This window comes from Cebidichthys violaceus, unplaced genomic scaffold (genome assembly GCF_023349555.1).
Source record: "Cebidichthys violaceus isolate CVI_PGR_0920_01 unplaced genomic scaffold, fCebVio1.0.p SCAF_4, whole genome shotgun sequence".
NCBI classification, from domain to species: domain Eukaryota; kingdom Metazoa; phylum Chordata; class Actinopteri; order Perciformes; family Stichaeidae; genus Cebidichthys; species Cebidichthys violaceus.
Genome location: NW_027176594.1, coordinates 7,607,200 through 7,751,378, shown reverse-complemented (window position 1 = coordinate 7,751,378; position 144,179 = coordinate 7,607,200). Strand labels below are relative to the sequence as shown.

At 39.0% G+C, this 144,179-nt stretch overlaps 4 protein-coding genes across 6 annotated transcripts; 1 reads left to right on the top strand and 3 right to left on the bottom strand.

Annotated features, from left to right (window-relative positions):
* Positions 1-75,708: 75,708 nt before the first annotated feature.
* suclg1 (succinate-CoA ligase GDP/ADP-forming subunit alph) lies at positions 75,709-97,577 on the bottom strand. The gene is made up of 9 exons (XM_068726880.1): positions 97,504-97,577; positions 93,102-93,202; positions 89,852-89,968; positions 89,412-89,624; positions 88,424-88,481; positions 87,769-87,852; positions 84,502-84,653; positions 80,420-80,608; positions 75,709-76,128 (listed from the first exon to the last, which is right to left on the bottom strand). Exons 1-9 carry the CDS (start codon positions 97,535-97,537, stop codon positions 76,102-76,104), a joined length of 975 nt encoding a protein of 324 aa, XP_068582981.1. The 5' UTR covers positions 97,538-97,577; the 3' UTR covers positions 75,709-76,101.
* A 3,034-nt stretch (positions 97,578-100,611) lies between these two features.
* cisd2 (CDGSH iron sulfur domain 2) lies at positions 100,612-104,774 on the top strand. Its single transcript, XM_068727064.1, has 3 exons — positions 100,612-100,866; positions 103,179-103,393; positions 103,608-104,774. Exons 1-3 carry the CDS (start codon positions 100,764-100,766, stop codon positions 103,695-103,697), a joined length of 408 nt encoding a protein of 135 aa, XP_068583165.1. The 5' UTR covers positions 100,612-100,763; the 3' UTR covers positions 103,698-104,774.
* A 528-nt stretch (positions 104,775-105,302) lies between these two features.
* On the bottom strand, positions 105,303-116,201 carry si:dkey-162b23.4 (sodium/hydrogen exchanger 9B2). 2 transcript variants are annotated; one of them, XM_068727062.1, is made up of 13 exons: positions 116,074-116,201; positions 114,584-114,864; positions 113,490-113,691; positions 112,937-113,107; positions 111,214-111,356; positions 110,853-110,980; positions 109,217-109,392; positions 108,695-108,801; positions 108,062-108,211; positions 107,711-107,819; positions 107,075-107,211; positions 106,742-106,964; positions 105,303-106,391 (listed from the first exon to the last, which is right to left on the bottom strand). In XM_068727062.1, exons 2-13 carry the CDS (start codon positions 114,728-114,730, stop codon positions 106,333-106,335), a joined length of 1,752 nt encoding a protein of 583 aa, XP_068583163.1. In that variant the 5' UTR covers positions 114,731-114,864; positions 116,074-116,201; the 3' UTR covers positions 105,303-106,332. The 2 variants fall into 2 exon arrangements, with proteins under 2 accessions (XP_068583163.1, XP_068583164.1); XM_068727063.1 differs by lacking the exon at positions 116,074-116,201 and adding an exon at positions 115,506-115,819.
* Positions 116,202-116,276: 75 nt separating this feature from the next.
* Positions 116,277-124,245, bottom strand: bdh2 (3-hydroxybutyrate dehydrogenase, type 2). 2 transcript variants are annotated; one of them, XM_068727041.1, is made up of 10 exons: positions 124,160-124,245; positions 121,987-122,079; positions 120,647-120,725; positions 119,624-119,720; positions 118,208-118,316; positions 117,802-117,862; positions 117,527-117,640; positions 117,113-117,171; positions 116,803-116,895; positions 116,277-116,655 (listed from the first exon to the last, which is right to left on the bottom strand). In XM_068727041.1, the coding sequence occupies exons 2-10, from the start codon at positions 122,056-122,058 to the stop codon at positions 116,602-116,604; spliced, it is 738 nt and encodes a 245-aa protein (XP_068583142.1). In that variant the 5' UTR covers positions 122,059-122,079; positions 124,160-124,245; the 3' UTR covers positions 116,277-116,601. The 2 variants fall into 2 exon arrangements, with proteins under 2 accessions (XP_068583142.1, XP_068583144.1); XM_068727043.1 differs by having other exon boundaries at positions 121,987-122,074; positions 124,160-124,239.
* Positions 124,246-144,179: the final 19,934 nt, after the last annotated feature.

Here is a 144,179-nt window from a genome sequence, read left to right as displayed (position 1 = left end):
CTGGATTGTATAAGGTATTTGCATCTATCTGTACTGTGTTAACAAATTTAAAGAGTAGGAATATCTCAGTAGGACTATATTTCATTTCAGGAAACAAAATCATGATGTGCAAAAACAACTGGTCTTATTTTTTCCCATTTGTAACACAGTGCAGCATTCTTTTCAGCTTTTAGTCTTTGTAGTAAACAATGTCTCTCCCAAACTATCCAAGAACAGATGACAGACATTCACAGTCCTTCAACAGCATGCTACTCTGATGGACGGGTGAACCAGTGGACAGATCTAATCTCATTAAGTTGGGACTGACAAACAACTCCTGCCAAAATGTTAGCGCCTCCTGCGGCTGAGATATAAGCTGGATATGTCACACAGGCATACAGGTTAAACTGTAGCCTGATATGGCCTCACCATCTTACACACGGCTTAGGACATTAATCTTCTTTATGACAGTCCCCAGCTCCTGCCTCGTTCACAGCGCTGGTCCAGGTTTATTGTGAGGTACATGGCAGATAGCTATGACAAAGGGAATTCTATCTCTACAGAATGTTTGCAATATATCATGTCATATTATGTTTTTTTATCATATCAGAAATTCAATTGTGACACAACACCACTTATTAAAATAAAAACAAAACAAAAAAAAGATAATATAGTGGTACCTTTTGATCGCTTTAATCAAATCTGTCATAAGTTATCTTATGATAAATGATGAACACCTAACAGTGGAAACATCAGTGATTTACAAGGTAACTTTAGTGTTGTTCCAAACAAACAAGCACAATCTCAAGTACAGGGAGTGAATCAAATAACAGGAACATCATGCAATAGCATACCTTCAATACCGAAACAGCCAACTCAGTATCCCCAAGAATTACACTCATATAGGATGATCTTTCACTGCACAATCCATGTCCAATGATGATATTCAACGCCTCCACAACAAAACACTGCCGGAAAGCTTGCTTATTAACCATACCATTATGATGCAGAAAGAAATAACTTAAATTATCATTATTTTTAATGTCATTATTACCTTTGTAGTTATTAAATTATTGCAATCATTATTATTATTATTATTGAACATAACAGGGTTGACACCTTTCTTACACAGTATCAACAAAGGCAGCCTTCACCTTCGTATCACAATGGCAGTGTTTACTGAATGGTCAGGGATTACTGGATTTAATCATAGTATGTATACATGTGTTCCTGTTATTTCGTTTACCTCCTTCACAAACAGTACAATAGTGGAGGGAATCTAAAATGGCACAGGCAGTGTGAGTACTGTTTACTGTGTACAATATAGCCCGTAGGGATATTTCACTTGGTGAGCTGCTTGGCAGGTTGTGTAACTACAGGACGGATGCCACACTCTCACACTTAAAATGTAATATGTATTTGATTATTTGCCATGCAAGTATTGCAAGACTATTTTTGAGGTTGCAACTCTGCTCTTGTTGTTGAAGTCTGGTTTGCTCATGGCAGCTGTGATACAAAAAGATTTGCTTAAAAAATTCTACTACATAAAAGGTTAAAGTAGACAAGGCTTGTCAGAGAGAGGCACTGTACTCAATAAGGTATAAAAAGGAGGGAGACTGGCAGCTGTGAGCAAGGAAAAGCAATCTAGCAGGGACCTCAGTTAAAGAAGATTTGTGATCACTCCTTGGTAAGTGTTTAGCAAAGGTGCTTGCCCATAGCTTGGAGAGATAACACTGCCAAACTCTTATTCATAGAGATGCGCAAGGAATTATATGACAGATGTATTTCACATCAGATTAGTTGGATTGGTGGAAGAGGGAGTTTAGCACACCTCTATATCAAAGCTAAAGCCCCTTTTTCCAGTGGGACATTGTTGTTGACATGTCATTGGGTAGTGAGGGAACAAAAAGCAAATAGATACTTTGCTAGTGTTTTATTTGCTAGTTTGCCTTTTTTATGGATGTATAAGAGCATAAATAAATGTACATCTAAAAAGGACCATTCTCAAAGCATTTAGGAACAGTGAAGGAGAGGCATGTCTACTCTATTGCCTTTTAAAGTCTTGGCAGAGTAAATGGCAAGAACTAAAATGCTGGAGAAGAAGAGAGAATAAAATAAAGCTTTCCTTTTTCATTTTAACAACAGTAACCATACATGATTACATTATTTTTCGGTACATTATAGCCAATGGTATAAATAAACTTGCAAAGTGGTCTAGTTGGACATATTTTACCAACAATAAAATATATAAAACAGATGTAAGAAATGTAAATCAATAATAACAACCAATATTAACCCCCAATTGTGAGGATTGTTGATTTTCTCTGATTCATGTCATTGCAAAATCATTATGTCTATGTTTTGGACTTTTGGTCAATAAAAACAATGCTATTTAAAGACCTCTCTTTGGGCACTGGGAAATTGTGATGGGCATTTTTTTTTTTTAAAAAAGTGTTTTTCACAAAACACTATTTTCTGACATTTTATAGACTTTGGCAATTAATTGATAACTGAAAGAAAAACCAACAGACTAACCAATAATGAAAATAATTGTTAGTTGCACCTCTACTTATGGCTACATAATTGATCTACAAATTAGTTTATATCACCCACACAATTACTATGGATAAATGAAGCAGCTATTCATGCAACAAGCAATAAAATAAATCTGTGATCTGAAAATCGTATGTGCATGCCTACTGATCTTTTAAACAATGCTCTCTCTCCTGAGACAACCAGAAGCTCTTTGAACACATTCCAAATATCAAGAAGTGCCCTCGGGTTAATATGGAGATGAGATCAAAGCTGACTGAGGGCCATTCACACTCAGAGGCCACTGAGACTGGCCCTCCCTCCTACCTGTCCCGAGGCTGGAGCTCAGCTGACATTTAAAAAGAAGGACCTGGATTGCTGTTTCCTCTCTCTTTTCATAGCTCTGCAGGAACTCCACTTGACAGACAACTCTAAGACTAGCTCTCACTTAGTTTCATGTCAGAACACTTTGCGTTTTTTTTGCTACCGGGTAACTTCGCGCATGGGCTTCTACAGACTTGGAGGATATCACGGTGTGCTTACTGTATGTGAAGTGAGAGAGTTACTAAAACATGTAGGCATAGAGAAAGCCTATTCACGAGTCACTCTTATACAGTGGATGTACACATGTCGGCATTAGGTCGAGCTGAATGACATTTCAGACGCAAAATAACACCCATCTGTTTCATTTGAGTCTAGAGAGGAATGTGGAAAAGGAGGAGGAGGAGGGTCAAGATGACTTCAGCATACCACCCCACCCCCCACCCCCATTCAGAGCTGAGAATCATTGCGGCGAACGGAAGAGGGAATAGGAGTGAAGAAGCGGTAGTATAGCAGTGGAGAGAAAAGGGAGCAGGAGGTGAGGAGGGTGTTGCTGGGGTTGGTGTGAGGGTGAAAATTGATTTATTGCAGCACTGATGAGAAGAGTCATGCCAGGAGACAGTGGGTGCTCTCCAAGCCCTTGCTGCGGCAACATAAAACGAAACAGGGGCCCTCCCTCCCGACATAATTGCTGCAGAGATCTTAGCAAAGGCTCGAGGTCTCTGTATAGAAATGTATGCAACCCTGACTGTTGGTACCATGCCTGCTTTTTTTTCCCAATCTCCATGTCAAGATGCCGCAAGCAAAGATATAGGACATGCTATTTGCTCGGCACTATTGACAGCTTTAACTTACAGTGTAAACATCAACCCCACCCACACAGATCAAAGGCATACTGTAAACATAAGCACACATTCATATAGGATACATATCGGTTGGTTTTACACACCACTCTTGAGCAAACAAGCTCTACATATCTAAAATAAAAAAATAAACATCTTTAATGTGGTCAACAACTTAATCAGAGAAAAAAAGAAGTTTCTGGTTGTTGTTTTTTAACTCCAGCAGTGGTGTTGTTGGTCGAACGCCTCGTGGGCATCAATCACAGCCATTTGAATTCAAATCATTCACCAAGCAATGAAGTCAAGCTACGTCAAAGTTTAACTAGCATGCCTGTTGTTGGAATAAGGCTTAAAAAACAAGTTCTGGCAGCTATTTTTCAAGTGCAGACAGATCTTTTGAAAAACAGAAGAAAAGGCATGACATGAAATTCTGACCTTTTCACTGAGCAGTTTAGCCCCCTCACTGTGTGGCATTTATTTAGGGAAAAAGAGGAAATACTTCACAATTTTAAAGATATGTTTAAGTATTCACTTGTGGCTCATTTGTATTAGGCGCAGTGTTCAACTTCACAGGGGAGGTCATGCTTGGTAAATATGCCTGCTTAACACACAAATAACACTGAATGATCCAGCAGTGCCTGGCTATTGGCTGCACATGCTTTATACCATATAAACAATCCGTAGTTTTACACTGGGCATTTTTATGGGCCCTGAAGCTTTGACAACAGAGGAAATTACTTGAGCACCCCAAAGAGCTTTGGAGCATGCTGCAGTGGTACAGGCACAAGACACAGCATGAGGGCGGGGGGATGCGGTGAGGGGAGTTAGCCAATACTGCTGACAAAGGTGGTGTTTGTCTGTGCGTAAACCTGTGTGTGTGTGTGTGTGTGTGTGTGTGTGTGTGTGTGTGTGTGTGTGTGTGTGTGTGTAAAATCTGTCTACAGATGTGGAGGTGTAACTGGAACAGACTAACACAGGCTGTGGATTCAGCGGTGTGAGAGGCTGTTTTTCTTCCCTCACACTCAAATGCCACTTTCTGTAATCATGGGTAATCTACCATCAAAATGTCTCAAACTAATCAAAGCAAACCCAGGAATAATCTTTGCTCATGCTATCCCTGCATCACCACTAATGATACCTTGAACTGCAATTACAAATGGCATACAGTGATGACAGGCAGAAAAAGAAAAACGACAGATGCAGCTGCACACAAAGTGCATCAGTACATGATGTTCTGTTCACAGTACGAGCGACAAACGATACAGAACAGCAGTGTGGCCAGCTACTTTGTTGGCAAGTCGCTGAGTGTTGCTCAAGCGCTCATTGACGTAGTTATGTTCTTAAATAGCACTGGGAACTAGCTAACAGCCTTTTGTAGATGAAACGGAACACTGTGTAACAAAAACAAATCATTGGTTGATGCCTTCCTGCGTCATTGGAGCGCAACTCAACTTCAATTTGTAGCGCGTCACGCCCTTTACACAGTGGCAAGTGTTGGGCGTCCAGTCTGTAGCTTCATGTCACCGGCTTTCATTGAAAATGACTTGTAGAATGTTGCTCTGTCGCTCGTAGTGTGAACGCAGCATTAGAGGAGGTCAGTAGCTGATCCTGTGCCAAGATGGATGGCTCATTGGGGTCATCTCCAGCACTGAAAATGAGAACTGAAATGATTGCTTTGATAAGTCATTGCAGAGAAATTCTTGTAAAGCCCCTTAAGGATAATTTGTGATATTAGGCTGTATAACTAAAAGAGACTTGGTATTCTTGACCACAGTGCGAAGGAGAATTGTTTGTATCTTGTGCAAGAGGATGAACTCAATACACACTCCTACCATGGCACCCTAATCCAGAGACAGTTGATGACTGTAATACACTAAAATCATACCAATGTGCAAATTACGGTAATGAAGAAGAAGACATATATAAATAAGTATAATAATAAAAGTAATGCAAACAATGACGGTCAAATTTTTCAAAAAACGTTTCACAAGGAACGGACATTTGTTAGCCCTCCACAGGGCACATTTAAGTACTTTCTTAACCAAAAGATATATGAAGTCAATTTCACTGTTTTTTTATATTTTCAAGATGAAACAACAAGGAGGAGATAATTGTAAGATTGCTGTCCTGCATTGCCATCTCCCTCGTCTGTGAAAATGTGCACCTAGGCATAGATTTGCATAAAAAAAACAGTGGAATAAAAATCAGATTTCAGTAAGGGTGGCTAGCATGTGCATTATGACAACTCACACGAACCCCCTGCTCTAAATAATTGGTGCTCTTTTTCCTGCTCATCAGCCAACTTCTGAAACTCAATTCCCACCATGATGAAGGAAACAAAAAAAGGAAAGGCGAAGACAGATGGAGAGAAGGTGAATTAAAAGAAAAGGAACTGAGGCTGCACAGCTTACTACTGCAGAGGAATTCAAGAGCTGCCTGTGATGGCTGAGACTCAGAGGAACAGTAAACCCAGAAGGCCTGCAGCAGCGCACAGTGATAGGAATGTAAAATGAGATGAGGAGCTACCTCAATGAGATCTTATCAAAAGCAAACACAAGCTTTCAGGAAAAGGGGGGGGGGGCTGCAAGTTTCATCAGGGCAGGTTTAACCTCCTCTTAACCTTTGTTGACGAATGCCACAAAACAGATGAGACGCATTGGAAATTGTAGTCCAACAGCAAGCCATCTAACACAATTACTGAGGTAGGCGGAAGACATTTTGGTTGTAGCAAGCAAGGCAGCATTGTCTGAAGCTCTGGCTGGTAATTAACCTCAAAGCTGAGGCGAAAAGAGGACAAAGTCCTGCCAGGCTTTAATCTGCTCGTCTGTGGCCGGTCAATAAGAAGCCCTGGGTAGACTGCTTTATTGAAACACTCTCACAGGTTGGACTGCCAGGTACCCGGCATTAATATTGGCTCCGCTGTGAAGCTGTCAGGATTTATTAGTCGGTATCACTGGTACTCCGCCAGCAGGTGTCAGCTGTGCAGGGAAGGAGAGACTGAGAGTGTGTGTGTGTGTGTGTGTGTGTGTGTGTGTGTGTGTGTGTGTGTGTGTGTGTGTGTGTGTGTATATATATATATATATATATATATATATATCAGCAACAGAAAAGAAAGTCGCTATATAACAGACAGGCAAACAGACATGGAAACATAAAACTAGCCTTTCTCTGCCCCTCTTTCATTGGTGGTTGACAACAAGTAATACTGTGTATTTGAGTGCAAAAGTGTACACACTGTATTAATAATACTTATTACATTTTAGGTCAACTCTCTTTTGTTACATTGCTCATCTTTTTGTTCAATTGCATGCTAATGTTAAGAGACAGTAATTTCTCTATTGCTGAAAGATGCTGAGAAGCTCTCTATCTAGGTTATCTGAGTGTGAGAACACCCACGTACACACATGTGTGCAAGCATAAACACACACACAACAATATTCACTCTTGGTCCAACATACGGTCTCTTCTCCTCTTTGATCTGCGTTTTGGCCTTCAAATGTTAACTTAATTGTTTACCGTTTTGCGCCTCTTTGGACTACCTTAACATCTCCATGTACTCCAGAATGGGGGCATTTTCCTCTGTTGCTAAGCAACAGGCACAACCTAACTACCCTGCCAAGGAATACACAGCTGAGCAGTTAATGAGGATACAAAAGACTCAACTTTAAATCCTGTATGACGTTGCCATAGACAAAAATCTGTGCTTGTGATTTGAGTTGGAGGATGCTAGGACCACACAACGCATACTCTGCATTCCACAGCATATAAACATCATGTGTGTCTTTTAGATTAATGTCTCCATCTAGTGACAAGTTCCTGAGGCAACGTATACACACATATATATCTAGGCGAGATAAAAGCCAGAAGCATCAGGTAACAGATGAAATAGATTCAAATTATTGATTCAGAGCTGAAACAAGTAGTTGGTTGATCAATAAGTCAATCTATTGATAGTTGATTAATCGTTGAGGTCATTTTTTTTAAGACATTTTTTTAAATAGTCTTACATGTTCTGTTTTTGTTTATTTTTTGCTTTTCTTAGCAATTTTTTTACATTTTATAGAATACAAAAATAATAAATGAATCGACAAAATAAGATTAATCGATAATGAAACAATTGTTAGTTTGAGTCTGTAATCATGTAGTATATGAAATGTTTTTAAAAAATGGCCACACTGCCTGCATGAGCAGCTTGTGTCGGCTAACTGTTCATCGGAACTGCAACACTGTCTGTGGTGTCCACACGAACAGCTGCAGCGCTGCTACTGCCAGCCCTTTCTTTTTACATTGATATTGCTTTTCATAATGGCCATCAATAATAAAATATTTCATATAATTGCATTATAAATGTCATTTATATTTAATCTAGAATAAAAAGAAAAAGGTTAAGACCCCTGCGAATATTTGTTAATAGTAATATTAATAATACACAATTAAAAGCTGATATTTTTTTTAAAATATGGAGCCATGCAAGTCAGTGCATTTCCAATGCTGTCCTGCAAATATTTCAGAATAAAAGCCTTGTGTTACTAAATGAAAGGATTCTGTCCACAGAAAAACACTGGAGAGCTTGTATTTTGAAATGGAAAGAGTTGGGTTAAAAATAAATATTTCCTATTTTCAATGCCTATAACTATATATATCTGTAGAAGATATAAGAAGAGATTCTACAGATATATATAGTCTATATATCCACACATCTCTGGCACAGACAGTAACCTTCTGTTGTGTTCATTGTTCAAAAATAGCAGAAATCACAGAAATAATTAAACTAATTGAAGCGCAATTTGCACACCATTGTTAGTAGAATTGCTACATGGAGCGTCATTCGCTGCCTCCACAATGTCCCACACAATATACAATGTTTCACCTGCAGCACTCAATCATAGCTGCCGACAGACATATAGGTATGCAATTTAGGAATATACTCAGAGATGGGCAAAAATATATCAAAATGTATTTTGATACAAAATATCCCTCAAATAAATGTATTCAAATAAAATACAAAATACTGGTGCCAGAAAATGTAACAAAATACAATACATGTATTTTGTATTTAAAATATAGGAAATACTTTTTTCTGGATTTTCTGTTTTCTCACAATTTGGTATAGCAGAGCATTCAGGTTTGGGCTATATAATGTACACAAAGCTCTGGTGAACCCCACAAAAAGGAAGAACAGTCACAGAATGTCAGTGTAACTAAGCAAAGCTATTAAAAGACAACAACTTGATTGATTATGTGTGTATATATATATATATATATATATATATATATTTGTATTAATGGGACTTAGCCCATAAACTTTGGCTTTGTATCAACAAGAAAATATTCATCACATATGAATAGCATCACACATTAGGCCTGTGTATACTATAAAACCAAAATATAGAATTAAAACCAGTTGTACACAGGTAAGAGCCTAAATAAATTACTGTACAGAGACATGTTGTCCACCTGGCCAACTGTAGAATGTATGAAATAATAAGACTAAGAATACTTTCATAATATGCCTTTTAAATAAAATAAATTGGATATTTAATGTCTTTTTTAACAAATGGACATCTACTGTCATAGCCTGGCTAACTGTGAACTATATTATCTGCCAGTAATTGATATGGCATTATGACATTCACATTGAGAAGATAAAGCATAACTTGTAATACAGTGCAAGATTAGATGGTCAGACGTCTCTTGATAAGGTTATCATGAACATACAAGCTCCCAATCTCCCTCTTCCTATAGCTAGCTACTCGACTTATAAGTTAACTTGCTAAACACTGGCTATGCACTAGCCTAGACAGCATGCTAGCGTCATTAGCATGTTAGCATCAATCGCTAGCTTGATATTATAACCATCACCATGTATATACAATAGGCTATGTAGCCAGACCCAGACATAAATTATACATCAAGCTAGTTGACATCTGTCACACTCAAATAAAATATTTACCTTGACAGACAATCCGTTGAACTTGAAGATCTGAAGGCTGAACTTGTGAACTGTTTTTTGATTCGTGGAGAACGTTTTTTGAGTATTTTAAAAACAAAATTACTCCACTCTTAAGTATTTTGTAACAAATTACGTTAGATTTTTTATCGGCCCTTTCAAATACAAATTACAAAATACTCAAAAGTATTTGAAATACGTATTTGAAATACAAGTAATAGAAATACTGCCCATCTCTGAATATACTGTATCTTTATGAGATAGATTTACCTTTGTTTACTGTGGAAGTTTAAAGATCTGCTTCCTTGCTGCTGATTTCATGGCTTTCTGGTTGTATATAGGCACACCTAAGAAAAGTTCCTTGCTGTGAATAAGATTTAATTATATTCCAGCAGCACAATTTGTTTGCAAGGGCAATTTTTCAACACATTCTCATATACATTAGTGTTAAATCACACTGCTCCGCCTTGAGCAATAAACCTAACTCTTGTCAGGAGGATAATATGAGAAGGGTCAACTCTCTGGAGTATCCAAAGTTAAATAAAGTTCTGGCTCTACGCAAGTGTTTTTTCTTGAATGAATTTAAAATGACATTACATTCCTAATGAGTACACCTGCCAAGAACGGAAAACAAAGAGGGATTAGCTCTGGGACATGCAACTATTTAAATTTCATTAGAGACCATGGGGACCTCGCTGTGCAACTCATGCTGTAACAATGCATATTGCCTCAGGAATAATGTTCTTACAATAAATAATCAATCACTTCTTTCCCTCTGAGTTTCAGGCTGATTATGCACAGACAGACCTGCCTAAAAACAAGGATGATTTCATGATAAATCAGTGTACATGGCACCAGCCTCCTCTTATTTAATTAGAAGTACAACTACTTTAGGTGGGTCATTTAAAAACCCAATAGTTTTTTTATTTAATAATGGTGTGCTTCATTTTAATGCCAGTTATAGATTAAATGATTAGTCAAAACATGTATTAGTTGATTGACAAAAAACATATTTAAATCAGTTATCAAGCACATTTTTGGGATTTAGCTTGTCAAATTTGAAGAGTTTCAGAATGTTTATATGATCGTAAAATAAATATATTTGGGTTTTACAGTGTTGTTTGAACAAAATAAACATTTTGAGATCATCATCTGGCGCCCGGGCCACATTACCTGCATGAACAGCGTGCGTGCATCGCGGGACATCCTGCTTTTCATTTCAAAGTCCATGTTGAACATACGGACACAGATATAGCTGTAGTTCGCTGAAGTTGCCATTTCAACCAGTGTTGTTGCTAGTGACGTTCTGCCGTGAAAACTAAAAAGGAATCACATGAGAAAATTTACAAATATCTGAGTTGTTTCTAGCATTATAAAGTGATTTTCACAGCACCTAAGCCAAATGAACAGAAAAAAACTATGCTGCTATGTAATTTATGGGCACACTGCTTCTGTTTTCAGCTCTCCTTGGTTGTGTTTCACCGAGGGCGGGGCTCATCCCCTCTATAAACACACACACACACACACACACACACACACACACACACACACACACACACACACACACACACACACACAGAGTCATGTCAAAGACAGCTAAGTCATCCAAAAAAAATGAGGAGTTCTGCACTAACAGCTAAATTTAGAGCAGAGAACTATCCAAATGGCTAGTCAGCTATTCTGTAAGTTTTGCCAACATACGACTGACTGGACCCGCAAGAATATGTGCGATGACCACCTATAATCAAATAATGCAACATTGAATTCCATCAAATTCTTTGAACTTCATTAAACTGTTGAAATTGTATATCCACCACACGATTAGAGACTCTTTCAGATCACAACATGTGCTTTAAATCGAAAAAAAAAACTAAATTCAGTAAAAATTTTAACTCAAAACACAATCTGGAAAAATATAAATGGATTTCAGAGGGCTGTGACAGACATCAACACAGCTGTACCAGTTATTGTAAGTATTACAGTAACAACAACTCTTCGTCTTGCTTTGTCAAGACACTCACTTTTTAACTCAGCCACGTGAGAAGCCCAGAAGCCTGTGACATTGAGGAGAATTGATCCCTCTCCTTAGAGCTACCATTACTTCTCAAGGTTGCATGCCACCTCATGTGGTCCAACTATTGACTTGAGAATCCACTTGAAGAAAAAGTAATGGGTACTTGTATTAACTTTTCTGAAATAAGTATGTTGGATTCTAAATATGAAAAAAATACCAACAAAGTCTCGTAATAATGTTGTTGCAAAGCATCATTTGAACAAATGTTACGTCCTTTCATTTCATTGACAAATTTAAATATTAGCAAACTATCTCAGCATAGGTCATAGATCAATAGAGACAAGCGTGTGACTCACAAATTACTTCAATACAGCACCATCAGCCAGCGGAATCTACAGGAGAGGCACATTCGGTGTCATATTGACCTCATGGTAATGCAGTCTGACTGCAATCGTTAACAAGCTCTACAGAAAAGAAATCCAATGCATGCTCTATTCTCTGTCCAGAACAGGCTTTAACATGACAGTTGTGTGGATACACACAAGTGCAAGTTGTGTGTGTGTGTGTGTGTGTGGGGGGGGGGGGGGGGGGGGGGGGGTGGTTACGTGTTTAATACAGCTGCCCCAGTTTGTACCTGTGGGGCTAATTAAAGGAATGATTGGACTTTGATCATGAGAGGTAAGACCATGTATCGGCTACAATGAACTATGAGAGATGGTGAAAGGCCTAATTGCTGCGTCGAAGCAGCTGAAGAATGCTGAAGCTCAAACATGTTGTGGGAGGAAAGGACAATATATATATTTTAAGAACACATTTAGAGTTTTCCATCTTGGTTTGAGAGTGCATTAATTCTAAACTGCTTTGTGTTGTGCGTTTATTGTATTTACATAATAATAACAATACTTACCTACAATACTATACTCATTATCTTTGCCAACTATGTAGTAGTGTCATGAATCATTTTAAAATCCAACAATAAATTATGGTTACCATTTATTATAAAGTCTAAATAACAAAATTATAACAGAATGATAAGACTTTAAATAGAGTGGTTTAGGTCTATCGTTTCTGGTCACTGTGCTCACCTCTGTGGACGTCACTGCAAAGGTTAGATTTGTCAAGCAAAGCTTTTCTTTGGTTGTTATTCAAGGTGTCTAAGGGGGTCACAGTCCGGTGCCCTAGAACACACAATATGTAGATTAATGCACGTAATGTTGAACCAAAGTTCACAAGCTCAGGTTCCACACAGAAACTTTTAGCTGTACGCAATTAGTAACATATGCTGAGGTCAGGCGCTATGGTGAGCGCAAATGAAACGCATGGAGCTGGAAGACCCGGCGGCTGCTCCCCAGTCAGCTATGATAGAGAGAGAAAGGTGTGTATAAAGGGGCTTTCACACAGAACGCAACAACGGCACCACTGCGCTCTGAAACCAATCATTTTCAATGACTTGCACGGTGCCACAATGCCAAAGAGGGTCTGTTCTCAGTTCAGTTTGGTGGTTAGTTTGTCTGTTTGTCAGCTGGATTACGAAAGGCCCAATTTTAATGAAACCTGGTGGAAGGATGTAGTATGGGCCAAGGAAGAACCGGTACGTTTTGGAGCGGATTCAAATTTTGACATGATATATTTTGGAAATATATCCAGACATATAGTGGTTGTACTTGTAGATTTGCATATCATGGAAGAATGGGAGTGCACTTATTATATGCATTTTCAATTCCATAGTATTAGAGATGCTGTTGAGTTCTATAGCTTATTGTGACCTGTTGCCTTTTGGTAAAGTGTTCGTACAGTGTAGCCTAATAAGTAGGTGTTTGAAATGTTCTTTATTCTTATAATGAAAATAGTTGCCAGTGGGTAAAATGTTTGTCCCCATCAAGAGAATTTTGTCTGGACTGTTTGTTCAAAATAAATGAATAGAAACGTATTCTAATGCATTTGGTTGTATTCTACTGTACCAAACTCGCACTGAAACTGAATAAACCGGAGCATGAATGTAACCGGGACTTTTGTGTGCCACTACAAATCTAGATGTGGATGAAATCTACGGCCTTTGCAACAGAAAAGATATAGACTGCAGAAGTTAACTTGATAGACTGTGTTTTTTAAACCAATATGTGATTTTTGATGATTGTATAAAGAGTTTCGATAACACAAGACAACTTAGAGCAGGGGTGCCCACACTTTTCCGGCTTGCGAGCTACTTTTAAAATGACCAAGTCAAAATGATCTACCTACATTCAAAATGCTATTCTGTACATTTTTGGTCATACCTTACTCTGATGACTTGCACTGAATGGAATCAACCAGGGTAGCATACGCCGTAGCTGCTGGTAGCCAGCCTCAAGCAGACTTCAAATGATCATCAGTCATGGTGGAACGGTGTTTGGACTTAATATTCATTATGTGGGAAAAGGCTGACTCAAATATATAAGTAGAGCCGAATAATGCAGTCAAGAAGGTAGCACATTTCCTCATGTTTGGGTACTTTTCCTCTGTGAGTAAGTTCCAAAACTGTCCATGAGCCCTGGACTTCAGCTGAATGTCAGCCTGTAGTGTCAAAACATCATCCTCTACTCCAGACAAGTTCAGGTGAAACAGCGTTGTAATTTTTGAATCAACCTCAATATCTTCCTGAAATGTGCAGCACATAAATGTAGCGACTGGCTCGAGTAAAGCGAAGTCTTGAAGGCGTTTGTCAAACTCTGGCAGACACTTGTCAATCTGCTCTGTGTAGTGCGCACTGTCAAGTTGCGCACACGGCTTCCGTTGCGTCTCCAGCTCTGACGCGAGGTTTTGGAAGTTCCCCAAATCACGGCGCAGCAGCTTTAGCTTCTGTAGTAGAAATAAATTGGGAGGCTAACTAATTAGCTCGCCGGAGTTTTGCGGTTGACCGCGCATACGTGGTGACCCGTGTGTTAGAAAAGACGTGATCTCAGACTGGCTGCCATGTATGTCAATCAAGTGGCAAATGCCATGAGGACATCTTATTTTTTTTGAATGGCATGCGATCTACCCGCACTACCTCCGTGATCGACCAGTCGATCGCGATCAACGTATTGGGCACCCCTGACTTAGAGCATGTGTTGCAGTCTTGCAAAATGGAAGACAAGTTTGATGTCTGTCTCAAAAAGTGAGCTTATTGTCTCCAACAATGCATTTGAGCAATGGATAACAATTTGGCTGATCTAACTAGCTCATCTATATGCATAGTAATAAACTAGCAGAAAGGGTGAATCTCTATTTAGCGTTGATTATGACATGCAATCCAAGTCTCACCCAGTTTACAAAGGGCTCTCAGGCGCAAGAAATGTGTGAATATCATAAACAAAGGATGGACTTTGTGTGCAAATACTTTAACTGAGTCACTCAAAGGGATTTCCAACTCGTTTTGACTAATTTGAGTGTAATTCAGGTAAATCTTTAAGTACTGTAAAACACTTTGGCGTGCGCTTGCTCTTATTCGCAGTGAACTACAGTGAAAGGAAGTGTCAATATCGCATGTTATGGATTAGAAAATTGGAGATTCTAAAACTTTTAGCTGGGCCTGAACTAATGCTCTCTTGGCAGGTTTGGTGTGGTGCCATATTATTTCCATTTTGTGATGATGGATGTAATGGTAATTTCTTAGACCATGTGAGACAAAGTTAGACCTTATATATAACTAATTATGTAACTTCTGATCATATTTAGTGGCTTCATAGTAAATTGGGTGAATACATATGCATGCACCACTATTCAGTATTTTTTTGCTGACAATGAATGACAATAACCTCTCCCTGCCAGCTGCAGCAGAACCATATTCAAGAGCTTCGCTTTCTTTCATGTCAGCCATCCTATAAAGTCATTCAGGAAAATGACATTACATGACAAGAGGCAGTCATTCATCATGCCTGCCCTCTCCTTGAAGGGGGATTATTTGAACCGTAGTGAAAATTTTAATCTGACAATGTCTGTCATTTCAAAAAGCAAAAGCAGACTGAGTTTCCATAGCAACAGTGACAAAAACACAGCACAGGACATCGAAATCTCTCGGCTGTCAAAAGAGTATTAAAGTATTTAAGGCTTTTTTTATTCTACTTTCATACAGGGACCTCATGAATAACATGATCTACTTAACACATATTCAACCTGAGTTGGACCCATTCATAATCCCTGGTTGTCAACATTCAAAGACTCAAATCTGCATCTATGTAGTTCCACACACTGAACAACTAAACCACATAATTTGACAATAATTATGTTTAGTAAAATAAGTAGTAAGTAAAGCTTTAGTTTCAGATAACAATAGTATTTGTACATCAGACAAACTTTTCATCCAAGGATATGCAGGTTGGACAATTCTTAATGACTACGATTACATGCACCAAATATTTTGGTTGCTGCCATTATTCCTACAAACACTGAATACCTAAAGAATATTCCACTAGTATTCCCGTTCCTTCCATACTCGGTGGGGGACTGTTAGACTGTGAGAGCACAGTCTCCCTCTTTTATTCCTTCAACCACCTCCTTGAAAATGTCAACGTTGTGATAAGTGTGCATATCCAAAAACCTGTTAATATCCAAGTCTTTCATAATGTTTAAAAGTAGCTGTGTGAAAAGAGGCAGTGTGTCGCAAAAGGTGGTAAAAAACCCACTGGGACGCATATTCCAAATGTGGTATATACATGTCCAAAGAACGCTCCTAAAACCTAAATATTGTTGGCACATCCCACATGTCTTGATCGGAAAATGCTCCATTCCGATTTGGATTATCCAAATACATGAGCAATATTAAATTCATGCCATTTGAATATGTCACATTCTGAAAATAATGCTTTTCAGCCATATTTAATACAAAGCAATACTGCAGGCGTGAGGGGGCTGAAAGGGGTCATGGTTACACAAAGTTCTAGCACAGACTTAGTCTTAGGGTTATGCTGAAGCTCCAAACCAACTGTACATAAACACTTTAATAATTGAGATCCACATTTCGCCTCAACACCTACACAGTATGTGACAAACTGACAACTTGTACTGCACAGCAGTGCCTCATTCTTTCTCCTCAACTGTCTTTAGCAACTCTCTGCTTACTGTGAAAAAAGGCCAAAATGCCACAAAACTACTAAACTTTTAAATGTTACGTTACAAGCTTAATGAGCAACCATGTCTGCTGGCGCTAGAGTTGGGCCGATGAAAGATGACATTGTCCATCGCCAACACTGACTGTCATCGACTAGTGAGCCTGTCACAAGCAATCCCAAAACAATTATTGGCATCGGTTTGGATAGTTATACAGTAATCACAGAGACAGAGAGACAGAGAAATGGTACAACAGCACTTATTTCTGGCTAAAGAATGATATGATTGATGAAATGACAAACATTCTTTTATTTGTTTGATGGATATAGCTCCTGTGAGGCAACTTTGGTGTAGTTGTCACTTTCACTAATGCAGGATCATGGGACGCACACTGGCCCAAAAACACTTTTTCACATAGAAAAGTACAGAAAAACAATGATATCGTCGACCGTCGCCATATGCCAATTTGGCAGAGATCGCCCAATCGTAGCTGGCATTATTTAATATAAAAACAAGCTTTAATGTCCCTACTCCAGATGGTGTCTACAAATATCTGTTACACTAGAGCATGAATTCATTGATATTTTAGGGTGTTTTAACATTCAGCAATGAATTGGCATAGTTGCCACAAACCTTATTCTGGATCTGATATAGTATGACCAGGATGGTGAGAGAGACAGCATGAGCGAGTTTATAAGAGATCACTTGGTCAACAACATATCAATCACTCAGCCTTGGGTACTTCAGCAGTAAAGCAAAGTGCTATATTTTCTCTTTTGTTTGATGACCCCAATTTACCTCTGTCACCTCTCGTCCCTGCTGACTCAAACAAGGCTAAAAAGAAAGCCATGTTTTCAGGTTTTCATTTTGTCCATCAGCACTATTCTATTGCTAAGGGGGGATAGGGGGTCCTGTTTACTGCTACCTCTTCCATCTTGATGTTTTATCCAGCACAGCAGGTTTGGCAGTACTACAGTGAGCACATTAGCGCACGGTTGTGAGGAAACCACATGTTATCTCCTCTTTGCTGACAAGCACAGAGAGAACAGTGCAATACGTGCTAGACCATTTTTATGGGACACCTATCATCAAGACGCTTTTGTTAGATTATAAAAAATGTACAATACATCGCACCATCTCTGGGTTGTAAAATTTTAACAGCCCTCATTCCTCCTACAAAGACCACTGCAATGAGAGGGGCTGTCCCGGAGACAGCGGTGCTGTAGTTATACTTCCCTTTTGGCAAGGCTGCTCCAGCAGCAAATATCAATTTTCTTTTCTCATTTTTTTCACAGCAGAATTGACGTTCTGTATTTAAGATAGAACGAGTGGAAGAGTCAATGGCGAGATTGGTAAAAGCATTAAATAGAACTGCATTACCCATTCTAGTCATAAATGCTCAGATATTAAACATTATGAGCTTCTGTATGAGCGGACTAATAAATGATTAAGATTCAAAACTACAAGGCTCACTTAATAAAATGCAGGTTGTTGAAATCCATTGCACCCGTAGAAAAGAGTACTTAATCTTATTAGTTAATCAGTTAAAATAATTGGAGGTTTTTTCAAATAAAAAGCTGAGCAAAACTCAGAGGATCGGCTTGTCAGGAGAATAGTTGGTCTATGGAGCTAAATCCAGGTCAAAAGTTTTGATCATTTGAAAAAATAATTTGAACCTGAAAGTTCAAGTTATGGTCTTGAACATTGAAAAATACAGCAATGTATTCAAAATAAAAATAAGTGAATGAAAAGTGTTTTGGGGTTGAATATAATTTTGATTCAGTTCTGGAATATTTTGGAATACATTTTTTTTTTAATTTTTCAGTTTCATATATATTTTGATATTTGAGGTCTTGTACTTTTCAGTTTCAGATTTTATATTTCAGATTACATTTTTTTTTCAAATCTTTTTTTCACTTTCAGATCGTTTTTTTCAGTTCAGACTTTTGACCCTGATCTAGCGTGGGGGCGTGGCTTCAACTGAGAGGGGCACGTCATCATGAGTGACAGCATCACAAAGAAGGCTGAGGACCTTCCTCAACAATGTTGCCTTCAGGTAACGTGGGCACCACGAGAATTACGATTGAACACTTTCTATTCACCATATTCACGTGAATGCAGTGGGGAAAAACTGTGAGCGTCAGCTAAAACTGTTTGACCAAATAAAAAATACCATAATTGTTGATATCCTGTATGACAAAAAAATAGATATGTGTACTACCATTGTAATTCAATTAAATTAAAGTCTGGTAAGTCACTATTGCCAAATGAGGAATATGTCCCACTGATGAAAGTATTGCAATATTTACATATTCACATTATTACAAAGTGGGCATCCATTGCAACATTCCTGTGTAAACGCTGTAAGTTTCTGCTACTTCTAACCCAACATTTGCTGCAGCTAGACATTAAAGGCATTTAGCAAAACATGAGTTGACTTTTATTCAAAAGTAGTCACAGGAAATGCAATGTGTTTGTCAGTGAGCTTGATGCTGATAGTTCATCAAAAATGTGTCTACAAAACATTTTTGGTATTTTTTGACAGTGGATCAGTTTGAAATATTGCAGGACTAATGGAACAAGAAGGAGCAGCCAGAGTGAGCTATTAGATGAAGAGCTACAGGCGATAGGCTGCACACCTCCAACTTCTCAGCAAGTAACCAACTACTTTCACTTTCGCTTAATACGCTTACGCTAGATGTTTGCTTATTTAGATTAGATTGATTAGATTAGATTTTGTTTATATTATGTTTATTGTTTAAGTACTTAGTTTTGGGTTATTTAGTTTGTTAGTTCTTTGGGTAAACACTGTGGGCACCTTTGGCTATATATAGGAGTAGGTAGATAGGACCAGCATGCACCGGGGTGGGCCTATAGTTTTTTACCAGCACAGCACAGGAGAGACAGCGTGACATAGGAGTTTCTTTGTTCTTTTTGTTTGTTTGCTTGTTTTGTTTGATTTACCAAATAAATAAGAAAATCGGAAGCCTGCATGGACAACCTACTCTTTTCTGCCTGCGTAAATTACCAACCACGGTGCATCAGTGGTGTTTGATTATTATTTGTTTTATTTTGTTTTATACAACAAATGGCCACTACATAAAGTAAAAAACTTCGCCCTTGGACTCAAAGGATTGATCCCTCATCATTGGACAGGTTGGATCGTTTTGGATTTCGGATGGATGAGCCAAGTGGATTGTTTCATTCATCACTCTTTTGGATTCAGCGTCAGCAGGACAACTGCTTTGGACCAGATCAACAAAGCGCTGAAACCTCTCACAAGAAACTGGTACGTGATACGACTGCCGTATAGGAAGACGGTCAAACGAGTGGAGTTTAAAAGTCCGTATTCACAGTGATGTCCATGCTTCTAGATGTTTGAGAAATCTGACGCCGTTGAATCGCTGCAAATTAACATTGCGCAACACCCGCGCACCACTATCGGTGGCTTTCATTGATTAAAAACCCGACTTCATTGTGTTTGTGTGATGAATTGGACCTGATCGGCCTGTAAGCACCTTTGCTGTTTGTTGCACTTTGCCTGCATTTATGACGGATTCGATTGATGTGCGACAAGCAGTTTAGAAGAAGCGTTCAAAATGTCTGACGTTCAGGCGAAGGATGTTGAAACGCTTTCAGCAAAAGGACACATTAAATTGACTTCTAAAGGCTTGGGCTTCTACACAGAAATGTACCAGCAAAAAAGGACTGCAAAATGTAAACAAGCCAAGAAGTGCATGAGAAACATAAGTGCCTTAATGACATCAAATGAAAATGTAAATTCAGTGAATGCTGAGCTTTCTACGTTCATCAAGTGTTACCAAGACGCAAATGACATACATGAATCTTTTGTGAACTTACCTGTACCTCAAGATGAAGTTACAAGGCAAAGTCAGTACTTCAAAGAAAAAATGACAATGTTCTGTGACTTCACTGAAGAGGTAAAAGGCTGGCTGTCTGAAATGGGTCACCCATATGTGCAGCCAAATAAAGACTCTCTCGACGACCAAAGTGTTGCAGATGAAATAAACCCTGAAGATAGTGCTTCTAACGTGTCAAGTGTAAAGGTGAACTCTGTAAAGACACACTCCCAGCTATCACGGATTTCATCGACATCATCTGCACGCATTAAAGCTAAGGCCAACAAGGCAGCTCTGATGGAGCGTGTTGCTGCTTTAAAAAGGAAGCATTTAATAGAAGCTCAAGAGGAAACGTTGGAGAGAGAAAAGGAAAAGTTGAAGAAAGCCACGGAAAAGTTGAAGAGAGAAAAGGAACAATTGGAACTGGAAACGGAATTGGCAGCTACAAATGCAAAGCTTCATGTCTTAGAAATTAATTCATCCCAGTGTGGTTCAAAATGTTCGGACAGAATCAACTCTTATTTTGAAAGGAACAATTCTAAAGAAGCAAGACAATTAAATCCTCATGCCTATACCTTTGTTCCTGTTAAAATGGATGTTATTTCTGTGTCTGATCCCATAACGCAACCACAAGTTGTTAGGCCTAAACAAAGGTCAGAAACACAAATTGATGAGATGTTATTAAAGATGCTCCAGTTCAAGTGAGGCAAACTCTGAATGAAAATCAAGCAGGACCGGTGCAACCTCAAACCCAAGCTCTGACTGAGAGCTATCAGAATGACATTGTAAATGTTATGCAAAGACAAAATGACATCGCTGCTCTGCTGGTCCAGCAAAATCTGTGCTCTGTCCTTCCTGAAAGAAATATTCCTGTGTTTGATGGAGACCCTCTTCAGTACAGGTCTTTCATCAGAGCTTTTGAAAATGGAGTGGAGGAGAAGACAACTAATTGGAGTGACTGTCTACACTTTCTCGAACAATACACCAGGGGGCAGCCAAGAGACTTGGTGTGCAGTTGTCAACATCTACCTTCAGATCAGGGATACCACAGAGCCAAAAATCTTCTAGCAGAACACTTTGGAAACAAATACAAAATTGCATCTGCGTATATGGAAAAGATTCTCAGCTGGACACCTGTTAAAAGTGAAGATCTTAAAGCATTGCAATTGTTTTCCCTGTTTCTTTGAGGATGCTCAAATCTAACAGAGCAAATGATGCATATGAAAGAACTGGACCTACCATCTAATATTAGAAGCATCATCTTGAAACTTCCTTATAAATTAAGGGAAAGGTGGAGAAATGTTGCTTGTGATCTGCAAGAGCGACGTGGCCGGAGAGCACTGTTTAATGATCTTGTTGCCTTCATTGAAAAACAAGTGAGAATTGCCTCAGATCCACTTTTTGGCAACATTCAGGACTCACAACCCACCAACTTGAAGGTCCCCAACGTTAGTCACTTGAAGCAAAGAAAAAAGGGAAGCAGCTTTGCCACCAATGTTACTGCAGTGAAAGGAGGAGTCATCACTCAGTACACAGAACACAAGACCAAGTCTTCCTCTCTTCACAACTGTCTGTTCTGTTCACAAAGTTGTCACTCATTGGATAAATGCTCACAGTTTAAAGTGAAAGTAAAATAAACTTTATCAAGGAAGGGGGTATTTGTTTTGGTTGGCCACACAAGCAAAGACTGCAGGAGTCGCTTGGACTGCAATGTGTGTCACCAGAAGCACCCAGGAGTCCTTCACATAGAATGGCAAGATAAAAGAACAACCTTACAACAAGCCCAACAGTCTGTGAGCCCTCCAAGTGTCTCAACCACAATGTCTCAGACCTGCGGCCATATTGGGGCTGGTTACGAAGATAATTCCATCTTTTCTATTGTGGCAGTCAAAGTCAAGAGCCAGAGGAGCCACAAAACTGTGCAGACGTATGCTTTTTTGGATCCAGGGAGTTCAGGCACTAGTATTCTGCTGAGAACAATGAGTCAAAAGAAGATTGTGAATGCACATATTCTGTCAGGTCTTGAGGTGTCTGGTATGAGTACAAATGATTTAATTGAGTTACCTGATGTTTTAACTCAAAAGAGCATGCCTGTTTCTACACTCAACGTCCCACGAGAGGAGGATCTTGATCAATGGTCTTATCTCAAGAATGTTAAGCTTCACGACATTGATGCAGGTGTTGAGCTAATAATTGGAACTGATGCTCCAAAAGTGATGGAGCCTTGGGAGCTGATAAACAGCCAGGATGAAGGACCATATGCGGTCAGAACCAGAGTTGGTTGGGTCATTAATGGTCCACTTTGTGGCGGAAGCAATAGGAGTAAGAGTGGCTGCCCTGCTGTAACAGCCAACCGAATCTCTGTGGAACATCTGCAACACTTGAACGTGCTGTCTTTAACCAACTGTCTTCCTATCTCCACCAGAACAGCCTTTTGGACCCCCACCAGTCCGGGTTCAAAGTGGGTCACTCGACAGAGACGACCCTCCTTGCGGTGACAGAGTCGCTTCACGCCGCGAGAGCTAACTCTCTCTCCTCTGTCCTGATTCTCCTGGACCTGTCTGCAGCGTTTGACACAGTGAACCATCAAATCCTCCTCTCCACCCTCGAGGGGATGGGCGTCTCAGGCTCTGCACTCTCCCTGTTTGCATCCTACCTGACGGGTCGATCCTACCAGGTGACCTGGAGGGGGGCTGTGTCAAAACCACGCATGCTGACTACGGGGGTTCCGCAAGGTTCAGTCCTGGGCCCCCTTCTCTTCTCGCTCTACACAACATCTCTGGGTTCTGTTATTCGCTCGCATGACTTCTCCTACCATTGTTATGCCGATGACACCCAGCTGGTCTTGTCATTTCCCCCCGGTGACACCCAAGTGGAGACGCGCATCGCTGCATGCTTGGCTGACATCTCAAAGTGGATGACGACACACCACCTCAAGCTCAACCTAGACAAAACCGAGCTACTGTTCCTCCCGGGGAAGGGTTGCCCGCACCGGGACCTGTCCATCACCATTGATGATACCGTGGTGACGCCAACTCGGACTGCGAGGAACCTGGGTGTGACCCTGGATGACCAACTGTCATTCTCAGCAAACATTTCATCCGTTACACGCTCCTGCAGATTCCTGCTCTACAACATCAGGAGGATTCGTCCCTTCCTCACTGACGAGACGGCGCAGGTTCTCATCCAGGCTCTTGTCATCTCCCGCCTGGACTACTGCAACTCTCTACTCGCCGGAGCCCCGGCGACGGCCATCAGACCTCTCGAGCTTGTCCAGAAAGCCGCAGCTCGCCTGGTGTTCAATCGCCCCAAGTTCTCCCAAACAACTTCCTTTCTCTGTTCTCACTGGCTACCTGTAAGAGCTCGCATCCAGTTTAAGACTCTGGTGCTAGCCTACAGGGCAGTGAAAGGAACAGCTCCTTCCTATCTCCAGGCCATGGTCAAGCCCTACACCCCCGCCCGACCACTTCGTTCTGCTGCCTCGGGCGATTGGTTGCCCCGTCGCTCAGAGGTCCCGGCGGCCGATCAACCCGGTCACGGCTGTTTTCTGTCCTGGCCCCACAGTGGTGGAATGAACTTCCCACTGACGTCAGAACAGCAGAATCGCTGCCCATCTTTCGGCGCAGGCTGAAAACCCACCTCTTCAGGAAGTGCTACCCTGAGCCTTCCACTTAGCACTTATTGTATTCATACTAGCTTGTTGCACTTATTGTATTCGTATTACTTATAGCACTAACTGTTTTTCTTGTTTCTGCACTGTACCTTGGCTCTGAGTTATGCTCTGCTTCATGCTCTTAGATGCTTGTTTGGAAAAGGAAATGTACTTATGACTTCTGGGGACTAGTAGTTCTTTTGATTACCAATGTTGAATGCACTTATTGTAAGTCGCTTTGGATAAAAGTGTCTGCTAAATGACTGTAATGTAATGTAATGTAATGCAAGGAATGCTGGTTAAACAGTATAACCATGACTTTAATGAGAGATCGTCAGAGGAGCAGATTGAAATGTCCAGAGAAGACATCAAGTTCACGAATGTTATGAACAACATAACAGTATTAACTGGAGTCCATTACTGTATTGACTTACCTTTCAGACAGGAAAATTCTGTCTTGCCTAACAATCGCTGTGTTGCAGAACAGCGCCTCCGAAGCTTGAAAAGAAAATTTGTCAAGAATGTTCCATTCAAGGAGGAATACACCGCATTTCTAAACAACGTGATAACTCAAGGATATGCTGAGAGGGTACCTGCTGATCAACTTGAACAAAGTGATGGAAAGGTGTGGTATATCCCTCATCATGGAGTCTATCATCCCAGAAAAGGCAAACAGAGTTGTTTTTGATTGTGGAGCAACTTTTAAAAGGGAAATCACTTAACTGCCAGCTCTTGCAGGGACCTGATCTCACTAACACTCTTATTGGAGTCCTCGTCCGATTTAGGCAAGAGCCCATTGCAGTAATGGCCGACATCCAAGCCATGTTTCATCAAGTTCATGTCTCAGATAAGCACATCAACTTTCTCCGCTTCCTCTGGTGGTCGGATGGTGACACTGCACAGTCTCCACTGGAGTATCGGATGAAAGTACATCTGTTCGGAGCTGTATCCTCACCAAGTTGTGCAAATTATGCTTTGAGGAGAACTGCAGATGATAATGTCCAACTTTTCCCTCCGGAAGTGATAAATACAGTCAAACATAATTTTTATGTGGATGACTGCCTAAAATCCATGGCGCCAGAGGAGGAGGCATGGCAAATGATCAAAGATTCGAATGCTCTCTGTCATAAAGGAGGATTCAATCTTTTAAAATGGATCAGCAACAGCCGCACAGTGCTGCTGTCAATCGCTGAGGACAAAAGACCAAAAGAAATGGTGGAACTGGATTTGGATACAGACCAACTTCCAATGGAGCGAGCACTAGGATTACAGTGGTGCATTGAAACTGACAAGTTCAAGTTCAGGACATCATTACGAGAACAGCCAAACACCAGAAGAGGCATTTTGTCAGTGGTCAGCTCACTTTATGACCCTTTGGGTTTTCTAGCCCCATTCAGTATGCCAGCCAAGCTGTTACTGCAGGAGCTTTGTAGGAGAAACCTGGGGTGGGATGACGCTATTCCCCACTCTTTCTCTGAGCAATGGTTTAATTGGCTTGAGGACCTGCAAAGGATGTCTGAGTTCAAAGTGGACCGCTGTATTAAACCAGGAGACTTTGGAGACCCAGCTACAGCACAACTTCACCACTTTTCCGATGCCAGTCAAGTTGGATATGGAACTGTGTCTTACGTGAGATTGGAAACGGATCATAAAGTACATGTTGCATTTCTCTTGGGAATGGCCAGAGTTGCTCCACTAAAGCAGAATACAATTCCTCGATTGGAACTCACAGCCGCAGTTCTTGCGGTTTGTGTGGACAAAATGCTTTGGAAAGAGTTACAACTCAAGCTGGAGAAGTCAGTCTTCTGGACGGACAGCATAACAGTCCTTAAATATATCTCGAGTGAAACTAGACGATTCCACACTTTTGTGGCAAATAGAACCGCTTTCATCAGAGAAGCAGTAGATGTGGATCAGTGGAGATATGTGGGTTCCAAGGAGAATCCAGCAGATGAAGCATCAAGAGGAATGAGAGCTGAGGATTTCCTGAAAGGCAGGAGATGGTTAAATGGACCTGAGTTTCTCTACAAGTCAAAGAAGGAGTGGCCTAAACTGGATGTGGAGCTTGATGTAATTTCTGCAGATGACCCAGAGGTCAAAAGGGACTTAATGGTGAATGCTATCATCAAGGATTCGGAAAATACCACCTACCACCTGATATATTACTTTTCGTCTTGGATTAGACTAAAAACATCTGTGGCTTGGTTTCTGAAGATCAAGGAACATCTCCTGTTATTGGGACAGAAGAGAAAAGAGTTTTGTGCTTCTGCAAGCCTCAGAAAGGACAATCTGAAGATTCAGGAGCATGAAGTAGAAAGAAAAGTTCAAAGCTTTAAAGCCACACTCAAAGGACAAAGCCTAACACCTAAACATCTTGCTAAGGCAGAGCAGTCAATCATTCAATATGTACAACAACACAAGTTCAAAGCTGAAATAGCCTCACTGAAAGGTTGCTTTAAAAACACCACAAAGAAAGTCCGCTGTACAAACTGGACCCAGTAATGGATGATGAAATCCTCAGAGTTGGTGGTCGGTTGAGTAAAGTAGCACTGCCAACAGAATCCAAACATCCAGTCATTTTGTCCAAAGACCTGCATGTATCCACGCTGATTTTGCGCCATATCCATCATCAGCTGGGACATGCAGGAAGAAATCACATGCTGTCAAGGTCACGGCAAAAGTACTGGATCATTAATGCAAACTCTGCTGCCAGGAAAGTCATATCTGACTGTGTTGTTTGTAGACGCAACAGAGGAAAACTTGGTGAACAGAAGATGGCAGACTTGCCGGAGGAGAGAGTGTTGCCTGATAAAGCTCCTTTTACAAATGTTGGAGTTGACTATTTTGGCCCCATCAATGTTAAAAGAGGAAGAAGTCTTCTTAAGAAATATGAAGTGCTTTTCACCTGTCTTACCAGTCGTGCTGTGCTCTTGGAAGTAGCATATACACTGGACACAGACTCCTGTATAAATGCAGTAAGGAGGTTCATTTGTAGAAGAGGTGCAGTTTCCACTATCAGGTCTGATAATGGCACAAACTTTGTTGGAGCTAACCGAGAGCTGAAGGAAAGTCTGGCTGTTCTGAATCATGGCAAAATTCAAGGGCTTTGGTCCAGGATGGCATAAAATGGAACTTTAACACACCAGCAGCTTCCCATCAAGGCGGCATCTGGGAGCGCCCAATTCGTTCAGTGAAAGGTGTTCTCATCTCAGTTCTTCAACAGCAAATTCTGGATGATGAAGGGCTCCAGACCATTTTCTGTGAGGTTGAAGCAATTCTGAATGACAGACCCATCACAAAAGTCTCAGATGACCTCGAAGCTCTCACACCAAACCACATTCTAATGTTAAAGGGCAAACCAATCATGCCACCAGGACTATTTGATCAAAGTGATCTATACATCAGGAAAAGGTGGAAGCAAATACAATACATGGCTGAACTCTTCTGGAAGAGATGGATCTCTGAGTACCTACCTCTGATGCAAGAGAGACAAAAATGGACAAGGCCAAGAAGAAGCCTCACTATTGGAGACATTGTCCTTGTTGCGGACTCTACAGCTCCAAGAGGAACTTGGATGATGGGGAAAGTGTTGGATGCAAGACCAGATACAAAGGGGCTGGTGCGTTCTGTGCGACTTCAAACCAGGACCAGCATTCTGGAGAGGCCAGTGACGAAGCTCTGTCTGCTATTGGAAGCAGCAGTCTAGCATCAAGGACAGATGTTTTCTCCACCTCTATCTTTCCCTACCTCTATTTCTCTCTCTATTCTTTTTTGTTGTAGGTGCATCAAGAAGAAGATTCACTTAAGATTAATGCATGGCACATAGATAATTCATAGTTTATGTCATGTTTTAGCTGTTGTAGGAATAGCTCATTTGAAAAGAATAATTGTGATAGTATGCACAATTAGGGGCCGGAATGTTGGAGCTATTTATTTGATATTAGTATTTTGTTGTTTAATTAATAAGTAGTATTGTTTAATTATGCTAGATGTTTGCTTATTTAGATTAGATTGATTAGATTAGATTTTGTTTATTTATATAATGGTTATTGTTTAAGTACTTCGTTTTGGGTTATTTAGTTTGTTAGTTCTTTGGGTAAACACTGTGGGCATCTTTGGCTATATATATAGGAGTAGGTAGATAGGACCAGCATGCACCGGGGTAGGCCTATAGTTTTTTTACCAGCACAGCACAAGAGAGACAGCGTGACACAGGAGTTTCTTTGTTCTTTTTGTTTGTTTGATTTACCAAATAAATAAGAAAATCGTAAGCCTGCATGGACAATCTACTCTTTTCTGCCTGCGTAAATTACCAACCACGGTGCATCAGTGGTGTTTGATTATTATTTGTTTTATTTTGTTTTATACGACAAATGGCCACTACAATACAATTCATAACATGATAAAAACGCATTTCTTTTTTTGTAACATTGTAGCTTTAAAGTCTCGTGGAGTTATTTTTACAGCAGCACAGAGTTCATATTAAAACAAAAATCTTTTAAACTAAATAAAACAATTGAAAAACAAAGCAAAAATAAACAAATCCAAAACCAGTGCACAACAATGTGACCATGTGAGTTAAAAGAGATGAGTTAACAGATGTTGATTTAGCCTGAAATCCCTTTGGCGTATCTTGCAAACAAAGACTATATGCTTCGCTTGGTTACCCTTCATATCAAATGCTGATAATCTATGAAATGGATTCCAGGCTTAGAGATGGTTGTTCATGGATGCTCTGTGATGCAGTGGCGCGGTTGTGTTTTCGGTGAGTGTGTTTCCATTCTGCGCTCTTATTTCCTCCCTTCTCTGCTCAGATTGTGTATACATTTCCCAAAGCTCACCTAGTGCGGCCTTTCACAGAGGACACTCTACCATGCTGCAGACTGTATTGGGCTTTAAATAAAATCATAGAGGGTTCGTCGGTGAAATGACTGAACTGATGGGTGGTTTGGAGGAGGACAGAGGAGGAGGATGTCTCAGGCTGGTGGCTGATGTGGTGTGCATTCATAAAATAAACCTAATGGCTTGTTTTATGAACAGCAGTGATTCACTCTTCTTTTTTCTGTTCTTTTCTTGAGACTGATTGGTTTTGAAAGATTGAGACGATAATGCTGTGAGATACAAATGAGGGAACTGTGAAAAATCTCATTTGAAAAAGCAAGGGGAAGCGTACCCTTGTAAACAAAATTCTATTTCACATTGTTAAAAGGTAATTTGTCTCCATCGTGCCTGGCAGAGCCTTCATAAATAAAACAGTGCACATTGCAGGTAAGCAACTCTTCTCCTTTCAGTTTTTTCCCACTTTCTGTTGTATTTCCTCTACTGCTTGCATGCAGATTAGATAATAAAATGGAAGATAAGAATATTTTGCACACAGTAATAATAAGTGTGGTTCTCTATAAACTTGAGAATGTGGTCATTTTATTGTTCAATGAAAGCAGCGACATCTTTTTTTACATTTCTCTAAAATCTATATATACAGAAAATGAAATCAAAGCTGAATTAAGCAATTGTGTAACCATTAGAAGAACTGAAAAAAAGATGAATAACTCAACAAATAGCATTTAGACTAGCTTAGAAAGTTATTCTAGGTAACATATCTAATTAAAACAGCTGGCTCTTTTTTTGGTGCTTCTTTGCTGCACAAAATAATAAATAATGATAATTATTGTGGGAGAATATTATGTAATTTCTTTTAATATATACATACAATTGATAAAATACAAGAACATTATATTTCCTGGTTGTTTATTGGACCTAATGGTTTCAACAGAGATAATTCATAGTTTTATGTAATGTCTTTGTAATGGATGTGTATGTCACCAATTATGTTGGGGTTCACTTCCAACTGTGGCCACTATGCCAAAATGCCCACACATCCCAACATTATTCTTGTCTTTCACCCAAACTCTCAGCTACTTGGTAGGTGTGGATGCTGTCTCTCTATTAAGTGCAGGCTTTGACACATGCAGTGAGGCTTGAAAACATGTCTTGCTCTGGAAAAATACACCTGGAGATAACCAACTGGGCACCTATCAACAGAAACAGAGTAAATGGTAAGAAATAAAATAAATAAATTGTCGAAAGAGGTTTAAGTCAGTGAAGAAGAAAAGATCTCTGGGAAAGCCATTTTGGACAAGACCAGCAAATGATAGTGAATAAAGTGACCACAAATCATGGATGACTTAAGCTTGAAGACTGGATAAGATATTATTTTACCAATGTGTGCTCACTCCAGTGTGCTGACGCAACTGATTAATGAACAAGTTGGATCCCTCTTACTATTCCCACCATTTAATTAATATCTATGTTATAATTTGATATTTAAAGGTTATATTGATAACATGGATATAGATTATTCATTTTCTGTAAATGAATACATCCACAAAATTTCAAAAAGGTGCCAAATTTAGCTTTTCCTAAAAAAGATGACTATGGGAATTAATCATTTTAAATAGTTACACAGAGTGAGAAGGGTGTATTTCCAGTCAGTTCAACACAACTACAGCAGACATTCTCACACCAATTCTGAAAAGGTTTGGATGTGTTTTTGTGGAGATTTTTGGCAAAGAGTGCTTCCGGCTTACGCAAGTCAATTTATTAATCATACTTTCAAATGACATGTGTATACTCCATCTATCTACATCCACCAATGATAGACAAGACCTCTATGGTTCTTTTCCATCCATGATATAGATGGAAAGACAGCTAGATCCACAGAGGGAAGCAATCGTGTTCAGTGTCACAACTAGCCAGTAAATGTGTGAAGTCATTGTGCAATGACAGCATTGTAAAACACTTTAAGCTTAAAAATCTTGGATGAAACAAATTAATTCTTTACAGTTACCATCATCTCACCGGTTGCTGAGAGACAAGACAGTCAGTGAAAGTACTGAGCTGACCCAATATTCAGGGTGAACTTCATTTTAAGAGTAACCCGGCCACGATACAAATTTATATTTCATTTTTAAAAAGAGCAGTGTGTTTGGTTGTCTTATGAAATATGCATTTTGTGGGTAAATATAACAAACATACACTTAGTTATCAGTGTATTAGGCCAAGATGCAGCTCTACAGCCAATTCAATAGCCCTACAGTAAATACTTTGTAAAGCTTGTAAAATGGAGTGTTTTTACTGTCTCAGAGAGGTGTTGATTCTCATTGATTATGCAGTTATTGGTGGTGTTGGATTGCATAATAATACTAAGATGTTAACATTCTGTTTCTCTCATGTATGTAAATGAAGGTCGACAAAACACTGCATCAGATTGTAGAAGCATACCTATTAAACTGAAAGCTTGTTCTCCACAGTTCTTGGATAATGATGAAGCTTTCTGGCTATTTGCTCCACACTAAGCCACAGGCTACAAAGTATGTATATCTAAATTGAAGCAAAGGCCCTTTAGAGTGTGCAACCTCCCAGAGCAAGGGTGTCACCATGAGTGTATTCCAACAGTCATTATAATTATCCTTATCCGTAATATGTAAATAGAGTCGTTTGATAAGCGTTACCAAGAATGGTTTATTCACCCATGCAACATGCTGTGTAAATTAAACTGTTAATGTGGCTTATCCAATATGTCTTAATGCAAATATATCAGGTTGTCAAATAGCAAGAGACTGCAAAAAAATAACACATGATCCAACACTAGGCCATTCATATTTGGAACAATACTTTACTACTCCTGCAGCTGCCAGACAGCTGTAATGCAGCACACACGTCTCCACATTAAGTTCACACACTAACTCACACAATATAGATGACAACAGAGATCAGGTGCATAAAGTTGCACTTCGACAAGCTAGGCCGAGCATTACATGCTTCAACAGCAACCAACAATCAAATAAAGCAATTGACTATAGCTTCATAAAATACAAGCAACAACAAGACAACAACATGTTCTTACCTTCTGAAGTAATTGTTTCTTATGCATGGGGATCGGTGCAATGAAGGCCCAAACGTCCAATCCAATGTTGACCTCAGTCTTGTTTGCTGCACGCGGTTAACGATACAGTTACTCACCGTTGGAGGGCGACATCGATGGAAACACTCCTTTCTTCATATGAGTTTGAGGATACGTTAGTGCTGGTCCATTAACTACACCACAAAATCCATCAATAAAATAGTAACCAAGTTAGTAACCAAGTCAGCTCCCTGTTGTTAGGTCCAAGTAGTAAGACAGATATTGAGTGATCGGCGGCGGTTTGGGCAAGGTTGCGAGGCTGGATGTGCCTTTGACTGGCGCTTATTTTATTCACCTGTGGGTGGTATCGGTTACCTACCAACCTCAGGGACTTACTTTACAAGTTCCTAAATTGTCTGACACCAAGAAGATCCACTGTACTTGGAACATCACGCAATCGTGGATACCCTCACTGCAGGTAAAGGGCGGGGCCGGGGCACACCTGGTTGCACCCCCATGTACCCCTCAATGGTACCCAATTAAGTTAGCTTTGCTGCCCCCCTCTGCTATAACTAGGCCATTACAACTCCCAAAGACCACTTACAATGGTCCAAATCTAAAATACATCTAAATATAAAGTATTTACAGATACTTTAGATTTTAAAGTGTTAACAAATCGTATTCTGAAATCACCACCATACTGCCTTGGATACATTTTAACATTAAGACCCAAACCATAAATTATATCAATGTCAATTTCCCATTAATACTATTTGATAGTTGACAGGAACACAGGGTACATTCATTCTTATCAATTAATATCCATAAACTATATTTGAAACATAAAAAAAAAATCTCACTACCACCAAGCCATGCTAATAAATAATCTAATAGCTTTCTTATAGTCACTATAGGAGCTAAAAGCCAGTCAGTCAGGACTGCGCTGTATAGGAAGATGTTTAGAATACAGTATTTATACAATATGGCAGAACGATATACTGATATCTGAAACAATACAATGCACTCCAATACATTAACAAATTTACACATACAGGTTCAATTGACTCAACTACAAACAAGAGCAGGTGAACTCTACATGTAGCCTCTGTCACGGCAGCAGCAGAGTCTATAAATGAAGAGATGAACAGCCATGATATGCAAGAATATTTTTATGGTGTAACCTTTGTGATTGAGGATTGAGTCAGTGATTGAACTGGTAACAGCACCACAACAAGATAAGGAACAGCTATCTGAACTTGTGTTATTGTTGTTTTTTGCACTAATCAATTGTGATGCAGTTTGCCAGCTGGATCTAGCCTAATGTTTGTCATGAAAACGATCCAATGCTATCATAAAAGACTAATGTTTCTGTTGATATTCCCAGATTTCTTCTTTTTCCATGGCAGAAGCAACACAACAGGAGAGGTCAGCAATGACACACTTACAGATACTGATATAGGAGGACCTGCACATCTTTCACAACATTCATTAATGCATTTATTCATACTCTTTATCTTAATAATGATAAAAGTTTATGTAGCATTATTTGTGTCCACAGTGCACTCTGGTTCAATTGTCAGCACTGCCAACTCACAGCAGGAGGAACTTGAGTATTTACATTTGATGTTACTTCTTCTCCACATTTCAGAGAGAAATATTTTACTTTTGACTCCACTACAATTATGTGACAGCTCTACTTACGAGTTACACACAAAATATATGATGAGGTTATAAAATACAACACATTAAAAGGTCAAACCAGAGTTTCACAGACTTTCTGGCTTGTGACTCATAAAAAAAAGGAGTGTCTTGTTGAGCCATTTGTCATGTTTCAGATTGTTGTTGTAACCAAAGAAAGATTTCCCCTCTTAACTTCTTACCAGGTTTAATTTAGCAAATGTTCAAGTATGTCACAAGAGGAAAAATTAAAGAAAGGTCCAAAACATGGCTACAAATTTGTGTAGCAGAAGTTTGTTTTGTTGTCTTTCAAATCATTAATCATCTCATGACCGCTCAGATGTATCTTGTGATCCATTAAAGGGGCCTGACCCCCAGGTTGGGAGCCACTGAACTAAATTAAGTAACTGTATAAAGTAATTAAAGCTAGCTCCACATCGACCAGCTGCAACAGGGTATATGTTTTAGCAGATCAAGTACTTTTACTTTTGATACTTGATGTGCATTTTGTTGATGAGACTTCCGTACCTGTACTTAAAGACAGATTGAGTAGGATCTGTCGGTTGTGGTTTGTAAATACAACATTCAAAGTTGGCCCCTCCTCCCCGGCTCAACAACACCAGAGCCACACGCCCCCCCTGACCGCAGTTAGGGTGCTTACTGGTGGGTGAAAGGAGCGAGTTTGTTCGGTTTGGCATTTCCCTACGCTATATATCTATGTTTTTTCTGTACACTATATCACCATTTTCATAACTTCCTCTTGGACGCATGCTTACAATCTGGCAGTTAGTTATTATAGAGATTGACGCCCATAAACATCCCGAACACATATAAGTCTACACTTTTAGGAAAATACCACTCAGTCTGCGTAGGTTTTGAAATGCAGGACTTATATATATATTTTCATTGTTTTTATGGTACTTTAAAGGATGTGGATACTTCTTCCACCACTGGCAAGAAGGGGGGTCCACAATCTGCTGTCTGACTGCAGCCTTTAATATGTGGAGACTGCATGTTCTCCCCATTGCCTACGTGTCGAGGGGATCCTTTGCTCTGTTTCTTCCAGCAAACCGGCTACTCCAGATTTCACATATAGGCATGAACATGGTGTCTATGATGGGCCACAGCTGTTAAATACTCTTCACAGAGGTCTCAAGGCACTTCAGAACACAATCACCTTTTCATGGGAATTCAGAGATGCCGTAGATAATGTAGTTGACTACGTTATAGTGAGGGAATACACTCATATCATAACATTTAATCAAGACCACCTGAGTCCTTTGAAAAGCTCATCTTACCCTCATTTTAACCATGTGGAATAAATCACCACGATACATTAGTCAGTCCTCTTGGCATTTATTTATAAAAGCAATCATTGGGAGTAGGATAATTCAATCTGCCAACACATGCAAAAACAGTGCCACTGCTGTGTTTTTCTATCACATCAACTTACAAGTAACATACACTATTCTGCTAAATAAGCTAGATATTGTATTTTCATTCTGTAGTAGTAGTTGGACATGACGTGCACAGATCTTAGCTGCTTTGAGACAAGCAATAAAAAACTTCATTATAAAGAAATGAAACACAAACCACAACAACATGATGCTGTTTGTTTGTGTTTTTGTGAAAGCTCATCATTGTCAGAAGCCAGATATTGAAAGATATGACTGTTAATGTTCCAGCATTCCCTTCTGCTCTCATCAATGTTAATATTCTTGGCTACAAAAGTTGACTTCAAAACGTCATTAGAAATGTTGAAATTATGCCTTATCTGGTGTTTCTGTCTTCAAATGTTTCTTGGGTCGAAAGTAATACTTGTTAAACAAAACAATAAAGTGCTTTGTACTTAAAGTGTAGCTATATGTCATTCTTCACAAACTGGAAATCTGCAGTCAACTCACATTTAAAATATAAATGTTTGTGGGCTTTTAACAAGCTGAAAATGGAATCAATATTTTCATAACAATGTATCAAATGAGAATGTGAAAACAATGTGAAAAGAGCCACTCGTAGTGCTAAACCTGCAGAAAATAATCACCAGAATCTGCCGCTCTCATCTCGCTTTATGGAGCTTTATAGCGTGTTTCAGCTCATTGTTTAGCAGGGGCTGCCAACTTTTCAATTTAGTTTAGAGTGAGATGGGCTCATAAATTTACTTCAGATTTTACATGGTCAAAGTCAGGGTCATCGGCCATAACATTGAAAATCGGAACAAGCCTTTTGGAGGAAAACATTTATTAATCTAATTTAGCTAAAAGATTGCAAGTTACAATATCATTTGAGCTGACTTTCCCTGTACAATAAGGTACAGCGATAACATTTCAAAATGTGTATGGTCATAGGAATTCTTTGCTGATGGTATATATATATGGTGTACAAAATTTGAGAAATGATGTGAATAAGTAAGTCTTTCTTTGTCCTTTTTGGCTGATCCAAGTATTAGTACCATAATGCACAAATACACTTGTATCAAAGTGCTAACAGCAGTGTTTTACAGTGCTGATGTCGTTCTGTGCTGTTCTGTCACTGTCTTCTTTTTGCAGCACGACATTATCAGTTTTACAATTGTTTTTCATTGAGTGAGAAAATAGACATGAGAGCGAGTGAAACGTTTCAATTGCGTGAGTCTCACAATCAATGAGAGTTGGCGGCCCTACATGGTTCAGCTGTCCGGTCTGCAACTTTACCGTTTTGTTTCACTCTCACTGCTCTCTTGTATTTGGCTGCAACTGCAGACAGCTGTTTTCAGTGGAATCAGCTCTTCACCCACTGAACACAGATTAGCACCAACAGCAGTTAGCAGTTAGCTATAGTTGGTGAACAGTTAACGAGCCAGATATTCCCCTCAGTAGTTGGTAGAGACCAAAATCAGAGTTAAAAAAGAGTGAATATTAGACTTACATTCATCAGGGTGGACAGAAATACGATTCAAAATGAATGATAATGTTGCTCTGTAACTGCTGGATGTGTAAATAAGCATGATGATATGTTAATATTACAATATGTTCAAAACTTGTTTCTGCTTCCACCAAGTGGCCAAAATCATCAGTTATTGCACCGCAATATTATTCAAACCGTCACCAATGCAGTCTGAGGTAGCTACAGTATTCTTCCACAAGTGTGAGAACTTCAATCCTGCAGGCTCTGATTTTTCATTCTTACAGTCAGACAATATTGCAAAGCTTTTACAGTGCAGAAGAGGATTCGGCATGATTCTTATGTCGGACTGGTTGACACGAGACCACTCATTGCAGCACAAACAGCTCTCCAGCCAGGAGCACAAGAGTCATAAGAAATGCTGTGTATTATTCATGCACACAGTCGCAGCATCTGCCCAAACACACATTTTCTGGTGAGTGTTTGGGAAACTGTTCGGCCACTAAAGATGCCTGGCATGGAGCCTGATTTAAGATAGCATTGAAACTTAATTTAACATTCACAGAGGGACTCTCAGCATCATCCAGGAACACTTACTGTAGGATTAAATCATCATTTGGGGCTCTGTATGCACATTCACTTAAGATGATTTACATTGATAATACAGCAGTAGAGACCAGATGACAAAGAATGTTTCTTTCCAAGTCAAGCCAACCTTAAGTAAACGTGCCCCAAAACTGTAAACATTTCCCTGAGATCCCATTATGTCATGTTAATTCACATATAACTCCTGGCTAGAAAAACAGTATGCCGACACTGGTGACCTTCCAAACACATCCTGCTGCATAATGAAAGGGTACTTTCAAATCAAACACCACATTAGTTGAACTCACTACTTCTTATGAACTTTAAAGTAGTCAAATTCTAAATGTTCTGATTGTAGAGTGCTATTTGAAATATACAATACACACACATATATTTAACAAAGATAGCAAGAAAATGATCAGCAAGACTGAAAGATGCAGCGAAAGCCCAACAAAGACATGGGAAACTACTGGAATAAATAAGTGATTACTCCACATGTTCCTTTCGTTAACATCTGTTGGGGTCTTTAGAGATGCTGGTTACCTCAGCCATGGGCTAGATGCTGTTTTGAGGTAACTCATCAAAATGAGTGACAATGTACTGCCTCACCAGCTTTAAGGTGTAGGAGGGAAAAACTAGTACCTTACAATGGAAAAATGTAGATGGTTGCTTTAAATGTTCAATCTGTAACTTGTTAAAGAAGACATCTGTTGGAGAGTTGAATACAGAAGTCAAACTTTATATTATACTTTGTGCTTGCTCAAGTTTGACCGGGGAGGGCTGGAATAGGTTTGTCCATTTGCCAAACCACATTTTATATTCAAGTTATAAAAGCAATTGCAAGAGGCAAACAAGAAAAGGATGTTTACAGTAGAAATTGGGAAGAAAATATAGACAGAGAAAAAGACAGGTTCCATAAATAAGTTTTGAATTCTGTGTGTGGATAGTTCAATAAAATCCTCTCAAGGCTGCTATTGTGAAGGTTGTTGTGAACCCCAGAAGCACCTTTGGGCTGTTATCAGTGCAGCCACGTGTTTTCACTGCAGCCTCCCTCTGCTGTGTACTCACTAAGGCAGGGTTGAGGTACATTTTCTCGGCCATAGCAGCCACACACATCCTTTAAAATTTAAAATAAAAAAGAAGTTACTGATAAGTCTTTATGGACCAGTTAAACACATGCAAGTTGTGGGTGCGTATTAGTTGTGTAATAAGGGGTTTTCTAGGATTGTCATACATATAGGAAACACCACTAATGGAGACCAAATTCGGGGATTAATAAAGTACTTATAGTTCTTCCTCTAAATTTGCAGCACCACCACCAGTCAATTAATATATTACAGTTAAGGTAACAGAAAAAAAATCACAATATAATTTTATTGTAAAGTTTAAATTTGTCTTACTTGATATTTATTACACTCTTTACTATTATACCCCACACAATCCAGACAGCGACGACGCCTCCCTTGAAGGTGGACACCCATGAGCAGTTTTACCATGTTGGCCGGCTGACCAGTCATAAACCAGGGAAGGGGTGGGAATCTAGAGACAGAAGAAGAAATCGTCTCGACAACCGTGACGTTGAATTTGTGGAATATTGGCTGCACACAGGGGGAATTGAATGTGTAGGGGTTGACCCACTTAGTGAAGCGTAGGGGACCTACAAACCGGGTTGTCAGCTTGAAAGACTTGACCCTGAGAGGCAGATGACGGATAGTTTGGTTGTGAAGATCGTCACCTGTCACTACTACCTTGTGCAAGAATGCGTTGAGGACGAACAGGCCTTCAACCAGATACATCTCTGAAAGTAGGCACGCTGATGAGAATAGTGTCTCAACTGACAGACCTGAGAGCACAGAGTCTTGCACGAACAACTGGTTAACAACAAGACATGCACTTGGTGTTGGTTGCTGTTTTCTGAGAAGTGTTCACCTGCTAAAAGTTACACCATATGAGGTATAAATATATTGAGGACAAGCTAGTGGTGTTGGGCTGACAGGTGTGAAGGCAAAACAGGAATCCACATAAAGTATATGACAAACTAACAGAGGAAACCGTTGAGATTTCTGCATTTATTGTATCTGTATGTATGTATGTATGTATGTATGTATGTATGTATGTATGTATGTATGTATGTATGTATGTATCTGTTTTTGCATTTGAGGTTAGTTATCCTTGAATGCTACCTTATATTTCAGAATTCACCATCTATTTTTAAAAGCCCATCCACTATTCATCAGCTATCCATTTCACAGTTCTAAAAGTAAACATTCCAAATGTGTCCGAGCTTATTTGTTGCAGCGTATGTGAATGAAATCAGCTGAGAGGACGTTGCCTAGCAATGCAATTGCATTGAAACAGTCTACCCCCACTTATACTTTAAAGGACCCATATAGGTAACCAGCTGTTGGGTCCTGTATTTTTTGAAGAGAATGCAGAAAAACAAGAGATGTGAGTGAGACATGAATTTGATATGTGCGCTGCTTCTTGCAACTATGATTGTCTGCATTTTGTGGTTTACTTTGTGTGTCTGTTATGTGGTTTGTTGTATGCAACAACCATCTCTCTGTGTTTCAAATCCCAGTGGGTTAACTTTTCTTATAAAATGATTCCCTTAGGCTACATGTCCCACTTTTAACGCCTTCCACTTCTTCATACACCATGTCACAGTTCCACCTCTTTTAGGCAATCAAGACTGTTGCAAATATTGGGATAAGAAAAGAAAACATACAGCAAGAAGAGGACAACAAAACAACCCCTGATTCGCAAGCTGATTTCGAGAGCAATCAGGAAGCACTTGCTAGTTTTGCAGCTTTGACATGCGTCTCTAATCTCTAAGCAGGCAGGGAGGACAAAGTAAACTCCCTATGCTTTGTGCATCCACTAGCATTTGTAGGAGCACACCTGTGTGGTGTCAATCACACAAACATTGCACATTAGATTAGATCTTGCCAGACATCAATCAAAGGAGTGCAACTGGAAGCAGCAACAGTATTCTCTCCAGGATTAAGCTGCTTTTAAATTGGCTGCAGTGAACAAGATGAGCTGTGGAGCAAAAAAGAAAAGTAAGCCAGGGGATGGAGGAGAAGAGAGGGAGGAGGAGGAGGATAAAGCAGTGGATAAAGAGCTTTGTTAGGAATAGGAAAAAAAAAAAACGATGCTGTGTTTGAGAATTACGGCAATGGTTGTGTGAAATGAGAAAAAACTTGAGGAAATTATTCACTGAGTGGTAATCAAATTCACTATGAAACTTTAAATCGGCTAAATAAATTGCTTTTCTCAATTAGCTTCCCTTGATTCCTCTTTAGAGCAACTTTTGGGATCTGAGTATTTCTTTGCTGTACCTTAATATTGCAAAATAGAATGTTTTAGACCACTTTTAGAAACTGTTGTCTCAAGACATTGATTCTTTTTTTTTTATAAAGAAAGATACCAGATACATAAATTACAGATGAAGCTGTAAAGACCTTTATCAAAAGTTGTGATTAAGTTTCAGTGACCTTTTTTTTCATTTGTGGTATTTAAAATTAAATTAATCTAAAAATTAAATGTTTTTATTTTAAATGGTTAAATTAATTTGCTGTAATATTGGAAGTTTTTTATTTCTTAAAATATGTTTACATGTACACTATTAATGGGCGGCAAAACACTGATAACCAAAACTGCAAACAACTTCACATAAGTATCTCTATTACAGTGCTGCGATTATAATCAGAGTAAAAGCATAATCAACAATTCTGCTCAACCTGTTAAATTGCAGTGACACAAGTGCGTGAGTTACATTTTTCTCACATTTATGAAGTGCAGATACAGTATTTGTCAAAAAATAGCGTGATTATATGAAGGTAGATTTGTGTCTTTATTACGCAAACAAAAAAATATGTTTTGAAAGCAAATTTCTCGCACTGCAATCAAAAATCAAGTTTGTAAGTGAAAATATATAAACTGAGAATAAATTATTTGTTAGTTTTGCTTATGAAACTATAATTTTTGGTTGCAAAACAAAAACCTTTGCTTTCAAAACCAAAAGCTACGGTTTCAAAACCAAAAGCTACGGTTTCAAAACCAAAACCAAAACGTAAAGCTACGAGTTGAGTTTGGACGTAGTGGGCGGGGCATACGCTGCTGAATGAGCCAGGAGTTTCTATTGGTGGGTTTGACTTACATTACATGCACGCAGAAAGTGAAGCTTCATGTCAACAACACCTCATGTCGTTCTTTAAAAAAAGAGACTCTACAACACTAACAACATGAAAACAAAGTGAAGTGCTAACAGAGCAATATAATGTCAACTTACCTCCATGCCGCTCATCACAGTAACCTCTACAGTGGAAGTAGATGCCGGGATCCAAGTCGAACCCACCAATAGAAACTCCTGGCTCATTCAGCAGCGTATGCCCGCCCACTACGTCCAAACTCAACTCGTAGCTTTACGTTTTGGTTTTGGTTTTGAAACCGTAGCTTTTGGTTTTCAAACCGTAGCTTTTCGTTTTGAAAGCAAAGGTTTTTGTTTTGCAACCAAAAATTATAGTTTCATAAGCAAAACTAACAAATAATTTATTCTCAGTTTATATATTTTCACTTACAAACTTGATTTTTGATTGCAGAGCGAGAAATTTGCTTTCAAAACATATTTTTTTGTTTGCGTAATAAAGACACAAATCTACCTTCATATGATTAACCCTTTATATTTTGTACGGTGATATTTGAAGCAAAAAGAATCCAGAAAAAATAACATGGTCCAGGACATTGATACGTTACTGACTGATTTTGAATGGATCAAATTATTAAAAGAATCGCATAAAGGTGCTTTAAGGAGTTATTGTAAACAAACATGTTTACATTCAGTATTTCTCCCCAAAATGCATTGTGTTTTCTTGAGGTCAAACAAAGGACTGCATTTCCTTCCTCAAAGCAGATTTTTAGAGATTATCTAAATAATTGTTCACTTGCTAGCAGTCTTCTTCTTCATTGCCTTTGTTGGTGCATTTTTATGTTTCTTGGCATGTGACCACTACCAACTGTTGATCCATAACATGAAACTAGTTATCAAAAACTCAACATTGCACCTTTAATACCCCCTGAAAATGTTGTTTTTACTGACCTCCACTGGTTTAATTCCTCACCTTGATTTAATGATGTAAAAGTGTACTCGATAGTGTCAATACACCGTGACATCACCGTACTGCATCCTGGTGTTAAATTACTCTTTAAGCTCACTACACATTGTAACAAGGATCTATTGTGCATAGAAATAAGATGACTGACTAGATATAAATGTAGATACTGAATATACACACTCTGGTCTATATTAATAACTACATATCACTTCTAGCACTGTCATCACAGCCAGTGCTTTTCTGTGATCTTACATTTGTTTTACTTTAAAAATGACTGTGGAAATTCAAGGAGAGTGAAGAGAGTCAAGAAACAAAAGGTACAGTCTTTTAAAGCAGTGCACTGAACAATGAAGAAATAACTAATTTGTCTCAAAGGGTGCCAAAACAATATGTGTTTATTTTAGATTACAATACAACCACAGAGATTTTGTTTGATCATATCATACCACACTATTAAAAATCATTAAAGAGAGACAGATCACCCTCCAGTAAACAGCTTACTCTGCATTGTCTTTGAGATGTAGCCACATGTTCTTTGTGTTTTCATTCATTAATTTCTTTTCATGATTATTTAAAATGGCACCGACAACTTCAAAGGCTCCCGCTGTTGGAAGACGTCGTCTCTCCCTACTGTTGTGTCTCCAGTCTCCTGCCCAAACACTTCTCCAACACAAATGTAATCAAATTAATTGCAATGGAGACTAGCAGCTGGCAGGAAATGGCTCAGGCAAGAAACGACTCCCATTAATATGGAACAGATTATTTACACACGAGAGTTCACTACAGAGATCAGTAAAAGAATTTCTATATATTCTTGTATATATGCGTACATATTTACCTGGATATACAGTACGTGCTTATGTGTCTTCACTGATACACCAGCTTTTTTTGGCTTTCACCTGTGAGCCTTGATTTTAAAACAGGAGCTTACTTTGGTCTTCGAGAAAACCAAAAACATGCAGACATTCTCGAGTCAGTTTTTGCTAGGTGGTCAATGTGAAGATCTCAGATCAAAGCTTATGTCTCTCATTCTACATGATTCCTATTCCTGAGATGCACATATTGATCTGTTGATGTCATTTAAATGCATGGACATCTTTTTAATTAGCAAAATGTAACTTTATCAAAGAAGTGTGTCTGTTTTTATGTAAGCATGTTGTGGCAAAACAATCTGATGGCACTTAATGTGGATTTATGATTCTGTTAGCATCTTACTGTGATTCACTTAACAAACCATATCAAATGCTCTAGCTTGGCCAGCATAAATCATACAGTGCATATCTGATTTGTTCGTCTTGTTTAAAGTGTTCTCTGCTTGCTTGGATAAAAAGGTACCACATTAACTATTCAAAGAACCTCTCCATGGCAAAGGCTATCAGAGACTTGTACACACCTATTTACAGAAACTTGGCTACATCGTAACATCCCAGATCAAACTATTGCACTTGGTAAGAAGTGGGCAGACAGACTGTGTTTACATCAATGCTCAAACTCAGTCAAAGATGATGGACAATGTTCCCCTGATTTCAAAAGTTTTTTAGTGTTAGGTTGACACCAATTATTTGCCCAGAGAATTCACCAGTGTTTTTGTTGCTGCCGTTTATATTCCTCCCAATGAAAATTCAAGGTCATCAGCAGACCTGCCAGTTCAACATAGATGGTAATTTTAATCAAACAAAGCTTATATCTGTTAAACGAAAATTTCACCAGCATGTCCACTTCTCCATCAGAGGAAATACAAACTGAACCAGATTTTTCTGGCAACTACAAAACCCTCCCCTGCCCCCCACTTTGGACAATCAGACCATATGTCCTTGCTTTTGCTGCCTACTTACGCCCAATGGGCCAAACCATCAGAAAATAACAGTTCAAGAGTAGACAGATGAAGCTACAGACTGTACAGACTGGCACATGTTCAGGAGAGATTTGTGTGAGACCTCCACACCAAAAACACTAAAGATATGCGGTAGGCGATCCAGAATGTCACAGGCTAAAAAAACAAGAGCACCCCATCATGTGAGGCCACGTAGCCAGATAAACTGAACACTTTTTATGCTTACTTTGATCTCCTCAATCAGGAATAGGCTGTCAAGCCTGACCTGCCTCCAGAGGACCGGCCACTGTCACTATCCACAGAGGATGAGAGAAAAACCCTGATGAGACTGAAAACATACCTGGTCATGTACTAAGAACATGTGCCAGAAAGCTAACTGATGTCATCACTGACAAGCTCAACATATCAGTCACTTGATTGTTTCCTGCTGCTTCAAGACAGCCACCACCTAAAACAAACCCCCCATTTTGATGAAGTGGTTATCCACCACATCAAAAACAACATCTCAGCCAGCCTGGAACCTCATAAGTTTGCATACAGAGCCAACAGATCAACTAAGGATGCCATTTACGCTGCTTTCCACTTAGCCCTCACACATCTCTAAAAATAATACATACATCAGAACATCTACAATGTCAGATTAGCATTCGACACAATCTCTCCCATGAAACTGATCGGTAAAGCACTCTGGGCTCGAGTACCTCGATCTGCAACTACTTGTTAGACTTACCCACAAATACCCAAGGCAGTTCGGATTGGCAGCCACACCTCCCCCACTCTAGTTTTGAACACCAGAGCCCCCCAGAGCTGTGTGCTCAGCCCCTTCCTGTTCATGCTGTACTCCTAAGACTGCTCCCTCTGACATCTACAGAACTCTGTTGTGTATTTTGCAGATGACACTACCATCATCAGTCGCATTACAAACAACAATGAGACTTCATATAGAGAGGAATTCAACAATCTTGCAGAGTGGTGTTCAGAGAAAAACCTATTGCCCAAACGTACCTGATTGTTGATTTTAGAACAAAGTTAGGGAAAGTTACACCAAAAGCAGCAAGAGACCAGTTTTAAGTTCCTGGGAATCAGCATCACAAACAACCTGACATGGGGTACATCCCAAGTCTCTTAATTGCATCCCCGTTTCGCATGGAGGAAAGGAATGGAATGGAAACCATGCGAGGAGAGAGGAACGAGGAAATATGTTTTAAGAGACACATTTCCTTTCCTCAGTTGCGTCACGTGAAGCGACGTCTGTTTCTGATGACGGCGGCCGCTGATCACAGCTGATCACAGCTGTCAATCGGCTTTAACAGCTGGAGAGACTTTTGAGAAGTTTGTGTCTGTTCACATGATCACTGTACTTAATAATAGTAACTAATAATACTAATAACTAATAAAGACACACTGTAATCATCACTGTAGAGGTGTTTTCTCTCTGTATACTGTTACATCTTTAACAAACTGTGCCCTGTTTATGAGTGCAGGATCGATTTCTACGGCAGAATGCGTTTGTACATTTTGAAATTCAGATTGTGACATCATTATTAATTAACCCAAAATATGATTATGGTTTCTCTTGAATACTGGAATAAATGTATTAGGCTCAATGTTTCAGGTTAAATTTAAATTATAAAACTCATCAAACCCTCAGGAATGATCAGCCTCACGTGACTGAATGAAATGATGATAAATGATGTAAAAAGTTCTCTCTGACTTTAATTGTATCCATAATAAAAGTTATTGAGGGAAATATCAGATCATGAAAAGACAAATCTTGCTAATAAATAAATAAAGTTGTTTGTGGTCCTTTTGTTGTTTAGTCTATAATGAACATACATTTAAACCAGATGGTGAATCAGAAAACATATCAAATATAAACTAGAGTTTAATCTGTGATCTGTCTTCACTCTGGTATGGAACTCCAGTCAGTCAGTCCGATCGGCTGTAGCATCCAATCACATAACTGATGAACAAAGAGGGGGCGTGTCCGCCGTTGAAACACTTCCTGGAAGCCTGTTCTCGTGGGTCCTTGCTCATGGCTCCTCAGAGATCCCTCCTCTCTCCTCCTTCCTCGCAGCTAAATAAGAGCTTTGGGATGGCCGTCAATTTGGCAGCGCAGAACAACTTCCGGTTCAAGCGAGGATCGAGGAACGAGGAAATGACAAGAGACTTAGGATGTACCCATGGTGATCACACATCTCCATCTTTGTGTAAAAAGCTCATAAACGACTGTATTTCTTAAGAAAACTGAAGAAAGTAAAATTCCTCCGGCAAGTTCTTCAATACTTTTTTACAGAAGAGCAATAGAAAGCATCCCGACTAGAAACATTACAAACTGGCATGTCCCAGGACAGGAGGGCTCTACAGTGGGAGATTAACACCGCCTAGAACATCATTGGTACCCATCTACTGAGCATTAGCCATTGATATTGGTGTCAAATGGTGCCTACAAAGAGCCCAAAAGATAGTAAAGGACAATATCAACCCCATCTAAAGCCAGGTCACCCTGCTGCACGCTGGCAAGAGATTCAGAAGTATCAGCTGCCATACCACCAGACTTCAGAACAGCATCTTTCCTCAGGCTGAGAGTCTCCTAAACTCATTCTCTACCCTCCACATCCATGTAGCAAATACTTCTACAGCCAGCATTGTGTTACAGAACCCTGTTGTACAATGAGATTAAATTAACCTTGTAACTTGTAACCTTGTTCATGTTATTTTATCATCAAGCGTGGCATTTGTTACATACAGATCATCAGATGGGTAATTTACTTACAAAACATACCATAAACTGACACTACTACTTTAACAAAAAAGTATTTCTAATCTTCTAAAATGTACAGCACAGTACACCACTTCAGTCATCACATGCACTACCCAGATTTTATTTGCACTGCATAGTTTTCTACTTGATGTGAAAACCATTAACGCACTGTCACACACATACACACAGTAGAGAACTCTATGTGTGCCTGGCGTCTTGAAATTTAATGAGTAAGGTAAAGTCTCTCACAGTGCTCAGTGTTGCACTGTTTGGCAACCACAACAAAATGACTGTCAAGCACAAGAGAATAAAAATAAATTGCTGGAGAGGAAGGATAAATAACATTGCAGTAAGATATTGCCACCCGAGCACATTCAATTCTTCAACTGTGATACTGTATGGAGACAAGTAACCCATTTGCTGGACCAGTATTGTGTAAAGTATAAGACAAATGTTAAATATTGTGTCATAGTATGTGGTATTTGGACAGAAAACCAGAATGCCTCTCATTCTTTATCTGTCCAAGAAAAGTAGACTTTCTATAAAAGGTAAATTTGGACGAAGTCAGAGGTAAGTGCACTAGTTTAAAATTATTTTTTTCTCTTGTGAAAGTACCATACTCATAATCCTACAGTTCTACAAATTAGTCATTATCTAAAGCTGTAGTTATGTTGGCTTCATAATATTTGCTTCATTTCAGTTTATCACACTATCACAATGGCAACTGTGATGTTCGTAGTGGTGCTACAAGTTTGAGATTAATTATTTTTACCCCTTTGCAAACTGTTAACACATTTCCACCAATCTGTATTCATTTTACTATCACACGTCATGCTGATAATCCTTATATCAGCTGTCCACCCACTAGTGCCCCAGATAAATCCCTTCTTTCATTTCTAAAATGTTTATCTCTTATTCTGTGGTTTCTGCAAATAGGGAAGAACTAAGATGAATGTTTTTGTCAGCAGGCATCCCTGCTCTACATATGCTTGAAATTAAGTCCTCAGAAGTAAATATTTATAATTAATTTACCAGCCAAATGGTTAGCTGACACCCAGCAATTTATTTGATGCGATTAGTATACTCAGCAGTACTGTTGTTAAATGTGTCAACACAAACTATTTGTTACAGTAAAACAGCCGTTAGAGGAACTCTGAAGTAAATCACTTAATGAACTAAGTGTGCTCTCGTGATGCCTATTAAATGTGACTTAAATGAAAGATGATGTGATGCAGCAGGTAAATAGTCTTCAGTTTAATTATGTCCTTAAAGGATAAGTTCAGCAATATACAATCATGTTGTCAACAAATCCCAAAAAGATCAAAACTAACAAACTCATTCTAACACATATAGTCTGATATAACTTAATCCCTTGTCTCATTAACCTCCATTTTTTGTCAAACACTACGAAAAACACAAAGTTGTTGCACTAGGTGACATGTTCCATCATTACAACAAACATAGGCACTGTTTATGTTTAGTTAATGCAGTGTCCTGAGCACCCAGTGTGTATTACTCCACAGCTGAAAATAGTCCCCAAAAATGCATTTCCTCCTGTTTGAGTGATGTTTGCCAAAACATTGTAGGACTCAGCTATTTTAGGAAATTACTCAAAAAAGTCGGTTATCTTCTCAACAGAAAAGACAAAACGCAAAGTGATAAAGAACATATCAATATTTATTACAAGATGCAAACAATATACTCGTATTAATACAAACCTCTCAGCCATTCATTCATATACAATTCATTCATTCATGTGAATTGTATACTAATGAGTGTTAATGTAGGAACAATGCTTTATAAATTATGAATTAAGTGTTTACTCCTACTTAACTAATGCTTCATAGTGTGCAGTTATTATAAAGTGTTACCAAAGATGTTTATTGTGCGTTTGTCATTACAGTTGTGTTTCACATGGAAGAGTGGTAGTTGTAGTGGTAGTCCAAAAAACACCTTGGAATAACAACCCAACAGACTGTTTGCCTGTTTTTGGCCAACCATGTTCAGCTTCAAACCTGTGTCCCCCATCACCTACTGGGTCAAACAAAACAGCAACAGCGGATGATAGGATGCAAGACAACCAACATTAGAGTCACCATCTGGTCCAATTCATAAATAAATCACCAGTGAAGTCTGCAGCAAGTCAAGTCAAATTAAATCAGGTTTAAGAATAGCTGTTAATCACATCCTCTAAGGTCTTCACAATGCCAGTATGTTTGAATTGATAAATTAAGACAACAAACCACCAATATTACATCACGAAAAAATGAGGGAGAAAATCTCTCATTAGCACAGAAACCTGGTAGAAACTGCATAAAGCGTCTGACAGAGAGGGAAACTTCTTCTAGCCGTTGAGCGGGCACAGAGAGGGGATAAACGGAGAATAAATACTGAGACCAACTTGGAATATATTAACATCAAACAAAATGAACGAGAAAACATTAGAGTGAACATGTTAATGATTTGAGGGAATCAGTGTCATCTCACAAGTGTCATTTTTTCTCATCAAGGACATCATACCACATAGAAAATGTGTGTGACTATGCAGTGTGCATGAGTGGTACAGAGAGTTTTACTTCATCCTCAGGTGTTAAGTTGTTGTAATGGGATGGATAGTACATGCTTTAGACATGTATTTCATTTTGAAGATTTTCATATAGCTGTTGCAGTGTTTTCTGGTTTTTACCGCCGCCGTAACATATCCAGTTTGAAGGAATACTGATTTTGCTTTAGGATTGTCTGGTTCTAGGATTATTACCAACTCAATGGCATTGGTCTGTTATGACAGATGAGCAAAGGCAGGAGTTCCAATCCAATCTTTTAACCAGTGGCGGACCGTACATTTTATACTTGGGCCTTCTGTGCTGTCCTACTAGACTTGAGCCATCTCCTAATAAGCTCATTATGACGCCACAGCTATGGTTATTTGTTTCTAGGGGTGTAACAATACACATATTCGTATTAAACCGTTCGGTACGAGGCTTAAGAACCAAACGATACGTTTGAATAATACTAGTGCATTTGGAAAATGCAGAAGCTTAAATTGTGGTAAATATAATGTTTTCGGTGGACTGCGCTCACGTAACAGACAACAGGCTTTGCGACGTCTGAACCCGGAACAATTACAAAAAACAGCTGAGGCTGCGGCACCGCGCGTGTCTACAGAGGGGCTAAGCTAACTAGCTTAGCGGGGAGCCCGACCCCGCGCATGACGGGATGCTTCGTAATTCACGGACAATGCATAGAGTCCAAATCAATGTAATTAACACAATAACAAGTAAAACTCACAATAACCATATGACAACAAATCAATCCAGCAACACTGCGGCGCTAGAGCACGAGCCATTCATATTATTCATATAAACGATACGATAGACAAATGAACACTATAGAAACGCTCCTGGAGATGTAAAGACTCAAAATCAGTTAACTTACCACAGCTGCTCTTCACTTAAAAAGTCCACTCAGGTCTCTCCAAAAGTTTAGAAAAAAGCATGTAGCTTATGCTGTACTGTTGTGTAGCTCCCTTGGTTAGCGTAGCATAGCTCCAAACAGTTCCAAACACCAAGAGCTCAGTTGCAAATGAAACACATTCTTAGCCATAAAATGTGCGCTGCTGTCAGCCAGAAATACCGTTCGTACAAATCCTTTTCCATGCTGGGTCAGGGCTGCTAGCTGTGGGCTTGACCGACCCTTTGATATGAAGTCCAGCTTTTCTGGAAATGTCCTTCTCCAGAAATCCATTTAAAAACGCTAAAAATGTCATGTCAATGTCATAACTTCTTACATATGTTTCAACTTGAATTCTTACTAAACACTAAGATCTGCTAGCTACCTTTCTGTTTGACGAAAGTCACGCTGGCCCACTGACCAATCACGGCGCACCTGAATGCTGACGTACTTAGCAGGCTACCTGGGTAGCTCTGGCACATCAAAGAATACGCCCAACATGTCAAACTAAAGATCTGATTGGTTGAAGACTATGACGCTCAACAATATCGTCCCCATATACTTTAATCTGCAAAGTCAACCTAGAGGACCTCGGGCCTCTCTCCTTACATAGAGAAATAGAGGCTGAATCTGATTGGATAAGAGCTCTACTTAAAACAAGCTGCACTGGAAGCAGCGCTGCAGGCTGGAAGCAGAGCAACTGACGACGACAGGAGCTGTGCAATGAGAAAATAAGCTAATGGGAAAAAAATAATAATACTTGTAGTGTATTTGTGAAAAATTATTAAATTATAAAATAGCTATAACTTTGTGATTCTGTTTAGGCCAGCAGAGAAGGCTTAGCTGGCCATGACGGCCCACCACTGCTTTTAACATTGCATATAGTTTATCTGACAACAGAAGAAAAAGGATGAGGATATTAATCTAGACATAATTCCTAATTCAAATATGAATCCATCAAGTGCACAAACACAATTGCAACATATATCAAGGAATGAAGAAATAACTTTACCACTACTGAAACTTAATCAGTCCAGCAACTATATGATACTACTAAAGCTGCTATAACTGCATTCAAACCAAAGAAAACTTATGTACCATATGAACGGATAAACTATAGGACAAACGAGGCATACACATGAGGCCAGTTTCTTTGTTCTCAATGGGGTTTGCCACAGGTCAGCTGGATGCCTCCATTGACTCAGAGACTCCGCCCATCCAGGAAGCAGAGAAGCAGGTAGAGGAGGGTTAGAGTGGGCGTTTCTACAGCCACAACATCACTGTGGTGACGTGGTGGCAATTCCATCAAATGAAACATGTCACATCTGTACACATCCAATTGTGACCCTGCAAATGTAGTCCAGTAGTGTCCTCTCAGCTCTACTGTCTGTCTCTTTAGTTGCTAAATGCTCCACTATGTTTACCGGCTAAACTTCAGTTTGGTGCTGGTTATGTGGGTTTATTAGAGCTTTTCCCCTGAAAACAGTCGCCTGCTGGGGCTGGAGACAAGGTTGATGAGAGCATGGAAACTGAACCAAAACAGTAAAGCTCCGCAGAGATGAGGGGAACTGCAGAGTCAGGTGGTAATTCGCTTCACACTGCTTCCTTTGGCTATTAACCTAATTATAGCAACAGCACCTTATAAATCAGTCTTCCTCAGTGCTCCATCTTTCTCACAGAGAAAAATACCTCAAGGCCCCCGGAAGAGAGGAGTGGTCTTTCACCCTTCAACTTCAATCAAAGGTTGTCGAGCCAATGAGGCGTGAGAGGAACTTTTGAAGTTTTTTTCTGAGAGTGTAGCAGCAAAGAATTGACCACAGACGCCTGTCATAGTAAATCATCCGGCGTGTAAATCACATATGCTAGTCTGTGAAGTTTACCTTTCCCCCGAGGATGCTACAGTCTGATACGGTTAGTGTATTAAAAGATGACATCCTCCAGTCTAATCCCGAGGAATTGTTGCAAGCTCTGAATATGAAAGACCTCCCTGGTGTATGTTGTCAGAACAATAGTGTTAGTGCGGTGAAAAAGCTGACTGGCTGCAATGATGGCATTAAGTATTGGAAGTCCAAAAACTTTCTGCTGCTCAATATGTTCATTTCATTTAATTTTTATTTTGTACATGCATCTGTGTCCAGCATATTAGATTATTGAACGCCCCCCCCGGTCTTCCCCGAGTAGACCGGTGGCTCTGCTGCACAGACTGCAATGTAAATCGCTAAGCACATCACTCCATGTGCTCAGACCTTTACATTGGTTCCCTTAAGCCTCCTGAATTTACTTTAAGATTGCACTTCTGGTTTCTAAAAGCACCGATTGACCTGGCTCCACAAAACATTAGTCACTCGCTCACTGTTTATCAGCCGCAGACCTCTCTGATCATCTGGTACGGGAATTCTTCGTTGTTCTAAGAATGGGATCAAAATCTGGCGAAGCTGCTTTTAGTCACTCTGGCTCGAAACTGTGGAGCAGCCTGCCAGATGACCTGAGATGTGCCCCTAATCTTATCAATTTGAAGAGTAGGCTCAAAATGTTTCTCTTCTGCCAGGCTTTTTATTAGTTTTTATCCAAAGCCCTTGTGTAAGTGTGTGTATGTGTGTGCATGAGCGTATGCTTTTCTGTGCACTCTGTTGTCGCTCTTGGTGTGTGTGTTTTTGGCAGCCAGGAGGAGGGTGGTTTAATCTTGTGTCATGCATTTTGGACTCAGTATTTTACATTGGTAGTGTTGTTTCTCATGTGAATCCACCTTTGTAAGAATGCACAAAAGTGGACAAAATAGCAGCGACAGACAGCTGACAATAGAATGTAGTTTTGCATATTAGGAAATCTGCTCATTCCCTGTCTTGCAGAGAGTTGGATGAGAAGATACCACTCACATATCTGGCCCTTAAGTTGATGCTATACTCAGAAGCCAATTAGCATAGCTTTGCAAAAAAATGGAAAAGGAGAAAACAGCTAGCCTGGCTCTGTCCAAGGGTAAATAAGAGAAAAGGTCAAAATAAAGGTCAATATTTTAAGTTATATCTCATTTATGTACAATAGTAACATATCGGTAAACATCACACCCACCAGCCTCTAGTTTCTATGGATGTCGAGTAATATGACACTGTGCCAAGAAAAGTTGCCAAATTCTCTCAAATACATTCTGTGTATTAGGTTTGTGAAGATGCAGTCTTTCCATTTGTATAACTGACAGCATGTCCTGGCGCCAATGCACAAAGCAAGATGGAGTGGTAGACCTCCAGGTCAGGAGAAGGTTTCTTAGCAACCACCATTCCTGAGTGCAGAGCTATCTGCATGTATTACGGCAGCTAAAAAGTCTCTGCAGAGCATACAAAGCTGGCCAGGTTGTGGTTAGGCTGAATGCCTCAGGAACAGACTTTTGAGAGCCATTCAAAAACTGCAGTCCAAAATTGTTGTATAATGTAGGACAAACACCAAAAAAGATGTACCTGGAGACACTGACAGAAAGATGCGCTTCAGTTTTGTTTTTGAGTAATGCAGTCCAAGCATCACCTTCCTCTGGATTAACTTGTCGGGTGAGATGGCCAGGTTGTTTCTTGACTGAGAGCAGTGACTTCCTGGAGCTGTTTGCCCTTGCTTTCAATTTATAAACTAAGCTAAGATAATCTGCTGCTGGCTCTTGCCCAAAATGTCAAGCTGTTGTGTTCAGTATGTTTGAAAGAAACTACGTCATACAAAAATCGAAAGTCGAAATTCACACGTGGGAAGACATTTAATATTCAATCTGGTATGATCTAAAATTCTATATTTTCAATGTACAAGTGCACCAGTCTGTCTGACCCATTGCTTGCCCCCTGGCTATTGTTGTTCTCTTTCCTTAGCGAGCTTAAAAGTAATATGGAAGCATTTTGAATTCAACACCATAGATATAAAGATTGCGAATGGAGGTGAGGCTTTTTGCTGACTTTGTAAAATGCTACTGCATTACAGTGCCTTAGGTTGTCACTCAAGTGAGGCAGTGGAGGCACTGCAAATGAGCACAACCTTAATTTGACAGTGTATTTTAGGACAGGCTACGTGGGCTGACTTTGAATGAATTCAAACTAAAATCATGTTACTTTGGGAAAGTGTCTTGTGGTCTAACATGTCATTCGACCACATCGTGTGAATTAAAAAGTATTTTTACCTTTTCCTCTGACCACACACAAAAAAAACAACCTCCCATCATAGAGAGGAGTGATGAATCATGCAAATGGAGACTTTGGGAAAGTCTCTCCTCAAAGGTGTTGCAGTTGATTGCACACACAAAATGGATGGATGATTAAAGAAAGTGTGGACAGAGGCGGTGTCAGATACCGTTAGAAAAGCAAGTTATTTGAAGCACACAGATTATTTAGGTGTTTGTTGACATTGCATTGATTCAGCCCAGCCTCTATTTTTACGGCATGTATTTGGACAGACTGTGCTGCATGTTCAAACTGCAAAGGGATTATAAAGTTGTTTTTCCTTTCTTTTTGGTAACACAGTCAGCCATTGGGGCTTTATCGCCGTGAGCACACACAAATCCATATGCATTGGTGTTTGTACGGCACATACACACACATACACCATATGGCCACATACCGTGAACAGCAAAGTGGGCACTTAACTTTGTCTCGTTACAACTCATTTTGATTTTGCTCAGGTTGTAAAATAGATGCTATGTATATAAACAGCAAATAAACTGAAGTGTAGGGTTCACAGGGGAGCATATATTGAGATGTTTTCATTTGTATCTTATGATTCAATAAAGACATTTAAAATGTTGTTGAATGACAAAGGAGCGGCTTTACAACAGGTCATTTACTTTTGAGAAATGTTAATGCAGTTTCAGAGATCAGAGGAAATGTTTTACCTCTCTACTTAAATACCTTATTATTCATCTTGTTAAGCTGATGTTGGAAAGCTGGCAGATGAGGATGATGGCAGGCCAAAGTGAAGATTTAATTATTTTTTTTCTGGGAAACATCTGCAGGATCATGATTGATTCCTAGGTTCAGCATAACCATAATGAGATCCCTTCCATCTACCATCTGATTGATTCAAACAACACTGTCAAACACTTCCTTCCTGGCCAGTGCTAATTTAAAACAGATGCCATCACCCCTTTTTGGCAGGCACCTTGGAACAAGCTGAGCTATTACGAGCTATTAAGCAAGTGAAAATATGTATACATTATAATGGTCTGCTGGGGTTGTTTTTGTCCTCACAAGGACCCATTGATTACTTGTCAAATGACAGCAGAGGATATACAGTGGATGTCTCGAGGTCGTCTAATCTGAGAGAGCTCGTCAGGTAAAGCAATGAGCTTTCCCGGAAATTTAAAGTACAGACTGATTACTATTCTTTTCAAATGACATCAGACAAAACACTTGAAGGTGATTACATCATGTTCATATTTGGACTAATTGGCAACAAGAACCACAATGTATGATTGAATGACTACCTACTAATGACAGAGGGAAAACATGACAAAAGATTAAAATACAAAGCAGTTCCACAGTACTGCAATTTAGTGAAGTTTCCAGTCGCAGCAAACCTGAAAGAATGACTAAAGAGTCAGGACAAGTTTGAAAACATTAATTTCTGTGGCATAATTATCTCTAATTAAGTCATGAGGGAAAAAATATCACTTTGAACATTATCTCTTTTTTAACATAAAAGTCTGTGCAAGTACTATGCCGTTAGGAAATGCACAGATAAAGGCGCTTGAGCAGTCAGCAATGCCTGACAGAGTCTGTGTCTCCCTCTGGGTGCAAGCTATCTTGCAGTGCTGCAGCCACAGCAGAGCGATTGAGCAGGGCAGCTCAGTGAATGCAGATATCTTTACTCAGTGTTGCTTTGGGAAACATCAATACCAATAGGAGTCATCTCTCCAAAGTTGAGGGATCATTGATCCACAAAAACGTGCTAAATGATTTAGGAGTAAGCATTTCTCCAGGAGCGCTTGTGTACCAGCTAAAAGGCAAAGCTTGTGAAGGAGAAGAAACTAAGTTTGTTTAATTGCAAAGAAGAAAGAGGTCACACTCTACCAGCTGCAAAACAGGACCAGAAAAAAAATCTTGATAGATCATCAGACTGTATCACAGTGTCTTTAATGCTTCATGGCAAGCTTGCCCTTAAATAACCCTGCTGTAATCACGAATAATGTGCCAACATTATCTATTTTACATCATCTAGTCAAAATTATTAGTATTATCCCAACATTATGATACGCACATTCCTATGAAAAGAGACCACGTAGATTCTGCTTCAGCTGAATGATGGAAACAAAAATAGTGGCATCTGTGTTATATTCACAAGCAGGGGATGGAAAATCAATATTACGTACATGCTGAATATTTTTTTTATTTCCTACGCTGTTGAAGGCACTTAAACTGATTACTTAGTATATCAAAATGCCCTGTGACAGGACAGGTGGACACATAAAGACATCTCAGTGGACGTCCTACATGCACGAGCTGCTGTCGTTGAAGCCTGCTGAATGTGTATCAGGTGTGTATTTTAGTGTCTGGCAGGTATCGTGTGCCCAAGTGATTCAAAACAGTACAGCAAGAAATATACGCTTTCTGTGTCTAACATGGTGGAGCACTTGTTGTTGACCAGACATGTTGTGCTGCATGTTTTCATTCAAACAGTCATTATTCTGTAAAATCGCTAAGGTCTCCGAGCCACTCCTTACTGAAAAGTCTCAGTAAAGAGTGTTGTTGCCAATCATGTAATACAGCTCATATAATCTAGCTCATCCAGGGTTGTTGGGTGAGGTTTGGGGGGTTATTTGCTTTACCAATACTAATACATTGATTGTTGATTACTTTCAATCCAAAACACATACCACTCTTTTTTAAAAAAAATAGATTTATTCGTTGATCTTCTATTTGATTATTTTCAAAATTGAATATTCGGCATGATCATCTGGTCTTCTGCATCATTCTGTAGTGTAACTGAAAGGCTGTGTTGCAGTGAGGAGTATTGCTGCCCCCCACAGTCGAAACCACGCAGTTCATTTTGAATGGGAACTGGCATCAAAAAACACTTTTCAGTCAGAACTGATGACCCACCTCAACATAAACAACCATGTAGCAAGACTAAGGTGAAAAGAACCGCGGCAATTACGTGACAGATTTGCTTTGACTCTGAATTGACCCTTAACTAAGCCTCGCCCCCCACTGCTACTCCGTTAAGCTATCAGAGCTACCATGGAGCTCACACTGTCACTCTCTCACAAGGAGTTTTAGAAAAATACGGACAGATGTCAAACTGATTCAGAAGCGAAAAAAGGTTAAAACTAGAAAGGTGCACTCAGTAGAGTGCCGATCTCCACCAGCTGTGTCTGCAACAACCACTGCTGTATTGTTTAGTTGAATGAACACAACTCACAATTGGCTAACCTCCCGTCTAAACCGCAAGTGTATCTGACATGTTTTTCACTCACACGTCTCACACAACAGATGGACTTTCGTTTTAATCCATGCAGATGTCTACACTTGCTCTGTGCAGGTGTGTCTCAGCTCTGTCTCAAGGGCGTAACTGCAACTTAAAGTGTTCATTTAGGCTTTAACTCAAGTGGCTGGGGTTCAGCAATGCACCCAGCTGTGTTATCACTAGTGGCTCCTATCAGCAGGGGCCGGTTAAGAATTGTGAGTGACAAGTCAGCAGGTAGTCAATGGCAGTATCAAACAGGCAATAAAAGGTGATTTAAGAAATTGTGACTCACCGCAACCACAACAGGTCCTCGAGCAGGCAGCCTTAAATGGGCAACCAAAATAGGATGCAATTTGCTGCAGCAGAATGCAAGATTAGCCGTGGACAGACAGATTCACTCATTGACGTAGGCACACGCACAAACGATCGCATAATTCTGCTGGCGGCGATAAGATAAAAGCCTACAGATCACAATGTAAAATTGAACCACCATATCACCTGGCGATTGAGACAGAAGACAACAAGATTAAGGAACAACATTGTTCCTGTAAGGCCAGGTAGGTCTATTTTCACTGTAACAATCACTAAAAAGCAAAAGCAGCATGTGCATGCATTCACCACCTTGTTTAGCACAGAAGTGCTAACACTAGTTAATGATGTGCTAACATACCCTGCTAATGTTAGCTCCGGGTAATGAGTGACTAGCTCCAAATCCACAAAACCAGCATGATAATACAGAAAATCTGGAATGATTGCACAAGCATATGATTGGCCAACCTGTGTTCCAGGGGTGGGACTTAGCGAAGGATCAATTAATGGTTCAATCAACAGATTTTACACATGAGAATCAGTTTACTCTGATTTAAAAAAAGTATAATGTCTTCTGTGGCTGTGGGGAAGCTTTCTAAAGTCTGATATATTTCAGGGTTGTCTTGGGCTTGGAGAATACAAATTCATAACAGAAATCTGTTGGAGACTTGAAAGATGTGGACATTTTTCCGGCATTCAGCATTTTTTGGAGCTTTACCCATGGGACTAAAAGTTAGGATATCTCCATTCCTGCTGCTTTGATTTGGATTAATCATTCATAAAATATTTCTCTAATGAGTTCCCCAACTTTACTTAAGTGCATTACTAAATCACAAGTTGTAAAACATTGAGTTCTTACACTTCATTAAAACAACTTCCAAAAATGTTTAACATTTCCTTCGAGGTCAAGGTACCATGAATCAAAATGGAGCACTAACTCTTTCCCATACTAGAGCTAAAATGTTGTGGATGTCAGACCAGACCAAATTAAAGGCTCCACAGCATTTTGAGAACACTGGTTTGTTTTATTAGCGCTGGAAAAGCTCAAATACGTTTCTAATTTCATCCATGCAGTCAGAATCTCCTGCTGTATTTCATCTTGTTTACCGAGCAAGAAGTCATCAGCTCCAGTTGTTTTTGAATATACACTGACAGCAGCTTGCAGAGACATACATGTCTTCTGACTAGCCAATGTATTGTTCTTTTTTCCTAACATGACTTCATGATGCCACAATTATTGCAGTTGTACTTTTTTGTATAGTTCCAGAATTGATAATCAAGAGTTTGTTTTACATTTCTGTCTTATTCCCTTCTTCAAGTTTCTTTTACAAACAAAACATAACAGTGCACAGTAATGGAACAATTGTTCCCCTTTAATGGTTATTTTGCAGAATGATAAGGTGATAAGTTGTATGAAGTGACACTTCAGCACTTCACTCAGCAGTTTTCTTGCACCAGTTCTCATTTCCCCAGGCTGCAGCTGAGAACAGGTAATCTGCTAAATTAGTTCAGCTAATTAGCCTCATAAAGACCTGTAAACCTAAAAAAGAATATAAATATATATCAGAGATTTCAAATGCTCCAGCATCTTTAGAGGATGTACTCACAACAACATTCAATAATTCATGATTGAATAACCTTAATGTGCAAACTGTAATCATCCAGAGAAGTTTGCATCCTTTAATGAGAACAAGACGACAAGATGTCTTCAAAAAACCAAGTGCATCCTTTTCAGTTGCAGCGAGCCGGATTTCTCTCTTCAGCTCAGACACTTGCTCATTCACAATTCATGCTGATGCTTGTACACCCACACACCAAAATCTCCCCACTACCTCGCTGTTTTTGTCCCCTGCTCCCCCAAACTGAAATTTTGAGTCCCACAACACAATATATGTCTTCATCATTCCATTTCACACTCAGCTAATGGTTTATGCCTCCTGGTCTGTGTGGAGCTGCATGTGACTTTCAGGTCAGGCTGTCATTTAGTAAGCAGAAAACAATTTGTGGTCTTTGCAACATTCTTCTTCTTGTCTTGTTATCCGCTCCACTGTGAGAAGAAGAACAAGCAAACATGCTGCTAGCAGTTCTAATACATATTATAGGAGGGTGCGTGGAACAAATGCTAGCAAACCCTAATAGTCCAGTGTTGCTCAGCCAATCTTGTATAATGGTAGTTATCTAATCAGAGTACTGCTCTCTAGTCAATTTCTGATTGCCTTCAAATTGCTTTAGTATCCAGCAGAGTGTTGCGCAGAACACAGTATGTACAATTTGAATGCCGTTATTTCAATGTGGGTGTCCAGGGCAGCAGAAGTGATATCCTTATTAATGTCCCTATCCGATGTCAGCATTTTAGTCTGTTCCCACACATTGGCAGGCAACGAACTGTAAAGTGCAACAGAACCTCCGCACTGTGAGAAGCAAATTAAAACGCAGCCTGCGCGGTAGCCAGCCATCCTAATTAGCCCGTTTTTGTTAAACATTCATGGAAATGATGCTCGCATTTTCCCTTTGTGGTGTAAATGCAACATTTCAGGAAAGGGGGGTTGCAGAAAAATTCAACACCTGGCTAGTTACGCTGGGTCAACACTGTTGTTACACAGGAGAGAATTTTGTTGTCTCTCAGGAAACGATGGGAAAACACAGAAAAGAAGGCTCGGAGACCAAGAGATGTACCTCTGGGAATAGGAGTTGTCTTTTGATGTCAGTGTTAAGAGGTGCAGAGATAATAATCCTCTTTGGGACTTGGGAGCAGCTAAACATTTTCTCATACATCATTATGATAAATGCCAGGTGATGGGCAGAGCAGAATCTGAGAAATAGGTTCCTGCTTTTGCAATAGTATACAGAAAAGACAATAATGATGTATTTCACAGTGAATGCAAAATGACATGTATAGGAGCCCATTCCTGCCAAACAAAATCATGAAAAGCACATATGCCGTTTCAACGCATTCTCACCCCCAAGGCGTCAAGTAACCCAGCTCGGTCAGTCCTCCTCTGCGTCTGGCAAGACACATTCAGCGTGTCCATGCGACGCACCCACCTGCGGCATTTTGAGTTGAGTAACTGACGTAGTTTAAAGAGCGAAATAGTCCACAGAAGGTGGGTGGGAGGGGAAGTGGATGATTCAAACAAAACAGGACTTTCGTCCAGGAGACTGCAGTTCGTTTCCCTTGCAAGACTAAGTAAACGTTGACATGTTGTCACGTGAGTCATTGGTCACGTGAGTCATAGTGTCGTAAGTCACATGAGTCATGTGCAGCGTTCACATACGGAGTGAAGTTACGTTTTCGTAACCCAACCTTTGTTGATTAAACCTAACTTCATGTGAGGATGGGAGACAAAGTTTATTTTGAAAAGAAGCTATGCATGTAACACGTGTATATTGTCACGGCATCACTGAGACGTGTAAGACCTATAGAGCCCTATATAGAGGGCTACAAAGAGCGTCATAGTGTGAAGCTTAACGCGACTGACTAACTTCATTATTTGACGCTGTGGTATGAGAATATGTTGGCAGTTTACAGTGACAACTGTAGCAGATGAAATTCAGAATTTTTTAAACCATTGGTCATTGATTCATTCATCATTTCTAGTTGGTCAGTTTTGCTAATTAACATTTGACAACTCTGACTGGCTAACCTTGTAAAAGACTGAGGCTGAAGCTGCATGCCCCAGGCAAAACATCAGATTCCTCACCAGGTGATGATCCATATAAAAGACAAGGAAATAAAATAGCCACATTGTTCCTAAATTGCAGGGTAGAGCTAGTCCTAGACCCTGCCCATCCCCCCCCCCCCCCTCTACCACCAGCAGTCCCAGCCCAAGTCGCTTCATGCCAGCAGCTACAGAGAAGATGACACAGGAGAGGGATGACGAGTGGCATGGGGCTGTTACCCAGTTTATTGTTAAAGGCCTGCACCCCTTCTCAACAGTGGAGTCAAAGGGATTTAGGTAACGACTAATAAGTCTGTCAGTGTATATTGAGTTGTTTAAAGTCATTAATAAGGAGAGCAGCTGTGTGGTTGAACGTTATTTAGCCCTTTGCTTTTAAGAATATATTTAATGTGATATATTTATTGACTTATTTGTTGGCATCAAAACAGTATAGTCTACAATAGTGACTTATTTAAACATTGCTGCTGTTGCTGTTCAAGAAACACTATTTGTTTACATACAAATAGTAAAGCAATGTCGATTCTTTTCTAATTAATTGTCTTTTCTTTCTCACAAAATAATCAAAAAGAACGGATCAGAGTATCAATAAGGAACCGAACCGATAAGCAGTATCGATAAGAGTACTAGTATTGATAAAATCCTAACGATACCCATTCCTACTAACTATGTAGGTAGTAAGATAGTTAGCTGGACACCCTAAACATACTGAGTATATCAGCTGCTAGCCTAATCCTAACCCTTACCCTAACCTTAAACCAAGTTTTCACTTTAAAATATAATAATTTACGTAATAGAGACGTTCAATTTGTCCCCATTTTGTCCCCAAAAAGAAGGCCCCACAATCTGACTGTGTAAACAGAGTTATGTCCCCACAAGATGGGTAAAACACACCCACCCACGCACACGCACACACACACACACACACACACACACACACACACACACACACACACACACACACACACAAACACGCACACATACTGCTAGCACCTGGATACTTCTCAGTACTCTGCTCTACCCTTACATGTTCATTTAATTTGTCCAGAGATGTCCAAAAGCTGCTCTGTCCCTATTGATCCCCAGGCTGCGACCTTTAAATCAGACCTGCAGCTCTAATTAATCTGAGCAGAGTGATACAGTCAGAGGTTGAAGCAACGCCTAAAGCAAGCAGCCCTCCTCTCAGACGAATACATTTCACACCAGGAGAAAGCACTGAAACCCTATGTACATATTCCACCAGCAGACGTATGAATACTCCCTGAGCTAAGAGCTTTAAGCAGAGGTTGAACTGATAATAAAGATTTAAATAAATGTTGGGGAGAACCTGTGCTCTATCTTGGGGATATAATATATCTGGGAACAGTTGGAAGAGAAATTCATGAGACAAATATTTGCACCAAAAGATAAAAGTAAAGAGCCAGGGATTTGAGTCCCACACCTTGCTGAGCACTGCTGGTTTGGTATTCATTTCCCAGCTGGATGAGAGCAGAATTTAGTGGACACATAGATTATTCATCTGTGACTCCAGCACAACAACTTACAGCCCTATTTCTAACAGACCAGAATGGAAAACTGACTTCAACTTGCTCGCTGATTGATGGTGAGGGTGAGATATTTATGAGGCAAATGCACTGTCCTAAAAGATGACGGCATATCTACTTCAAACCAGAACATGTATTTTCCCTTTAACTGCTATTGATAAACACGGACAGCACTGCATAGAGAAGTCAGACATGCCATTGGAATAAATTATTTTTGACAGCACAACTTTTTTATTTTTTTTATTTATAGAGCAAGATTGGCAGGGAAAATAGCATTCACCCATTTTTGATGCGATCTGGGGATTCTTAAGTGAGTGTGAGTGACTTAAAACATGGATGAATAACTGATGGCTGGAAAACAGCTGAAAATGAAAAGAAAAGCTTTGAGTCTCATTCTCCTCCCTCCCGCTCTTGCTTGTTGTCCTCTCTGCTTCGAATGCAGCAAGCACTTTCAATGAGTTACCATAGAGATGATTATTGCTGTTGCTGTTGTGAAAAAAATGGCTCAAAACCTCAGGGACAGTAGCAGCATGGCAGATAGAGCAAAGGGAAGAAAAGATAAATAAACAGACATTGCTTGAGAGAGAGAGAGAGAGAGAGAGAGAGAGAGAGAGAGAGAGAGAGAGAGAGAGAGAGAGAGAGAGAGAGAGAGAGTGTATGTTGAGGTTTTCTAGGGTTGAAAACATCAAGAACAGCCAGTCTACCCTCTACAAGAATTTAAAATTATATTAATATTAATTTTGCTTTTCATTTTTTGGGATGGGGAATGTTCACTTTGCTTCCCTCAAGTATTTATGTATATATATTTTACAAGAAGCTACATCAAATAAAAGCACACGCCAGGGTCATGTCAGGCCTTCCAGGGCTTGTCACCACTTTCGTCCATGTGCCCTTGAGTAAGACACTTAACTCAGCTGCTCCAGTGGAGCCGCTCAGTGGTCAACAGTTGAAGACTGCAGCTGTACTGAGCTGCTCCCAGGCGTGAATGTGTGCAACTGTACCATGAATGTTAAGCAGGGCATAGCTGGAAAGGAGCAAGCATGCTCAGCTGACTTTCCCCAAGATACAAAAAAGTTAAAGAGAAAAAATAAATCAAAAGCTGCAGTATTTTAAAGATATGTCACTTTTCAGCAAGGTTAGGGCTTACAAAACCTATGCAAATATAGAGACAAAGCTGTCACACTCGAGATAAAAACTAAAAAGAAATCAAAAGGCTGAATTTTGCAAATAAAAAGCAATCTTCTGCTGTTTGATTCCAGTGTTGAGGCTTGGACAATGGCCTCACAATATAAAGCAGCATGTGGCTCTGGAGGAGGAGGTTTAGGTGGTGCATTTCCTTATGCGGCAGCAGCCGGTAGTTTCAACAAGAATAAGATGTCACAGTAACAGTTGTGTTATAGCCATGACTGCCATAGAACTAGAATAGTTCTAGAATAGTAGGACTGATATCAAACAACGAGGAGGCGCATTACAGAGAGGAGGTACAACATCTGGTTGAGTGCTGTACTGACAATAACCTGGTCCTTAACACTACAAAAACCAAAGAGATCATCGTGGATTTCAGGAGAACCAGGAAGACCACACCTCCCCCTCTCCACATAAACGGTGAGGAGGTGGAGAGTGTAAGTGAAATCAAATTCCTGGGACTCCACATCACAAAGGATCTGACATGGGCCCTTAACACCTCCCACCTGGTGAAGAAAGCCTAACAGAGGCTTTTCTTCTTGAGGAAACTCAATAAAGCCAAACTCCCCTCTCAGCTCCTGGTTAACTTCTACAGGAGCACCATAGAGACAATTCTCTGCTACTGCGCCACCATGTGGTACATCAGCTGCACTGCAGAGAACCGGAGAGACCTGGCCCGGGTAGTCAAAACAGCGCAGAGGATCGTAGGAATCAAGCTCCCGACCCTGGACACGGTATATGCTAGCCGTCTACACAAGAAGGCTAGCAACATCAGCAAGGACCCAACCCACCCAGGGCACATTCTGTTTGTTCCCCTGCCATCGGGGAGAAGGTACAGAACAATAAAAACATGTTCAAACAGACTGAGGAACAGCTTCTTCCCCAGAGCTGTAGCCTCCATCACCCCCACAGGGAGTGAGGTGGAGGAACTGTTGGACCCAAAGCTGCCGCTGGCCACCAGCCCACTGTTCTGCTCATTTGTTGTAACCACAAAAGCAGGGGTCGGCAACCCGCGGCTCCGGAGCCGCATGCAGCCCCTTCTTCAGCCCCTCTGTTGCGGCTCCCTGAGGCTACATCCACACTAGCGAAAACAATCTCCGTCCATCCACATTGCGTTTCAGCATCGTTTTCGAAATGATCTCCTTCCAGACTAAAACGTCTGAAAACAAATATCACGTGACTATTCACGTACACTGGGCATGCGGGTGAGTGCCGGTGTAAACAGGAAGTCCGCTCCGTAGGGCTGGTAACGCCGCTGGACAAGCCGCCAAAATAAAAAATGTTTGTCATAGTTTGTCAACTAAAATGTGCGTCACATCCTATTACGTCGCTGTCAAGCTAATTATGATTTGCAGACCTCCACCCTCGGTAAACTATTGTAAGCTATTATCTTGAGCACGTTAAGAGCTCTCTAGGAAGCAGTGTTCCTGTGAATGTGTTTGGTGCTTTTATTGTGGAGGATGAGGCGGAAGAAGAAAAAGGGGTTCTGATGAAGTGTGGGAGAAGTGAATAAAGTTGCTGCCGTCTTGGCGCAGACTACGGAGCCCCGTGTTTATTATTTTATCATTATCATAAAGTATAGGCAACATTAACCCTCAGTAAACTATCAATGGATAAATCCCCCAAAAAATAAAAGTCACGGAGGAAAATGGAGAGTTTAATTCTGCGTGGACATGTTCATTTGCTTTCACTGCCAACGATGCTGGCTCACCGGTATGCTTGAAATGTGACGAGAAATTAGCAAACAACAAAAAATGTAATGTAGAAAGATACTTCCAGAACAAACACACATTTGCTGAACAGTATCACGCTGGAGATGAGCGAAAAAGAGCGATTTATCAACTGCTACAGCAAACTGAGCAAGTTTTTTTTCTCCTCTTCATAAGAGTTTGATATTGTTTTAACAGGTGAAATAGCAATAAAATGTCAAGAATTGTCTTTATTCTTGTTCTATTATTTCATAAATACAACAAACTATAGTTTTTGTATATATATAACTATACAACTTTATAAGCTGTGGTATCAAATAGCTTTTGCGGCTCCAAACGAAATTTATTTGGTGAAAAATAGGGCAAAATGGCTCTTTGGATAGTAAAGGTTGCCGACCCCTGCACTAAAGCATGGTAGCTAGTTAGCTAACCAGCTGTATGCTTTAGTGAACAAAGTTGTCACTCACCGACAATAGCAATGTGCTTTGCAACGGTACACATCAAAATGGCTGCAACTTGGACCATAATGCCACGTTGACTTGAATGGGAATGTCTGCTCTACTCCTATTTAATTTAGAGACTGCATTAACCTGCTTGGGGGCCCTGGGGCAAAAATGTTTGCTGTGCAGTATTTGATTAAATGCAAATTAATTTATGGATATTTACTGTGTAAGATGAGCTGAAATAATGAAGAAATTGTTCTGTGTTAAAAATATGCTAATTTGGTGTCTTTGTGTGAATTAAATGAAACGATTGATACCACTTTTAGATGTCAGAGTGGTATCAAATATTCAATATACAATATTATGAGAATATTGTATATTATACCTTCAAAACTAGATTTTGACACAGCTTAAAGACCAGGAAAAAAAAAGCAGGACAGTCCTTGAGGCAGCTGTTATTCTGTTTAAGTAGAGAGTATTCCCATTCTCCCAAATAAAGTTACAATATATTAAATTACCACAAACCAATTGCCACACAGTGAATCTGAGTGTATTGAGGGCCACTGGGGGTCTCTGGCCAGCTTTGGTTATAGCAAAATGGAATGAAAAAGTACAGTGAAAAACTCTGCTTTATTTAATTATTTGAGTTTTTGGAGCAACAAACCGCCACATACAGTACATTCCAGAGTCCAGACTGCTGCGTCAGTTATTGCTCCAGTATATTTCACCAAGAAGCTCTGGTGTTATAAGACTCCCTGTGGGGTTTAAGGCCAATGAAAGCGCTCAAATTTCCTTCCTTTAGTTGGTTTCAACCCTGCAACCATTGCAACAGGAGATTCTCTCTCAGCCTTTTTTTTTTGCAAAGTGTTGTTAGGAGCTGTTTCCTCCTTGCCTTTTTGTCTTCCTATCAACCTGCCCATAGAGACTTCCTAACATACTGACACTGGCACTATATTTAATAAAGGCACAACATAGGGAAAAGCTTAAATTGTGTTAAGTCTAACATTACTGGATCTGTTGTGTTCACTCTGGGTATGATGGATAGGCAGCAGTGAGGAGGTACTCCAAAGCGCTCTGCAATAAGGGACTGAGTGTGCTGAAGGAGGAGATCACTGCCTTTTTGATGAGACTCCTGGCTGTTAGGAATCCATTATGCGGCGAAATGCAATGTTCTTCAATCTTCAACTCTTATGAAAAGCAGAAGTAAACTCATTGCTCTGCTGCGAGGAACTCCATGGCCGTGATCAATACATCAATCAAGAGACAGTCGCGGCTTGAGGCAGCTCCTTCTCTTCGTCTTTTTTGTGAAATAGATGTAACAGTATCTCTATTATGAGTGTTTATGAAGGCCCAGACAGGACCTGAAGAGGACAGCAGGTGGAATGTCAGAGCTCGGCTCCTAATGTCGACAGAACGGCAACAAGAGACACAGTTAAGCGTTTTTACAGAAGTTCAACGGTTCCTTTCGAGGGATGGGCCATTTTGTTTACATCCGTAATGTTGAAAAATGAATGCACTTTAAAATGTGCATCATGTTCCACAGTATCTCAAGTCCTGAGGCATCACCCGGAGCTGCTAATCATGACACGTAAAAAGATAAATCCGTCCTCCGGCTGCAGACAAACAAACTGAAATCTAAATAAACATTAAAGGATCAGAAGAACTTATATTTATTAAACATTCCTCTGTCACTTCAGCTTAATGCATGTAAGCTTCTGCAGAATATCTGTACAACATGAAGAGCATGACTAGTCCTGTGTAACCAGGCTCATGCTTTTGAGTATTTTGCACAATCGGAGGAAAAAATGAATGAATGTTGTTGGCATGAATAAAGATGATGGGAATTTTGGGGGCAGATTGCTCATGGAATGACATCAATGCAAACATTGTATGGAATTGTAATGGTCCTGTCAAGGTTCAGATTTTTAGATTCCACATTCTTATCGGTCTTGTTCCTATTTTTGCAAACACCATTTGTGGCTGACAAGCAAACTAAAGGCCACCCGTGTCCATATCGCATAATATACACCAGCACATCAGAACCCATCTCTCCTCGGGATTAACCCACACTGCTGTCATTCCCAGCGAGACCATTGACTGGTCGGACATGATAACCCAGCATGTGAGCTCACCATTACAGTCATTATATGGCCACCAACAGAGAAGTATGCAAACTCATTCCTCCTGCACACCTTCTCTTTGCTGTGTGGTAAAAACACACCGCCACTTTCTAATAAGACAGTTTTTACAAAGGGTTTATAAATTGTACCTAATGCCTTTGAATTATTTACTAAAGCTTTATAGATGAGTTATTAGCTATTAATAAGCCATTAGCAACTTTATTTGCATTTGTTTTTTTAACAACAAGACAAATCGAAGTACACATAAAAAGGCATTAAGAGACATAAAAGAAACACAGTCAATAAGATACAGGTTGTAAAAAAAATGGCTTTCCTCACCAGTTTTCCCACTTTCTAATCAATAAAGGGTATAGGTTTCACATGTTCGATGAGCCATCAGCAGGTTATGTGCAGTTATAAATGCTGATAAGTCATTAATTGCTGGATATCAATCAAGTCTGCGGTTGCAAATGTTAATAAGATGGTAATAAATAGATTTAGGTCGAGATGCTCAGTGGCCTTTTTCCAGACGTTAAAGGTTCTTGAAGCATATTTTCATCATCAGCTCCTTACTGGGGTCCTACATGCACACACATTTTTCTGTCTGTATTTTTTTCTCTGAGCTAACTTGTTTGAAAAGGATTGGAAAACGTAATGTCATATACTTTTGTGTACCAATCAGGATTTTGCAACATTAGAATTTGTTGGAGGGTTGTTTGGTTACTGTCAGCAGTGTTTGGAGTGTTAAACTCTTGATAAGTCATACGTAAAGATGTTGTCTTTCTTGCTTTTATTGTTACTTATTTAGTAATGAATATTTAATGTTGTGGAGCAACAGCTACAGTCTTCTAAAACTTAAGGGAAAGCTACAGTCTTCTAAAACTTAGGATGTATATGTGTAATTGTATATTTTTTTATAAGTTATCAGTTTACAGACTTTCATGTAGCAAAGAAAGATTAGTAACGACATTATGTGTGCACTTATTTTAAGTTTTACTTCCAGATAAAATGGTATCTAATCTTACACTGTTTGATTGTCTCATCACTTTTGTTCTTTGGCCCCATTGTACTTTTAGTAATGTTGCAGCATTCCAAGATCTTAAAAGCTTTTGTGTGTAAAAATATATCATAATTAATGCTAAGAAGACATGAAAATGAAACCTAAATTAAAGTTGGTGGATTTTCTTTCTAACCTCACAATAGAACCAGGCTAGCTGTTTCTTTAAGTATTGTTAACGGCTTATACCGGATTTATACAGCATTAGCCATGGATTTATTTCTCATTTATAAAACATTGTTTGTAAATGGAAACCCAATGGTACCAAAATGTTTTAATTTTTTTTTAATTTATGAATTGTTTTTAAAAACTTTAAACAAGGCTGGTCTATCTGCATTGTCATTGAACTGATGCAAATAACATTCACGCATCTACCAAAATGTCAATTATTTAAAAGGAGCAACTCTGAGGCATTGTCGTGTGTCTTTCTATCATCATAAGACAGACAAATAAAACCTTTCCTATCTGAAGAAAAAACCAATCCACAGCTGACTTGAAAACTTGAAAGAAGAATGGGGCTCCGCTCCAACATCCCTATACATCCGCTCCTCCGTCCTCATTCTTGCCCTCAATTCCCAAAGCAATCTCAAGTCAGTGGTTCTATTAAAACAATACTGCCTCATGCAAATTGCTACTGTCAAGCCCCCTGGTTTTATTTCTTGTTCTCACTGCTGCTCTCCACTACTTTAATGGGGATTGCGCCAACCCGACTGCGCAGCATCAAATAGGATCAATGGTATCAATAGGGCAATCTGACAATGATCGCAGCCACTTTCAGGCTAAAAAGTGCAATATTTGACATTGAATGGATGAGCACTTCATTGAGCGCTGCTGCCAACAAACCAGGTAATTAGAAACAGTGGCGACAAATCTAACCTGGCAGCTGTACAGCTTCTAGATCGCACAACTTTTTGGTACAGCAACATAATTAACCTAATTGGCAGGTGGCAGCCTGTGCTATTGTTACGTTTCAGTGGCAATGTTAATGACTTGCCGTACACAGCATGTTAGCCCCTACTCATCCCTGAACACTGTGGAAATAATTAAAAAAAAAAAGCTCTTGCCTCTTAACATAAGATTTATCTTGTTGGTTTCGTTAGCAACCATTTAATTAAATGACTGATTTACATGCTGGGCACTTCAGCACTGTTCAACTTCTCCTCACATACATTAGTCATAAGGTGTTGCGGTGTGTGCAGGGGCACTTGCAGAGTACCCTGCTGAGTTCATTAGGACTCTCGTCTGCTATGTGGAATATTCCTGTTTCTTCATCTCAGACGACTGACTTGGCTCAGGTCTGCACTCTTTTAGTAATGAGGCCTTTGCTGTTGGTTTGTGGGTGGGTCCCAGTCGGCCATTCATGGGTTCATGAATAAAGTTAGCTCTTTGGTCTGAGAGAATAAATTGCCAGCCCAAGGTCTTCAGTTCTTTTGTCCAAAGGAATGGCATCAAAACTGAATACAGCTGTCATCACTGCTGCTTTGTTGTAGGAGTCCAAGGTTGAAAATGGTAAGAATTGTTTTGCAAATAGCATCGGGCCGTCTTTTAATCACAAGGTTGGCGGTTCGATCCCGGGCTACTGTCTGCATGCAAGCAAGACTCTGCGACACCAAGTTGCTCCCCGGGCACTTCACAGCACCCTACTGCACACTAAGATGCTAAAATAGATTAAATGCAAAGGTCAAATTTCATGTGTATCTGTAGACTTATGTAATAATGTCTGGCTTTGGATCAGTGGGTAGAGCGGGTTGCCCTTTAACCACAAGGTTAGCGATTCACCAACCGACTCCTACTGACCATGTGTCAAGTGTCCTTGAGCAACACACTGAACCCAGGTTGCTCCCCGAGTGCTTAACAGCAGCCCACTGTTCCTAAATGCTAAAGATATGTCATATGATGAAGGTAATATAGTTGTTTTTTTTAAGTTGATAACTCAGCTTCAATTTTTGGAGCTAAAATAAAGGTTTGAATGAATGAACTCAATGTGAACAAACATGTCTTAAAGCTGAGCGCACTTCAAGGTTCTCTACGAGATTCAGAGCATATCTGTTGCCTCCACACAGCTCTCAACATGGCGATGGCTGAGCCGGCGGCTAGAAGTTCAAATAACAGCAACAGTGCTGACACAGCTAGCAGTGTTTACCTGAGGGGGAACCGGAGGGTGGGTGGCAGGCGCTAATCTTCCACGACGACGCCGTGGGTTGGGACGGCTTCATCAGCAGTAACCGCTGAATGAAAGCAGTGCAGAGTGATGGCCCAGAGCTAACCAGTGGGGCATAACAGAGACTCACACAGGGACGCTGAGAATCAGTTAGTAGCGATGCAAACCATGAAATGTTGCAAACTGGAAACAAAACAACTCACCTTTGCCATCCAGTCATCTTCGAGAGGTCTTCACTAATTTGTTTCAATAGGGCAAGTTTGAATTGTTCTTTCATGTCAGCTACTATTGGCCATGTTTCATGCTGTCCAGAGATGAAGACAAGCATTTGCACGTTATGGGAATATCAAGGAAGACAACAGCAGAAACTTCACTATGTCAGAATTTATTCAGCAAAGGTGTTTCCAGAATCCATTTAGCTTTCTTTCAACAAAGGCGAAAACTGCCCCAAGCGAGTATGAAAACGCTTTTTTCTCTATTGAGGAAGTTTTATTGACTTTTGCCATTTACAACCAGCTTTTCTAATGCAATATGTATAGAATGTAAACATGGCTAGAATTGGGGGGCGCTGAAAATCGGTCTTTATAAATACATCATACTAAATGCTGCATCTCTCTTTTTTTTACTTTAATTTAAATGGCTATGATCATTTTATCTAATAGTTATTAACTTTTCACACTCATTTTCAGGTTGCTTTTCACAGTTTTTACACAGCACAACAACACGCAACGCTGATTTTAGAAAAGCAAACTTGAACATCAACATGTTGATCGAAGCAGCCACAGCAACTACACAGTCAACAACACTGAACTAACACATACATACACAGAGAGAAGGCAACTTAATTATCTACTCAAGAAGAAACTACTACGCAATATCTTTACAAATAGTTGTTTGCTGCCGTCTTTGAATCCTGTATATTACCAATTTAATTTACAAACCTTGAAAGGTCTATCACAATGACAAACTGTATTCTTTTTTAACGTGGACACTAGTATCAGATACTAGTAAGTATTTGGTGGTATTAGGTTCGTGACACATAACCTTTTAAAGCAGTGATCTTGATCTCACATTTTCTATTGGTCTTCCATGCAATCAAACATTCCTCTTGTACTTTGTGCAATATACTGAAGCCTAAGTTTTGACACGCTTTGTCTTCCTAATTCTAGTTTTAAATAATTTAATCTCAATCAACCTTGTTGCCACGTTCATGTCATAAATTGAGATACCATAATTACTCATTTCCAACTTGTAAACAGCGTTTTTCATTGAAGTTGTAATTTTAGGTATTTATCTTACTTGGTGGTTGATAATACAAAACTGCCTTTAAAGGCAAAGAAAATAAAGGATACTTTATTTCAGCAAGTCAATTTATTATAAGTTAACATATTATGCTCATATTTAGTAGATATAATAAAACATTTTGTAACCCTCATAAGACCAACTCAGCAATCACACAACCGTCTTGAGTTAAATACTAGCATGTCATCGTATTTTATATTAATATTTATAATTCTACTCACTATGTGATATACATTGATTTCCATAGTTTACTGTTTTTGCCACCGTCAGTTAACACCTTTGATTTTTGTTTCCAGGTGTTCCTAAGGATTTTTCACATGCATTGTGGGAAAACAGTGTCCCTCAGCGCAGACATGCTGACTTTTTTGAGAATACTTAATTTTGTCACTTTGTCACTAATGCTATCATTAGGCATTGAATAGGGACAGCATATTCGTAGCAGTCCATTCATCATATACTGTATGCTATTTCCAAACTTTAATACATCAAGTGCTACATTTTAACAACATTTTGGCTAATAACCGCCATCTGTAAATTTGTGATAATTTGATTTAAGTAGATGAAGTATCACCTACTCTGGCACGCAGTAAGACATTTTTTTTATATTTTTGAGAAGTGATTAACAATAACGAGATAATTACACAGTTAATGTATAATCTTCAGCTAAAAAATTAATCTTAAAATGTCTTGATTTGTGTGGCTCGTGGTTGGATGAAATTACAGAAATAATCACTTTTGTGGCTGGCTTCACATGTTGCTATACTTCAAACAACGTCCTTTTCTTTTTCACCCTGTAGATACTGAATTGTAAGTTGCTTTGGATAAAAGCGTCTGCTAAATGACCGTAATGTAATGTACCATCACAACCAATGAAAACACTTCATTTTCAGGACAAGTTTGGCAACACAGTTAAAAGTTTCATTATGGACCTGCAATTAGTTGCACTAAAGTTAGAGTCAGAAAACAGCAGCTAAACACCACCAGAAGGCAAACTTTGGCCTGCTTTACATCTTATGAGTCGAAGTAAAGCACAGTACAGCTTGGAAACTTCAGTCGGAGGAGGAACTTCTGAGCCTCTAAACAAATAAGCTTTCTGTTCCACTGTCAGTCATTATGTTAATTCGCTAATGCAGATTAAGAAGTAATTGTTAACAATGTGTACACAGTATAATCTGCCTTGGCTGACTGCAGTGGAACAGATAAGAATAGGCTGTAGAGATGTCCAGTGTAGGTTATTATATGCTTCATTACACACTTTTATTCCTAGTCTGTTAATTTAAAAAGATTCAGTAGGAGCAGAACCAACTGTAACCTTATCTTTCCCTTTCATTTCCCTCCACTCAGTCGTATTTCACCTTGTGTACAGTAACGAGGTGTTAATCTAAAGATGATGTGTCTTAATTAGAGGCCAACCTGAAATGTTGCTCTGAATATTCACACAGGCTGCATGTTTACAAACTGAGATGTCAGTAGTCATTTTACCCGTTAGTTTCCCGTTTCTTTTTCTCTACATGAGAATAAAACAAGTGTTCAGAACAATACCTACTGTAAACTTTGTGTTATAGCTGTGAAGCTTAAATAAAATACACTAAATGAAAATGATACCATATTGTTGAATTATGCAACTAACAATAGCAGCACTGCAACTATTGATTATGTTAACGCCTCCCTGGCATTTTGTTCTCAGGATTGAGCATCATTTGATTCAATGAAGGGTTATCGGGATTAAAGGGAATAAAATTGTTGCTTTACGAGATAGTCAGCTAAAGGGACCATAGGTTCACAGTTTCACATCAACTCCTGTCTCATAACTGCAAACTCTTCCTCTTTTGTGGAGCGGTTAAATCCTCAGAGGAGGTTAACTAAAATGAATGGTGCATCACAGCTAATAAGACACAACAGCTCCCATTTTGGACTGTGCAGCCGTCACAGATCAGCACCGAGAAGATGGCTTGCAGTCAACAGCATGGATTTGAGTGACAAAGGTCACAAACGTTGTCTTCGTTTCAATAGAATCTCAATTAAGCTTTCGATAGACTCAATAATCTATTGTTTTCTGCTCTTCATTAATAGTGTAGTCTTGTTATAGGCATGACTAGAACTAAATGCAAGGATTTTACAAGTGACTTTTCTTTTCAATCTTAAAAATAAGATCTATAGCACCTTCATCTCACCTCCTCACATAGTAACTGACTCTTTACATAACTGAAGGGCCACCTGTTGTATCCCCTTGTGTTCCCTCACAAATGTCAAGTTACTTCAAAACAGACGAGCTCATTCAGTAATCAAGACCACATCTGTTTCACAAATGAGCCGTATGAAAGGATAGAAACGACACAGCAGGGAAATGATATGAGAAATGTTTCTTATTCAGGTGGACAGCCAGTGAAATGAGTGACGGTCTTACAAGCAGGAGTATAACAGAACGAAACAGATCGCCAAGGTTACCCTCCTTCGGCTGTCTACATTGTGTGGAGGAGGAAAACACATCTATAAAGCTTTGACAGTGTATACAACGAGTTCTTTAGGATACCATTAGAACACTATGTTTTATTCTTTTCTTATGTGCAAGGTACAAGTTCATGGCAGAAATTACAATATAAACACTGCATGTGGGCATTGTACTTGAGATAATCAGGGTTCACGGATGCTGTCGGGCATATCCACCACCAGAATCAGGCTGTTCCATCTCAATTTCAGGGCAGGGGGTAAAAAGGTTGGTTGCTTTCCCCGCACAATTTACAACATCTTCCTCTTCTCAAACTCCTACAGGAGATGGACAAGAGAAAGAAAGAAAGAAAGGAGGCATCAAGTGAGATGAAGTGGGATAGAAGTAAATGATTTATTCATGCAAAATTCACACAGCCTCTGTTTTGATCCGGTGCATCAGATCTGCTGTTGTGGTGGGCAAACAGAGGCGGTTGGAGCTCTGGAGAGCCCATTGTTTCTTTTTTTCCTGGAGAGCGCATATCATGTAGTGTCGTACGTGTCAGTAAGTTCCAGTTGTCAACACTGAAAACAGCTCACTTCCTTTTATTGATGGAGGCTACACATCTGCAAAAAAATCTGAGTTACGTGAGGTTACAATTGCCGCGTTCATCAGCACAGTCCAACCATGCGACTACAAATGGGAAAGCATTATGTTAGCCATTAAAAAGGATGTAGCTATTTACATATTCAATTTGGGGAATATCCGTAGGATGATAGAATATGTCGCTCCCCAAGAATTTTTCCCATTCCACAGGGGGAAAGTAACTTAATTCAAATGTCATTTATCAGGTCTGCAGAACACACAAGCACTCCTGCACATGTTGGGCCATTCCTCTGAGGCTTCTGGATACATGAAGGTCTACTGCCACCTTCAGGAGGAAAGATTTTCACGTTTCTGAAATGGCAACCGTGGCCTCTCTAATCTCGACTTTTTGGGAAGGGGGAAATAAATGACAAGACACTGTGGGTGGAGGGGAGATTCTTGCTTTACAGATGATGTGAGGTAAAAGAGGGAGGGTTACATTATTATTAATAGGGACAAATCTGTAGAGGAAATAAGAGGAGAAAACAAAACAAAAAAAGGAGTAATGTGATGGAAAGAGTGACAAAACAGGAGGAAGAGGAGGAGGGTATTCGTGACATAAGCAGACAGATGCTTTGCTGGTCCAAGGTAGCAGGCAGTAACTCAACAGTACAAGACAAGAATCATAGCACCAAGGTAAAAGCAGAGTTGTTTGTGACAGAGAGGGAAAAAAACAAACAGACTTTTTGTGCGAGACACACTCAGACACCTGACAAGTCAGGAGGAGGGGGGGGGTAAATGAGGAAAGTAGAGGTTGCCACTCAAAAGGGACAGGTGAAAACATCTGAATAAAAACTGAGGAGAGCGGAGAAAAACATTACGTGAAAGAAAAGCCTGACATTTACAAGCTAGCAGTGACGACTGCTTTAACACACCTAGGGCCAGATGTACGAGGGGCCCGGGCATCATAAGTACAGTCTGTGTGAGCTGCCTTCAACTTTTGAATTTATTACACAAACTAGATCTCGAGATTAAATGTGTTCTGGTTCTGTTTGTTTGCACACATCTGAACACGTGCATGCAAGATCTTCTCTCTGAATATTGAGCAGGATATGATAATACTATCTGCTGCTGCAATTAGGGGTTTCAGATAGTATGTAAAGGAGTAAAAAAGGTCAGAATTATTCTACCGTGCCTATGAATTAAATAAAAGATTTTTGATATCTTGTCCATGCACCAGTTGCACAAAAAAATCCTTTGGATATCACTCCTAGCACTGCATATATAAAAGGGTTGCTATACTATTTGCCATTTTCATTGTCAATGGTCCTGAAATCATATTGTCTGGCTAGATAAAGCAGGATGTCATGTCCTACATGAAGACGTAATATATTTTGTTTATTTCACCTGATAGAGTTGTGTTTTTGTCCTTGCTTTTCTCACTGTATTTGAGGCAGGGCTTTGTTGGAAAACATTAATGATGCTAAAATTGAAATATGAAAGGTGGACAAAGAGAAAATGTGCAAAAGAAGTAGTAAAATTCTGCACAATGTCGGCTCTGAGCTTGTTAAAAAAAATACAGTTTGAGTAAAGGATCTCTGTGAAACATACAATTTAGAGTAGAGTCACAGGCTGCAACAACTAATCCAAATGTGAGATAAATCACAAACACCTTCATAATAACAGCATTGATACGTGAGAAAAGCAACATCATCAACATATCAAGACGCACAGAATATAGATGAAAGCTGAAACTTTAAACCTTTTAAGGTTATGCAGACATTTCTGGTTTAGATGTGAGAGATTAACTGGTCTGTTGACTGATCTTTCCCCCCTTCATTTTTTTATCGTGTTACTTTTCTTGTTAAAAAAAAAATCACTTATTTTGCATTTCAATTTGCTCGATGTCCAGGCCGGATACGTTGCGTTTCTGATCCGTGCTGACAGAGCAAATTCAAAATGTCTTTCTGAAGGTTTCATTTCCTATGTACCCATCTACCAGGTGTGGATTAAACACTAAAAACTAAACAAGATCTGAGGCAAAAGTATTATTTTGTCAAATGGCTAGAAGAGAAAATCTTACAGCTTCAACAGAGGCGTACTAGCTTTCTGCATCCTGCTTACACTAACTGAGTTGGCAATGTGTATCTTTAATTATTATTATGATGAATAGTGTGCGAAAATGTGCTTATGCAACTTTGAGGACAAAAGCATCTTCTGCAGAGTTCGGTCAATTTGATGAAATACCACTCAGAAGTAAGAGCCCCATCACTGGCTGGTCTTGGTTTATTGGAAATTCCTCAAAATACACATTTGATGATGCATGAGCTTGCTGTACTGCAGCAATTATTAAGGATGAGCATGTCGTACAGCCACTTGACAAACGATCGAATGAACATTCGAATGAATGTACGGTCTAGAAAACGGAGGTCATTTTGATCTGCTTACTATGTGTTTTATTAAAAACCATCCACTGTAGCTGTATGCATGATTGATAAACCTCTGATTCATGTTTTCATCACTCGAGCAGGTGAGTGAATTATCTCCACCACCCCGAGCACCTGAGATCAGGGGGTTGTCATCGTTTCAGCCCACATCCGAAAAATGATGCTGACTCGCTCCTATTGCTTCGATTACAGCGGTCAATGAAATTAACAGAGACGTATGAACACAATGTGCAGCAAAATGAGCAACCGCGTCGCACGTTTTTCATCATTACACGCAATGATTATGAATTAAACTTTGAGGGGAAAAACGTGTGTAAATCTATATCTGCGTGCAGTAGTGCCAGCAGTGGTAATGAAAGTATAAGATGATGAATGGGTGTAATACATGCTTTCACTTTTTATACATCTTGTTAACAGTGCTTCCCTAGAGATAAATTGAAATAAAGAGGCAGTGGGGCCAATTCAGCCACTGTCAACATGCGTTTATTAATTTCTGCCCTTCTCTTCCGCCTCTCTTTACGGCATATTAAAAGTTCAATCTGAAACCTTGCTACTCCCAGAAGACAACATTTAAATTCTTGTTCACAGTAAACCTTCTCACATTTGTATCTGCTCAGCATTGAAAGATGGCGCTACAAGTGACCAGAATCACGAGTATAACGACAGCGCTTTTACAATATGATTAACTAACGGGAACTCTAATTAGCTTGCTTGGAATAACCTTCATAATGAAAACGTGACTTTGAGTATTTAGTTTGTTTATATATGATTTTGTATATTTGTTATTAAGCTCTAAAATATTTTTCCTGTATGTTTTCAATTCTTTAAATCTCCCATGAATGAATTTGAGAGCAACACTACAGACAGAAATGGAAGAGGAAGACTGAAGCCAAGGTTAAGAAAAGAGGTGCGAGTGAAATCCAAAAGAGATGAGATTGACTTAGACGTGTGAGCATTTTTAAAGTGCATGTATGTGATGGTGAGAATGAAGAATTCTTATTGTTCAGGCATAGAAGTCTGTAACATAATGTTAGTTACGTTAAAAGTAATTCCACAACAGAAAAGTACTCCATTACACTTAAAAGTACTGCTTTCAACATCTCACTTAAGTTTAAGTATGTAATATTATCAGCAAAACATACTTAAGTAACTGAAATAAATGTAATCAAGCAAAATTGCCCCTATCAAATTGTAGTATTATGTAATTTATATCATTGAATTATTACTACTATCATGTAAGCACAATGTTAACACTGCAGGCGGTTGAGGCAGAGCTTTTTGTATCTACTTACAATTCTTTTACTTAACACTTTTTGCAAATATGTAATATTTATATACTGATCATACATTTATGTCAAATCTTAATCTGCAAAGTAACAAGAAATGCCATACAGCTGTCAGATAATTGTAGTGGGGTTCCCTCGAAAATGTAGTGGAGTAGAAGCACAAAGTAGCATAAAATGAAAATACTTCAGTAAAGATCATGTACAGTACCTAAGTACATGTACTATTACATTATATTCAACCATCGCTGTTCATGATTTCTGTTCCTCAAGCCTCTGTAAACACAACTATCCTGCTGGAACAATGGACTCACCTTGAAAATGGTGCTGCCCAGCTGGGCAGGGGACATGCTGACAACAACTCCAGCTGACTGGAGGGCTGCGATCTTCTCTTTGGCTCCTCCCTTTCCGCCAGCGATGATGGCCCCAGCGTGGCCCATCCTACGGCCGGGAGGAGCAGTTAGACCCGCGATGAAGGACACCACGGGCTTTGAATTAGCACCCTGAACATAGAAGAGAGAGAAAAAAAGAAGCGTAAAATGAGGTTAAAATTGACAAAAAAAACAAAAAGTAGAATAAGCTCAAGGGAAGGTGTGAGGATGTGAGTGCAGTTAGCAGAGCCACAAAGTGGATTAGGAGGAAGGAAAGAAGCAAAAACGGGGGGAGAGGGTTGTATAAAAATAGAGAGAATTAGCTTTCTGCACCTGCATTTTATTCATTCATTAGAAATTAAACACCCCGTGTCCTCCCATTACAGATAATAACAGGCTTGTCTAACCAGCCGTCTCTGTTTCAGCCTGCATTATTAAAACAAAGGGTCAATCAAGCCATTTAATTGCATTGGTTGGTGTATGACCAGAGAGGGGCTCAGGCTCCTGCCATTTCATATCATCTCATTTCTGAGATGGTAATTAGTCATGAAGGCACTGATTAGCTCAGCGCCCGTCCATGCTGCTTGCTCATTGATTGATGTTACATTCAACAGTTAAGATCACTTCCAAGGTGAAGAGAGCCAATATTTCATCTTCAGCAATAACATCATCAGCAAGAGGGACACAGTGAGTGTGTGCGTGCGTGCGTACAGCAGCTAATATTTCATACTTAGGAATAACAACATAATTGTAAGGGACGGCTTTCTCGAAGCGCGCACGCACACGCACACACACACACACACACACACACACACACACACACACAGCAGCAAAGTTCCTTCAAAAGACGCCCACCACTTCTGCCCCAAATTCAGACCCGTCACTGGCAGGAACAAGATGGCAGTCTTGCTAATATACACTGGAGATGACTTTTAATAATTAATAGTAGCGGGACATTTATCAGCCAGGGAAATGTTGAGGGCCTTGGATAGAAATGCGCTGCTAATGAGACATTAACACTTGCACATCTAATACAGAAATGAAGAGAGGGGAATATCACTTTAAAGTGCTCTAAATGTGTTTCAAGCATCTGTTCTATGTGTTGAAAAAAAAATGTAAGCACAAAACAAATTAGCACTGAAACCCCCACACGGTATTCAAAAGTCAAATCACGTTGTGAATAAACAAACCACCCTTGTGTGAATCGAGTCTTAAATCTACCTCAAACGAAAGAGGTTTAATTACTCTATTAATCCCTGCCTCCCTTTGAAGTACCAGCAATGCATACAGGGAGGGGAGTTACACTATCATTCACTTTACCCGTCTTTTGTCTTCCACTGTTAGCGGTTCAGATAGATTACCTTAATTATGAGACCAACAGGGTAGTTCCCCCATCTCGTTTTTTTTTTTTTTTTTCCTTAACAGCACTGCACCAAGGTGACAAATCGTACTCGAACTTAAAAAGCCAGACGGAGACAATTATCCGTCTCTATAAACATGACAGGTAGGCATGAATAAAACTGGTATGTGCATGCACACATGGAGCTCATCGACACTTTACAGCCTTCCTCCAGAATACAACATGAGTCAATTCTCAGTGTTTATTCCACAGAGTTACAAGGAGTTTAACTAAGCTCACTGGAGACAGGACGGACAAAAAAATAAATAAAAAAAATAGGCTGAAATAGAAGAAAAAAAAATCAGTAAACCTCTAGCTAAGGTGCCAACTACTCAAGACCTACTTGATATGCATGAAGTAAATTGCAATATGGATATTCCGAGCAAAACCTATTTCTGACTTCAGAACGCCTGTGAAGCTCTGGCAATGATAGGAAGACCTTTGATTCAGGTGACTTTTAAGACCTTATTATGTTGGCAAGCGTCGCAGACATTGATTAAGACTGAACCTTGAAATATGCCCCGCATCATAAAATCTGACAGCAGAGCCTTCTGGGAAATATAAGCTTGTTTTCTTGAATCTTTACAGAATTAAGACATCGGTAGATAAACCGTCTGCAGTAACTTAACTGGAACACTGACGGAGGAAGGAAATCGATACTTCTTCACTTTTTTGGTGTCTTCCTCAAATGGGAGTTCAATATATTTAATGTTGCATGACACGAATCAATCACGACACTGGGCCTTAATTTGCTGAGCAGTCTGTTCTTAATGTGGCAGAATTTGTCAGGTTGATATGAAACGCAGCGTTTCGTTTTCTCCGTTAACTTCTTTCTATGATTAATGGTGTGAACGCCAAAGTTAAGTATATTTCACACAAGATGATTCGGTCTTTGCTGTAGTGTCTGAGCTCTCCGGGTCATGTACTCCCGAGGACCAATCAGGATTTAGCAATATTTAAACTAAAATCTAAAGATGTGGCCTGATAATCAGACTGAATGTGTTTGTCTTCATTCACTCAGTTCACATTAGCTCATTTCTTGTTTATTTTGATTGATGAATGATGTATCCATCCCATTGATTTCATGTTCAGTTAACGTTTTTAATGAAGGTCAAACATTCCGCTGAGTCAAGTTATTTCTAATAATTACAGTTTGTACAGCTGCAGCTCTAATGGCTACGTTTTTATCTATTCTTTATGGATGTAGTCAAGTGGCCATTTAGCTTTGAAGGAAAATTACTTCACAATTCCACAAAGCTCTGATTGGTTCATTGTTCACCCTAATAGTGGAAATAGCCTTCAACAAACCCTATTTTTAATTGCTTCACACATCTGAGATGTATTTAAAAGTCTGGAGGCAACTTTGCTGCTGATGAAGCAGATTATCTGACTTTTTGAGGGTTAAACTCTAATAAATAATACCTAAGAAGAATGTTTGATAAGTTTGAAACATTTAAGATTCAAAGTGTCCAGGGGCTGGAATGACATTGTTCTTCAACAATGTAGTTATCAATTTTGATAATATTGACCAAATTCTTTCTACATTTTGACTTATTTTAGGCTATAAATATAAAACGGATCAATAAAGATCTGTTGTATGTACTGGATCTTCCAAATATGCTTCTGAATTACTAAATCTTCTTGATTATCAGAGAGCATAAAGTCTTCACTATTTTGTAGTATTTCATATTTTCAATGAGCTCACCTGCTGCTTCTTTCCAGCCATACTGTCCTTCACATTAATAATTATAATAATTTAAAAAAGAAAACATATGAGGGCAGCCCTAGGTTACTGTATTGATGATGCTAATTCAAATGTCAAAAGACGCTAATTCAAAACAACGCCGCCATACTACCTTCTGCTCTTCTCTACGATGAAGTACATTTTTACATGTACGATGTTCTTCACAACTAACCTTGAATGCAAGATCTGCAGCTTAATCCCATGCTCTGCTGGCCTTTTTCATGCACATGTTTCATTTGAACTGTCCCTTGCTGTCACCACTCGGCTTTATTTGTTGAGTGAGAGAAGTTATGCTCCCGAGACGTCAGCGGGGGGATTTGCATGCATTAGAGCAGCCAAGGGCAAATCAAATCCATTTCTCAGCTCAAGAGCACCGTAAGAGCTCGCACATGCACAGAAACAAACAAATACACTGACAAAGTTAACAGATTATCATCTGCGGGGAGCAAAATGCGACGTACAGGCCTGGTGAAGTTGAAAAATGTCAATTCCAAGTTTGCAACCACTTAGTCACATAAGCTAATTATCACCCTGCTGCTGTTTATCAGAAAGGGTTCACTGCTCTTTAACAAAGCGGGTTTCTAGAACATCATACCTACATCCCATCTGTCACTTTATCTTTATCTCACACACACATACACACAGGAAAGTGAGAGACAGCCTGAGGCTGTGATCAAAAAGCAAGGACACTTTGATCTAGACATATGATGGTTCCCAGTGTTCACTACAGCGGAGAGATTTGAAAAGGCATAACTAAGATGTAATTCAGAACATGTTACGTTGGAACAGATGCATCTGCAGAGGTGAAGCGCTGTTTGTAGCAGACTATATTGCAAGGCGAGTGAGGTAAAATAATACGTGTCCAGTGTGTTATTTCCTCACAGAGTTGTGCTGTTTGAGGTACTCCGCTGCATTCTCCTCAGCATTGCCTCCAATCTCTCCAATAAGGATGATGCCCTCCGTCTTGGGATCCTGCAGGAACACCTCCAGACAATCTATGAAGTTTGTACCATTGAATGGATCCCCGCCAATACCTTGCAGGAGACAAAGCAAACACTTGTTGTTTGATGAAGAACCTGTAAGGATACTTCCTGTGAATATTTAAGGGATCACATTTGCTTTTTAAGAAGCAGATGGAACCTAGCTTTCTGTTAATATGCTCTGATAATCAGAACTTAAATTATTCACAGTTCTTCACTGGGGTTGCCCAATCCATTTGGCAATGCCTGAATTGTTTTACTTTAATAATGTATAATAATAACTTCTTTTTTTTTTACCTTCTAAATAGAGTGCTGCACGAATGAGTCCTAAAATCCCTCAATGAGTCGGCATTTTTGAACTTCCGGTTCCTTCATGTAAAGTTTTGGTTAGATGCCTGAAATAAGGGGCGACTGTGGCCAAGTGGGGAGCAGAGCCGTCCTTCAATCAGAGGATCGGAGGTTCGGCTCCACTAGTTGCATGTCAATGTGTCCTTTAGCAAGACACTTAACCTCAAACATTGCTCCTGTATGATAGAATCTGAATTGTAAGTCGCTTTGGATAAAAGCGTCTGCTAAATGACTGTAATGTAATGTAAGGTCTGTGGTTAACACAAACGAAAGAGATTTTGTTCTATACAATGTCATCATGTCAACTTCTCAGCCTTGTTGTGTTTACTCGCACTCGGGCAACCGTGGTGTAGTTCGCACATAGTCTAGCGTTAACTCTGACGACTGTATTCACACTTTGAAAATTTTAATATTGGTGATCATTTGTTGAGATTATCTTGCTGAACAAAATGTGCAAGTATCATAAACAATAAATCAAAAATGTTTGCCTCAGAGCTTATTTTCTACACAATCCAATCCAATGTAAGATCCAATCCAATGGAAGAATAGCAAACCGCTAATTTTGTCTGTCTGACGATTGGTGCCGAACAGGTAGTTTCCAGTGGGTTTGTAGAGCTTTTTTTATTGTGTACCAGCTGTTAAACTACTCTATTAGAGCAGTGAGCGAGAATAAAAACAGTGAAGTTACCGGCCAAAAATCCAAACCAATAAGCTGAAAGAAACGCTTCACAGAGGTGAGGAGAAGAATTCTCTGTAGGTTTGCCACTTCAAGCAACCCCTTTGTTTATATAAAAAGATTGAATATAGCTGTGATACAGTGGGTCTCTAACACAACAACATATTATAGGAAGTGTAGATAAGCAACACTTTCTTCCGAAATAATGGAAAACTGGACTGAGGTTATAGGAGCAGAATTTTTCAGTGTTACTTCAGAGTCACTAAACTTTTGTTTCATCTTGTAACGATCCCAATTTATCTCTGCATGAGAGTTTGACGACACCTTTCTGTTCCAAGAATCATGACGAGTGACGCTTTTTCAAATCACAATGGTCCAATTATCATTTTCAATAATAATTCCCACAACAAATTACACCAGCATCTATAAAAGCATGGGCAAACCTTCTGGGATAAATCACCTAGATTTATATTCTTCTATGAAAAAACCTGGCAACACAAAAAAAAAAAAAAAAAAAAAAAGGACATGAATAACAATCAAAGAGAAGCACATTACCTGTAACAAAGATGACATTGACATTAAATATTGTACCAACTGTAATTTGCTGCAGTCCCAAGGTCCTGCTCAGACTTAAGAAATCACTAACAGAACCACCAATAAACCTCCTTAATGAACTCTACAATATTTAATATGGTTGCAGCACTGGTTTTTATGAAGTCTGGCTAGACGACGCTCCGTAATTAAAATGTCTAAATAATAATGAAGCCAAGTTGTTTTTCAGTTAATTTCGGCATCCAGCAAGCCCTCTAATATGGATTTTCCTGTGGGCACTACATTTGCCAAAGGAATTTGTCTAGTTCATCTTCATACACGCTGTGTTGCCAAGAAGTAAACGTGCTCGGTATAATGGTGTTATTACAGTAAGTCTAGAGGGTCTGATGGAATTAAAACAGATCGGCTGACAGTTCCAGTACGTAGAGCTGCATCAACAACAGACGTTCAGGGGCCCCTCAACTGATCATTTCACTGAGAATGACAGTAAGGAGGAACACAAGATTGATCAGTGAATACATTTCATTTGTGAAGTAATTCTTTGACATCAAGACCGTAACAAACATTGTTTTATATAATGTCTCAGCTTCAGCTTGCGCTATAAAACTGAACGTGACACTAAACCCCAGTAGAAGTCAGTAAATTACAGAAACAATTGTCGGGAAGAAAAGTGAGGTAATAACATGATGAGTAGGTGATGGAAAGTTCCACATCTGTACTCTGATATTGCAGTAATGACTGTATTATCTGCAAGTCACAAGTATGTATCTAGGTTCAGGTAATACAAATTTGTCAAAAGGATCATGATTTAAAAGACAGGAGACGGCTAAAAAGCATTTATGAAATCCACGCTCTCTGAATGGCTCCGCTTTTTAAGGGTATTCATGGAATACTTTATCGCAAGGTCTTTCCGCTTTGAACCTCTTTGTATCGTGTGATAATGTGACAGAGAACCACAGGAGATGAAACGCATCTTCTTCAAGATTTTAAGGACAAAGAAATGTGCAAGTTGACAGTTTCCACATGCATCTGAGCCCATGGAGCGTTCTGTTCATTCTCAATGGTGCCCTTTAAAAGATGGCAGCGACTGTGATGTTCAGATCTCACAGGAATATTTTAAGCAATGATCAAAAAGTTGGTAAATGCTTTTTCAACGCAAAGCGTTGCTATTCACTGGAATGAATCAGAATCTGATGAGTTTTAGTGCAATGTGAATTTAGTAGATTCACCATCTTATTTCTAAGAAGTCCAGTAAAATATAATTTTTATCTCCTGTAGTAAAATTATTAAAGACGAAAGTATAGAAACATCACAACAGCCGCCTTATTATGTCTTAAAACTCAGGGATTCATTCACAGAGGCTCAAAGTAGATGAAGGCATGTGATGAGTGCCTGGCATAAAGTGACCGTCCCGTCTACACACTATTCAAATTTTCTTCCAACAACCCATAAAGCAATACACTGTATCAGGATCAATTTGATCTTTCAGTCCCAGTTAACTGCCTGTTTTAATATGGTCCGGATATAAAACTAGGAGCTGTGTTACAGTGTGCTAAATATACATTCTACATGGCACAGGTCAGTGGTACCTACCAATGCAGAGTGACTGGCCCAGGCCGACTTGTGTAGTCTGATGCACAGCTTCGTACGTCAGGGTGCCCGATCTCGACACAATGCCTGAAAGACATAGTTTTTTAAATTTTTTATTTATTAATTTAAAATTACCAACTAAAAACACTGCTCCAATCAAGTGTAATAAAATGAAATATAATGAAGTTGTCATTTTCTGTCCAACACTGACTGAATCGTTTCATCATGACAGCAAAAACAAAAGAGATGTCAGCTCTGTAACAGCTGTTCCGTCTGTGCTTTGGGAATGATGACAGGTGATTTACTATAAAAACAGACTTCCTGTGAAGGTTCACTGGTTAACAGCAGCACACACTGCTTATCAAGCTGTCAACAGCAGAAGCTCAATCTACAATTCAAGTACAGTGTTTCATTTGGAATGAAAGGTATCAATGTGAAGAACTTTCTTTTTCTGTTCTGTTCCATCACACGTCAGTCATTTAAAGACTGAAGTTGGAGAACCGTCAGTCGTTTCATTGAGCAACTATAATTCAATGAAATAACTAAGCTTTTAGAAGTAACTCGTATTCCCATGTCCAATTTAAATGATTCAAGATCTAAACAAAGAACTTTAAGTGTGATTTCATGAATTTCAAACTAAAAAGTTAGGAAATCTCACCAATTCTTCCCTTCTTGTGAATGTGACCTGGCATGATCCCAATCTTGCATTCTCCAGGCTGCAGAAAAGTTACATTTTAAATTTTTAATTAAAAGAATATATACTTTGACATACACATATATGACCGTTTTTAACAACCACTACTAAATACTGTATCACTGGTAATGTTGTATTGTCAGTTCCCCAAACTTGTCTTTCCAGTAGAAAAGCTTTTCTCCATGGAACACAGTCTTCTATTATCAAGCTTTTTTTTTAATACACCATAAACTCACTTTAAATAAATCAGAACTAAGTCAGCGGATATTCAATGAGAAGATTCCCATAAGTGAGGATAACTACTTAACTTCTAGTTTTCTTTATCAAAGTGCAAAGTTTGCCAATCTATCAAATCAGGAAAAGCTGAGCTATTTAACCCAAATAACTAATATTGTTTATTACCAACAACACAGAAACAAAAAAAACAGTAGTATAAATAAATTGTGCTCCTTTAAAAAGGTTCTAGTTGCCTTAAATTCACTGTTGAAAAGATAACAGAATATGAATGCATTAAATCTTAATGACTACTGGATCCCTGAGAGGAACATTGTACTCCTGGCTCTCTTAGCCACAACCAAAAATCAATAATTAACTACAATTATCGGTTATTTGCCTCCGCAGTCAAGTTGCAGTTTTCATCAATGTCACTTCATCATTTGATCCTTTTAGACATTTGCTTGAAATTGTCATATGTAGCACATGACTTCATGAGTTTTGGCCAAAAACATGTTTTGTCATTCTAATCAGTTCATCCTCGAGTCCAAGTGGGTGTTTGTGGCAGATGTAATGAAATTCCCTCCAAGCATTACGGAGCTATTGCGGTAACGAGAGAGGGACGTATGGACAGACAATCTGAAGACATAATGCCTCCTACCGTGGCAATTACCGGCACCGGCATAAGAAAAAGCACATGCATTAGTGTGCGTGTGTGTGCGTGTGTGTGAGCACTTACGTTGATGACTCCGGGGCAGTTGGGGCCTATGAGGCGGGTGGCACCCTGGCGCAGGAGCTTATGTTTGACTCTGACCATGTCCTGCTGGGGGATGCCCTCAGTGATGCACACCACCAAGGGGATCTCGGCATCAATGGCCTCAATGATGGCCGCTGCCGCGAACGGAGGAGGTACATAAATCACAGTGGCATCTGCCCCTGTGCCCTCCTTTGCCTGAGGCAAGGAATAAAAAAGGTATCGGTGGTGCATTCAAAATGGAAATTCTAAAAGTTATGAAATAGTGCCACCTAATGTTTCTTTAAATGCATCTGCAAAAAGCTTCACAGTCCCTCGCAGGATATTACAGGAAATCCGTCAGATCCATATCACATATTTCAGCTTCAATATGTTTCCAACAGATGTGAAAAGAGGACAACAGACTGATAAGGAGTCATACATACCTCCTTGACTGAGTTGAAGACTGGCAGGCCGAGATGCGTCTTACCACCCTTGCCGGGGGAAACGCCTCCAACTAACCGGGAGCCATAGTCAAGAGACTGCTGACTGTGAAATGTTCCCTGCGAGGAAAGAGGAGGAGTTATGAGTGTGTAATGAAGTGGGGTACAAGCCGCTTTCTGTAGCGCCAACCTTGAGATATCATCACAGACAGAGAGGATGGAGGGAATATGCTGCCATCCAGGATTAATCATCTGAGCCACTGAGTAAAGGGAAGGATATAGAAGTGAGGCTACTGGTAATATATATATATATATATATATATATATATATATATATATATATATATATATATATATATATATATATATATTCGATGAGAGGAAAACAAAATGTTCTCGGCAGATAAATAATGATCACTTCGCAGAATATTCGAAAAACAAATTTAAAAAGCGGCTTTGGATATTCTCCAACATCGACTGTAAAATATCTCCCAAGAAAGATTATTTCACATACTGTCACTTCCATGTGGGCTATTGGGTAACTGTCATGCGCTGCCACAGTTGAAATATTTTATTACGGACATTCATGAAATCGATGCATTAGCTTCAAACCAAACAAACACATTAAGATGTTTTTCTAATTTGTCTTAACCTCAGATGATCCTCAAAGAAAATTTGAATTTAATTGTCATTACTAACACAAAGTCTAACTTGCATCTGGTGGCAGTATGGAGGTAAAGACCATAGAAATGTGGAGTGGCAGTAAGCACCAATGGAAGGAATCAACCACAGACACAATGAATGTGTCCATGCCTATAAAAAGATGCAGGACAGATGTTGTGAAATTTTAATTTATTCCAAAAAGATTAGCTTTAAAAAAGGAACAGTGTGCAGCATTTAGGAGGATCTAAGCTTTTAGCTTCAAAATGCAGTTTAGGGTTACATATGTCCCCCTTTGTAATCATAGAGCTACAATAACAAGCGGATACAGAATGAATAAGTGGAATATGTGGAAACTGGATGTAAAGAGTTTAATATATGTACTGTAGATAAAGAGAGGGACACTGATGCTGATGATCTCAATTGTTATTAATTGCAGTTCATAGTGTTCTGTGTCTGGTACAAATATCACCATCAGGCATTGAAATGAAAATAAACAAGATAAAGCACCAACGAAAACCAAAGGGAGTACATTGTATTTTAGGAGGTAAAATCTTGTGAGTGAATCCGAGTTGTAACTTTCCAGATAATGAGTTAATCGAGGCAGTGTAAATTCATTTTCTCATATACGTCTGTAGTCGGTTAAAAGTTACTGAAACAATGTAGATAAAGTCACCACGGGTCATAACCACATGTGTAAATAAATGATCCTCATGTAAAAATGATTACTAGCCTATTAAGAGGAATTAGAAGCTATGAATCAGCATCTTTTCCCCAAATTGTAATGTACTCGTTCACCTTGTGCTAACTTTGCGGTTTTTGCCAGTCATTATTATCGCTAATGTTGAGACACTAAATTTGCAAACTTGCTTGCTTATCAAGCCAGAAAGACTCGACAATGTGCACTCAATAGCACTTGCTTCATTTCTCATCCCTTTCTAATTACCCGGAGTGTTCACTGGAACTATATTTAACAACCTTTTATTATGTTGAAGAGAAAATGGAAGATGAAAAATGGTATGTGCATGAGGACAGAGAGGGGAATATAAATCTATAAAGTCCACATTTCTGGCTTGTTGAGCACACTTGCCAAGATTTGTATTCTCCTCGACTGAGCATGGTTCAAAGTGAACCACCTGAGAATTTTCATGCTATTGAAAAATAACTGGAAGTTATTATCATAGACTAACACAGTGACTGAGGAAAGCCACATGGGTGAAACAAAACTGAGGTCTAAGTAAAAATCAATTTCTCAAAAACTAGCAGAAATAACCTATTTTATATATTATCATGAATAATACTGCAAATAAAATAATAATACTAATTCTGTGCTCAGAACCAGCCTTGCTGTCCTCCAGAAACATTTACACTTTTACTGCCTGAAACTCTGAATTATACTTCAGTAATTTTATGAAAACTTTTTATAACTGAAATATTTCACTTAAATGGACCTTGTTCTATAATTCAGTTGTTTCTCCATCATAGTTCTACTAATACCACTAATTGTACACATTTTAAAAAACAGACAAACTTGTGCTGTTATATATAGATTAAATAAACTTGACTTGCATTGACAAAACATATATAATTTAGTTAACTCAACATGTTTATCAAAGTGGACATCAACTGTAAAAATATTAACAAGTAATGGAAATAAACTCTCCTCTCTGTGTATCAAAGCCTTTTTGTTTACACAAAATGGTTTATAAAAAAACATTTAAGAATAAAAAAAAAAGTGCACAGTGTATAGTTGTTCTCTCAGAGAAGACAGTGGTTCTCAATTGGTCTGGCTGCGGGACCCACCATCACCCCTTAATGACAAGCCGCAACCCAAATTTTCAACTTCTCAAATATATTTAAATAAAAGATGGTGCAGTTTGAACCTGAGCTGAAAATGTCCTCTGCAGTCGTAGAAGTAGGGAGCTCTCTTGTGCAGAGAAATTGTTCCTGTCAGTCCCCGTCCCACACGTTTCACGTAAACGAGTAAAACTGCTTTGTTTGTTATGTCTCATTCGTCCATTTCTAATGTAAAATTATCATTTATCAAGCTGTGGTCTGCTGTTTGATGTCATCCGACATGTCTTCAATTCACCTACTTATAGTGTCATTTCACAGAGGTATTGTTTTCAGTCTATCCGCTGCGGATTGATTCAACAAATGCCGCTTCAGTTTTGACGGCTTCATGCTTTTTTGTGTCAGAACCTCGCTGCACAAAACACACTGAGGTTTTTGTCCTCTTTTGTCCTCAATGTAAGAAAATCCATATCTCATGTAGTCGATGTCATACTTGCGTTTCGCTCAATTAGCATGAAAACAAACTTTGTGGGTGTTCTTCTATACTGTGAAATGGGTGTCTATTAGCATTACAAGGCATTAAAGCCAAATACTGTTAAGGAGTGTGAATAACTCTGCTGCATAAAAAAATCCCCTTCAAAATAAAAGCACAAGATTTTATTTATTTTTTCCCCAGACAAAACCCACTGAAAACGGGTCCGCGACCCACCAGTTGAGAATCACTAACCTAAGAGACAGAGTGTGTGTTAGTGAGTGTGTGTTTGTGTGTACGTAGTAAGGTGATTGTTGCCGTACAAACCTGCTTCCCCGTGAAGCCTTGGCAGATGACCTTAGTGTTCTTGGTGATGTAGAGGTTCGGTCTGGATCCAGTATAACAGTGCCTGACTCCACTCTGCTGCACTGGATGGAGAAAGAGGAAAAAATGAATAAATTAAAAAAAAAAACATAAATATACAAATACCCATATACATAAATATGTATAAACACATGTAAATATAAATCATCAAAATCTTACAAAATGATAAATTCCTATCCATGTGTTCACTGAAAAGGAGGGCTATAGAGTGCTACAGGAATGAGTATTTAGTTTCTTTATTTCTGCACTTCCAGTTTCCTTGTAAATCAACGTATTTTGTGAGTTTTTTGGTTAGATCATTTAAAAAAAGGGTCTGTAGTTAAAACAAATTTAAAGAGATTTTAAGGTTTTGTTCTACTATATGAAATCCGTCACTAACTATCCCACTGGTGAATTTTGAAGCTTTTGCGTGTCTTAAAAAAAGCGATTGCTAATAAGAGGCTGAAAGAGACTACAAAACCTCATCATGACAAACACAAACCCGCCTTTAGCTTCGTGGTGGTAACGTGATGGCTTGCTGTCAAGGGTACCAGAGCAAAAGAAATCAACAAAACACACCATCCCTGCAGAGATCTACAACTGTACTGTTATGCGTGTGCAAAGACAAAGATAAGCGGTCATATAATAATGGCTTGGAGGTGAAAAAATTAAACAAAGAAAGAAAAAAAAATGTTAAAATAATAATGGTCGATTCACTTTTCCTCCAAGACTTTAGAATAATCTCTTTGCTTCTGCAATCATCTTTTATTGTTGTTGACTTACAATGCCAGCTTTTCTTCAGTGTACATGGTAAATGGACTGCATTTATACGGTGCCTTTCTACTTTAACGAACAAAACGCTTTACAATCTTTCCTCTTATTCACCTATTCTCTCTCTCTCTCACACACACACACACACACACACACACACACACACACACACACACACACACACACACACACACACACACACACACACACACACACAGGATTCTACCTCTCTCGCTATGGAAGGCCGCAGCTCACGCTCTCTGCTGTACTTTTCGTCAACAGAGTCGTATCAAATGACCAGCTGGTTCCGATTTACAATCAAATCAAAAGATATTTAATAACAAACAGAAGCTATACAATTACAAACTGAATTACACTATTAATAACAAAACAAACATATACATTTCATGAAAGTGAGGCCCCATCCGGGCCACGAGGCATGTCTGCATCATGGTCAGGAGGAGGTCTGATTCTGAGGCCCTGTCCAGGCCACGAGACTGATACGTATATCTGCATCATGGTCCAGAGAAGGTCTGACTCTCTCCTGGGATTTACAGTTCTTTGTCTCCCAAGAGTCACATTCCTCAGCCTATCGATCTGCTCCACGATTGGCTGAAATCTGATAAGCTGCCCCTTGGATCCTGACCCATTGTCCTGGGCAGACACCTCCGTCAACTACCTTCTTCCCCTGCAGATTTACACCTTCTGACATTCCTCAAACCCCCATCACAGACACTCAATATACATTCAATTACCACACTCTTTGGTTTAACACTTCCTAAACACACTGCGACACATAATATCCAGCACTAGGAATGCTTTAAAACTTAAAATTCCTCACCCACACACACACACACACACACACACACACACACACACACACACACACACACACACACACACACACACACACACACACACACACACACACACACACACACACACACACACACACACACACACACCGCTGGTGGCGGAGCGAGGTGCTGGCCTGCACAATGGGGGCATTTTTCTTCCAGTGTTCCGCTCAAGGACAAGGGGCTCACACAGCTAACCTTGTGAATAAAAGACGACCTGAAAAGACGCCCCATAGTTTTCCAAGATGTTCTATTAATATTTGTTATTTATGCTTGTGCTGTGTGGCTGTTATGGTGTCAACTACAGAAGGAAATGTATAATAATGCCATCGATTTCAAGGATGTATCAGCACATTTCGTGTACCGTCAGCGAAAATTGCAGGGTAACTGCATGTGTTTAAATACATATTTTGAAAGTGGAATAAAAGTGCTTCACTACATCTAATACAACTGACATTGAATTAAAAGACCAGACGGTCATTGGGACAAACAAAGAATCATCCAGCTCTGCAATATTTAGATTATGAAGCTCTGCAGATTGATGCATTTACTGTATAGTTCAGTCCCACAGCTCCTATTAACTCTGTTTTAAGCAGCTGCAGACAGCTTAATCAGGTTTATATATACACACTGTAGTAAGAAGCAATTAAGGTCAAAGTGCAAGTGAAGAGGCTCTGTCAAGTTGTATTCTACTGTGAGACAAATGACAAGACAAAGAGCACAGTTGTTATGAACAACCTTACCCTACAGGTAACACTAGCAACATGCTACACAACCTCATTATGAATACTATAGACATAGTGACTGGTTGAATATTTCATAGGTATTAAATCATAGCAAAAGTTGCTTTTATTCGCATGTATGTTTTACTAACTGAAAATAATAGTTGATCAATTTCCAATGATTAAACATAAGAAAATTAATCGAAAAAACGTTTTGATGAACCATTAATGGTTTAAAGTAATAATCCTGAAGTTCTTAATTTAAATAACTGTCATCCACATGTTATACTCATACCAACTCCAAGCGACTAAAACACAACACTCCTCTCTCCAACTCTTTCCATTGTCATCCGACAACAAGTCACATGACACAAGAACAAACAGAAAGTGTAGGTAAGAAAAACTTTTATTTCTCCCTAGAGTCCTTTCCATAACTCTCCCGTTCTCCCTGAATATTCCCAAATTAGTCAGTTAAGACACAAAAACATGGGAAAATAGGGTCCAGTTTAAAAAAAAACAAAAACTGGAGTTACACTTTTAATTCACTATCTATCGCCGAGGTGATTAGCACGATGGTGATTGAGCCTACGGCCCGCTGATGAAAACGCTTACATTTGCAGTATTACCAACATGCAACAACAACTGTGACAACATTGTGAGGACCTCTCGAAAGTAAGATCCAATAACATGCCTGCAAATACTGCTCATCGCCAAAGATGGCACCAAAGACAATGGTACAGACCAGGATTGTAATTTTATGTATTATTTTACACAAAAGGCCACATTTTTTTAACACAGATTCTCAAATGTCATTCAGGGTGCTGGGAACTTGCACTGGCCTTTTAACAGTACTTTCTGACAGTTTGTAAACCACTTAATCAACAAATACTTGAAAAACAACTTGTTGATTGCATTCATGTTTCACTCCTTAAACAGATGATATGACACTATGACCTAAATGAACGCTACACTAAATCTGATTGCCTCTCTTCAGTGCACTAGTCTGACACACAGATGTGCTGAAACCATGAGCAAATAAATTCGACCTATCACATGTGAGTGGGTACAACCCTGTAAGAAAAAGGCTTCAAACAAGAGATGCCTGCTAGTAACAAACGAAAAAGTAAAATAAGGCATAAGAAGATAGAAATAACTCTGATGACTACCGGTGACTCTTTATTCAAAGCTCAACAAAGTAACCTTAACACATTAAATATGGGCAATCATAACAGAAGCTTGTAACCCTCAAAAAGTACCTGCATGTATTTTAAAACATATTATCTCAGTAGAAAAATAGTGCGTCCCTACATATAATACAACTGACAGTAAGATGAAAGCTTCTAACTGGGCTCACTGACAATGAACTTTGGTCTTCTGTCCAGAGACAACTGACACTGTAACGTTACAAAGTTCAGTTAGCCACTTTAGCTCAACGTCCCAACAATGTCACAGCTGCTAAATCACGGCTATATCATAATAATCTAGCAAGAACTGTAGCTTGCCAATGCATCCTATACAGCCAACTAAGGTGTCAGATATCTACAAAAATGCTCAAAGCTGTAACGTTAACCACGTATGCTGCAGATCATTGACAAATAACATGAGCTAACGTTAAGTTACTCTAACAAAAACAACTTGAACAGAGAACATGGACCTACGTTTAGTCGAGAGGACATGGAAGGTCACAGATCAATACTTGCTCTGGCCTGGGAGCAGGCAGCTCTGGGTAAAGTTACATTTCAGTTGGACGTTAGCAAAAGCTAGCTAGTTAGCTGGCTGGCTAACTAACTGTTACGAGATACTACAACATTGGACGGTTGGTAGGCTAATGTGGCTAACTAGCCTGGAAGCTCACTGACAGCAAACCAAGGGAAGCTTTTCTAGCCAGTGAACGATTAAGCGAGCCTGCAAAGCTCTGCTTATGTAGCACAACACCAATGAGTATACATATGTGACAGAAACTAAACTGTCAAACATTCCAAGTGATTAAAAACTATAATTTAGTAAAATACTTACAAAGCAGCCTGGCAAACAACCTGCTGTGAGACATCTTCGGTCATTCACCAATGACACCAGAGGCTGAGGACCCGACACACGCATTTTAGCTGACTATAAATATCCCCATCTGGATTATTAAGTGAGCTTGAAAACATCTGTTTGTTCCCTAGTGAGGTCCAAGGTTTCAATATCCATTGGTAATTGCCTGCTAATAGATGTATTTATGAGTTTTGAATACGGTGTGAAACAGACACAGGAATCGCATTTTTTTCCAGGCAAATTAATAGCCATCCTCAATTCACAAGGCATTCTGGGTAATGTAGCTCTTAACAGGGTACGTGAAAGAATAACCCTGCTAGCACTAGAGGTCGCTTCAACCACATGGATCATTTTAGTAGGTTAAATGTCACCTCGATTGCCATAAGCAAATGCAAAGCTTTCAACAGACTGTTGTACATTTTAATTAAACATATTTAGTCAATGGTCCATTTCCATTAATTTTAAGATATTCCTTTTTTTTTGTAAATATGTTGTAGGAGTACTTACACCAGGCAGCCTGTGATGGGTTCAAAAATGATTCACACACTCGGCCATTGTTGTCACAAATTATACTTTGTCATTTAAAATAATACTTGTCATGTCCTTTTCAATTAGGCTCATGGCAGTTTTGCCCCAAATTGCATTACCCCACCTCTACCTTTCTGAACTCGAAAGACTTCTTTTTCAAAATGGCTGCGACAGTAACCATCTTCATATCAAAAATAAAATATATGCAAAGATATAATGAAAAACCTTAATTTGGATACATTAAATGAGCCTATATGACGGATTAATTGAAGAGTAACTGTCACTTTGTATGTTACTTCCTCTTGCAATTGAGTTATTACATGTATTCAAGAGAACAGGGTTCTCTAGAGTCTGTCAGTAAATTATTTGGCCACATATGTTGTATTAACAATTATTGAATCAGTGTTTGGTGCTTTATTTACTTTAAATAGGCTTTTATTTTGATGTATTTTCATTTTGTGAGATTTTATTCCTCCATCACAGGGGAATATTGCAGTTTTTACTTCACTAAATGTATTCAATTGTAATTTAAAATGCACGGAGCTACATTTTGCTTGTAAATATTTGTTTAATTAATTGACTGTGAAGATATGACCTGACCTTTTCTTGTTATGGAAGCATTTTTCTATTAGGGTATTGCAAATTTGTGAAAATGTGAGAAGCCTGCTTCACTGTCCGTAAATGATACAATTTATTTATTTATCAATTTATTCCGGAAATTTATGGCGTCCCAGTTCCTGTTTCTTAAGTGTAGCGTGTCTGGTTTGTCATCTCCTTGTTCCTGGAGGTTGGACAGCAGGAGTTTTTCCTTTTTCTTTTCATTGGATATTTAGTTTTATCAAAAGCAAATCTACAATTGTTGTGTTGCAGACTTACTCACAACACCATAACATTGATTACATATAATTGGTTGTCCCATGAGGTTGTGCATCTTTCGACTGCTATTTAAAAAACAGGAATTTAGACTCTAAACCATAACTGTTGCAAGGTGCAATTGTACATACTTGAGAACATATCTCTCTTACAAACTATTTGTCTGGCGCATCCAGACGATGGACCAGTGCCCTAAAATGTTCACAAAGTAATGTCACATTATGACACCTAATATCTTGTATGGACTAAGTTGTAACCTGATGAGAAATCCTTTGAGGTAAAACCATGACTACTATTATAGAAAAGTGGTCAAAAGATTGGTAACTTTAAATGACGGAGAGAGTGCAGGCCTATTCAAAATGACCACATTTTGACAGTTGAATGAACTTATTGTTATCAGCTTAATAAATGTAATATGAAAAATGTAACGATGTATAGATTATATTATATTTGAACATATTTCTCAATGTGTAAATAGATTTGTATATATATCAATCAATCAATCAAACTTTATTTCAGACTCGGGGTCCATATAAGGTAAATACATAAAATTACATACAAGAACAATAAAAGTACATAGGCCTAACAATGCCTTACAAAGAGACAGCTGTACCACGGATGGGACTGGTAGCGTGTGGTACTAAACCTTATGTTGGTTAAAAACCAAGATGATCTCATTTTCAGAGTCACTAAGCCAACAAATAAATGAATACATACAATATTTTTGAAACGGGTTTGAAAAGTATTGACTCCTGCAGCCACAAACATGTCACTTGCACTACACCATCTCGGTCTCTTTAGTAATATTCTCATGGCATCATTATAAGCTACTTAAAGTCTCTGTAAGCTTTTTTTTGTAGTTTGACCACATGGTGGTGTACAATATGCTCTGAACAGAGACATCCTCACTCCATCTGTACACATACCAAACTTGCGTGAGAGAGTATTTGCTTGTGCAAACATCCTACGACATTGCCTAGAAATGTCATTATCATCGGTCATCTGTTCTGTTATAAAATGACCAAGATATTTTACTTCACCTCAGACACCAAGATTGTTATCAGACAATTTGAAGTCAGGGAAGTTTAGACATTTGTTCTCTCTGGTTCTACAGATCAAGATAGCACTCTTACTGGCATTGTATTTGATGTCATGTTCCACACCATACACAGTGCATATCTATCTATCTATCTAGATTTTTAGATCTTTACTCTATTATAATTGTATAATTGTATATATTGTGTATTGTGACATGTGTATTTTTCTTTTTCTTTTTTCTTTATATATAATATTAAGATTTTTATACCTGTAACCTATTGCTGCTCTGGAACCTATTGCTGCTTGTAACGAAATCATTTCCCCTCGCGGGATCAATAAAGTTACTATCTATCTATCTATCTATCTATCTATCTATCTATCTATCTAGATAGATATATAGATATAATTATATTACCATCTGATATCACAAACTGATTTTTTCATAGGTTGCTTTATTTATTAAACATTATCTACGTGTTTAAAAAAACGAACATCACGAGGAGCACACGAAGTAGACAGAAACCACCTCATTCAAGCTGAATTCAAGTTGTCCAATCATGAGCCACCAACTCCTCTAACGTTGATTGGTCACACACTCCAGCGTCACAGGTCGTCGTTGCGTGTATTCACGTTCACTTCAACGTACGTCTTCTCCGGACGTTTCCGTGTTCCAAATGGTGTCACGGTGTGAGTTTTACGTACCGGTGACTAGCTGCGCTCAGAAATGAACGCAGTGACACAAACGAGCACCAGGAACTACTCAAGTCAAACACAAAACCTGCAACATTGAGCTTTTCAAGATGGTTTTAGAATCCGTGTCAAGGATAATAAAAGTCCAGCTCCCAGCCTACCTCAAGAAGCTTCCGCTTCCGGAGACGATCGGCGGATTTGCGAGGTTGACAGGTAATTAACTTGCAGCTGTGTGACAACTTCTGACTGTCAAGTGAAGATGACTTCTCACCTCACTTTTTCAGGCACAGCACAAACTTACTTTAGCTAACGCTAGCCTGCTCTGTAACTGGGACTGTCCTTCAACACGTCACCAAGGGCTGCTTGGGCGCCAATACAACTCTTTATCATCGTTTAATTTGTTCTGTTTGGGAACTTCGTAAACTCAGTAATGACCTTTTACGTTGTAAAGCAATACGCTCCACAATTAAGTTAGATTTTGTGTTTGAATGTTGATACACTTTAGTGTCGCATCTTACAAGCTGCAACCTGTCCTCTGCTGTTTATCACAATATGTAACCAGTTCATACCGTCAAAGGATGCACAGGCAGGGCAGGTAGTCATAGACTACTGGTTGTACAGACTACTTCAAGTTTATTGTTTGGCATACTAAATCCCCAAATTCTTATGGTCCCTGCAAATGAGAAGATGTTCATGTGATCATATTAGTTGGTTAGAGCAGAGTTGCCACTGTTAACCTATTAATCTACTAATGATTTAAGTCATTTTTACAGCTTTAATGGTTCCAGCCTCTCAAATGTGAGAACTTGCTGCTTTATTCTTATCTCACATTATAGTAGATTTACCAACCTGGTATGTCACCTTGGGCTTGGACTGTTTTCTGGTGTTTTCACAGGTGAAATGATTAATCAAATAAATAAAAAGAATAATCTTTAGTTGCTCTTCTAAACTGAAGCATGGTAAACGTTGATATTCTTTGAAACTGTGGTCTCAAAAAACCTCTACTGGACAACATCATGAGCTGTTGGCTATTTGCAAAACCTTAATTAACAACGAGACTGAATCATACACTGAAAAAAAATATTCACAGTTTTTAAGCCCAAGTGTGCAGTTTAAATTAAGGAAATAAAGAATAATGGTTTAGAAAACCTAAGTGAAAGTCTGTCTTGAAGCAGATTTTCCACTTCAACCTGACCTTACAGCCAACACAGATCTTTGCAAAGTATCACATTTAGCCTAAAAATAGCCCCAAAATGTATAGAAAAGCTGAGCTAGCCCTGCCTGGCTGAAATGCTCCTGTGATAATTGACAAGCTTCAACCATTTGAGTAGCACCTCTCTGAGAAGGCCATGAAAGCAAAAACACATGAAACGCAACAGATGGAGGATTTCAGTGACTGAGTTAATTAGTACTAATTGATTAGGCTTGTGAAAGTTTTATAAAGGTCACATCTTGTCGAAAGTGAGATTTCCTTTTATTAAATGTATTATAAAGCAGGTCTATGTGATGTATAACTACTGTGAACGTAACAAAATGCTCAATAAACATCATCCAGAGATATGCACACAGCTTGTATTCAGACACTGTGCCTTTAAATCAAGCCGTCAGGCTTTCCGTGCATTCTAAAATCCACACTACCATACTAAATATAATAACCCATACAATAACCAACACTAACATACTATATAGAATGCCAGAAAAAAAGATTTAGTATGTCCCAATACATTATATGTCAAATGCAGTATGCCAAAAAATACCAGGATGTGCATTTTGCAGTATGCAAGCCAGCATGCACCAGTAAGTACTTTGTAAGAGCAGCTGCAGTACTAAAAGTAAAAAGAAAAAGTACGCGGCGATTTGGAATGCAGCTAGTGAGTCCCCGATACTGAAGTCCAGAAGCACTGACCAATCAGAGCGTTTCAGACAGAGGGTGAATACAGTTATATACATACAGACAGACACAGTATAAGAGAAAATATGGTTTTTTTTTTAACATTTAAGCATGAAATCATGTTCTAGTAGAAACCAAAAACACAAACCTGAAAATGAGCCTGATATGTCTGCTTTAATTTAAGATGTTGCCAGATGTTAAAACATGTTTATGAAGTTGTGTTTTGTGTCAAAAATGAGCAATTGAGTCAGTCAGTGCAGATTAGAAGATGGACGACTCATCAAGCGCTCCTACATGTGATATATAAATCCTTAAAGAGATTAAGGATTAGCGACGTCCCATTAGGCATCAAATCCTTTTACGGAAAGTATTTTAATTGCCATAAGAGTATTGTGAAAAGTTCCAGGAGGTGGGGTGTAACTCATCGCTAATAGCAAAATTACATAACTGTGCTTAATCCTCACTTCACTTGTCTGTCCTCTCCATGTGGACTGTACAATGGGGTTTCCCAAAAGGAAGTTGACATGCGACTTGAAGTAGAGCTGCAGCCAACGTTTATTTTCATTATTGATTCATCTGTAAATAATCTCCGGGGTTAATAACTTTATGTGTGATGTTTGTGATGCGTCTGTAGTGTCTGAGTGGCTCCGGTTGCTGCCTCTCTTGGGTATTCTGGCTCTGCTGGGCTATCTGACCATTCGCCCGTTCCTCCCTAAGAAGAAGAAGCAGAAAGACAGTCTGATCAACCTGAAGATCCAGAAAGAGAACCCAAAAGTGGTCAACGAGATAGACATCGAGGACCTGAACAGCGCAAGTGTGTGTTACTGTCGCTGTTGGCGCTCCAAAACTGTAAGTTGTACCTCTTCTCTATGCATGGAGATATCGCCATTCATAGTTAACTGGCAGTTTGTTTCATTTGCTACATATCTGATCAATAAGTTGTATTTTTATTACTGAACCCAGTCATTTATTAATATAGGCATTTATTTTTAAAGTCAGGGTAAGGAGTTCAATGTGTTTGTATCTTGCCTATCAGCTAACATTGGGTTGTTCCCTGTTCTAGTTTCCTGTTTGTGACAGGTCACACTTAAAGCACAACGAGCTAACTGGAGACAACGTGGGACCGCTCATACTCAAGAAGAAGATACTATAATTGGCTGCTGATGGGAGTTTTCCTCTCACCTCCCCAGTCTTTGATTTTCATAGTTAACAGCTAGTTTTCTGTCTATTTCTGTCTTTTGTTTTAGTCTTTTTGTTATGTATATTTTTTTTAACAAAAGTCTTGGTATTATGTTTAAGTTGCTCAGAAATGCGGACGATCAGAGTCTTTATTTGAAGTGGTCCTAAAACACCTAAAACTATAAAATTCCATTTTATTGTGTGGAAACGGTATTTTAGGTTCTGTACTGATATCAAGCAGTAAGGAAGCTTTTTTTTTTCGGGCCTTTGTTCATTGTTCACTTTTACTTTAACAGCCTTTTTATATGACTGTAAATTAAATTGTAATCATGTCTCACTCTTTTTGGAATCAATTACAAATCACCGGGACCACTTTGAGAGGAAAGCTTGAAACATAAATGCATTGATCTTATGATGACTTTCAATATTCTGAACCCATCAGAGTGAGTGTTTTTTTTTTTTTTGGTTGTTTAAAATGAAATACTTGATAGTAGTCCAACCCGTAACCAACATTTTGTACTGTATGTCTTCATTTTGGACGATTCTTAGGTTTTATTTTGTCTGTGTGCCAAATATCAGCATACTGTTCACTCTTTCAGGATGTGATTTATTCTCTCATAAGTTATTGTGTTTATGGGAAATGGTCAAATATTTCTTTGTTCATAGCCTTGAAACATTTGAGTTTAAATTTAGTTTTCAACTCTGTTGCCTACAAACATTTCAAACCATACACAGTTTTAACCTCAGTACGGTGTTGAGGTTTCACAAAGTAACTTCTGCAGCATAAGCTCTGTACCGTTTCTTCTCGTCTTGCTTCTGTATTCTCATAATGGCTGTGCATCGTTGACGACCTGCTGGAATATTCCTCCTCGATTCATCAGCATTATTTTATACATGAACGGCTTGTATCTTCAGATCTATACTTCCACAATGATGCCTATGAATGTCTTTATGAACTTTTGTAAGTTGATGGCTTGCATCGACTACTCTGTTTAATTTGTAAAAAGCAATAGTCGGGATGTTAAACTCAAACAGTTTTTGGCAAACAGAACTGTAGCTTCATTCTCTTCTTTCAATATTACGACTGGGTAATACTTCATGACACCTTGAGCTGAAATCATTTGAAATGAGTGATGAGGTAACAGAGTACTAATCACGATCTAATCATCTACTCATTTGTTCTAGAACTTGCATTCAGGGTCATATTTCTGCATTAGATGTTTAGGGGTGTCAATCTTTACCACATGTGAAGTTCATGATGATGATAGTTGAAAGGTCAGGAGACAACCTAAGTCAGTGGGATTCTTGCTCTGGACAACTTTCATGTGTGCCAAATTTCATGACAATCCATAGTCTAAATATTTCAGTCTGGACCAACTGACAGACCAAATGAGCCGTCCCTAGACCCAGGCTGCTAGTGCGGATAGAAAACAAACAGATTGGAAGCCCAATCTTAAAAGGGACAGTGACTTGAATTAAGGACATAAAGCACACATTAAGTTGAACTGTACAAATATTTTGCATAGTAATAATTTAAGCTATTATCCTATCACTACACAAAAAAAAGAACAGTTCTTGGTAGATTTCATAATTTATTGTTTAAAGAATATTTGGTAAAAAACTAACGCTCAATTCTGTTGCTTTATCATAAATAGTTGATACTAATACACAATGAGGCAATGTAAATAAATTCAAATGAAACATCAAAGTTACACTGCGTACTTCTGTAATAAAAAAAAAGTCAAATGTAGCAAATGTGAAAAATCAACTTTCCCTTACAATCAACAGTTGGGTTTACATGAATGTTTTGAATATGGACACAATCAATGTTGAGCATTCGGAACATTGAAAGCCGACAGTGATTGTAGCAGATTTCGGTAGTTTTAGCAGCACTGTGTGTAAACCAGAGGAAAGTGGTGTGAATTATTTTTCTCCTGAGTATTTGTTAACTATATAAACCCTTCTCATCACCAAGACACAGCTAATACACATTTAATTAAAACATAAATACACAAACATCTGTACAAATATCATACCGAGTGCTGAACACCTAAAGACTTGTGTTTCAACTTTGTAGTCTAATTTAAAACAATAAAATATTGCTACTGTCAGTGCATTCAATGATGCAGCCTTTCAAAGGAAACAGCGTCTAATACAAAAACATCATTACCACCTGTTCAAGTCCAAATACAGTAAATAGTTAACAGATACGTTGTCATACAAATGGGCAAAAGGTGGATTTAGTGAATATAATGGGCAGCAGAAAATATCCACCTTTACAAAAATGTAAACCATATTCATACCTCACACTAATATAGCTGATTAAAAGTTAATTTAGGACCAAAAGCAAAACCGTCTCTTGCATACTGTCATACAGCATGACCGTGTGGGTCATTTGTTTGGAGCCTGAGGCCTGGAAAGCACCAGAGGCTATAAATACAGAGTGATTCATGTGTTCCTGCAGCACGGCAAACATCAGGAGCTGACCGGCAGATAGAGAGACTGAAGGGGCCACTCGGTGGCTGAAGGAAAGCTCAGATATCCCAAGTGTGAAAGCACCTCGGAAGTCTCTTTGAATGTCCTTGCTTACTAGACGAAGACGGGTGATGTCAGAGTGTGCTCTCATAGGTGACGGGAGTTTCATTGTCATCATCTCCTGCTGGAGTACCTAGCAAAGATGGAGAGGAGACAGAAGGAGGGAAAAGTCATGAGAAACGCTTCAGTTAAGGCCCGATTACATGCTAGTTACATTCAGTAGTAAACAAACAATGGCGTGCAACCGTGAGTTGCACTTTTGCACCGTGTACTAAACTATAATGGAATCAATGCCAGTGTTGTGTGAATGTAAAAGACTAAAGGCCATGAATGATGGGGTAAACAGAGGCAACCTATAACTATGCAAATCCTTATCTGAGTGGATGCATCTATCACAGAGGTTAGGAAGGGAAAAGCATATTCACTATTTAAACACAGCGATGGGGGGGTGTTGAGCCGAGTTGAACGTAGGACTTTACCTACCTAAGAAAAAGGCTGATAAATTTTGTTTGACTCGCTCACCACAGGCAGAGTTCTTTGGTTTCTGTAAGAGGCGAGGTCCAGTGAGCCCTATGATAAGAGCTCCTACAGGTGCTGTGAGGAGGATGGCCAGCACAGCCACAGTCAGCACATCCATGCTGTACTTCTGCAGCTGCTTGTCGCCCTTCGCCCTGGCCATGTCTAAAGCTGTGGAGCCTATCGCTGCCTGATGAGGAAAAGGACACCAGTGTTTACTCTATACCTGCTCACAATGATAGGATAGTAAGAAAAAAACATTTGAGTGTACCGCTGACACATATTTCAGCACTGACATACCTGCACTGTGGCTTTGGGCATCCACGCTAGAGCTATGAACACTTTCTCCCGCATGTTAAAGCCCGCACACAACACACACACAAAGGTGAACAGTAATCGAACCAGCAGGGCAATGAGCAGCGTGGCTATACCCAGACCTAAAACACACAGATACACACAGAGGTGTTACACTATATTGGTTATACTGCGATGCAAAAAACAACAATTACTACATCACCAGCACTTCCCCTCAACTGCTGTGGGCAAGGAGGGGCATGTACTCGTATAGCTGTCATGTTTTCATCCATAATAAGTTATTTCCTAGAAATTGGTGTCTTGTTATGTTTAAACTACTGCTACTTGCAGAACACCAAAATATTATATTTTATATACTTGTTCTGGCTCAAATAAGATTACTTTTTTGGGAAGAAATTTCCCAGGTAACTCATATACAGTACAGTACAAGAGTGCAAATGCAGAATCAGGTTTTAGTATTTACTGGACACAGTCAGAGAGCTTAAATCTCCTGGAGCCTCTTTTTGACTATGGAAATGTTCTCTATTTACATCCATACCGCCACATTTGAATCTCTCACAGTAAAAGCAGTCACCTGAATTTGTTATGTTGTGTGCGTGTGTGTGTGTGTGGTCGTCTTACCAACTGTGAGTCCCTCCAACTCAGAGATTCGAATTTCTGCTCCTATAAGTCCGAAGAGTAGCGGCTGAAACACGTCCCACGCCCACCCCACCACTTCCTCCACACGTGCCTTTAGACAGACAGAAAACAGACATTTTTATGGAGGTTATATCTGTGACATGCAGCAGTGTAGACAATGAAGGACGCACTGTACAACCCAGTAGGTTGGTAAAAAAGTATGCTTAATAAACTCGATAATTGTGAAATATACCGTACTTCTCTTGCCAAAAGCCCTAAAAGGTGGATTATTGTTAGTAGAGAGCTGACAAATATGATCTATGTACTTCTTGTATGGCATGCATATGTTGTTACCTTTTCTGACCCCCAGCCGAGGCCAGCCAGGAAGGCCAACACCAGGGTGCAGAGGCCTCCGGAGCCGGGAAACCCAGCCACACTGCTGCCAAACACGGCAAAGACGGACAGACCCAGCACCAAGAAGGATCGCTTTATGACCAAGTGTTTCTAAGTGAAAAAGACAGTCAATAATTAGATATAGAACAATTTAATATACTTAAACCTATAAATACAAAATGCCCTATGTAACACTTGTAAGGTGTCGGCAGATACTAGGTAGTTCATGACATTTTACAACAGTGCTTTATCTCAAAATGTAGTTTACTTGTTTTTATTTAACAAACACCGATTCTGACAGGCTATTAAAATACATTGATGGAGTTGAGATAGTGCAGTCATTTCTGTTATGTAAGGACATTTGTGACCCACAAAAACATCTCCTCCTTCCCCACTTAGATGAATCCAAAGTGCTCTCATCATAAGTCTTAAGCGTTTATCATTTTAAGTGGAGCACTTCACTGATGTTTCTAACAAGCTGCTGTTGGCTCCTCCCAAGTTGGTTCACACACAGAATGTGGTGTCAAGTGGTGCAAGGATGACTGAGAAATAGTAAAACTAGCTAATATAGTAATGCTGCTAGAGCATGCCTACCTGGTCAACACTAGGAAAGTACTGGATGAGGAAGCCAAGAAGAATCCCAACAATGGTCCCACCACCCACCTCCAGTACACCTCTCAGGAGGTTGAACCAAGTGGAGCCTAAAAGGATCAGCAGAAAAAAAAAATATACAATAGAATAAACTGAATTTATAATCCTAAAAGTGTGAAGACAATTACCATTCATGACAGTAGTAGGGTAACCATTGAAGGTGTTATTTTGTGTTGTTTAGTATAGCCCCATAGAGACTCTACATTGTGGTAAACTGGAGTTATGACACACAAAATGCACTGTGTGTCGGCACAAAAAAAACCCTTTTGAATAAGAGTAAGCGGCCCATTCACACCCTCTGCTGAGCTCCTGACAAACTACAGATAGTAGTTACTTATTTCGTATACTTTTCCGTGCTGACCTGCACTGAACTTGCTGCCACTCCCCTGGAAGTAAAGGTGGTGTTTTCAAGTCTGAACTTCTTCTCTTTCACTTCCTAAACACACGCAAACACAAACTGGTTACCTGTGGCGAAGGCCATGCCCAAGCATGTGGTGAACCCTGTGATGGCAAGAATGTCGTCAAAGCTGCCCGCAGCCATCAGCAGGGTGGGGATGCCCTGCTCCACGCCGTAACCGTCCTTCTGCAGCAGCAGCATGGAGGGCACCACCACTGCTGGGGACACAGCACCCAACACAAAGCTACAATTTGGAGGAGATGAAAACAGATGAAAGAATTGCCTTTGATAAACGTAGGAAAGCATCAGCCTTTAAATATGCTTGGAGATATAGAAAAGGGAGGAATTCCTGCAGCATGGCGTGTAGTTTGTACTGTAGACGAGATGTGATACCAGTCTCAAATTTATTTGATAACCATTTGGCTGGGCTTGAAACACAGACGAAATTTTTTGAATTCAGAAATTTCCAATCATCATAATTAAAATGTTGCTAACAATCTTTAAACAAAGAATGAACAGAAAATTCAAACCCTCTTAAAGGGAAACTTTTCAGATTTTCAACCAGCGTCGAATCATTACAAAGTTGCGCAAATGAACAATGTTTCTTTCCTGCCTCAAAAATGTACTTTGAGTTAGGCAGTACAACAATATTTCCATCAGGCCCCATCCACTGATAACATCCGTTTCAAAAACCTGATGTTGCAATTTCCATTCCACCTACCGAGGTCACACGAATGCTGACAAGGCACAAATATGAAGGCACTTACTGTGGAGTGTTAAATGAGCAAAAAAAAAAATCACTAGAATAATTTTGTTGTCAAAAGTCAATATATTTGTCTCATCTCCCAACCCTGTTAGACAACAAGTGATCGAGAGGATAAGCGGTGGTAATATGCTCTAGTGACTGTTGGAGAGCAGAGTTTTCTATTGTCTGCTTTGTGGGAACAGGATTCTTATTCATACAGTATGTTGTTCAGAAGAGAGGGGAGGCAAGTCAAAAGCACGGGATGCTTATTTCAGCATTTATCAGAGTGAGATCATTTATATACAATTTTATGAATACATCCTATATATTGTTTATAGAAGCTTATCAGTGTGTTTTCTTGCCAGAGTTGCTAACGCGAGATGCAGAATCTATCACTAAAGATCAGCAGGTGGACACGGACCTCCGTGCTGCATTCTGTGTGAGCAACCCGATTGGTTTACATGGGCACCGAAAGGATGCAGGCAGCTGTGCTTTCACCCTCAGTGTGAACCCGGCTTAAGTCTAACTTATCTTTGTCATCTCCATTCAGTAACTGAATGTAATAAACTGCTTCTGGAGTTCTGAGAGCTGAGACGTCCGCTCATACAGCAAATAAATGGAGTACGTTGTCAATTAAAAATGATTGATTGTATTTCCGTTGGGAAAATATAAGACATTTTACACAAAAACGAGACCTAGTCAAGTCAAAATCGGTCTCCTTTCTTTCTCCCTACACGTCGTATCTGTATCCTCATTGCCAAATTATTTAATAAAAAGAAGAAATTTCAAAAAAATAATGTTAAAATTTATATAATGAATATATTTCTTACTAGTTCATGAAAAAAAAGAAATATATTCTTTAAAGGAACTGTGCCTGTCTGTCTGTCTGTCCAAGACATACTGTAAGTAGAAAATGAAGAGTGGAGATGGAGTGGGAGAGTAAGTAGTGTTGTATTTACCCAAGTATGAAGCCCCACACCCAGGGCAAGCCCATGAGGAAGTGAGAGATCAGGGCTGTGGTGCAAGCCTCTATAATGCAGGGCCCAGAAGCCACACGTACACACACAGATTTCAGTTTCCTCAGAGCCTGACAACACAGACACACACATCATTACAGAGTCACAGTCATCAATTCACTTTTATACAGGGAGAGGATTTTCGTGTAGTCATTAATTGGTTGGAACATCTGAACATTTACTTGATAACACTGCTGCATAACCTAGTAACATCTTCTACAAGGCTCAGATGTGCTTGTTTTTCCTCATTGTTAACATTCCTGTGTGCAGATGCTAAGATTCAATAGTGGAGTATGTAGCGTACCGTGGGATCCAACCCCAGACCAGCTCTGGCCAGAATGACAGCCAGAGCGATGTTCCTCAGTGACGCAGACCATCTGTAGTCAATGTACACCCCTTCTGTTATGACTGGGATGTTTCTCAGCATGAAACCCATCAGGAGCATACCTGCAACACAGCAGAGGGAGCGAGAGAGGGACAGATGATCCTTTAGGACCATCTCTCACACAGATACAGAGCAACAATCAAGACCACCTGCTGCTGTTTGAACTTGCAGTGCTCACGTTGGGACACCTGGGACACTGAGACCCACTGTAGGACTGTGACTGCTGTTTTCTAACACCAATAACTTGAGTTTCAACAATATCCAAACCTTCTCTAAAAAGTCACCTGCCAAGTAACAAAACATTATTGAGAATGGTGAAAATTGTGCTGAGTTTAAGATCTTTATGACTACGATAAATGGGTTCTCAAAGAAGTTTTTAAATCAAATCAAAGAACAATGATGAACTGCAACAGGGAAATAATACATAAAGAACACATATTTAACACTGTTAATGAGTGGGGAGAGAAGACTTCGGACACACCACAATCTTTTACTATTGTTATCAGAAACGGACACTGAACCAGTAGACTAGAATACTCTTTGAGGTGAAAAACACACAGGAAAATGAAGTTTATAGAGAAACAAACTTCAAAACCTATTTAAGCTGTACTTCAATCTACCGTTTGATGTTATTTGCGAATAAGGAGTGGCTCCAGTTTCTTTGATTTTTATCTTGTTAGGGGTGCAGCTGATGGATTATGATTTCCACTTCCAAAGTCATAATACCAGGAATTCATATTATAATTCATTCAAACCTTTACTGATAGCTAAAAAGCCGGCATTAATGATGTAAAATAAGACATTAGGTTGGATTCCATCACCTCAGGTAAAAACAAGGCTTACTACACCAGAGCCTGACCAAGACTCACGTCTTTTATTTCATAATTATGTGACAACATATGTCTTATTTTAAGCTAAGCTAACAGGACCATTATGGTGTGGGCTATTTGATAACAAAATACCAGCAAAATACTAAAAGATACCAACAGAATCCAAACCAACAGCAGCTAATGTGTACTTAAACAAGGACGGAACAAGTGAGTAACATGGTCGTTCAGTTAATCAAGAAGTCTGATTCGACCTCATGTTCTTTTTTAAAATCAATGACAAAGGTGAAATGACTCAGTTGGTAGATTACTTTGTTATAAGTCACCAAATGAATATGTCCGTGGTTACTAATGTGCAATACTCCTGTTTAATTCATAAATAGAGAATATCTTGCAGCATTTATGCTACAACATTAACACTTGCTTGTAAATCAAATGCTTCTCAAAGACATTTTAGTTTAGGTTAAGTGCTTCAACTGGGAATCATAAAACTCAGATTTGAGTCTCAATTGAAAAGCAGTTGTTAAAACCAACTTGCGCTAATACTGGTATTTATACAATTCTTTGTACTGTACATTTGGAATACTCTATGTACTGATCAATCTTCTACGGTAGAACTATAGTGTTAAATAATGATTCCATGGGTGAGCCTTTGTGTAATCTGGCTAATTGTTCTGAACAAATACATGGCAGGCATTAAGCAGTTTTAACACTGACCCTGAAAGATGGTGTATTGTCTGTGTAACTAAATAAATGAATGGCTTGTATAAACACACCTGTGCATGAACAGACGACCACTAAATTCTCAGCCTTACCGAGGAGAGGTGGGAACGGTGGAAGTTTGGGCAAACGGATGAGAGCCACCACTTTGCCACCAATGACTGCACAGATGAAGAGGATTGTGATGCCGAACAGGTTTCCCCCTGGAAGACACTCTTTCTCGGTGATGGACCACACCACGCCAAAGAGCACAGCTGCCAGGAAGACTGGAGAAGGACACAGGGGACTGACATTAGATTATTGTGTCATGTCAGAAGTCACTATAGGGTTTGTAATGACAACATTACTACCTGCATTTTTATTAACCTCTAAAACTTCTTCAAAAGATAAGTAATTTAATAAAAACTAAGAGTTTGATGATGATTGACTGCCTTTCTCTGTCACTGTGTTTTGTAATGTGAACATAAAATAAAATATTGTGTGTATATGTATTTCTTTATATACAATTGCTAAATTTTAGTAGTTCAAAGTATACAAGAGACTCATGTCTGCAGTTTTTACAGTCTTAAGTGAAAGAAGGGATTGGCCTGCAATAAATGTCCTGGGCAGGAACTCACTGAGCCAACGTGAGACCCCCACTTGCTTTACCTTTGGTAATAAGAGAGGCCAGCAGGCCTCTTGGTGGACACGGGCAAAATCTGTGGAGCAAGGGGCAGCAGACCACCGGCGGGTCTGTGTTAGTGCCAGCATCCACCACCGGGTTCCGAGGAATAAAATAGGTGGTCTCCTCTGTGACATTTGGACTGGAGCAGCGCCGTACCACCACCTGGATCTGGTTCACATTCAGGTGCTGGAGAAGGAGGATCAGAGCACGCACAAGGACAGGTAATGTTTGCCCGGTGGACATAATGTTTTGTTCGATGCCTTAACACCACATCTGTAGACGCAACACACGATAAAAGAGATATTTTGCTTGACAACCTTAATTCTAATTGGATTTTTTTCAATATGTTGTAACATCTTGCTTTTATAAATATAACTAAACTCATGACTTCAGTTCAGTGTAAAAAAATGCCTTAAAAATGCCTATTGACAGCAATATTAAATGCAGTACATTTCTATCAATATCCAGGCGTTATACAAGTAGCTGAGCAGCCAACATGAATGGAACATTTTACGCAAAGCACCAGATTATAAAGGTGTCACATTGACACAAATATGAATGCATTTCTTATGGAAAGATTAGAAAATGGTAGACGTCCCTGGAGCCGTTTTAATAGCCGAACCCGTATTTAGTATCTTGCCCTATCTATGCCCTATATGCACATATGCCCTATCATACCAGCAGATTACAGGCTGCTTCTTGGCAAATAATACAGTGAAGATATGAACTTGCTGATAAATGTGACTCCCGGAACACCCTCATCGTCATACTGTCATGGTACATTAACTCATATTTTTTACTTTAAGAATTACAGCAATAAATGATGAACAAATTATCTCAGGTGAACAACTAATTACACGGTTATATAGCAGAACACTAAAACATAATGTGAGAGACAAAGGAGCCACATATTTCAAAATATCTTACTTAGTGAATATAAAAAAACAACAACACAAAGGCTATGTCATTTTCCTATCAACAAACAATACATATTATCAGGCTTATAAACACATCAGTTAAGACTGTAATAACACAATATAAGAAGGTTACACCAGAGAACAGTTAAAAAAAACTATACCTCCACATTGTTTGCTGCAGGCACAGTGATTATGTCCAGCAGTGGACTGGGTACTGGACTGGGTACTGGACTGGGTGCCGGACTGGGTGCCGGATTGGGCACAAGGATGGGCTCCGGGGTAGCAGGTTTGGGCTGAGTCTCCTCCATGGCAAACTGGCAACAGATTTTCTGGTCCACTCACTTCTCTCTCTCACAGCACATCCAACAGAGGGGTGGGGCTGGCCATTGATGGGCTGTTCCTTCACTTCTGCTTCTGTATGTCCGGCTCTGACTTCAGGCTCCTATTCACAGCACATGGTTTTATCAGCAGAGAAAACAAATGATTGTTTACTTAATACATGATTAATAACAAAAGATGTTGGTACAGGTGTACAACATGTTCACTACTATTCCAACCATACAGGCTTTTACTGTTAAGATGTCAATTTTTCAAATAGTTCAATGTTAGTAAGGGGAAAAAAATTCTAAATGATAATCTATGAGGCTGATATGTTGCTACATAGTGGATACCTTGTGCTGCTTGCTGTGTTCACTTAACCTGTAACTCATTACAATAGACAAATACTGAACTCTTAATAGCAATAGATCAGGACTATGTTATACACAAACGTTGTACAAGGGTCAACCATATATACATTAAACTAACGCCACTTCAATGTGCAGTTGCTTATGCCAACAGACGTTAGCTAATCCACTTGTGAACAGAGCACACTAATCAATGCTTACAGCTCCACCATATGGCTCATCTAGCCCGTGGACGTGAGGGCAAGTAGGTTAGAGTTATCTTAGCAAATGTCAACAACAGAGCTACCGGTAGCCATCTGATGCTACCTAGCCACCAAAAGGTTGGCTTGTCCTGGCGTTGGGTTCAGTGTACTGCTGGAGAGGCGTTCACTTACGGAACCACAGTTGAAGTACTTACTTCACGTTAGTGGAGACGTTGAATCCAACGCCTCGCTTTGAAACAGAGGACAATGGGCCCATTATCGGACATGGACATTCTTTCTCAGCAGCGGTAGCTAACTAGTTAACGCTTACTACCAATGCCCTCATGTTAACTGAATTAAAAAAATATTACCCCATCGTTTCACTGACAGCATAGACACGTTAGGTGGGAGATAACGTCGGAATGTCACGATGTATTACACCGTCCACAGGCTGATTTGCTGTTAGCTAGCTGACGTTTAGGGAGCGGTGGTTATCGTTAACTACCCCTAAAACGTAACGTGGACTAACGTTAAAATATCTCAGCGTCAAGTTAAACTCGCCACCGTCAACGTGTCGATAACAGTTTGACTTGCTGCTGTGACGTGTTTAATTATCGATATTCGAAAGGGAAGCCTTGTCCGATATTGGATTCCTCGCCAGTAGCTGACTTGAGTGCTTCCGCCCACCAGCTGTCAGTGAACTCTCCACATGTACGGTAGCTAAGCTAGAGAGACCCTAAAAGTGTAACGTTAACTACATTTAAAGGGGAAAAAACAGCTCACCTCATATCGTAAACATAGTCATCGCGTGTGAACCTTCAGTGTGCAGCGTTCCTGGCAGTCATGTGGCAGATAGAGCAGCTGGGAATTGGGAATGAGGCGGATTAGTGATGGCCAAGTAACGTTAAGTAAGTACCGCGCGCAGGAGTGCCTCGTTTGTGGGGGGGAGTTGGGTCACATAGAAAAGCCACTCAAGGGGGTTTGTGAAGAAGACGTTTTAATAAATGTTTGAACATATTTCATTATTAATCACATTACCACATTGTTTTGTGAAATATTTAACAATGGATGTATTTATAATAAGGTAATGACACATGTATACTGCTGTGATTAAGTCAATGTATTACAATTTCATATTCATATTCATAATATTAATATTTTGGCATTGCATAGATTTGCAGCATTGATTTAAATTTGAACGTGGGATTTTTTTTCCCACAGAATCAGTAAACATAATATGCAAAAAAAAATAAAAAATGATTAAGTCATTCTTGGTGCACTTTATTTGGGCTTCAAAAAAAGCTTGTTTCTTCAGAGTCTCCATCCTCCATCTATGATTTGCTCCGTCCCGGTCACATAGGCAGACTGTGAAGGAGCCGAGAACATTTTTAGAATAAATACAAAAGTGCCTGGATCACCATGTAGCTACGGCCCTGCAAGCTCTGCCTGACTATTGATGTAATGTGCAACATATACATGTATGACTTGGGTGCATTATCTGCAAGCACTCACCTCATCTGAGGCCAGGTAGACGCACAGGTACGCCACCTCTTCGGCTGTGCACATTCTGCCAGTTTTCTGTCGTGCCATGAAATCCTTATAAGCCTGAGGAGTTACACACACAGAGAGAGAGAGAGAGAGAGAGAGAGAGAGAGAGAGAGAGAGAGAGAGAGAGAGAGAGAGAGAGAGAGAGAGAGAGAGGAGTTACAGTTGAAGCATTTACTATGTCAAATAGATACCAAGATAAGATCTGTTAAATGACCCATGCAGGCATTACTGTCAGATTAAGATTGGGGAAAATGACAGTAAAAGCCTTCCATACCTGTTCTGGGTCAGGTTGGGCCTGGATCCTACCCCTCAATGATGGAGTATCAACAGTACCTGAGAAGATATAAAAAGAGAAATTTCTTCTAAAACCTTCACTAACACAACACTATTGAATACAGAAATATAGATACCCTTTGACTAATTAAATGATTATGATAACTAAATAGGTATGATTGGGATCAGTTCTGCTGCGCAAATAAAAGTCTGAAGAGTTCAGACTGGCTTTGAAGGGACAAACTCAAGGCTCGCATATCTTTGAAATGCACAATGTCTTTAAACATGAAAAAACTTTAAATCTTTCTAAAAACATCAGTTTTGATGAACTATTAAAATGCTAGCAACCTCGAGTAACACTTGATGAAGAATCAAAGGACACATGGTTTTATTTTGCAGATGGCTCTAAACTTACCAGGACAGACACAATTACAGCGAATGCCTTGATCAATGAAATCAGCCGCTATAGATTTGGTGAGCCCAATCACGGCAGCCTTGGAGGTACTATAGACACACCGGTTCACAACACCTGTGTCGAGGAAATGCATATGTCACTCGCAGAGCAATTATCTGAGCTAAGAGGATTACAATGAACATGGTCATACTTCAACAACTTAATGTCCCTTTAATTGGGCATAATATTTGTTCTACAATCATTTACAGTGTAAAGATCTACAGAGGTTTATTTACCTTTTATGCTTGATGCAACAGATGCCATGTTGATAATGTTTCCTGACTTCTTTGCCAACATCTAGAATGACAAAATAAATCAGGCAGGTGGCATATCAACAGCATATAATTGGTAAAAATAATGCAACGGACTTCGGTTTTCATTTTTATGTAACAGATAAATGAGACTCGCTACAGGATTCAAGCTAAAACTCCCCATTGAGACAGTTTTGTTAGTTTGCGGCTAAAGCTGGATTAGTGATTGGGCAGTCGCCGCCCATCATGCCACAGGCTCAGAGTAATACAGCTAATCCCAGCGGACAAAAGGATGAGAACAAATGAAAAGCATATGTCACTCAATTTACAACAGCACCTATTCTCTCGACAGGAGGATGAGCAGGGTTAAGCGTCTGGTAAAGTGGGTCACCTTCGGTAGGAAAGCCTTGCTCATGAGGTACATGCTCCGAACGTTCACGTTCATCGTAGAGTCCCAGTCAGCCTCTTCACAGTCCAAGATGGAGCCGTGGTGCACAAACCTGTAGACGGTAGATGACATGTAAACTCCCATCTCACGGCATTACAAAGGATTGTATTACATACGTATAGCTAAGAGGAATACTAACTTATATATCAGAGATATAATTATTAAACTGTCAATAAATGCTGGTCCAAATGCTGCGTTAACCCCCTCAACATTTGACTGAGCCTCATAAGGTGTCACTTTAGAGACCTTTGTTAAGGAGATTGACAATAGGTCAAGAAGAGGTTAAACCTTAAGTTGTAGGGATTTTGGAAATGTAGTTAAGCAGGGGTTGGATAAATGTGCTCAATGTGGAGACAGAAAAACAAGTGGAACCGCAATTCACCCAGTACGTACTTCAAAAGAGTGAGGCTGGTAATATTCTTTATATTTGTTATTGTCCATAAATCCCATGAAAAGTATAAACCAAAAATATGTCGCTCAATACTTTATGACATCCCCTTCTTTAAAAAAATGGTGCTGAATATAAACGTCACATTTAAAAACCAAAAAAAGTAATCATCTAAAATGACAAACCACCACGACCCAATTCACAATAGGCCCTAAAAATAGTGAGAAGAGCAAATTTGTGCATATATGAATGTTCCTCACAATTTTTCTGCCATTTTTGCATCAACTTGTGTTATTCTTAATAGGTAAACCAGCTTTTTCAAAAGAGAAATACATTTGATAAATCACAACTTGTGTTACTAAAAACATATACACATGTTAAATACTTGTTACATGTTAAAATGCACTTAGGCGGAGATAACAGGCTCCCGCTTATTTCCTCTGATCAGTTAAGCCAACAGAATGTATGCTAACCTTTCATATTATTCAATGTTTCAAGTAGGTTACAAATATCAGAAAATACGAACATTCAGGCTCCCTACTGTGGCTCAAAGGTGTACTGCAGATATAAATGTTACATTTTAAAAGAATTTAGAGAAATTCTGCAGATTTATTTGGCGGCCCTAATAAAATCTTGTGCAACCCACCTGTGGGTCCTTATCCAGTCTTTGAGAATGGCTGATATCAAACCGCTTGTAGTTTTTTAGAAACTATCACTTAAACAGGAGCAAATAGAATAATTTGTTATGGACTATTTGGTGTGCTAACCAATATTTACAAAACAAACTTCATCGCCGATTTTAATGTGTATTGAAGGAACATGTCATCCAGTGCAACAGTGTGGCTCATTGATTCATGAGGTTTTCTGACAAAATAAAATAGAATATCATCTGATTTAATGCATTAAGCAGAGTAGGTCAGTTTCACTACTCAGTAATTCAGGACCTCATACAGACCAGAGGAAAAACGTACCCAGCAACATTGAACAGCACATCCACATGGTCATGTTCCTTGGCTAGGGCTTCAACTTGGTCCTTCTTAGTTACATCCACCACCTTAGTCTTGATCCCTGTAGGATGAAGAGAGAAAGAGCACTTTGGTTCTGGACAAAGGGTAACACTTATTTGAATGACGCTTGATCTGTTTCATAAAACATTAAAATCAAATTGTCCTCGTCTTTAGTGTTTAACATTTCATTGCAGGAGATACTACTTTAAGATGAGGAAGTCAGCCCCCTAAATAAACAAGTGCCTCTCAACTGTACTGCCGGCTTGTTACAAACGTAGAAAATTAAATATCGCAACCGTCTAGCATGTCAGTTATCCTGAAGACATGAAAGAAAAATACCAATGTAAAATATAAAATCCGCTAAATTGAAAACAACTAAAAAGATTAAGGATAGCCTATATATGTTGAAGATACTGGGAACGACAATAAAAAAAAGGGCATTCAGTTTGTTTTAACATTATGATAGATTATTATATAATATATTGGTAATGATAAGACGGGGACAGCATGGTTTAGTAGTAATCAGTCCACTGTTCACTGACTTAATGTAGATAATTAGGAGAGTATCAATGTATTGTGGAGATCAGTTGGCAGTAATTGACTCATACAGTATAACTCAACTGTAAGCAAAAGCAACACATTAAAGCCCTTACATTTAAAACATGTCATTTTATATTATCAGTAGTTAAGCTGTCATAAGAAAGCTACGAGAACTGTGATTCATTTTTCACTATTTTATAAAACAACTGATTAATCAATTACTAAAGAAAATAATAGGCAGATTAATGGACAATGAAAATACTCATTGGTTGCAGCCCTACAAAATATTGAAAAACAAGACTTTGGAAAAAGGTTTATATTCATCTTTTTAAAAACTACCAAGTTACAGAGGTTAGTAAGTTGTGAAAGCATTTGACAAAAAGGGGGGGAAGAAAACACTGGTTACCCAGCAGGTGGCAGCCTCAGACCAACAGAAATGAGCCTTACCCAGAATGCCATCCAGCTCTTTCAGCTTCTCTCCATTGATGTCTGTTGCTGTGACTTGAGCTCCCTCCTTTGCAAATGCCTACACAGGTGAAAAAACTTGAATCAGTGCGAAGCAGTTCCACAATGTCTGCATGTTATGAAACATGTAGCCAGGTATTCCCTTGTAGAATACAATATTTTGGTGTGATCCTGTGATTCAAACAAATGTTTTAATTTTAAAATGGCTATGGCTGTTTTGTAAAAATACGCTATTAATTATGAAAGAAAACTAAAGATTGGGAACAGTGAAAGGTGGGTAACTTTGATCAACTTCTTATCAAATCTGAATTTCCATCTAAATGCATATAGTCACTTCCCCTGACTTCAAGCATTAATTCGGGACACAGTGCAGAAACCACAATCTTATTACCACATATCTATAGACACAAAATACATTTTTAGCCCTAATCTCTCAACCCTCTCTTTAAATCCATTCCACTCCTGCTAGCTGATGGAGTGACTGCATCATTTGCCACAGAGCAGACCACATCATCAAAATGCACATCTTAAACACTGAATGGAAAAAAGCTCAATTGACCCCTCATACCAAGTACAACTTTGAATACTATGTGATTTGAACCTAATGATCCGAGACGTAAATAGACCTCTCTATATTTGAATTGCTCCACAAAACACAAACCCCTGTAATACAAGGCACAGGTTTTAAAGACATCACTTGAAGGGAAAGGATGTGATGATGACCTCATCTCGCCAAGGATATGTGCGAGTGAACTTCAAGTGTTTTGCCATCTCTTTGGCAAGAATATTGGGGATTGCCCTGAATCTGTGCTTGCGTCGTCTCTCGAGCCACTATCACAGCAGTTATCTACAGCGCATGTGGAACATCTTATAAACATACACAACAGAAAGTTTATAATCTTCTAGCAAGATGATGACAACCGCTTCTGTAACACAACGTATTGGTGACATTTTTACAACTTATATATTTCCTGGTGGAATTCAGCCCCCCCCCCCCGTTTGGTATAATAACGGGGTATAACTAGAACTTAAACTAAATATATGTACATAGCATGTGTTTCTGTAGCACAGGCATTTGGAAGAAAAATGTTTTGGATGCCCGTTACTGTTGCAGTGCTACACTTTCAAATGGCTGCTACGGCTGATAAGACGGGCTGTCACGACGATTAAAATCCTCCATTTGGATGAAAAAATGGTTGAAATATGTAATGAAGTCAAAATTTGCACTGCTATGACACACATAAGCTATTCAATATACAATTTTCCCTCTGGGATTTTGTAGGAAAAGTGTCAAGTGAGAAATGTTGATTAAAGCTCATTACTATTGCTGCAGCACGTCCAATCCCCTGCGCGGCGGCTGACAGCACAATCACTTTCCCGTCGAGGCGACCCATAGTGCACCTTTCACTGCTGCACTAATCAAAACAAACAGAATAGGGTATGCATTCAGGTTCATTTTGATAATAAAGGTTGTCTTTCCTGATAAGCATTCACTAGATATTTACAATACAGATATTTGCAGTAACACTTGTTGATCCAAATACATCAAATTTTAGGTAAAAAAAAATATCTGGTGCACTGTTGTAATGTCCAACTATCGAGACCATTATGCATTACTAAGCATTATAAAACCTATAGCGGAGATTGAGTGGTGTAGTATCAGATCTTATTTACCTGAATTCACAGGGCAACAGTCCCTCATTAATCTGTAGTACACTTGAACAAATAGTTCTTAAGTGCGAATCCATAAATATGCAAATCAGTGTTATTACAATATGAAGACATGAAGCCAACAGTCACAGGCCTTATGAGGAAATGTGGCATTGTATCTCATATCTGCAAGGACAGGGTAATCACTATATTGTTTTATTGTTCTATAATAAATATGCATGTTAGCTATGATAAACCTCACAGAGTACAGTACAAAACTCATTGCAAATAGGCACTCTCAAAATATGAGTGCTCCCTTATTCAAATTGTTATGGCTGAAAGGAGCAACATTTCCCTGATGTTCTCACATTCAAGAAATAGATGTTTGCTATGACCAAATGTTTTATAATGTATGTTGAAGTATGACTGCTGTTTTACCTTCCTACCTGAGGGCGGTGCTGTTCACCCTGTTTCTGTGTTTTCAGTCTGGAGACTGACGTCACTGGGGTTTTTTTCACTTCTGATTTTACTTTTCTGCCTCAACAAGCAAACGTCTGTGGGCTGACAACAACAAAAGAAAAACTTTGCAGTGCCACTTCTTCAGCAGTATTCTCAATTTGTATTCCTGGCATTGAGATCCCCGGCTCCTGCTCCGCTAGTCTCGTGTCAATGTCTCCTTGAGCAAGAGTCTTAACCCCAAAAAATGCTCCCGTAGCTGCGTCTACGGTGTGTAGATAGATACTGAATTGTAAGTCGCTTTGGATAAAAGCGTCTGCTAAATGACCGTAATGTAATGTAATGAGATTGTTTAATCTTACACACAGTGATGCAATATGTTTATCCATGCATGTCCATTCGGTATTTAATTATTTGCACTATTGTTGTTGTTTACAACTTCAACACTCGACTTGTTTGAAAAAAATATTGTCCAATTTGTGTGTTCACACATACTAGGACAAGTGATTCTGTTGTTTTGTCATATTTTGCTTTGCAGACTGTATTAGCTGTTATAGCCACACATGCAGGTGGATGTACCTGCACACATGCAGGTACTGTAAATATCAACAGGTGCCAATGTAATATTATAAATGATGTCATACAGGAGGTGGGCCGCAACTAATTAACGTTGTACTGATTCGTGAAGTCACGCTCTCTGTCTGGACTGAGGCTGTAATGGTGCAGATATGAATTGCAGTTGATAGCCTCAGTGGCACTTGGTGGGATTTAAACATAGTGTGGTTCAGAAGCAAAGATGTTAAAAAATGTAATTATTTTTGCAGGTTTTTATTTTTTATTTTGTTTGAATCATGTCCGTGTAGGGCTTCCGTAATATTCAACTATCACTGGATTACTTTAATGGTGAAAAAACTTGGAATCATGGATCTAGAAAGATCCAAATATAGTCGTAAAGACAGTTTCCAACTATGTTTAGCTATTGATATAACCGTAAAGTTCATAAAAAAAGGTTCTCGTCCTTTTTAGGGGAGGCTTGATCGCATGTGATATGGTGATTTGGCACTTGAGTGCTGCTCACGTGCTGCTTGCTGTGAGCTACTATGTGAGCTACTAGTATTATTTTTCCAAAGAGTCCTTGAGTGTTTTTTCTGCTACTGAACAACTCTGGATCGATAGCCTGCACTCACTCCTTTGACTCAGATCGGTGCATAAAACGTTCATTTTAACGTGCTTTTACACAACGCTACACGTATATACTGCAGCACGGACGAAATGCACGTTGTAGCTTAACACATTGTGACAACCTCCACAGTGGAATTTGTACATTAAGCCAACTATTCGTAGGTTGCAAAGTGAAGTAAATGCCACGAAAAACCCACGGAAACTCACCCTCTTTGTTTCCGTCAGGTCCGACACATTGAACGTCAAAGACGTGCAGGAGGAGCACCACACGTGACCTAATGCTTGTACCGCTATTGGTTCCAGACCAGGGAGCGTCTACGACAGCAGCTAGTAATCCTAGAAGATGAAATTGAGAGCAAGAGAGTGAAGTGTCTTCTTTGTCAAACAGATGCACGTTTAGTTAATAGTCTTTTTCTGCAATAGAATACATTTATTTAACAGTACGAGAGTTTTAAGCTAACTCTTCAAATGTATGAAAATCTGTATTTAAAGGCTACTGTTTGTTCCAGCAAATTTGAATCATAACCGTGGTGCAAACATGCAGGAGTTGATTCTTCTTCTGGTGTGAACTGTCTTGATAATTAAATGAATACCTTTGGAAAGACTTGGTAAAATTGACCTTTGAGAGCTGCACAAAGGTATTCATAGGCCCAATTGTATTATCACCGAGGATTAATGGTTTATAAAAAATATATTGTCATTGAGGTTACTCATGGCTGCTGCATGGCTGCTGCATGGTGTAAATGGAAAATGATCCTTCATTTATGATTTGAGAATGTCAGCTTTTAAAATCCCAGTTAGACACAATAAAAAGAAGAAGAACAAAACTCCAGTATACGTCTGAAATTTTAGCATGGAAGTTCAATCTTAACCTTGAAATTTAACATTTAGTTGCTCCGGGAAATTCAATCGTTTCACATGATGTCATTCTCAGCAGATGGAGTTTGATCAGAAACTTAGAAGCTTCCATGACAACATTTCCAAGTCCTTAAAGTGCCCAGAAGAGAAGTGAACATCTACCATTTCCATGACACCTCGGCAAACTCCATCTGCATGACGAAGATCATTTGATATGATCAAAAGCTCCAGAACTATACTCAATGGAGCTTCAGATGAGACTGTTTTGTTAACTGCTGTTTCAAGAATGAACTTAAAACTCAATTGTCTTACTCTATTCTTCATTCTAATCTCAAATTAGCCACATTATTTGTAAATCCAACTAAAATTTCCATTGCTTTTGGTGGATTCAACATCCTCTGCTTTTTTATATCTCAATGCCAATTATTTTCCTCTGCTGTACTACGACCTGTTATTTTTTGCTTTGAGTTTCATCTGCTCTGAACTGAATACCAAGTCCCGTATTGTTTTCTGCTATATTTGATTTCTTTGTATATTGATGCAGGTGCATGGAAATGAATGTGTGCAAAAGACAGAAACACAATATGGGACCGGTTGAAAGACTGCATTAGTCTGTTGAATGATAAAATATGTAAGAACAATTGCAAAAGGCTTCACCAGCCTAACAGCTGTTCTTCAATGAGGCCAAGAGCTACACCGTCATTTTCTTCATCACCATAGTTAAGTGAATAGGAAGCTAGTATGTTACACACCCAAGGGATACACTTCAATCAATGGACATGAACACGCAAAGACAGAGTGAGTGCCAATTACATTGTGGTAGTCTCTGCAGCTGGTCACTTGTTGATGTGGAACATGACAGTTTATGTTACTTAATCTCAGGTTTATCAAAATACGCAATATACATGTGATTCATTTGAGTGATATGCTGCATATCAGTGTCTCTAGGAATGTGTGGTTTTATCATCAGTATTGATTTAAATTTGTTCTTAATAGATTAAAAATGTCTGCACACAAGAGAAAATGCCATGAACACACTTTTAAAATGTTTCTATTTATTTGTTAAAATCAATTAGATTTTTTTTTTTTTACAAATAACATAACGCATTTTTTTTCTCTTTTGTTGATTTGTAGCTCAAGGGACGGCCAGCCTATTTAGTTTCCCCATTCAATATACTGTCCATCATCCATTTTTTTTTAATCTGTGGAGCTATCAAACAAGTTCTCCCTGCCCTATTGAAAATCTCACACATTTCTTCAAAACAAATAATACAGACTGGCCTCAAATGACCACTGCCGTGGTAATAAAAACAGCCCATTGAGCTGACTAGGAGGTAGAGTAGGGCCCTATACTAACCCTCGCCTATAGTGCAAATAACTCATAAACTCATAGTTTAAAAAAAAATGTAATATGAAATCATCGAGGTCATGCCTCCACTAGATATTCTTTTATTAGAATGGAGCTTGATCCATGAAATGGAATGCAAAACCAAATCCCTGCAGTACCCCTTAAAAATCAATGCATTTCTACAGAATCTACATCAAAAATGACTTGTGGCAAACCTTTAATGACTTATTGATTTAGGTGTGGGAGATAATTAAAGCGTTTTCCCCCCACAAGGCTTGTCAAAACGTACACAATTTACATTATTTGTTTAAACCAAATTAGTCAATACATGTAGAGCCATTGCAGTCCATAAATAGTTTATTAAACTACAATTTCTGTCTCAAGAGATCTTCAGTTTATATATCTAACCAATGGGTCGAAGGTCTGTATACAGTACACATAAAATAGATATCGATAGGATGCATACATGACATCTGTATGAACACTAGTTAGTTTACAAATAACACACATTAGCATTAATAAAAAGCAGCTGTAACAATTACTGCCTGCAGTTGGTTTCCAGCCAGCCAGGATTTCTTTTCCTGTGAAAGGCATTATCTGAAATTAGACTTTAGTTACTACTCAAAATCCCACCTGCAGAAGTTTTTGGATGACTCTGCCATTGTGGGCTGTATCAGCATAGAACAGGAGGCCGAGTACTGACGTGCGCTGCAACAGTTTTGTTGAGTGGTGTGAATTGAATCACATGCAACTCAAAACCAAAAAGACTAAAGAGCTTGTGGTCGATTTTAGGAGACTGAGGAACCCTACGAAACCAGTCAACATCAGTCGAGCAGATGTGGACATCGTCGAGGATTACAAATACCTGAGCGTCCACATAGACAATAAGATGGACTGGACTAAAAAAACAGAGGCTCTGTACAAGAATGGTCAGAGCCGCCAAATTTTTTACTTTATTTATTTAACTTACTCTTATTGCTATTCTATCCTATTTTGCAATGGTGGCTTCTTTAACACTTAATAATTGGTATTCTATTCTTCATATATGATTATATTTTGATTTTATTGTTGTTGTTGTTTTTTTGCTATTCTTCTGTTGTAATTCTTGTTGAAGCTCTGGAACAGGAATTTCCTTCGGGATTAATAAAGTTCTATCTTATTTTATCCTAAATCAAATTACCTTTCATTAACAATTCCTAAATCCTGGACCCAAGTCTGATATAGCAAAGACTAAAAAGTGGCCCTGAAATGTAAATCTATAAGAGCTTCATTAGTATCAAACAATTCAAAATGGCCAATCCCCATCATGTCACAGTGACAGTTTATAAATGAGGAAAGAAAGTGAATCTGCACTTTCAGACAAAGCATAGACTTTGTTTGTAAGCGCAGATATTCTGTACAGTAAGTATACACCACTGCAAACGCACTCATATTTTGAAACATGATACTTAACCAGTATGTTGGATTAGATGAGTAAAAGTACTTGATTAATCCTGCTTGGGGAAGTTCAATTAAATTGTTTTAATTCTGTTCCAATACCCAAACTAAACTAACCACACTTATAGTTAAAGTTGTAGTTAGAGTGTTTCCATTACTGTAACGGTTGTCTGTAAATGGAGTCTGTCAACAAGCGCAGTACAGAGCAGGGTACATGTATATTTAATTAGCAGGGTTGGGTATAAAAGATTTATAGATGATGTCTATCACTATTTGAGACACATTATCATACATAAAAAAAATGTCTGTTATCAAACCTCCGGCGATTCAGAAATAGTTTTATGAGTGAACAGAAAAAGACAAATATTTCAGTTATAAGGGGGGGGGGGGGGGGGGGGGGGATTCGTTGCAAAACACAGTCCATGTAAAAAGAAGGGACTTCACAGAAATCTCTCTCACCCTGCCGGTTCTTATGTAACTCATGCAGTGAAATGTCCTGTTAATTAGTTTTCCTCGAAGAACGCAGCTTGATCCAGTCACGTCAGTGAAAGACGTCATTGTCTGTCATTAAGACAGAAAAGCTTATTAAGACTAAAAGAATACCTTTTATAAGTGTAATTAATAATTGTCTTTGGCAGTAGCCTATACCTTTCTGAAGTTACAAATTAGGAAATAGACATTTCTTTCTGATTTCTGATTGTAAGAAGGCTGTTTTTTTAATGCTTGTCCTAAATAATAATCCGAGGAAGAACAATTTACTGCAGTCTCTTATCTTTAATTCAAATTATATACACTATGAACACCACTGCATTATTGAATCAGTTTAGCCTCTGGTGCTGCTACATTGGTCAGGTCAGACCCTGTAGAATGGAAAACATCACGATTTTATCATTCACGAGGAGGCAATTACCGGCACTGACACGAAGTACATAAATAGCTTCCAGCACAACCCAGGGTTCTTATAAGAGCACAAACAATTTCCTCGTAATGAATTACAATTACATTTTGAACTGACAGATTGATTACTGAGTTCCACTGAGGCCAACTCGGCTTCTTTCTTTGGCCAAGTGTAATTATTCTTTTGGCACCTGACATTCAGCAAAGATAATTGGAAATGTTTTGTCATATCTTTTCTTGAAAAAAAGAAAAACCTGCCGACTCATACATTTAACCACAGGTGTCCTCAGTGTTAGCCAATTCATAAACAAACAAACCAACAAACTACACACTAAACAATAACATAATTAAATTAAACAAACAACGAACAAAAGAAAAAGCTATCGATGTGTATCACAAATCTAATCTATATAGAGACAGGAGCTGGTTGTCTCAGTGTTTTTATTAAAGAAATACTTTTAAAACAGAGGGAACAAGCCTTAAAACCAGGACTAAGGCATTGGACTCTGAGCCAGATGAAGATGTATAATGTTTGGCTACATTTCCTACATCTGCATTGACCTGAAATACAGTTGTATAATGTTTCTGAATTCCTGATGAATGGGCTCTTTTATGTGCTGTCACAGGAATGAAAAGGTCACTGGATCGCATCTGAAATTGAATTTCTCAGTTATTTACCTAAGTTTCACCCATAAGTGAGCGTTAGTAATGAAATGGATAACTGCTTTGGCTGGAAATCACAATAATGAGAGCAGTGAGTTTGAACCATAACAGTAAAGCCAAAGACTCTAAGAGAGAAAGGAGCTGAAACAAACTGCTGATTCACAAATTCAGGCAGTAGAGGGAGGAGGAATCAAATGCAGTTCAGTGATTAATTGAACAGGTGAAGATATCTAAGCTTACTTACTGAAAGTCCAAACAGAAGTGATTAAGAATCTACCGGTAATAACCAGAATGGGGCAGGAAAAAGCTGCAGACAGGCAGGCACAGATACAGGCTTCAGGAAACAGGTTACAGGGCTCAGATTAAGATTCCAGGTCACAGGTTGCAGAGTACAAAGTGCAAGAAAACAAAGGCATAAAGCAACGTTAACAATCTGGCAGGGAATGAGTGGAAATGGGGTCTTCAACGTTTTTCAGGCCAAGGACCCCCAAACTGATAGAGAGATGGAGCAGGGACCCCCTACTATATGGGGCATTCTACCGAATTCGTTCAAAGTGTGGTCCCCCAACAAGAAAAACTATTTAACAAAACAATTAAGTATTCAGACATAGATATTTAGTAAAAATATGTTATGGTCTATTTAAACCCAAGGCATTCAATTAGATAGTGATAAGCTAAATATATACAAAATCATCATTTATAGGGTACTTTCTATTGGGAAGTAGCTGTCCCTAGCCCTGACATCTAAATTTCAATTTCTGTAAATAACACTTAAAACATTTTTTAGATTTTGTTCAATGGTGTAATTTCAAAGATCTTTATGATTAAGTTTAAAGAGAAGTTGTAAAATTTAGATTTATTGTGGGTTTAATTTTAAAATGAAAAAACTATACCCAAAAAATCATGTCCCCAGTTTTCATGTCACTACCGAAACACAAGAGTTTTAGTCCATTGGCTGAGCCTGGCTTTTAGCCACACCCCTGCATTTTTTACCAGGCAGTGACACTGCATCCCTGGTTCCTCATGGCTGAATGTTAAGTAGCTAAATCCCATACTTTTGATATAAATGTGTTCCAAAGTCTGAAAATCGGCATGTAACCTTTAGAATTGTCACTACACCGAACACATATTCTCTTCAATTAAGTAAACTTTTTGGGGTTTTATGCAAAGTATTATGTTTTTATGTGTGTACACCTCTTCAAAGATGTGTATGCTAGCCATCCACTTGCTAGCATTCTTTAGTTATGCTCAAAAATAGCTAGAATTGTCACTACCAAAACAGTCACTACCGAAACATATGGTAAAGTTTCGGTAGTGACAAAATGGAATGGTGAGTAGTTCAATCCCATCATTTTGAAATAAATGTGTTGTGTGGACTAAATGGTAAACATGTAGATAATGCTGATTTCTATCTGAAATTGTGAGAGAGAAATGAAAGCCTCAACATCCATCACCAGTACACACAGCTACAATTCCTGCACATATCTCTGAAAGAAGACGAAGCTATTCTTCACATTGACTGTGCAGAAAACTGGCAGTGCAAATATGCAAAGGAGGTGCAGCAAGTCCATTTTGGAGCATCGCACAGGCAGACTACACTGCACAATGCTGTTGTGTACACCACAGATTGTACACTGACATTCTGTGCCTTGTCACCTTCCATGAAGCATGATCCTGCTGCCATTTGGGCTCTGCTTGAACCAGTTCTTCAGTTCCTGAAGGAGAACAATCCGAGGATCCAAAAACTCTTCTTCATCAGCGATGGGCCGACCATGCAATATAGAGGAAAGAAGAACTTCTATCTCTTGAGCACCATTCCTTTCCAGATGGGATTTACCGCTGTAAACTGGAGTTTCCTGGAAGCTGGTCACGGGAAAGGGCCTGCCTATGGCCATCTTCCATTCTCATATTCCCATTCCCTTTGAATCAAACTTTATTTCGTAGTCTTATAAGATTCCAATACAAGCAATACTTATCATATCTCGCCCAATGTCCTTTTATTTCATCCGTTATTTGTCTGCAGGTGCCCTTGAGGTCAAAGTCATGCCCAACATTGGGCAAAACCGCTTTTATTGGCCGCGACTAGAGGACAAGATCTGGTACACAGTGGACAAGGTCGTCACCTTAATCCCTCCACCAGCAAAACGTCTCACAGAGGCATGTTCAGATCAGCCCAAGAGTGTTCACCGCAGTATGTGAAAAACTAAATTTGTGAATGGATTTGTGATGGTGTCTGACACTGAACCTTCTTAAACATACAGTACAACATAATATCAATTATTTGTCAATGTTTTATTGTTCTCTTTTACTGAACCCACTTGGGTAATTTTCCATTGATAAGTAATGTTTGTACTTTAAATGGTTCTGGATGAACAATTGTTATGTCTTCAAAAATAAAATGATTATATTGACCACAAAACATTTGTGTTTGTAATATTCCCAACCTAAGGCATGTTATGAGTTAAGATTAAGCATAAAGGTTGAGGAAATATGATACAACATTGCAAACAAAATACTGTGGTCACAACCGAAACAGTGCAGTCACTACCGAAACACTGGATGTTTTGTAAAAAATAAAGTATATTGAGTTATCAACTAAAATGTTATGACACTGATTGGTTTAATGTATGTTCAATTGTATCAATCATCAACTCTGGAATCAATATGATCAGTATTATGCATTTTACAAAGAAATATTGCATTTAGATTTTGACGAATTGTATAAATTGATCTTAGAAATTTGGTAAAAATGTCATTTTTATTGATTTAATTGTGAAAACCTTCAAAAAATATTTGTAAAAATACTCTTCTTCCTGGAGGGAAGGAAACACAATCTTAATAGGTTAATAATAATACTTTTTTACTTTAGTATATTGTTATGTGTTTATATATTTCGGTAGTGACAATTTTTGGGAGAGGAAAAACATTCCAACATATTATGAAAATACTAAATAAAAATTGATGGTTCTTTTACTAGATACGTGTACTTTAGATATGGTACAATATATATATACGGACATATTTTTGGGAATAAAACATACAAAATTAAAAAATATTTCCAACCTGACTTTGAACCAATTCGGTAGAATGGCCCTATATATTGTATAAAATTATGTTTTGTATTAAACTGAGTATGTATAAACATACCTTGTTATTGTGCATTCAATACTAATTCGTGGTTGAAGTAAATGTCGTTTTTTAATTAAAAAACAAAATTTTTTAGAACGGTATCTTCTTTTCAAATAATATTGCAACGTGTGTCCTTGTGTCTGGTATCTTAGTCAGCTGGGGACTGAATAGGCTCTCGATCAATCACGGGGAACCTGACAGAGCTAGCATGTTACTCGTGATAGGGGCAGGTCCTCCTCTTTGCGTGCAGGAGGCTTGGAGGGACAGGTCCAGGCTAGTCTCGCGCTGTGAGTGAACCGGTGCCCAGCTTGAGAGAGCTCCTGTGTGTCGCTGAATGTGTGTATTTCTGACTGAAAGATAACATCTTCTGCCTCGATTTATCCATTCGTTGGATTCATGTTAATGTGTATTTAAAGACATTTAAATTTGTGGAAAAAATAAATAAAAAATTGTCTAATCAACCATAAATTTCGCGGACCCCCCGTGTTGGAGACCTCTGCAATAGAGTTTATTCTTCAAGCAAAGAATTCAACCCGAGTTCACTCTCCGGAGAGCCACTGATTTATTCCATTCTTTACATCGTCTTATATAATGAGGCTGACATCGCCTTTTGGTCTTTAAGCTCATCCTCCGTTTCCTTGGATACGACAATATTTTTTAATTAGACCCAGTTTAGCTCATTCTGTTGGAATCTCAGAGTGTGCCAAACCTTCCCTGTCCAACATCTTAAATAACATCTTTCTAATATCCCCTTTCCCTAAATACATCTTTCTAGTGATCCTTTTCCCTAGATAACATCTTTCTACTGGGAGTTGAAAAACTTCTCCAGGTCTAGAGTTACTGGAGGGTGTTTAAAAAAAAATAAAAAACTCTAATCCTTACTACATCAAACAGGTTATATGTTAAACCGTATTCACACTAGTTTTCAGTATGCATATGTCATATATGTGAGTTGTAAACATTTAGATATAATCAATGAGGCTAGTCTATTAAGATAAATCAAACTCCAACACCTCCCTTTATTTATGCCTGCTGTACCCCTCAAACATCGCAGCTCCAGTTACACTATGCATGTGCCTTACCCCATAGCTCAAGACCGTGTCCCAGCCTTCTTAAATAGCCTTGGGGTAACAAGGGGTGTGAGAACAGGTGAGCAGGTGGGTGGGGCAAAATGGCAGGAATAAGCGTTACTGCAAGCCAGGAGGGAGTGTGAGGGTCTGAAATAACAGGAGAGTGAAGGTTAATGAACAGGCTGGGAGAGGAAAATGGCCAGAATAAAGCTGAAGATAATCCTATGTTGGTTTGTCACTACAACTCATTAATACAATTGATCACAGAAGCAGCAGCTAAGGGCCAGTAGTGTTTTTCATACGCTCCAATTTCAATCAATCCAGTGGTCAATATAAGATATGTAACAGCAAGCATGTCACTCGCACTACACATGACCCGTGGCCTATTTTAATGCTTCAGGTCAGTGATGTGTGTTGGCTCTGAGCACTGCTGAAACACAGGTGACCTACACTCAATATAGTGCCTGAACTATCCTGTAAGCTGCTGCTGCTGCTGCTCAGCTAACATGCTGCTAACGCTACGCCTCCTGTATAGACATGGTGCACACTTACCACTAGCACAATTTGATATACCTTTGAGTATCATAGTGCTTGAGTTTTAGGTCAAATATACATAAACGCTGTTGATGTATACAAAATTAGTAATAAAATATTACTTTTGTATATTTTTGTGCACACTGAAGTACACACCCACATTATTATTTTGAGCTTTTATTATTTCTGTCTATTATTAGTCTGTTTCATTTATATAGACTTGCTTTTTTTCGATTTCAGATGAGTCCAACTGTTTCAGAGAGAACAGGTTATGTGAGAGGCAGTTTGGTTGATGGCTCAGTGTCTTTTCAAGGGACCAGCAGCAGCTTTGTACAGAGAATTGACATTGATTGCCATAGATTGGCTGGAAAATCCTATCAACAATTTCCAATCTGCAAGAGTTGGATGCTATCATTGTAGGAATATGACAACACAGAGTAAAGATTGATTGTTACCATTTCTCCTGTTACAGTAAAACAGCCACCCAAATGTCACAGCTAGTGTTTACACTAGGCTTATATCAAGCACTGCCTGGACATTTGGAACGTGAGAAATGTGGATTTTCATTCGAGGTCCGGAGATGTTACTTGGCCAAAGCAGAAATATATCACCAGATTTAATACATAATCCTGTCTGTTGTTCTTAGCCGTGCCATCTGACAAGCTATCTTCAAACCAAATACATCTGCTCCATTGCCGTGGAAACAGAGAAGAGGATTAGAGGCAGTGGCAGAGCAAAGGTCAGTGAAGAAAGTTTGTAGTGGTTGGTTTGGAATAATGATCAACACCTTACTTCTATTTAACACAACTAAAGTGCTTTAAATGTAAGGAAGTGGAATATACAGTGTTTAGCAGGTAGGTGGATCTATTGTCAAATATTGAATATAATATTTAGAAGTGTGTTTTCTTTAGTAATCACCTGAACAAAAGAATTGTTGTGTTTTTGTTACTTTAGAATGAACCGTTTATATCTACGTATGGTGTGGGTCCTCTTCACACAGCCAGCCGCCATGTTTCTACAGTAGTCCAGAACAGACAAAACAAACACTGGCTCTAGATAGGGCCATTGCCTTTCATGCCAAGAGTGGAAGGGATAAAAAGGTAGTCCGTCTCTGTCCAAAGGAAAAAAATCCACTTACCAGCACCTCTAAATATCCCTAATAAACATGTTAGATCTCTTTTGTTTAGTCCACATACACAAAAAAATAAAAAATGTAAGGATGACCATTTGTGATTTTACTGATTTTAATCTAAATACTTTTCAAGTTCTAATGAATTTAAACTAAAATGTAATTTATTCAAATCATTCAAACGCAACGCAAGTAGCCTATCCTAATTTCTGTTGTCGTCGTACCCAAACAAATTTTGCTTCCCTTTAATTTCTGTTGACAGAGCCAGATAAATCTGTTGCCAGTTGCTAATTGGACCTGCCTTGTTAGTTTAACACAGAGGCAATCGGGAGGCTACACAGCATTATTGAGTGCATTTACTGTTTGAGTTGTGGAGCACTGTTTTAGCTTGCTAACCACGCTAGCTCTTGCAGTTTATGCTGACAAGCATGCCCCTTTTTTCCTCTCACAATTGTTTCCTCCTCTGTGCTTGAGTATATGTGGGCATGCAAAATGTTGGTTTGACTGCACCTTACGTGCACGATAGCTGTGTTGTTTTCAGCACACAGACGAACTGTTCATTTTAGGAACAGCCCCATGCTGGAACACATGGTATGGAATTTGGAAATATTTACATTGTGTTAGATCCATCTGTAGGCTATCTGTAGTTTGCAGATATTTTTTTGTAAATGTGTCATTGCACAACATGAGAGCAATAGCCTACAATCTAGCAGTAAATAATACAATAACACTGAATTTCTTTTACAAAACGTGCTATTTGTTGTCAACACTAAAAGACAATCAGCTCTTTGATCAGACAACAGCCAGGCATTTCCCATCATGCCCTGGATCTTGTTGTCAGTGTCAACTTTTAGTTTTACACAGGACACGAATAACGGTCTGTTGGACAAAAGTCCTGTCTTTGTTTGACCCATATCTTGAATGTTATACTACGCCAGTTGCTCGTAATGCCGTGGGTGGGTGCATCATACACGCGCTACATAAGTGTCAGTATTAGACGCAGAGGAGCACTGACCAAGCTGCGTTATTTGACACTTTGGAGTGAGAAAGGGTTGACTTTCAAATAACTTCTCTTATGACTCTGAGGACCTCTGTAAAAAAGATGTGATCTACTCATCACACTGATTGTAATCACTTCGAATACCTGTGGCGCTGTATGTTGCTGTCATGCTGTATGTAGCTCCAAATGTGGGAAATCAGAAAAGGATCCTGTACTTTATGTGTCATATTCTATCAGGCAATGTATGCTGCAGTGCAATGAAAAAAGAACATGAAGCTTTATCTTGTATGTTCTTTGAAAAACTAATGTGTGCCTGATGAAGACCAAAAGCTACATGATACACTGTTCAGCATTTATTATGCCTTTTGTTATCAGGACTTACAAATGAACATGAATCATATTTTCTTGTCATTCATTTGTGGCACACAGACATTACCATGGCACTATAACAACAACTCAAAATCCCCTCAGAACCAAGAGCAAAAGACAGGAAAAAAAGACCATTTGATTTTCCAAACGGAAGAAAATAAAAAAAGTCTCTGCAGGTTCAAATGCAGTGAATGTATTCCAATCCAATGCCATTATGGTGCCTAGTGTATATTTCAGGCTGTTTAAAATAGATATTGAGTGAATGAGTGACAACCAGAAGATTAGAATTCGATGCATCGGACTCTGAGACTTTGGCAGCCATTCATTTAGTATTTTTGGCACTCCTCATTTCAAAACAAAAAGGGAGACTCTTTGTTCAAGGACTCTCAACAGAATAGAAGGAGCGTTACCACCACAGCATCGTCATGCATTATTAAGACACTTTGCTCATTGCAGCAGCTGTGTGGTTTGCTGGAAATAATACAAAATTTGCAGATAATGAGAATCAAAGGTTTCTCCCCTTTAAATTTTTCTTCTCCTTCAAATTAGGATGGGTGATGATATTTAAAATAACTAAAAAGACAACAAAATCCAGCTTCAGAACTCTGTTTCACTAGGATCCTCTCTGGAGGGTCTCTTTAATGTGAATCATGTGCTCTTCGTTCCTGCACTTCTTGTTGCAGAGCCTCATCATAATGGCTCATGATCTGTTCTCCATCACGGTTTGTTAACCTCCTGGACTTCTTGTTCCAGGGCCTCATTTCGTATAGACTTGTTTTCTTGCTTCATCCCATCATAGCTGTGTTTAAAGTCTTTGAGTTCTTACTGAACATTTTTAATCTCCTAAACTGGACTCTTCACCTGTAATGAAGACCCTCTCCATTACAAGCATTTGTGGACTGTTTAAAGACAATAAGAGACACACACACACACACACACACACACACACACACACACACACACACACACACACACACACACACACACACACACTAAGGGTTGAATGTTTATTGTACTGCTGTGGTTCTGATATGTTCTCAGGTATAGTTGTTGAAGGTCGGGCCTAGAGATACAAACATATTATCTTTACCGAAAGGATTGAATACAAACTGTTGTTAATAGTGCTGTCAAGTAACATGCATATTCAAATCACTTACCTCTGCTGTGTCTCCTCTCCAGGGTGTTCGGCCAAAAGAGTCCCCAGGGTACATGAACGCTATAGTTCCGGGAGATACTATGAATTAATTAGTAGAGGGGTGGTAGTGAAATTGAATTCCCTGTTTGGGCTGTATACAATTTCTATTGAGATGTGTAACCACAATAGAGATCATATGGATAATTGACATTGGGATGTTAGGGATCCATTCTAATGTAATTGTGATAGTTTAGGTAATTGTGTTTCAGGTAAGGAGCATAGTTACCTATCTTGTAGTGGGGTTGAGGTCCTCGTTGGTGGCAGGCTATATATGGCTGCCATATTAAATCTGGTCTGTAGCTGCCAGGACCACATGCTGCCCGTGGTCCAACATGTAAAGAGCTGTGCCATGTCTTTGAGGTTTTTGTCAGTGAAATAAACACCTGGTTGGTTTGCACAATAACCTCTGTGTCAGTCCTCCTGCTTCTACAGTCCAGCTGCTGCGTAGCCAGAGCTAACATCACCATTGCAATGAGTGTTCAGGGACCACCACATTTCCAAGTTGATTTGGGATTTATAAAAGGACAATTGCGGATTTACGCATTGCGGCAAGCATGGTTTTGTAAATCAGAATATAAGACCCCTGGACATGTGGAGGATGTTTTCGTGTATTACTGCTAATGGGCTGCTTTTGTGTGTTGTTCTGTGTCAGGTCGGCGAGTCTCAACGATCGGCCTATTCTGTCGGCTACTGGAGCGCACCACCTGACAGCCGGTCAGTTGAGCAGAATCCCTCTCATTAATTCTGCTGTGCATTAAAGCAGAGGATCCCATCTGAAAACACGCTCATTCAGCAATGTTTCCGCCCATTGTCAAAGTTATGTAGAAACAAGCTCAATTTACACACTGAGGTGAGATTTGCTTATTTCTCTTTGTAACATTGGGTAAGACTGAAGGTCTCATTGTTCCTTACCATGGAACAATCCTGAAACTTTAATTAAATACTGTATTCCAACAGTATGTATCTGTGTCGTTTGTCCACCATGCCAGAAAGAGTCATCAGCTTTATGTAGTGTGTACTTCATTAATAGACTTGCACACATGTGTTGGGTGTCTCCATATTTAAGACAGAGAGAAATAACAGTTGCAGTGGCAACTGACTTCTGTGGTGTTAGACTAAAAATACTTGTAGCACTATCACTCTTTTCACAGCTGAGCCTTTTCCGAGTTCCACAAAATGTAATTTATGAAACCACATCCTGCAGTTAATGTTATTCACAAAGCCCATTTATCACAGATGTTTTGTATTTAGACCTTGCTATATGTGCACTACTTGTGAATATCCTTTGATGAAAAGAATTGCAATATTTTCATTTACTATTCCTGTCACTACCAACAGACGGGCTTCTCATCAGGGGCACTAAATTCTCCTCATACAGCCAACATGTATTTCAAACGCTTAAGGCAAGTCTATTATTTCAAGTCTAAGTAGGTGAAGTTTAAAAAGGCATCACCCAGGGAGGAACAGTAGTCCATATTTGGAAACCTTCCTGCATAGTGATGATGGAAGACTGACTATTCCCTTCGACTCTTGGAATGTAAGATGAAAAAAGTGAAACTAAACAGCGAGCGAGAAAGGTGACATTTATTTGAGTTGAGTGCAAGGCCACCGACATGACTAGCACAAATTTCATGAAAAATACATATTGTATTATTCAAGAACATTTTCCTATGACTACTCAATAACAACCAAACATCCATAGTTTATTATGGGGCAGTTGACCTCGGCATATGTGCATTTAAATTTTTCCCATCTCATCAAAATTATATTTAATGTCGGGCAGAGCAAAGATTGCCCCTAAAGGCAAAACAGTGTCTATCATAGAGGTGCATATCTACACAGGTTCATACGCATTGATTAGATTTGAATAGTTCAGTATTTAAATTAATATTCAATGAATGACTCTTATTCTCCCTTTAGATGGTTTTTGATTCTGGTTTAGATTTTTACAGTGTGTTCAAGCTGCATTCACTGATTTATTGACCACTAAAGGGCAAAAAAACAGGCTGACAAATACAGATATCACCAACGTATTATGTTATGTATACATGTTAACAAACAGTTGTCTACTCACATATCCAGAAGACACATGTTTCTGTCCACCTGACAAATGTTTTTTTAGCTCTGGTTCAGTCCTCACCAACACAAAAAAGTGTTACTTAATATGCTCCCTAAATTAGCGAATTAAATTAAAATATTATTATTATTATATAAAAGCATTATCTTCTTTTATCATGTTATTAACCTACGATTGAAAGGCAGATATATACTGTCGATGTTAACTCTCTTAACATCTCTTAACTCTTTTAAATCTCTTGTGTTTACCAAAACACAAGAGATTAAAGGAGTAACACGTTGGAAATGTCTGTTACTTTCATTTGGCAGTTGTCAAATATTGACAATTTTTTTCTAATCTGAATGGTGTTGTGCACTGATATGCAACTGTGGTGAATAAAAGGTGACAGAACAAAACCCCAAACATACAGCATGTGTGAACCATGTCAAAAGCTCAAATGCCTTAGTGGATAGACTAAAATGGCACAATATAGATCAGACCTGGGCATTGTACGGCCAATGAGAAATTAGAAATAAAACGTAAATAAGTGTACATCATGCACGGAATACAGCTGCAGTGCTTTTATTTTGAGGGCGACTGTTGCTGCTTTTTGTCTCAATTGACGTACGTTAGTGTTCGTGAATATGTGTGAGCAGCAGCGTCACTGCAATGTGTTGGTGATGCAGAGCTGGCACGGACATCTGAGGCTTTGCTAGCTAAGCTGCAAAAGCAACATGCTCAGAAGATGTTGGTTCTCTTTGGATCTACCTACAAATGTGAACAAACATTCTCCGTGATGAAGTTTAACCAGATCCAGATCCTCTCTCACTGACGATCACCTGTCAGCTGTCCTTCACATATCACCTCAGACATTCAACCTGACTTCAGTGCACTCATTCACTGAACTGAAAAACAGAAAATGAGTATGAGTAATAAAAGTACTCATTTTGCAGAAACATGATCCCTGTCAGTGTTTTACTATTATATATGGATAATACATAAATTATGTATATTTTTTGGATCATTATTCCTGCTACAGATGTTTAAGATGGAGCTCATTTTAATGAATCCTTTACACACTGTTGTTCAGTTTGGGTAGTTAGGAAGGGTTTGAAAAAAACTATAATGTGCAAAGTAACTAGTAACTAAAGCTGCCAGACAAATGTGGTGGAATTAAAAGTACAATAATTCCCTCTGAGATGTAATGGAGTGGAAGTACAACATTTAACAAAATGGAAATACTCAAGTAAAGTACCTTGAATTTGTACTTAAGTACAGCAAATATACTTAGTTATATTCCACCACAGATCATAATATTTACTCTTACCACTCACAGCTGATCAAAAACATACAATTTACTGCTTTTTAAAAAGGTGGAATAATATTGAGTCTATTGATCCAGCCAGTGTGACAATGTGTCAACCACCCAACTCACCCGCTCAATGCTTAGAAGCACATGGCAGTTTATTGGTATATATATATATATATATATATATATATATATATATATATATATATATATATATATATATATATATATATATATATACACATATATATATATATATATATATAGATGTAGCTTTGGTTTCCATGTGAGCAGGGGCAATTATTTCTGCAAAAACCTCTGAATAACGAGTGTGGAAGTAAGCAGAACACTTCAAACAAGCAACGTGTTGGCAACATGTGGAACATGTCAAAACGCCTCTCAACACTTATCACACCACAGCATTTCCTGGCTTTGCTCTTGAGTACCAGCACAGCAATTGCCTTTAAAAGCATGGCAGATGGATAGTCTGTCGTTGGATTCTTCCAACGATGACAAAGAGTTGCAGTCAGGCTTCCTACAGAGGTGGGCACTGAGGTCAAGTGACGAATGTAGAAATTGGAAAGCAGAGAGTGGACATCATTTCTCTTATTGGAGTCTGAACGAGACCAATTGTGAGTGGTGTGCTAAAGAAGAAGTATGGGTCCACTCTTTAGTTTTTACAGATTCATCCCTCTCAAGGAGAAAAAGACTATGCTGGTGGTCTTGTGGAACAATCACTAAAGACATTTGCAAAAGACAAGATGTCATTCGAAATGCATTTACCTGGCTCCTGGCAGTGAGTGCTGAAGACCTTTACAGCCCAAAAAACCTTTAAAACAGAAACACCACAGCTTTAAATTCAATGAAGTTTAAAGAGCATGTAGGAGTTTCTAGAAATCCCTCAGGAGATTATACTGAATGCATTTCATTTGTAACTAACTTGGTCTCAAAGAAAGAGAAATAAGGAAGCCGAGCTGTGCAAAATTGTTGCAACTGCAGCTTTCAAACCAGCCAGTTCAAGTGCTGTGCTGTAGCCAACACAGAGGCTGTAAGTTGCACAGTATCATCAAGATTTATACATGAAGTATGCAAGAACACGCAGAGACTCTCAAAAAATGTATTTGTGTTGGAGATCAGGCAGACAGTGTTTGTCATCCCTCTACAAAATGATGAAAAGAAAATGATACGGCCGAGAACTGATATCAAAAGACATGAGCTGGAAACTCAATGAGGTTCTTTCAATGTCTTTCTTTTTGTGCTATTAAGTACTAAGCAAGTCAGTTGAATTTAAAAACATACCGTTAATATAATTATTTTCTTATAGCACGATATTGGTGTTGATGCTTTGTCAGAAAATGTAATATATATGTATATATATATATGTTTAGCGAATTCACTATTCTTTTTAACAGTAACATTTTTTTGTCCAAACACTAACGTGTTGAGTACAGAAAGATGTACTTAACTGTCCTTCCCTCAACCTGATCTCAGGGGAAGGCATATAAATAGCACCACGTTTACACGTCATTATTACGCAACGCGGTCAATCGTAGAACAGTTGTGATTATGTTTCGTCAACAAAACTATGGTAATAGCCGCAGATTAAGTATAAACTACATAGGTAGGTTAGGTTTAGGAAAAACATCATGGTTGCCCTTAAAATAAGTACATTAACTACACTACTAACTAAAAAAAAAGAAGCAAGAACGACGGCATTTTTATTGCACACAAATTGTTGCCTTACAAATTGTTGTATCATCTATGCAGAGATTGGTGAGATTCATGAGATGATTAATAATTTGTGCAGTTCACCTTTTCCCAGAGGATCCTGACGTACAATCCCAGCACATACGGTATGTACGAAGGAACCAATGAGACAATCGTAACCCATTGATGAGTTGATGGGTGCATTTTATAACATAACTAGGTCAGTGCTATTTTTGAAAGACTTTAGGATGAAACAATGTCCTAATTAACATGACCTTAAGTCTTAACTGTGATCTGTTATCTTAGGTGAGAGGATCCCTCAGTCAAAACAAACTACACTCATACAGATATAACATAGCCAATGGACATATTGGCAGAAGACACCAGGTTACTGTGTAATCAGGTTAATGAGCAGCCAACAGAGGAACCAGCAGGTTCAGTTTTATGGTTCTGCAAAACCCAAAGTCTTAAAGGACCTAATCAGCTTTTCACCAAGTATGTCTCTACAATACTGACATAGAGCGAGAATAAATGTTTGGTAGCTGTGATTATTTGCCCTTGCTTGGTGTGAAAGTGCAAGTTCAGCCTGAAGCACAGTCTAAGTTAATCATTTCAAGGGGCTATAGCCTCCAATGTAGTTCTAGTATCCCCTCTATGTATTTCCCTGTACAGTTTGCAGTAATCACTTCATGTATGGAGAGAAGAATTACAGCAACTAATAATCCTTGACTCATTGGGAGTGATTGGCCCACACGTCACCCCCAATACTTCCCTGTGATTACTAGAACATAAAACTTTGTGGACAGGAAATTGAATTCTACCCAACATAATCCACGTTGAATTTATACATTTCATCCAAAATGTAATACGAAAAACAATCTAGTAGTATACAGCATACGTTTTAGGAGACAGGGTTGACAACACTCCCAGACAAAAACAAACACTCATTCCAGTGGTGGGCCATCAGGGCCAGCTAAGCCTTCTCTGCTGGCCTACACAGAATCACAAAGTTATAGCTATTTTATAATTTAAGAATTGTTCACAAATACACTACAAGTATTATAATTTTTTTCCCATTATCTTATTTTCTCATTGCACAGCTCCTGTCTTCCTCAGTTGCTCTGCTTCCAGCCTGCAGCGCTGCTTCCAGTGCAGCTTGTTTTAAGTAGAGCTCTTATCCAATCAGATTCAGCCTCTATTTCTCTATGTAAGGAGAGAGGCCCGATGCCCTCTAGGTAGACTTTGCAGATTAAAGTATATGGGGACAATATTGTTGATTGTCATCGTCTTCAACCAACCAGATCTTTAGTTTGACATGTTGGGCGTATTCTTTGATGTGCCAGAGCTACCCAGGTAGCCTGCTAAGTACGTCAGGATTCAGGTGCGCCGTGATTGGTCAGTGGGCCAGCGTGACTTTCGTCAAACAGAAAGGTAGCTAGCAGATCTTAGTGTTTAGTAAGAGTTCAAGTTGAAAGATATGTAAGAAGTTATGACATTGGCATGACATTTTTAGCGTTTTTAAACAG

Coding starts and splice junctions, on each gene's coding strand:
- suclg1 (XM_068726880.1), bottom strand. CDS start 97,537: ATGTCTCACAGCAGGTTGTTTGCCAGGCTGCTTT. Junction 89,969..93,101: donor AAGGCTTCACGGGGAAGCAG/GTTTGTACGGCA, acceptor CTTTCCTCGCAG/GGAACATTTCACAGTCAGCA. Junction 87,853..88,423: donor TCACAAGAAGGGAAGAATTG/GTGAGATTTCCT, acceptor TATGTCTTTCAG/GCATTGTGTCGAGATCGGGC.
- cisd2 (XM_068727064.1), top strand. CDS start 100,764: ATGGTTTTAGAATCCGTGTCAAGGATAATAAAAGTCCAGCTCCCAGCC. Junction 100,867..103,178: donor CGGATTTGCGAGGTTGACAG/GTAATTAACTTG, acceptor ATGCGTCTGTAG/TGTCTGAGTGGCTCCGGTTG. Junction 103,394..103,607: donor GCTGTTGGCGCTCCAAAACT/GTAAGTTGTACC, acceptor TCCCTGTTCTAG/TTTCCTGTTTGTGACAGGTC.
- si:dkey-162b23.4 (XM_068727062.1), bottom strand. CDS start 114,730: ATGGAGGAGACTCAGCCCAAACCTGCTACCCCGGAGCCCATCCTTGTG. Junction 113,108..113,489: donor GGCCTCTCTTATTACCAAAG/GTAAAGCAAGTG, acceptor GTCCTTCTCCAG/TCTTCCTGGCAGCTGTGCTC. Junction 109,393..110,852: donor GTGTGGGGCTTCATACTTGG/GTAAATACAACA, acceptor TCCAAATTGTAG/CTTTGTGTTGGGTGCTGTGT.
- bdh2 (XM_068727041.1), bottom strand. CDS start 122,058: ATGGGTCGCCTCGACGGGAAAGTGATTGTGCTGTCAGCCGCCGCGCAG. Junction 117,863..118,207: donor GCAAGGCTTTCCTACCGAAG/GTGACCCACTTT, acceptor TTGTCATTCTAG/ATGTTGGCAAAGAAGTCAGG. Junction 116,656..116,802: donor TCTACCTGGCCTCAGATGAG/GTGAGTGCTTGC, acceptor GCTCCTTCACAG/TCTGCCTATGTGACCGGGAC.